Source organism: Gavia stellata, chromosome 11 (genome assembly GCF_030936135.1).
Source record: "Gavia stellata isolate bGavSte3 chromosome 11, bGavSte3.hap2, whole genome shotgun sequence".
Lineage (NCBI taxonomy): Eukaryota > Metazoa > Chordata > Aves > Gaviiformes > Gaviidae > Gavia > Gavia stellata.
In genome coordinates this window covers 12,289,036-12,425,242 of record NC_082604.1, presented here as the reverse complement: position 1 = coordinate 12,425,242, position 136,207 = coordinate 12,289,036, and the positions used below count along the sequence as shown (strand labels likewise).

Below are 136,207 nucleotides of genomic sequence, written 5' to 3'. Positions count from 1 at the left end.
CAGGGCTTTGTTGAGAAATGCCTCAGCAGATATGACATTTCTGAAGATGTATAGTTTCTCTTTTGATAGCAATAGATACCTGATGAGGAATAAATTCAACACCTCTGAGTATTCTCTGTTGTGGATGGCTCAGAGGAATTAAACAGCCCCCCTCACTTGTGTTGCCAGAGTTATGCCTACAGGGAACACCTTTGCCCCTTCGTGTGGCTAAATCCTTCTGAATCCAAAATTTCTCTGACATTCCCTTCTCATTTTGCCCACAACCTCTCAGCTTTTGCAGAGCAGACCAGCACAATGCATCAGACAGAGCTGTACCCCATCCTTACAGCTGAGCAAATCCAGCCCATCCTCCCTTCAGGTGCCTCCAGCCCCGTTTCTGCGTGAGTTGTTTGCTGCATGGCTAGCTTTGGGAACCTCTTTTTCTTTCCCTGCTGCTACGTTTCCAAGCTTCATGTGCTACTCAGTACTGGCTGGGCTGAAGTCTGCTATCTGTGCGTTTCTTTGCTCTCATATTCCAGACCTCAGAGGGGGTGCAGAAGTAGGGGCCTCCCATGGACCTCTTCTTCCTGCTTGAACATGGGAGGCAGATGAAAACCAGTTTAATTCAGGGAAAGGTTTAGCCTGTCAGGTCCTCCAGGTCTCTCAGTTTATTTTGCACTCCATCCTGGTCTTCCAGCTCAGGGAGCTGAATACCCTGAGGATACCTGGTGTGGCTATTAAAGACTGAGGCAAAGAAAGCATTAAGTATGTCAGCCTTTTCCTCATCCTTGGTGACAATGTTCCCCCCCGCATCCAGTAAAGGATGGAGATTCTCCTTGGCTCTCTTTTCATTGTTAATGTATTTATAGAAACATTTTTTGTTATCCCTTACGACCGTGGCCAGATTGAGCTCTAGCTGGGCTTTTGCCTTTCTAATTCCCTCTCTGCATGACCTAACAAGATCCTTGTACTCTTCTTCAGTTGCCTGCCCCTCCTTCCAAAGGTGATAAACTCTCATGTTTTTTCCTGAGTCCCAGCAAAAGCTCCCCGTTCAGCCAGGCCAGTCGTCTTTCCTGCCGGCCCTTCTTACAGCACATGGAGACTGCCTGTTCCTGTGCCTTTAAGATTTCCTTCTTGAAGAACATCCAGCCTTCCTGGACCCCTTTGCCCTTCAGGACCGTCTCCCAAGGGACCCTCTCAACCAGTGTCCTGAACAGGCCGAAGTCTGCCCTCTGGAAGTCCATCGCAGTGGTTTTGCTGACCCCCCTCCTTACTTCACCAAGAATTGAGAACTCTATCATTTCATGGTCACTAAGCCCAAGACGGCCTCCGACCATCACTTCTCCCACCAGTCCTTCTCTGTTTGTAAACAGCAGGTCAAGCAGGGCACCTCCCCAGGTAGGCTCGCTTACCGGCTGTGTCAGGAAGTTATCTTCCACACACTCCAGGAACCTCCAGGACTGTTTCCTCTCTGCTGTGTTATATTTCCACCACACATCCGGTAAGTTGAAGTCCCCCACAAGAACAAGGGCTTGCAATTGTGAGACTTCTGCCAGTCGCTTGTAGAACGCTTTGTCGGCTTCTTCGTCCTGGTTGTGTGGTCTATAACAGACACCCAGCAGGATGTCTGCCTTGTTTGCCTTCCCCCTCATCCTTACCCATAAGCACTCAACCTTGTCGCCACAATCATTGAGCTCTATACAATCAAAACACTCCCTAACATACAGAGCCACCCCACCTCCTCTCCTTCCTTGCCTGTCCCTCCTGAAGAGCTTATAGCCATCCATTGCAGCACTCCAGTCGTGCGAGTCATCCCACCATGTTTCTGTAATGGCGACTACGTTATAGCTGTCCTGCTGCACAACGGCTTCCAGCTCCTCCTCGTGGAGCCTCCATCGTTTTGTCTCTCAGCATCCATACGTTTTATCTCTCAGAGTCTATCAAACCTGTGAAATGCTCTGCACAAGCAGATGAACAATGGGAGAAGGGCAAAGCACTTAGCTGGTGCCAAATGCGAGATATGAAGCCAGTCTGCTTTATCTCCTCTTTGCAAGTTTGTCCTCCATTCCCTGAGAATTTGGCTGAGCATCCTCCAAAACACTGTAGTTTTGTGGTGTCAGGAGGGATGACATAAGGCAAATTTGACTCTGAGCCACCTTTATGTCCATCTTAAATGTCTCATCAGGGAGATGGGACTGGCCCGAGTCTGGAATCAGAGCAATTGGAATACTACTACCTGCAATAGCTAAAGATTGTTACAAAGATGGGCAGAGTGCAGTGTGCTCTCAGCTCCCACCAGCTCCTTCATAGTCTGACATGCTGGTCACTGGAGAGGACTTGCTCAGAAGTCGTCTTTGTACTTCTTGACTCTCCTCTCTGCTTGCACTAGAGGTGATCCCACTTGTGCAACTTCTGTGCTGCAGAGCACCCTCTGTGGGACCCAGCATCTGAATCCTTTATATCCTTTTTCCCCCCTCATATTTTGGAAGAGCTCCAATTAGGTGAAGGTGATTCCTTCTGATGGGAATTGGGTCAATCAGTGAAAGCAAACAAAACTTCAAAGTGGTTATGCCACATCCAGCCCCATCTGGGCTCAGTTGCCTTCATTCCTTCTACAGTGCAAAATGGATAACAAAAATGACCTCTCTGGAAAAGTCAGATTTCTCTGTTATTATGAATTCCAGTTCCAAATCCTCCTTTTAAGAAGTTTATGATGATTATTGTAAATAAGCTTCCCCTTTAGCAAAGAATAAATCATCAAATAGGCTTTGTTTGGTGAGATCTTTGGCAAAGGAATGTAAATAAATAAGCTAACTGAATAAACTTCTTTATCTGATGTGCTGAGCAGAAAAAGCAGAAAAGTTAATCATTTAGGAAAATAAGCTGGTCTGTTGTGCTTGCTTCAATAACAGACCAGGAAGAGTCTAAGGGAAACAATCTGCCCTAGCTCGCTGACCCTGGACTTTTTGCTGGAGTCCCACAGACCAGGAGAGATCATGTTTATCAGTCTGGAAGCAATGCTATCTTCTCAAGGAGATTCCCTTCAGGCTAGATTTTTTATTTGTTTCTTTTCCTGTGAACTAGTCTACTTCCCTTCAGAGGTAGCTCCTTGCAGCAGAACAGATATCTCTTATGAAGCCAGCTGTGACTTCTCTTCTAGCTCCTGGGAGTAGTAAACACATGGACAATAATCTGAATTTGCAGTCTATTAAACTTTGGACTCCATTCACGTTTCCATATGAGCAAGTTCATGTACATATGCATGTGATCATACATGGATGTCAGTCACCACTGCTCAAAAAAATCGGAGTGTGACTGTTCTGATCTTCACCACAGTTTTCTATTGAGTTATGTGGAATCTGAAGTAAATCTGCCTGGAACCTGAGTCTATAAGCCAGATACAAGTTGCACAAGTTAACAAAAATGTGTGTAGCTGCTGTGGAAAGAGAAAATAGCCTAATGCAATTTAGATCATTTTGGCATGTAGCAGCTGCAATTATGATTAGTTTGTCAGCAGAAGACCTGGTTCTCACCCCCAGTCATAACAGTTTGAAGGCTGATCATTGCCAAGAGGTATCTCATTATCCTTTGCTTTCTCCCTTTGCTTGTGCTGCATCTTCTGCCTTGCCACTCCAGGGCATTAGCATCTTATGGAGAAATTTAACTGTTGGCACCGTAGATGAAGACAAGCAAGAAAAACAGCTGAAAATTGGTCAGTGAAGAGTTCTCGGCTGTGAATCCCTTTGCAAGCCAGACCAGGATGAACCTATGACACTCTCTTGACTCATCTGTCTCTGTAAGTCTTTGATCAGTTAAATCTCGTCTTCCGCCCTTCCCATAAATGCTTTGGTTGATGAAAGACTGTATCCAGTATTGCATCAGTACAGCAATATCTCAGCATGACATTGCTCAACCAGGACTGTAGTGTTTAGCACCTAAATGATGCATTAATAGAGGTGGTGGTCTGTAGCCTATGTGAATGCCTTTGTCCTTAAGCCATGGTATTGTTTCCTTGTTTCAAAGACTCAGCATTTTGGCATTGTTGCATTTTTGCCCCTTTTGGGGTGTCTGACATACAAATACAAAGTCAAGATTGCCTGTAACTCTTCCTGGGAGGAAAGTATCTACAACTCTTGATACTAACAAAGACAGGACATGTTTATGTCAAAATATCAGCACAAGATGCTTCCGATGACAGTCAGACCACATGGATTTGACCTGTGAATGTATCCACAAGAAAAGAAGCGTAGCCTCACTCCTCAGGCTGGTGGCTTGGGAGACTTCCAAGGTTTGAGTAAAAGTCTTTGCAAAAGGAGCAGTGGCATTACGAGGGCTGTCCTACAGCCGTAGCGGGGAGAGACCACAAGAGATTCACAAGTTCTCACCATGAATCTCCTACTGACTATCAGCACAACCCTTAAATTCACAGGGTAGCAATTTATTCTGAATTCAAATAATTGCATGTAATTAAATTCACCTCCTTTGCCCTAGGAGACCTAATGAATGTCTCTGAAATGTTCTGAGATCTTTTCATGAAAGGCTTTTATAGGTCCACAATTCTAAAAAAAAAAAGTTTCCCCAAACTTCCCATTTAGTGAATGACTTACACTGTCTTTTAGTACATGTGAAATTTATGTATCTGTATAAAATCTAACAAATAAAATCTCAGTCAGGTTGAAAAATATGACAATGCCTTGTTGAATGTGGAAACAATATTTATGACAGACCTTCACTGCCAACTCTTGTATACTCTTTGCCTTTGGGCAACCGACAATTTGTGAAAATACCATCAGGAAGGTTGCTTAAAGATAGCTGTCCCATCTGATGGCTTAGCATACATTCTTGTATTAAAAGAATTGAAATATAATAGTGTATTTACTCGCAATATCTTGGAATTATGCCTTCAAGCCTATGAAACTAAGACACAGTTCTTACTCCCTTTCATCTGCACACCTGACCAGTAAAAGCTTCAAGAAAACTCTTTGGTAATGAGTATGAGGGCCATGAGGGCAATTTCATGCATGATAAAGCTTCATTTAGCCCAGCCACGTTCCAGAAGGTTGGCTTTAGCTTCTTTTTTTTGAAAAATAATGGCTCAAGTGTCAGTCTCCTAGAAGTCAGCTTATTTCCTATACTGTATTGAGACAGAGAGAGCACATACAAGAGGTTCCAGTTCTGATTCTTTCTCCAAGAGGACAGTGCAACACATGGTTAGGTTACAGAGAGCTGAAATCGATATTAACTTGCTGAAAACTTTCTGTCTGTAGATCCTGTTGTATGGCATTGATATTTATTCTTCAGAGCAGCCTGTTGTTGTTTGACTCACTATATTGCATCTGTCATGTGAAGAAGACAACCAGGCAATAACTGTCATGATGCAGATTAATTTCTTTCAGGGATTTCGTACCTAAGATGTACCGTCCATAATGTCTTATTTGTGGTCTGTAAGTGACAGCAGTACCTCCTATTAATTTAATTTGAACATATATTTCAGTTGTTTTCCCTTTATATGGCATTTGCTAGAATGGTCTGTCAAAACAAAACTGGCAAAATGTCATGTAAATAAGAAAGGATCTGCTTTCGCATGTGCCTATTATGCTGTTCCACTTTCATCTTGCCATGAATTTGAAATTGAGATTGTTCTACATATAAAAGATGATGACCAGTTATTTTTATCTCCAGTACTTGGCACACTGCTTCCCCTCTCTCCTTGTGCCCTGTGTTGTCCTGCGTGTGATAAGGACAAAGCCTGGAGGAGATTTTTAGAGCGCTGAATTAGGTAGAGAGTTTATCAGTTTTCCTCTGTCTTCACCCATTTCACTTCCACAGAGAGAATATTTTACAATTCCATGCAGGTGCCTGTATTCCTGATAGCTTTGAAGAGTTATTGTATATTAATACATGCGAGATTTAAAATAGGGTAGTAAGCTGGCAATATTGACAGACATGTTAGGTTTAAATCAAAATGTCTCACAGCTGTGGTTCACTTAGTGGTATATGTTGCTGAATTTTGAAAGATTTCATTTGGAATATATTATTGAATGGTAAATATGTTGATGTTTTGATGACATTTTAAAGTTTCATGCAATACACTACAACATTTCTGTACAAATTGGTTAATATTATCTAATTTTGCTCCACTTTAGGGGACTCCTGTCTGCAGAGAAGACCAAAATCTCCCAACAAAACCACTACCCTGCCCTGGCAGTAGGGCTGGCACTACCCACGTTTTTTCAACTGTTTTTCAAGAAGCCCTGATTTTGCATAAGCAATATAGTCATCTTCTCTTATTCCATCTGGCGGTACCTCTCAAGAAGGGCAGAAATTGCGGGCAGAGAAATAATATCAGAGTTCAAATTAACAGTTAAATGTGCTCTTCATTCAAAACCAACTCAGCCTTGAGATTGCTGAGAATTCATTGTCTCTCTCTCTTTTTCGTTTATGTGTCGTCTCTGATTTACATCCCTCTTCTTCAGACTTCAGTGTCAGGGGTGATTTATGAGTACTATTTTCTGTGTAATATTCTGCAGCAATAGTTGGCAAATCCCTTCCCTCGGCATGGGGGTGTATTCTTCTTTGTTACACACCAAAGAGGCACACAACCCTTAAATTTATCTAAAAAGACAATGCTTAATAAGCTTTTTGAAAGGAAAAATGCAAATCCCATCTCATAATAATGCATCTCATAATTACATATAGATATGTTACTTGTACAAAAACTGCTCTGGCTACGTGGCATTGGCATTTTATGTGATGGATCCATAGAGAGCCCCTCTGACTGCCATGCGTCATTCTATTTAACCGATCTCTTGCTTTTAGCTTGAAACAAGTTCCCAGATGGCACTGAGCAAAGCATGTGAGTCCGGCTGCATTGCTGTATTGGGGACTGCTCATCCTGAAATTTAAGCGTAAGCTTAATGAAGGATTTTTGAGGTTTGTTAATTTTCTGTTACGTATTTTTGCCTCTTCTAGGGCTGAAGACATTTTACATGTTTATAGAGTTCTTCTCTGAGTTGCAAAACTTAGTAAAATTTTGTGTAAAATGTTGATGGCATCAGCCTTATACCTTCAGTGAGGGCTCTGCATTCACTCTGGTTCCCAAAAACTTAGAAGGGACTTGAGTCCCACTAAATTATTGTACACAAGAGGGTGATTCTTGGGCTTCTCTGGTTGATTTGTAAATCAATATTTAAAACCTCTGCAGGTATTTGCCAGCAAATTAGTTCACATCCATACAGCAGCACATGTGTTAGAAATCTTCCCAATAATCAGTGCAGTGCCCAGGTCATGGACCAAGAAGGAGGCCTTCCACAGTCCACTTACTGATCTATCTTTTCTTAATTAGGACTTGGGCGAATTGGAGCATGGTTTCATCTTTGAACTCCGCCTTGTTTCCTGTCTCACACATTTTATAGTCTAGAACCACTGCAGAGCAGGGAATATGTGTGTCCCTTGTCCTACGGTCCTTCTGGTTTTCTGTCCCTTTATGTGCTTTGACATAGTCAGACGTTAGTGTTTTGTTGGTACCGGTTGTTGATCACGGCGGTCAGTGAGGTTGCATTAAACAAATGACACTGTTACTGTTACACATCCTCTTACACCCTCTGCCATGAACATCTCAGCAGCATAGTGTGAAAATTACCTGGTTTTAGCTGTGAAGGAACCTTTGTATGCACCGGTGTTTCCAGGAGAATTTGGATTGTTGTAACAACGGCTCTTTATGTCCCCGTGCTCAAGTTGGGGAAGGAGAAACATCTCCCAGATTGCCACATTGTTGACCAGTCTCATGCCTATGAATAACTAGTGGGTACATGTCACTGAAATAGGAAGCGTGGCTTCTATTAAACTTCCTATTTTCATGGATAAACTTGAGTAGTTGGAAATTGTGAAATCTAGATGACAGATTGCCAAACCTTTTTCTTGCTATAGTGATACTCTGCAAACAAAAATGTTGATTGTAGACTGTCAAAAGTCTCTTTTCTTGGTAAATTTTCTTATTCTGAGGGGATATCCAGTGCATATAAAGTTGCCTCAATATTTATTTATCACCAATGGTTCTTCTTTCGTTTTTATAATTCCATTGTCTTCAGTGCTCTCTCCAAAAACATCTTACCTATATAGACATGATTCTCCTCTCGCTTATGTTGTTGAAAACCAGAAGTAATTTAAATTAAGTGCACAGAGTCTCATCTGAGCAACTCAAAAAAGAGTCATGGACAGGAGCTGTGAAGATGCTATGGATTTAGCTTGGTGTAAAACTGAGGTGGGATGACTGTGATGTCTGTACAGATTTGTGGAGGTACATATTTCTCTTTATAACAGACAAATAAGTATTTAATAATCATCAGGGGTAATTCACAAATAAAACCAATACAGTCAAAGGTGCACAGAGCAGACAGGGGTCTTAACAGGTCCTGTTTCAAGCTTGTATGGACCTAGGAGAGAACAAAGATGTATCTGAAGATACAAGATTCAAAGATGTATCAAAGATTTTCTGCCAGTCATTTTCTGCTGCTTACATGATTAACTGGTGCATTAAAAGTTGGACTTGAGCTTCTTTGGGTATGTTGACGCAAGATTTGCTGCTGGAGGCTGCCTGGGAAATGTCATTGTCCCTGCAAGGAGGTGTCTGGCCACCAGCTGTGTCACTGGCACCACAGTGGGAGCACTCCCTGGGGAGGTGAGGACTTCTCCTCCGGTCCCATGTCCCTGGTCTTTCCTCTGCCCCCGGCATGTCATCACCACCCCCAAACTCTTCTGTCCTTCGGCTTCCTCAGGCTCTCAGCCTTGGGTTTTTCCCCTTTCTCATCCTTACTGCTTCCCTCCTCCCAGTCCTGCTTCCTCCGAGGGGATCCCTTGGGACACATCCTGCGCTTGGCACCCCTGTGCCCTGGGCTAGCTCAGCCTTTCCTAGCAGCGCAGCTGGAGACTGGTGACTGCCAAAAGTACTCCCTGCCCCTGCCCTGCCTTTCCCCTGTCCCCACGCCCGTGTGCCTCCCACAGAGGGGCTGGTGCCCGGCCCGCAGCCTTTGAGCCGCATCTGCCTCCTCCTGCTTTCTCCAGGCACTTTTCTCGTGCCTCCATGGCCCGGATTCGGATGGCCTGAATTCCCCACAGCCCACTGCTTCCTGACAGCTGGCGCGAGGCCGCCGGGGCACGGGGCCAGGAGGCCGCCTTCGCCCAGGGAGCTGGTGCAGCCGCAGCCCCTGAGCCCAAGCCCTCCCCCCGCAGCCCAGCCGCTGCCAAAATCCACAGATTCAGCCTTTCTTTCCTAATGCTGTTTAGGAGAAAAGGGGCATGGTTGGTACTGATTTGAGGGGGCTGGCAGCTCCAAAAGATCGACTTTGTGTTTGCTGGGAAGCTGATGCCCCTGCTTCGCTCGCTCACTGGGGGCTCCCGCCGGCTGCGATGGAGGTGCTGCCTGGCAGAGGTGACGGGAATACTAAGAATAAAACTTGCTTGCCCGTTTATTATCATGTATTTTGTCCTGCGCAGAACTGATGCGGCCTTTTAAATCCATGCAATACCTTTGCAGCAACCTCCCTTCTGCACTTGTTGACTTACCATGGCTTTGGTGGTTTATTTTCACTGCCACTGTGAGTAGGACCGGTGCAGTGCCAATGTGAAGAAGTGAGACCAAATACCTGCTGTTCTAAAGATGAGGCCAAAAGGTGAGAAGAAAAAAGGGATGTCACATAAATACGGCCCAATAGGTCACTACCGGTGCATTGCATGCATTTATTTAGTCCAGGCACCTTCAAAATCATCCTCCAAGTTATTTTTGGTAGAGGAAGAGAAGTAGCTATGCTGGCACTTGGGGAAGGTGGTGGGGTAGTTACAGCTGAAAAGGTAATCAGAAACGCAACCTCTTTTGGCACCAACACAGGTCATTAAACATACCTGGTTGCTATGGGAACCCCAGCAAGAGCTTCTCAAACAAATTGGAAATCAGGACTTCATTACAGCCGGCAAGCCCAGCCTGGATGGGGGGGAGAACATGGCGTATCTGAACCTGAATTATCTCCTTCCCTGGGATACTTACTGCTGTCTCAATTTCACAAATCATTAACACTGCATTGCTTTAGGTTTATAGCATCTCCTGGTGCCATTTTCAGATACTTGTGAAGGGGATAATGAGCCAGATGCACTGCGAGCAGAAGCGGGCTCACTTGAACCACCTTTGGTGGAGCTGCACTCCTGTGTCTGTGCAGTCATCCCAATGCACCTACATAATCAGAGTAAAAATGACTACCTAAATAATGGTACTGCACCGCTGGGATTATACGGTAAGCAAGTATGTAAATAAATTTCCCTTTCAATTTACCAAAACACAGTACTGAAAGGAAATCAAGGACCTTTGGAGACATGTGGTCTGCATTTTGCCAGTATTTGAATGAAACATCTTTGCTGTTGAATTGCTGCTACTTTAACAGCAACCATGCTTTAGGCAGCTTCTGGGTAAGGAATACAGAGCCAGATCTTTAGATGCTGCTGTACCTGTCAAAGGGCATGTATCTGCCATTTAGATGTCACCATAATTTAAGTTGCTTCTCAGTAGCCCCTGAACCCTGCAGATGATTGAGTCCCCTGAAAATCCAGGTTTCTGTTGTCAGCATTTGCAAATCGCCAATGTTCTGACGCTGCCCCCAGCTACCGCTTGCCGGCGTCCCACGGCCGGACGCGGTGCTGGAGGCCCAGCCTGGCTGTGTCCTCCCCGAGCAATGCCCACGCTGCAGCTCTCCCACGCCGAGTCTCCAAAGTACGCACCCTGCCACGGGAGCTGGAAATCTCCAACTTGGGTACTTACTCTGCCATATTTATATGACATAAAGTTGAGATCATGCCATCCTATCTAGCTTTGCCATCTGCAAGAGATGAAGTTCTACATAAAAACATATTTATTGGTAACTTGAATGTTAAGATATGATAGTTGTCAAAGAAAACAGTTTGAATTACTTGGAGACTGTATTTTGGGTTGCTTAAGCACAAAAATTTTTTTCAGAAAGCTGTCAGAAAATTCATATCATTTATCTGGTGTCCTTTACCTATGCAAGGATGCTGCATTTGCTTGGAGTGAGCTGACAACATGTTTAAGAGTAACAAGTGTATTTAGATTTTGGAGGTATGTTATTAATTACAGCACTTTACACAACATTAGATTTGCTAATTAGGCAAACTCTTACTCTGCAGAAGCAAAACCAAGGTAAACTGAATTCTTAAGGAAAAAAAAAGTTGTGTGTAACGACTCGTGTACACTTTGTAAACTTGCGTAATCAAAAAGAGGATCTTGGAAACAGGACTTGCGAAGTCTGCACAATATTTGGGGAAGCAGTATTTAAATAACTGAATGACTCTTCTAGTGGTGTTTCAGTGAGACTTAGTGCTCCTAAAGCTAAATGGAGCTTGTGAAGTCCAATAATTCATTGGGATCAGCAGTTAGACAGTTTTAGTTAATTAAAAAGGCAATGTCTACAGTAAAAAAAAAAAAATTGGTTTATTTTCGTTTTCAAATGCAGAGGACCCATGTTGCTATAAACACCTTACTTTAGGGTATGAGATGGTGCAAAAGGAAGACAAACTAAATAACTAGGAGCCGTTAAAAGAGAGAAAATATCCTGGAGTCACTGGAAACGCTTCAACTTTACTGTGTGAATAGAAGTGAAATTGGTCCTACTGCATCAAATATTCCCCTTTGAAATGAGAGAACTCCCCTGGCTCCAGTATTTCTGTCTGTGAGCAGAGAAGTGAAGGAGACTGAGAGAAGTGGGACCAACCTGTGTAATGTATTGCAGTCTTCGGAAAGAACTGTCTTAATATTAACTCATTACAAGAAGAGAAACTCCACAATTTGGCACAGTAAAAGGAAAATTAATAGAAAATATATCTGTACCTTCTTACAGGCACATTCTGGAACACGGTACATCCTGGAAATACGAACTCACACTGTTTATTTAAGCAAACGCAAAAGATTTCTGACTGGCTGGGGGCAGAACTTACCTAATGCAGAACAGCTTAGATACCCAATAAAAAATGATGCTTGGATTAAAATATTAGAAAGTCTAGGTAAAAATGACCTCACCTTAGTGAGACCGTGACATGAAGTCACCCGAGCTTAAATGATCGTTTCCTGAGCTGGGCTCTGGCTGGTGCCCTGGCCACCCCAGCAGCGCCCAGTTCAGCCGAAAAGCGAGTTTCCCGCAGAGGCGTCGCGGTGCAGGTCCGAAAGCACGGATGACTTTCCTGACATGACAGTAACCCATGTGATGCTTGAGTACTCCTAGAGACTAAACAAACCCAAGCAGGGTGGCTCCATAACTGTCTTGTCCCCACAGCGCTGCTCGCTGTCTCAGCTCGGAGATTGCTTTTTAATCAACCAGTCTGATTTCAGAAATTTGCAATTGAGCTGCTCCTCTCTACCCGCAAGCATATTCCTACCTTTCTCTCATACAACCTCAGCCTGAAGCCTACAGCATTCATTTTCTCTGTTTTCACACCCTTTTGGAAATTGAGTAAGCAACTGTTTCTGCTTTTTTGTTCTAATAGCCTGCCACCCATTTCACAATAAACGCAGATTGCCCCCCCAGTTGTTTTAGTTTGTATAAAAGTCGTGTAAACTAAGAGGGAAGCAGCCTCCAGCCGCAGGGTTGGTCTTCTGCTACCTGCAGGTCCTGAACTTCCTTCGTGCGGCGCTGCTGACGACAGCCCGGGTTGTGCCTGCGCTCAGCTGGTTCAGGCAGCGATGGCGGGTGGATTTACCCGTACGGGAGGGAGTGATGAAACGGCTCCAGAGTTCACTTGATGAAGAGCGAGTCTTTTAGAAAATGCCTCTCTTGTGCAGAGGTGTAAGCATCAGTCGGAAGAAACAAGAGGGTGACAGGGACACAGTGTTTGCTCAGTGAGTGGGAAGGGCAGAGCTCTGGTGGGTGTCTCGGTCGGGAGCTGGTGCAGGGTTAGTGCTTCCCTTCCTGGAGAGAGGACAGTGATGCATCAGTAAATGAAGCTGCAAGACTTGAATCGCTTTAATTAGGCTGTCGCTGCTAAGGGATGTGCCGGTGAAGTGTTTTCAGAAACAATTTAAAAGTTCCCATTCATTAAGGCCTCACTCTGACCAGATGCAGCCTCACCCACATCCTGCAATGTGTCTCGGGGTGTTGGTCCCCGAGATGCCACAGCGGCTGTGCGGCCCTGCAAGGGACAGCGTTTCTCCGCAGGTGAACCTGATGCCATCACAAACCCTGGCTTTTTGGGAAGATGCCCTTAAATATTGCTTTGCTTTGCTATTTAATGCGCCGACACTGAAATGATATCCCACTTGCCCCTCGGGCTCGTGCACCCACAGCGGGTTTGGGAGCCTAGCTTGCAGGCTGCAGGGTGCGGTGGTTAGTGCTCGGGACAAGCATGACAGACACTCCTTCGGTGTTTTACCAAATCCTCCCAGCACCCAAGTGTGAGGCGCTGCCCGGCTGGCCCCGGGTCACCAGGGAGGGCCAAGGGTGGCTTTTGTGCCTGGAAAAATGTTCTTTGGTGCAGTTCAGGAGCCTGCAGAGACTTTGCCTTTTCTGTGGCATTTCTGATCTCCGCTGGGAAGAGCAATGCCTGCATATCCCTGCACAAGCCAGGGGCAGAGCATGCACGTGCCCTTGCGAGTGCTGGGGCAGAGCCATGGCAGAGCCCCCACGCTGCCGCGCCCGCTGGATAGGGGCAGCCCGGGCCCAGTGGTCGCACCGCGCTCCTGGCACTGCTCCCTCCGTTGGGTGTGGCAGCCAGGATGCAGCTCTGCCATGTCTTAAAATGTGGCCCAAGCACCAAAGTCATTTAGGTACTTCTGGAGGTTTTGCCTTTAACCTCCTAGGTAGCAAAAGAGAGCTCAGGTCTGTTGTTTTGCCTTTTACTGTGTAACGGGACGTCCCGTGCCCGGTTAGGGCGCTGTCAGCCGACAACTTGTTTGGGGCCAGCAGCAGCATCGCCCCCCCCCGCCCGGCAGGCACTGTGGAGCGGATCCGACTAAGGAGATGGAAACATCAAGTCAGAGAATTATGAGGGTGACGTGAATGTTGCGATTCATACATTGTTTTCATAACATTGACAACTATTTTCCTTATATGCCTGTGCGGTGGCTGGAGCTGTGACTGTGCTGCCGCCGTGGTGTGGCTCGGGTAGGCTGTGGTGCGGGTATATCCCGGCAGGTCTGGGGGCGAGGTGGGTGGGCGCGTGCTGGGGGTACAGCAGGGACTGGGGACACGAGGAGATGAGGATTTGCACCATGGTGTTTGGAAACAAATCTGTCGACTGCAAGTGCTATGCCTTAATCTGCCGGTCCCTACACCCTGGTCGTGGTTCTGTCGCTCCCACGGCTCAGGCCTTGCGCAGGCGGGGGCCAGGAGGAGGCAGAAGCACAGCTGGGGCCTGGGTTGGGCTGGGCTCGGAGGCGAGGGCGAATGCAGCTTCGGCAGTGCTGGGACAGCTCCCCATGGTGCTGTGCCCCCACTCCTCTGTCCAGACCCCAAATGTAGCACAGAGGTTCAGGTTGTTTGTGGGGAAAGGCGGTCAAGACGCGCCATAGGGTATTTTACTGCCCGGTAGCAGGAGGAGGCAGATCCCAAAGCCTGTCCTTGTCCTGCCGGAGCCGTTAATGCCCGTGCTGTGAAACAGCTGAGCGTGAGCTCCACGCTGGCGTGGTGCAGGCCCCTCGGCCACCCCGGGATGGGAGGGGTCCTGACCCCGGCCGGCGACTCCCTGTGCTCCATGCCCCTTCCCTGCCAGTAGCAGCCTAGGCACGGGCATGGGCAGGGCCGTATGGAGCAGGGCAGCGTCCTGCTGACTGGGAAGTGCTGTCAACCTCTCGAAGAAGAGGAGGAAAAGTTTCCTCTGCCGTGAGGAAGGCTGCCTCTGGGGAGGGCTCCCCTGGAGGGCCCCCTCCATCCTCCCAGGCCGTGCACAGCGAATGCAAGTGGGGAGGTTGGCACCTCTCAATGCCGGGGGGACGACGGAGCGCGCTGGCAGCCGGCGATGACTGCGCTGCTCCCCTTCCCTTGCACGTCCCCAGGGAGCGGCTGCAGGTGGAGGCCACGCCGCGCGGGGAGCCCCCCCGCGGGGATGCTGTGCCACGGGGACAGCCGCGCTGCAGCCGGTCCCCGCGCTGGTGAGTGGGTCCGCGCGCGGCCCCCGCCCCCGTCGCCCCGCGGCGGACACGCGTGGGCGGGGCGTGGGCGGAGCGGCGAGGCGGGGCGGGGAGCGGCGCGGCGCGGAGAGGAGGGGAGGGGAGGGGAGCGCAGCGCGCCCGCAGAGAGCCGCGCTCGGCGCCCGCTCGGCAGCGCCTCCCGCCGCCGCGGCACCATGTGGCAGCCGGCCACGGAGCGGCTGCAGGTAGGCGCGGGCGGGGGTCCGGCCCGGGGCGGGGGGCAGAGTCCGCGGAGCTCCCCGGCCAGGGCGGCGGGAGCGGGGCTGGCGGAGCATCACGCCCCGGCACCGGGAGTTTGTTGCAACTTCTCCCGCTGCCTCCGCGGAGGGTGGGTGTGCGGGGGGAGGAATGGGACACACACACACACGGTGCGGGGAGGGAGGCGCTGCCCCGGCGGCATCCCGGGTGCGGGTGCCGCTGCCGGGCGGCTCCGGCGCTCCCGGCGGGGCTTTGGTGCGGGCGGCGCGGTTGCGGCCACCCCGGCCCCGGGAGGCGGCGCGGCTCGGTGGGGGTTCGGCTGGGGAAGCGCCGTTTGGGGGCTTCTCCCCGCGCACCCCTCAGGTGAGGGGGAGCCCCGCCGGCCCGGCCGCCGCCCGTATCCGCGGTGCGGTGCGGGACGGGTCCCCCCCCCGCGGCCGCGCGGGAGACACAAAACCCCGCGGGAGCCGTTTGCCACCCCCAAATCCACAGGTCCGGGTGGCTCACGGGAACTTGGGGTCCCCCCACGCCGCTTCTCCGCGCCCCGCCGGGCGGCCCGCAGCCTCTTGCAGCAGGTCGGGCTCTGCTAGCCCTGGGCTCTGTCTCTTTTAATGTGCGCTTTTATGCGTATTTCATATTTAGGGTGAAATCTGAGACAGGCAGAGGGGAAGATGAACTAAAACTCACTTTGTAGTTTCACTGTGTCGACTTCGTATAGTTTTCCAGAGCAAGTGTCTAGGGAGAGAGAACTGGCCATTTTAAGTAAGAATCAATGGTCTTAGCTGATGAGAAGAAAAGGTTATTATTGCTTTTGCAATTCAGATTGAGAATTTGCTTTGATATCATCAAGCAGAAGATTCAGTGGTTTGATTTCAGTTGATAGTAAAGCCAAGCCAAGCAGATCCATGAGCTTTAATCTGCACCAGCCAGTAACGGGAGTAATTCCTGTTCTTAAAAAGACATACTTTTCTCTACAACAAGAAACTTGATTTTTAGCGGATAGGAATGATGTGCTACATCCATAGTTTATGGATTCCAGGGTAAAAACTATGTGAGCGCGTTACTGCTTACTTACTTCCCCCGTGTTAGCCAGAAACCTCTCAGTACTGGACACAAGCAGCAAGATCACCTGTGCTAAGGAGTTAATGATCTTGGGCTGGTTGTGGAGGTGGGAGCACCTGTATCACCTGTGCTCTGGAGCATGGTGTCCCCTCAGCGGATGCTGCTGCAGGAGAAGGACCTGACGTGAGGCTGCACCCAACAGTTGGGGGCAAAGGAGAAGGTGAGGGAAAAGAAAGAGAAGGGGAAAGCTGAGGTTAATAGCGGTGTCCTGATCGGGATCACATGGACTGGCTACGTGCCCCCTTTATGGAATTAGGAGGTGTTAAACATAACAAGATACTAATATCACAAATACCTGATACTGCCTACAAGAGCATGTGAGGCTAAAAAGAACCAAGTCCTTATGTTTTGCAGAGTAAGGTTGTGAGTGTAACCTTATTCAGCTGCCTTGTGTATCCCATGCACCGGTAGGGATCTTGCCGTGGGGAATGGGTGGGAAAGCCCGTGTGCTGTGGGGAACCAGGGCTGCCTGGAGGGGGGATGCTCTCTGGCTTCTCGCTTATCTATTGCAGCACAACACAGGCCTGGAGCGAGGGGAGCCCGTGCTCCTCCCTGTTGCTGGAGGGGAGCCACGAGCACCAAAATTCTCGGCAGTGGCCACTCACTTAGTGCAACCTACTGTTGGTCATCTCTAGCTGGAGGCTCCAGGCATCCTGAGCCTCCTAAAATACTGAGCACCCGTAATTGTGCTTCTTGCCAACAGGAGTTGCTGGGGAAGTATATGAAGAGCTGTAGGTGCTCTAAAAATAAACAAGCCAGATGGATCCAAAATTGCAGAATTAAGTGATACTTTGGACTTGTATCAGCCCCTAAAGTGGGGAGAAGGGGAAAGCCTTGGAAAAGCCACAAGAAGCCCATAATAATTCTGTGCTCGCACAAGAGTTTAAATAACAACATAGCGAACAGTGGACAAAATGAATGCAGTGAGTGGAAGGATTCTGGGAGTAACTAGGATGTGATCCTGTAATTGGGAGCTGGATCCTAATCCATGTACATGTGAGCCAGAGTTGCATGGGCAATAGACCATCTAATATCCCCAACCCCTTTGAATTTTTTTTTTCTCCAAGAGAACTTTGAAACCTGGTCACTTCAAGTAGCCTGATCTCTCCTTCTGCCCCCAAGAACTACATGTTGTGCGTCACCAGCCTGGCCAGAGCTGCTGGCAGCGCTGCCTGGACCCCCCGGGGAGACCTCGTGCAAGGCAATAAATACATGTTTTTTTCCCTTTCTCCCCCTCAACTTCCTAATTCAGTTTCAGGTGTCCCATATTGCTCTCTTTGTCCCAAGCTCCCTCCCTCCTGGCACCCAGCTGCTGTGAAACAAATCTTGGTGTCAGCAGGGTGTTGAAGGGGGGGCCTCTGCTTGTCCCTGGCTGGCAAGCATGTGTTGGGAGGGTGCTGGGCATGTGATCTTGGTTGTAGCTGGGGGAGGTATTTGGTCACTGGGTAGAGTAGATGACGTCTTGTTGTCTCTATTCATGTGTTCTGTGGTTACGAGTTATGCCAAGTCACTGCTGCAGGATATTTGGGAGATGTATAATGGCGGGTCCAGCCCTGTCTTCTGTAGGGTCTCCTTTGAGCTGACACATGGGTGCAGAAAGCGTGGAGCTGGCACAGTTTTCTTAACGTTTTCATATGTGAGTTGTAGGTGGCGTAATTTTGACCAGATGCATCTTGCATTAATATCTAGCCATGGCAAAGTGCAGCTCCGTCCTAAGTAAAATGGCAGTGAAAATATTTTCATCTTTCAGAATATTTCTTTTGGCCTGGTTCAGAAAGGGAAAGTATGAACTGACTTTGGAAGTGACTGCCTGTTGGTGTGGGTCAGTCCTGCCCTCATTGCTAAGGGGAGCTGCATTTGTTTAAGTTAAACGTGAGTGAGCATCGTGGCATGAAGACTTCGGTCATGTTCTGACACGGTCATCTATGGCTTGTGGGTCTCCTTTCCCCGTCCCACGCAGTGTATAACAAGGCTGTGTGTTCCTGGTCTGTGGCCGTTCATGTAAAAGCTAATTTTGTTCCAAATGTGCTCGGTCCTGTCAAGTTTCACAGTGTGTGCTGAGATTTTTGGTGTTGACTAGATGGGTACAATGCCAGTAGTGAGGTCAGCAGCAGAGCTCACGCATACGCAGTAGGGATGAAGCGTCATCAGCAGCTGTTTTACAAAAATGTGGTGAGCTGGGGCATGAGCTGGACATCTCCCCACTGCTGTCGTGGCCACTTGCTGCTGAAAGCTTCATCTGCTGCTGAAATGCACCCCCCTTTCAGGGGCACTGGTTTCTGGCTTTGCTGGAATAAGCTGTGATCACTTGTTTTTTGGTTTGGGTTTTTCTTTTTTTTATTTTTGGTCAGTCTGTTCTCCACTCCACTTATCTCTGATGGAAGCTTTTCCTTTTATCCTGCTGCTTAATGAAGAAGCCTCGCTGATTCTGGAAGATATCTTGAATTTAATTAAATGGATTAGAAGAATAAGCTAGAAAAATGTAAATATCCAGGTTTCTGGAATTTCCTTGAAAATATAATACAGTTAAGCCTGATTTTTCTTCTGCTGTTCCTTTCCTTTCTCCTTTTGTGGTTCGTTCACCTATAGCAACATTACAGTTATGTTACTTTCTCCAAAGTTAGTGGGACAGTCCGCTACATGGGAAACGGCACAGCCAGAACATTGCGGGAATATGCCGTGGGGATCAGCAAGTCTCTGGTGCAGTACTCAAGAAGATTGTGATTTTGCAGGTAATACAGGCAGTAGTATTACTTATGCTTAATGTAAAAAAGATGATCTGGGACTGCGTCTTTTTTGAAGACTTTTTCACCTCTAATTTCTCTGATGGCGTTCCTGGTTTGTGTTCAGTAAAACGCGGGTGAACGTACCGAACATGTGAGTGCCTCCCCGTCTCCTCTGTTGGAGCAGCGACCAGGGGGTGCTTCAGGTATTTAAGGGTTGCTCACCCCGCTGGGAAGGCCAGGGCTCCAGCCTGGGCTTGCTGTACCTTCTGGGTATGGTTTTCAGTGCTGTGTTTGCAGCAGAGCTTATTGATGGTTATAAGCAGTGCGCTCCGATTTCTGGCTCAATGTTTGTGGCAGCAGCACTGGTTGAAACGATGCCGAAAATCTACTGAAACCTTTCTTTAAAATTATTTCCAAATGTAGCCTTTGTGCCTGGTTTGGTACACGAGGGTCGAGAGCCCTCGGCGGCATGGCTGGGATTTTGGAGCTGCTGGCCTCAGTGATGCTCCCGTGAGGACTCTGAAGTGGTTTTTGAAAACAAGGTCTTCGTGCAGTTTCGTGTGTCTGTCTGAGAGATGACTGCTATTTGCTTTGAAACCTAAATTTTCCTGGAAGCTTGATGCCAGGCATTGTTTCTAGATAATATATCCCAGTGGGTGCATAGTTTCCAAGGTCATGCTGTTTATAAGTCCTGTTTATAAGTTTTCCTGCTTCCCTTAACACATGTGGGTAATAGGGATCGCTGCGTCCAAATACATTTTTCCTTGGAGCGGGAGACGCAGTGGTGCTGGCGCTGCCCAGCCTCGTGCTGCAATGCCGGGTGTCCCTGAGCTGTGCCCACGAGCCCTCGGTCTGGAGAAGCTCTTGCTTCTCCTCTGCAGGTGGAGTGGCCGTGGGCTCGCACAAGCAGAGGTCAGGTAGCGGGGAGCAGACGGGGTGCCGTGTTGTGGAGCCTGCTCCCATCCCCTGTCTTGCCCCTGCCCGTGGGTCCGGGTGGGAAAACGCTGCTGTTTCAGATGCTTTTCCTGGGCACGTGCTTGCCTCTTGCCAAGTGGTCGCTTGGTTTCTGCCGTCATCTGGGCCTGCCCCAAACCACTGGAGGCTGGCAAGAGAGACCCCCTTGCCGTCCGCTGTCTCCCTGCTTCGGGGCTGGACATCATTTGGTGAAGTGCCTTCATAAGGATGTGCAAACGGCCCACTCTTCATGGTAGGACTTCACTGATTCTCTGTCTACTCATCTGGAAATTTGTTATTCTTGCCAATACCCGCAGTTTGGGGCCATTTCTGGGCAAGGATTTAATAGCGAATGGGTGGAGTGTATTCTCATATTGCTAGAATTTTTCTTTCATAAAATACAGTTCCACATCTTTTTCTAATGTGCTGTGAAATACTGTGGGGGAGAGCTGTAGGTGGGTGAGATGTGACAAAACGAAGTGGGTGATGGAGCACGGGAACTTTCAGAGCCTTCTTTACTGGGGCAAGTTTGGTTCTCTGGACCTGGAGGCTTAATTTTGCCATCATGTAAGTTGTGCAGCCACTGTGAAGTCCATGGGAAATATGTTTGTGTAAGGTCACTTTATCATAGACTTTGAGTTGTTGGTGTAATTTACCTCCACATCGTTAAGATACAGCAGTAAAAACACCATGCAGGTATCGACAGAAGTGAAAAAAGTGAAAGCAGCAGTACTGGGGGTGTTGCTGCTCACTTTCTGGCCTACCCGTGAGTGCTGCTCTCCGGGGCTTCATAAACCCATCGCTTGTTTTGCTGGGTTTTGTTACTGTACCCTGTAACACTGCATTTTGAATCTACTGATACTTTTAGATTTGGGGATGATAGACTCTGATGCTAAATACGTGCATATTACACGCATCCACTATCGCCTAGTATACACATCAAACACCTTTCCCACGTCAGGAACGTTGAAACTCTTCACTAAAGAGAAGTCAGCTCTTACTGTGCGTGATGGCTTCGAGGTAATCATGGGCGCAGTGGTTTTATGACAATGTTTGTTTGCATTTGTTTAGATGTAATGTGGTTATAGGTGCTGTTGGTGCTTTCAAACTGAACTTCTTGGCTTTCTATTGTATGCCTGGTGTTCAGATGCATATATGTATTAAAAAATGCAGTATAGAGTCAGTTGAAACAATAGTTTTCCAATTTTTAAAAGCATAAGTAAAAACTCTTCTTTAAACCAAACACAAACAGGTTGTAAGTGTAAAGCACACAAACAGCTGTCTGGGCAGAAACCGCTGCAAGACACGTGTAGCAGGACTGATACTACTACTGAGCTCTGGTTTTATTAAATATTATGTCAGAAGGAAAAAGTGAAAAGTATTTGAAATGTAAGCTTGAGTCATGTGGATGCAAACGTCCGGGAAGTCTTACAGCCCAGTGTTTTGGCACTGTATAGCTTCAGGATATCTTTCAAGGCATCAAAGTTTTTGCACTAGTTTGCTGCTGTGACTTTACAGCAGTCAGGGATCTTTAAAACAAAGCTCTGTGATTCCGGCAAGCTCATCTGGCACCACTTAGCTTGGGCAGTTCCTTTTTTCTACATTATTTATTCTTTGTAGAAAATGAATGGCTCTGGAAAAATGCTAATTTTGGGAAGCATTCTATGACTAAAAGAAAATCAAAATCAGTGACTGCCTTGTGGAAAGCCCCCTGGGAAATGATCTTAAGGGTTCGTTTATAGTGTACTGCTAGTTTCTGTTTATGAAGTTGACAGCCTGTTTGATGACCAAGAAAAATAAAAAAAAAAAAAAGCAGTGATTTCCTTGAAGGAAGACAAACTAAAGCATTCAGTCTAAGTGGTTCAGAATTTTGATTGCCTGTTTCTTATTTTCTCTTTGTCTCTGGTGGCAGCCAGCAGGACAGTCAGCAGTGTTCTGTCCAGAGCATTACCGTTTCCTTCCAAGCGTGGTTGTGCTCGCAGCAGACAGACCTTCAGCTGGGCGGTGGGAGGTGGGCTAGGCTGCCGAGGCTTTGTGCTAGCATCCTCTCGCGTCACTCAGTATGGTGGCGGCTTCATTTGTGATTTGGCTCTCTGTGCAAGCAAGATGAGAGTCTGGCCCAGAGACATGTAAATGTGTGGCTGAAAAGTCCCTTTAAGCAATGTTTAGTACTTGCTTGTTTTTTTCCCCACAGTGCTTTCATGTATAATAATTGAAATTATTTGCACTTCAAAAAATAGCTGGAAAAGTTACAGGTGACAGTAGTGTTAGTCTTCGGGGCTATTTCTGAATAAGTGCATCAGAATTCTTCAACCAAAGATTTTAAATGTGGGTGATTGTAAATGTGTCCTGAGAAGACCTAATACGGCTTTTCATGATTATTTTTCCTGCTGAAATACTGAGAATATGGAGTGGCAAATACAAATCTTTGATGCATAGAATCTTAAGAAAAAAAAAAAGCTGGGTATTTCTGGTGTTTGATATTCAATGATGCCGCGTCGACAAAATTATACACAGCCTTAGAATGATTAAGTTGATCTCGTTGCACTGACCCTTACCTTAGCAGTTCAGTGATGGCTTCTGAAGTGTTGGTCTTTCTGAAGAACCTCCATACGTGTTTTCATTGGGAGCATTTAAGTAGCAACCGCTTTTCTGACAAAATGATTATCAGTGGTAATAATTCCAATGTCGATTTGGAAATGTAAAAATTTTGCCATTCCAGCTGTTTGCCTCTGTTCCCTCACAAGCTTCCCCTGCTCCATCGTGCTGAGCATTTCAAGGGAGGGGGTGGGAGGTCTGGAGCAGCTCGGGGGCCTTTTTGGGGCTGTTTCACTTCCCTCTCACAGCTTAATGGCTGGTTGTGCTTCCAGGCAATGTTAACAACTACATTTCTGACCTGAGTTACTACTAATAAGTTTTACTGACTGAGCTATGCTGTTCCATAGTTCCATTTGGGATCTCCGTGCCATAGCACCAGTGCGGTCAGCACTCTTGTGCCATACCCCTTTGTGGTGTTGGGTCTGTGTCATGCCAGACAATTTTCAAACATCTCCTCATGTGAAAACATTTTCTCCAGTTATATTTGATGGGAACTGCCAAGAACACTGAGAGCAGATAGAAAGTTAATTAAATGTCCTGAAGTGCAGATTTGTGGCTACCTCTTTCTTCCCGTGCCAGGCTCCCTCTGGGTTTGAGAGATGGTTATTCCATACGTTTCGTGTGAAGCTTTCAGAATGACCCTGGAGTAAGTTTCCAAGTATTCAGAGACTCCATTTAGGGCCAGGCTTTTCCAGAGGGCATTTTACCTGGTCGACCGAGCTCTTCTGGAAACTTGCCCACTCATTCAGTGCCTGGAGAGGAGAAGTAATGTTCAGAGTCTGGTCCCACTGGTGGAGTAGCTGCCCTGAAGATCTTCCAGTGGGATCTGGTCAAAGCTCCGCTGGGATCAGTACCAACCTTGAGCCTGACTGGGCTGTGGAGCAGGGCAGCAATCCTGCCCATCAGGCTGTTAGAGGAGATCCAGAAAGTTTGTATAGTCTCATTTAAAACAAGTATTTCTCCATGCAATGGAGCTTCTTCCTGAAAGTGTCTGCTGGCTGGAAGCCAGGGCAGAGGAGTTTGGGGTCTGCAGGGGGCAAAGGGCATGGGACCTCTGTGGTGACGGTGGCAACATCGAATACATCATCTGAGCCTGCAAGTTTCTAGCTCTCCATTCCCTTGCTGAGCCTGGGTGTTGAGAGACAGAAGGGACAGGCGGACACAGCATTTCCTCTCTGAATGGCTGCAGGGGGAGGCTCTCCGGAGTGAATCTCAGCTGCTCTGCGGTGTTCCTGTAGCTGGGGATGAGCTTTCCTGCTGTCCGGATTAATCTGTGCTTTCTGAGCTGATGCCTATGATATTGACCTGAAAATGGTATAGTTTCTTGGAGTGGAGAATAACCCCTCCCTCCAGTCATTCTGGTTGAAAAAACAGGCAAACAAAAATTCTGTTATTATTTATTTAAAACTATCCAGTCCAAATTAATATGCTGAACTTGGTTTCTAGTGTTAAGAAATCTTGTCCTCAGTTTTCTCATATTTCCTTCTGCTGGGGAGAGGAACACCAGGAGAAGAGTTGTGTCATGGTGTTCTGGTTCTTCTGGCTCCAGCCTGGAGCTGGAGAGTGTGAAGACAAACGGCAAAGTTGTTAGGAAAAATACATCAGACTTTAAAACCAGGGTTTTAATCTTTTTTTTCTCTGTTTTGAGACTATTTATTTAACAGAACCTTTTGCCCATTTTTAGCTTTTCCGTCTGGAATTTTTTTTTTCCAGTTTTTGACCAGAAAAGTACTTTTTGGAACTTAGGCAAACACCAAGCTGCAGCTCCCTGAGCTGCCTGGGTGTCAGGGCATAGTGTGTAACTCTGCCCTGGCTCGCTGCACTGAGTGTCTGCAGAAGGCAGCACTGAATTTCTTTTTCCGGACAATTGTCAGCATAAGCATCAGATTAACAGGAGTAAATCAATACAAAGACTGGAGAGAGGATTTTGGCTGTATGTTGCTTTGCAGCTGGGGATTTCAAATTGTCTGATGGGCTGAGTGATGTTTTTCATGGGATCGTTTGTGAGGGATCTGAGGAAGTATTACTTCAGGTACAGAAACAGGCAATTTAACAGATTTCTCATATGTAGCTATTTTAAGGCAGAGGTGAACCCAAACCTAGAAGCGTTTGCGTTTACGTGCAGAGGATGAAGTGAGATATTTCTGTGGCTGGCTTGCTTATCCCATAGTGTCCATATTGCTTTCTGTGCTGCCAGTTCCAGACTTGTTGATTAATATTAAATCAGTTTTAATGTGGAGTGATTTTTTTGCTTTGTGGTTTTGTTTTTTTTTTTTTTCCCCCTGATCCTCAGGAATTTTCTGTGCCTGACCATAAATTTGAAACAGAAAATGTAGAAGCTTGAATCTTGTCCCAGTGCTTTTAAGAGGGAGCCTGTACAGCGTGGATCTGCGCAGGCTTCAGTTTTCACAGCTGTGCTCTGTTGTTTGGATTAGAATCAGAAGGAAGGATATTTTGAAAATTTTACGCTGGTCCTCTTGATAGTTTGGCTGAAAGGGCCTATTGAGCTTGGTACCACGTGTTTGAGAAAATCCTGATAGTAAAGACAGTTTTGGTGCCTCCTGCTAAAATGAACTGCTGAAGGGATGTGCAGTGCTGTTAGAGTGCTGGGTGGTTAATTTTTCTGGTAGGCAATGAAGAACGAACCCAGCAGTGGTTCCCGAGGCACCCGAAGCCCAGTGATCCTCCGGCTGAGGACAAGGCACGGGTGGGCTCTGGCTCTGAGCCTGCCCCCTTCGAGGGCTGGGCTGCCCCCGGGAACTGTGGATTTGTGACCCTGCTTTGCCCTGGGCTGTGCAGCACGGCCACCAACAAAGCTGCCTGTTGGGAAACGTGGTTGGGATGATGGAGGAAGCGGAGTCCTCTCCGTCGCATTCTTGTTGGTGGAGCATCAGTGCTGAGGTCCGCAGAAGGGATGTTACTTTCTACGAGATTGGACAGTTCACTGTGATAAATGTGTGTTAAATCACTCAGATTTAAGAATGCAGTCTTACCTCCATGCCTTTGAATCCATTAACTTTTGTCTTGCCATTTGAGATGGCAATATAACTTTTCAGTGGTTTATAAGGCACGTTAGGAAGCATTTGTCTGTGAGTGAGTGTTTTGTTTTGATCTGGTGTTTAGAGGCTCTTTTTTCATTAAAGAGCCTGAAGCTTGGTGCTAGGATGTGTAACATTTTCAAAGGGCAACGTTTTAATTTTGTACCTCTAAAATACAGAGTTGCTATAGAAGGAAGAGTTGCACAGTTTGAAAGGTTACAGGAGCCCAGGTCGGTTCTGCTGTTGCCTTTTCCCACAGATTAGCGTTGCAATATTCAGTTCGTTCTTGTAGCTTTGAGGCCAGGTGTGACTCTGTGCCTCCCCTTCACAATCCTGCAGTTTCTGGCTCGGTGACGGGACGCACGCTTCCAAGGAGTTACCCACTGCAAAGACTTGGGATTTTGGTTTCCTCAACAGCTGTCACAGATGAAGTTCAGGTCATTTTCTTGGGGGTGTCCAGTGGGGACTGAGGCTGCCTGGTGTAGGAAATAGCCCTAGCAGAAATACGGTCTTGCCGCAGGGTCTGCAGAGGTGAGGGGCAGCCTTTTTGTGCATCGTGGCAAGCCTGGGACCAGTCTCTAAATGAACGAGACAACTGCCTTTCATAATCAAGGGTGATGAAAAGCCCTGGCACTTCAGGAGAGTGAAAAATATTCACTGAAGTTCTAGTTAGTCACTGCTTAATTGTTCCTTTCCTGAAGCCACTCTCCCACATCCTTGTCACGTTTAAAATGCTGACAAGTTTAAGGTTGCAGAAGTGGTGGAGCTCATCTCCCCTAAGGAGAGTCGCCCTTGAAGAGATGGTGAGCTGCAAGGGCTAGCTGAAATGAGTTACGGCAAGATCCTCACCTGGAAAGAGACATTCCAGAGCTGCGGTTTAGGGGTTTCACACCTGTGGTCAGACAAGCTCCCACCAGTTTTCTGAGCCTGGGATTGGGCTCTGGCAGGTCCGCGCAGGGGTCCAGCTGTGCGCCGCAGCGAGGTCTGTATAGGTGAAGGTATCTGGGGACGTTTGTCAGAAAGGCAGAATCTAAGGAGGCTTTGGAGTAACATAAAATGCTTTGTAGAGATGTAGAGCTTCTGGGGTTAGGAGGAGCAGGTTGGCAGCTGGGGACCAGAGAGGTCTGTGAGCAGTCTGGATCAGGCACAGCCTGGGAGCCTCGACTGCAGAAAACTTGCAGTGAAACAGCTCACTTCTGGATCGTTTGAATTATTTTCAGAGGTCACTTATGTTGTTTTTTTCAGGTTTGGATTTTTATTTCTCAACATCAGAAGTTGTTCATTCTGCTTACATGATATTAGAAAAATAGCCACATGCAGTGGGCAGCATTGACCAGGGAAATGCCTGTACCTTGTTTGTTCTGAAGTTTACTGTGCCGGTTCTGAAAGTAACAGCCTGACCTTTCGTTCCTCTGTTATGGTCTGAGGGTGTTCTTACGTGGATGTGGAGCTTTCCAAGATAAACGAAGTGAATGTTGTTTGGCATTTAAATCACTAATGTTGTATCAAGCTAGAGAATTTCAGAAACCATTAATGTCTAAAGAGATGTCATTTTCTTCACTTGGGGATAAGCTTTGCCCAGTCTATATGTGGGTCTTTTTTTTGGTCTAAATTCAGATCTTGATAATGGCATAAATCTAAGTGCCATTGCTAATGCCAGTGGAGTTATTCTGTGTTTCTTTTAGTTCATGTGTTTTTGAGTCCAAATCTTACCTGATTTTTTTTTTCTTAACTTTTGGTTTTTTTGAAGAGTAGATGTATGTGACAAGATTTAATGTCCAAGATAGCTGAACTGAACGTTTCTGTATTACTCTTTCTGGAAAGTGTGTGTTATTGAAGTCATTCTGGACCGAGCCCTAATGCTGTTTGGGTACGGGGCTGCCACGTGTCCAACAGAGGATCATCTTTGTCACGTTGTGAGCTCGCCACCTGCTTGCTGTGGGGTGGGGTGGGGGGGAAACCACTTTACAAAATATTTATGGAAGTGTTAATAAGCCTCACAGTTGCACAGTTCCTCCCTTCTGTGAGGGGAGAAGGGAGCGTGGGTCCCTCGCAGGAAGGTCAGTGCGGGGCTGTGGCGGCTGCCCCGGCAGCAGGCTCAGAGCATCGCTGGCTGGCAGCCCCGGGGCCCCACGGTGCCCGCAGCCGCCTCCCGGCCCAGCATGCAGCCTGCCGCCCGGCTTTGGCTCTTCAGCAAATATTTTTGGTTTTCAGCTGAAAACCGTATTTCTCATTTGTGAATCCAATCTGTATCTAGGCCTTTTCTTATTTTCGTATTTTCTTGTGAAAACTTAATATATTTGTTTCTTCAAAGGGTTTAAAATGCTTCCCCCCCCAGCCTTTCTCAGAAACAAAAAAGTGTTTCTTACCCAGCAGCCATCATTATAGAGCTGAAATTAGAGAGCAATCTGCCTCATCCTGGGAAAAAACCATTGTTCCCAACATTTTCTTAATCTCAAATCCATATGTGGGACAATAGGAGAGTGCTGTCATATTCTTCCCTATTACCCCAAAATCTATCTGGTAATATTTTTTTTTTAATTAAACAGCTTTCTGGGAGTTTTTTTTAATCTGGTCTCCTTACTGAGCTTTACAACTATGTACACACCTGCATAAAATCAGACTGAAACATTTGTTTTACAAATAACCTAGTCCTTACAGTGCCGTACATGACTTCCCATATAGATAGTAAAGTGATGTGAGTTTGAGGAGTCGGATAACAAAGTTAGTCATTGTTAATCATTGCGACTGTTCTGCGGAGCTGTTGATGCAGAGCGGTTATGGCTGTGTAATATAGTTTCCAGAAAAATTACAGTCTTTGTAGCATCCCAGTTAGAAGGTGTCAACATGCAGCAGTGCAGTTTTATTTAAGATACAGTTTTATTAAAGCACTTCTATTAGGGCTCTCCAGCTAAAGGAGCAGGTAAAGGCTCCCTTCACAATGCCACCTGGTATCCCACCAGCGGGATCGGCTGGCCAGGGAGGGAGCAGGGATGTCAGGACCGCTCCCAGGGGGACTTGGCAATTATTTTGCAACGGGAACAAACTGACACAGCACAACTTGTCCATCTATTTTTCTTCCCTGGGTGTGGAGGAATGACTTTCAACCATATCATTGCCTCCTTAATGTAATTGGTTTTTCCTCCTGGAAGGAGGTGATTGCACTGCTAGTAATGCCAAGGTGACGTTGTGCACTAGGTCTTCTATGCTGTGCAGTGAGTGACATTTCCCTGATGAACTGAGGGTGTGATGCCATCTATACCAGAATAACGCCCCTTGCTTTGCCTGGGTGATTCGCAATACTTGGCAGTTGTTGTCACTGTCTTTGGCCCTTAGTTTGGGCATGAACAGGGTACAGAGATGATAAAGTCCAGATCTCCAGCGGAGCCCGGCGTTTGGCTGGCAGTGCACACCATCATGGAGAACTGGGCTGTAATCTTGTGCTTTGTAAAATTCTCACGTATGTGGTGGTTTGTACGGGTCCAGCCTTCAAACAAGGCTTTGGAAGAGAGTTTGGAGGCAGGTGCCTGCCTGAGACTTCTGTGTTACTCAGTGCCTCCAGTTGCTTGCCTGCCTTGATAGGTCTGACCAGGAGCAAACGGGCTCCATAGCGAGCGTTTGCGCTGTAAATGCTACGTGGTGATTTCCTGCCGGGGCTGGTTATCCCACGTGGTGGTTTACTGCACCCTGCATACAGATCCAAGGTTTGCTTTAGGAAATGTTTAATGCTGTTCTGCTTTGTACACCTGGAGACCAAAAGAGAATGTGGTTTTTCTAGCTAATCATCGTCTCTTGCAAACTAATTGTAAGTAAAACAAAGCAAAAAGAAAGTGTGTGGAGCCTGGCCAGCTCTTAGTAATGTCTGAACCAACTAGTCCAGTGCTGTGTTATTTCTCTGACTTGATTTTACTGAACTTTTATTAAAGCTGTGGGATTTTGCAGTTTTACGCTGTGTAGCTTATCTTAACTTTCATTGTGTAGTGGTTGTTTTTTGTAGGGGTTTTTCCCAAGCCAGTGGGTCAATATAAAGAATTATTTTAAACAGTGGATGTGAGATGGCTTTAAAAAAATATTTGGGAGTCACTACCAGCATTTACATTGTAGACCACTGAAAGTTAATAGTGAAGGGTGTAATGGGCAGGATGCTCACTTAGAGGGGTCATGTTTACAAAGATCTGGAATTTATCTCCATTCCTAGGCAGTACTTGGTGCTGGAGGGATGTGTCCTTCTCCTTCGCACCTGGCAGAGGATCCGCAGGACACTTTGGGTGGCGGGGAGGCTGCCCGCTTCCCTGCCGTGCGGGTGAGCGTTTCCTTGTTAGCCTCTCTTGGCTGTTTTTCCTCTCCTCCCAGAGCAGCCAGACCTCGGACGCTGTGTGTCCATCTGCTGAGATACTGGATGGACAAAGGCTGGGTCCTCACCTGAGGAGCTGAAGAGTTACAATAGGGAGCAAGACGCTTTCAGTTTCTAATGTGCATGTTTCGATTAATATCTTGTTAACCCGTAACACCATGTGGTTACTAGTATAAATATTTATTCTTGGTATGTAGCTACAGATATGTGGTAGGATTAATGCTAAATTTGTAGTACTTAGTTTAAGTAAAATCAGTATGTTAGATTGCTTCCTTTTGTGTTTGGGTTTTTTTCTAATTGGCAAAAGAGTATGCACAAACAGGGTTCAGATGGCCAGTGCCTCCAGAATCTCATTATCTTAATTGAAAAATGTCAGCCTTTGACATTAATAAATGATTTAGCTAGTACATGATTTAGTCACTGGGGAGAAATGGAATCAACTGTTAGAACCATCCTTCACTTCTAGATGATAATGATAAGCTACAGCCCACAGCTCTTAAGAATTAATAGCTCTGGGCTTAGGACATTATTTTTGTATATTAGAATAACTCAATTCCATTATATTTGGTAATGTTTTATTCTGGAATACCTTCCCTTAGAAAAAACTGGAAGGTGCACAAAGGACAGCCTCCTGTACCCTCTAATGTTGCTCTTCAGATTTTTACAGTCTGCAGATGTGTTGCCAGTGCCTCTGCTTTTTAAAAAATCCAACTGTTTTGTTTCTGTTGACCATTCTTCACCTACTGGAGGAAACAAGTTTTTTAGCCAATGTGTGGGGATGAGCTGTGTAATGAACTACCACAGTAAACAAGTAATTAATTCTCATCGAAATGTATACTGTGCTCTGTGTGTGGATTGTATGGAGTCTTCTGGAAAAGAAAATATTTTTCTGTCTAAAAAGCATTTCCTACCCAGTGACTAGCTGTAAAAGAAACAGCTTGAAAATATTTCCTGGCCGAAGGAAAGGAGCGGCACATACTTTCAGTTTGCCATTGTGGTTAACATCACTATGTGTTTTTTCTAGCACTTCCTCACTTTTTCTCAGTTTTATGTACCTAGCGGTAATAAATGTAGGTACAGAAAGAACAGTCTGTCTGAGCCAACCCGTTTGATCTTTTCTTTTCTTTTGGTAACACCAATGCTGGGATTTTGTGGAGGATAATATGAGGATTCAGGCTTGGCTTTGCTTCTGTTTGAAATCATTGTTAAAATACTGATGACTTTGTTGCTGGATCAGGGGCCTGAGGGTTGTGCCTTCGTTTTTTTCCTTTTTCTTTTCTTTTTTCTTGTTAAAGAGCTAGATCAGTGGGCAAAGTATAGCATTAGTGTATTGAAGGAGATAAGCGGGTGAGGTCAGTGTGCCTGCTGGAGCACCGTGCGTGGGGTGTGCACCGCACACAGTTGCGCGAGCGCAAGCTGGAGTTTGCCGTGAGACACGTTTCGGAGCACAACCAGTGACAGATGGGTTTTGATGACCAGCTTTTGCCTTTAGGAACACAAGTGTAGTGTTTATTTCAGCTTCTAAACCAGGTTAGTGAACAACTGGTAGCAGTACCGGGTGACGTGCAGCTGTTGGTCTGCAGAGCTTGGAAGATGTTTTTCGTGCTGTCACGAAAAGGAAAGTAGGGGTTGGCAATATTTGTGTTTCCAGAAAAGGAGAAATCAAAGGTGGCAAACGCATACGTCAACAGGATTTCTGCTCAGCCTCCCCGTTAATGCTGTTGTCTTCTGGCTTTGCCGGTCGCGTTTCTCCACAGGCCAGCGTAGGGGCTTTGGACACTTCGCAGGCACTGCTCCCTCTTAGCAAGCTGCCCTGCACGTGCCCCGAGCTACCCGTAACTCAGCAGGATGAAATTATTCCAAATTGTGAGCACCCTTTTCCCTTGGACTTCTCCAGTCTTGGTTGGTTTCCCTCCTGCTGTCTCCCGTCCATAGCTCAGCAAAGCTGTGTGGTGGGTGTTTCCTAACCAGGTGCCTCCTGGGCGGCTCTGCAGCATGGCCGTCTTCTCGGCTGTCCTGACACTAAGGTTTCAGTATCATTTTGCTGTTGTATTGTATGGCAAATGACGGCTTAATTTGTTGCCCGATTTCCTCGCTGATTCCCAGCAGAGCTGTTTGCCTTCTTTCAAATCATGTATCACTTTGGCCTCACCCTCCTAGTCTGGGATTTCTTGAATGCCTCATTTTCTATAGACGTGTGATTACGTGTCATTTGCCTTAAATTGTTGTTGTTGCTTTTTTTAAGTTGGCTTTTATCTGTTACTGTTGCAGACAGCATCTAAAACTGTGATACTGAGATGCTCAGACAGTTTGGAGGTAAACAAGATGATTCCTACATGTATTCATGCCATGCACTCTTTCAGCCCGGACTATTTCGGTACTCACCGATGTGTTACAACTTTGGCAGATCAGGAGTGAAAGCAAGAAAGAAAGATTATCGAAAACTGAAACTAAAGCAAGCTGTAAATGGAAAAGCCATGCCAACTGAAATAACAAAAAGAAGGGGCTTGCCCCTAATAAATGCTGTAGTGTAACTGTAAATGCATGCACACTTTTACAGCAATAACAAAGGTCTCATTTCTGTAAAACTCCAGCCGTGTCCTTATTTTTACGCACTGTGAGCAGCCACCGGTGCCCACAGGCCTGTGTGCTGCAGGGGAAGTAAGGCTCTGATTTCTCGCAGGACTGAGGCCTTGCTCAATATTCAGTGTTTCAATGCACACGTATCTTTTCCGGAACTGAAAACATCTTTTATTCCCTGGGCTGAGCTGGCAGCCGGCACAGAAGGCAGTCTGCTTTATGTTTATCAATCCAGGGAGAAGTCCAGCTCTCGTGAGCGTATTTCTCATCTGCCAAGAGCATCAATAGAAAGTTTAACTATCTTCCACTCTCTTTTTTTAATTACTTAAATATGGCCATTCAGGGAGGTGTTTAATTCTTTAAATATGGTGAGGAAGGCATTAGTGAATTAAGGGAGGTGGTAGAGGGTTTAACCCTGTGATTTCTGAAGCTTTGCTGGCGGCAGGCTGCTGCCGGTGGCTGGATGCCCAGTGAGGATGCGTGGTCTGTCCCGGGAGGTGCTGTGGAAGCATCCCCTTGGCTGTGGATCAGCCCCAGGCGGGGAATCCTGTTCCACCGGCTCCCCCATGCCCCTCGGTGCTGGGATGCTGCCTGCATGCCGGAGCTTTTTTGGGGCACCTGCAGAGGTTTTGTGTGTGGACTGTGTTTCTTGGGGAAACCCTGATTTAAACTATTGCTCTGTGCTGCCATCTATGCACAGTATATTCAGAGAGAGTAAGCAGCCTGGTCCTGATGCGTTCGTTAAGCTATTCTGGTCATTTTAATTGGTCTAACTTAAGCTGTGACATGCGTGTGTAAAAATGGGCCTTGATCATTTTTTTGGGGCTTGGCTGAAACCCTCTGATCCAGGGCTGTAAATAAACCCCTGGCAGTGGGTGAATGCTGAAGGGCTTTAGAAGGGTCTTTTCAGATGATTCTTGTGCCTGTGTGTGGAGAAACGGGGATGTGTAAAAAGTTTCCCTTGTAGCTGAGGAAATTTTAAAAATCTGTAACGGCATATTTAACCGCCAGAATTTCTTAATTATTAGAGTTCTAGCAAGAAAATTTCTTGCATAAACTGTGGTAGCTCATTTCGCTAACTGAATGCCAGGTTTATTACTATATGAACTTGATAATTAGTTTGTAATCTGTGCATAGACATTTCATCCTGGCAGTTTTCTCACAGAGAATAATTTGCCTTTTATTTGTTGAGGGTATTTTTTTTGGTGAAAACAGAACTCCCATTCATGATGGGCACAGCAAATGTAGTAAAACACTATCATAGCTGGGATTTGTTGTACGCTATGGATTTATGTCAAGAATGTTAATGATTTGTTTATGAATAAGTGAGCCTGTAGTATTGTGAAACAGTATCTGGCAGGGCTGCTGAATGGACATTTTGAGAGCAGAGGATTCTTGAATGGAATAAGCTGCAGATATTTGTATGTCTCAAACTAGTCATAAGTAGGCGTATGGATTTTAAACTGAAGTGTTTATTTAATGCATTATCATTGTCTACAGCACTCATCTGGTATGTGTATGGGCCACTTGATAACAAGCAAAGAGGTTGTTAAGTATTTTTTAAGGGCAGTTAATCTTCTTTTAGAGGGCTTTATTTTAAAAACAAGGTTTTCTTCCAGAAAGCAACATGAAGCCTTAAGGAGAGCAGTGTGATGTTTGCAGAGTCAGTGTGGATCAGGAAGGTACTCTGGATTTGCAGTGTCTCGCTTGAGTGTAGCACCTAGTTTAGCAGAGCCACCACTTGAGTTTCTTGATGGAATTATCACTTGGCTGGCAATATGTTGTATGGTCCCAAATACACACCTTCCTAGTGAGGACTTGGGAAGGGTTTACCACTTTCTTCTGATGCCTGTTTTCTTGGAAGTATACCTACCGATGGGTAGGAAAGGTGGTTCATTCCTGTCTTACGTGAGTTCGAAGACCAGTATCTCCTGTGTGTTGGGGAGTACTTGTGAGAAGTGAAACACAGTCCCACAAAAGAATAACTTGGGGACTAGACTGAACCTCATATAAGGTAATGATTCCTTGTTTTGCCTGTTATAACTTACATGATCCAGGTGTGGGATCTAATCACTGGGATATCAAATCAACTGACCAACAACTGATGTCCAGCAGCACAAAGTGAGAGCTCTCTCCCTGTTCTGGACTCAAATCCTTAATCAAACTAACGTGTGAATTTTCGTGCCATGTAAATATCATAAAGTTTCAAAAAAATGATTGCAATATTTACCTTCTCTCCAACCATCCTTCCTGTAATGAGTTTTATAACTGGTTAAATGGGTGCAAATACTTAGAACAAAGAAGGGGTTGTCACTCAAGTCGGATTCATGCATTTTTAAATGTAGCTAGGCCTCTTGAAAAACTGCAGGTAGACGATGATGTGTTGGTCACTGTAGTAGGAAGCTTTGCCGTGTGACTTCATGCGCCATGGGCAGCTGAGCCCAAAGCCGAAGGACTTCAGTGCTGGATTCAGGAAGTGTCAGAGGCAGTTGGTGTGGTGCATCCAGGCTGCTGTGTGGAGCGTGACTAAAGTCTGCCTGATAAATTATGGCATTTCTTGAAATAGTGCCTTGTACTTTTTAATGAGCTGGGCTATCAGCTCTGCATCAGTGGATGGTTAAAATGAAGCAAGAATTGCTTTAACATTAAAACTGTGCCTGGAGGACTTCTCAGAGAAATTGCTTATGATTATTAAGTGAATATAATACAGTAAGACAACCTGGCTTCTTTGCTGTGCTTTTTTTCATACTGAGTGTGGTATTGAAAGTTGAAACATGTACAGATGGAAAGTAGTGTTCAAATGGGAATGGCTTTGGAAGCCATGCAGTGCACTCTCCCTTTGAACACGGGTAGGGAAGAGAGGTAAGACAATTTATTGAGATGCATCTTTTATAGAAGAATTGGATTTCCTCTACATACAGTTTGATTGTGTGCCAAACGGAAAAGAGGCTGAAGCCAGAGTGCTTCATGCGCAGAACTGGAGAAGAATCTCTTCCAAACTGAATGGGCTGGGGAAGAATGAGCCTTATATTGATTGTTCTTTCTGCCGTGTATGCACACATACAGCTAAATAAATGGAAAGATAGCCGCCCTCTGTGACAATTGATGATGATGATGGAGCAGCTGTGGGGGACAGCCAGGCTAGCTACAATCTAACCTGCTAAGGGGCAGCCACACCCCGGGAGTCTTTTATGCAACCTAGGGCAGGTGGCGTGGATTGCCATAGGTAGCTCTGCCAAGTTACCACAGAGATTTACCCCCGCGTCCTGGGTGTGTTATTTCTTCAACAGTGCATTTGTTGCTTACGCTGTTTTCAGAATTGTCTCCTGTTTCTTCCCCAGAACTGGCTTGTCTGAGATGGTATTTCAGCAAATAAATAGCCCACAAGCTGCATGTTACTCCTATTCTCCAATACAGCAGCACACATTCAGGGAGGAAGGCAAGGAGGGAAACTGTACTGGAGCTGATGAAATAATTTGTTCTCTGTCTAGATGTTTGCACCCTTTTCACACTCAGATATATACCACATGATTAAATGCTATTAAATATTGGCAGCTTCACAGGAAACTGCATTTGTGATTTGTCCACTGTGTAAGTAGAAAAGGCAATCCCAAATGTGCTTCAGGAATGGCTTTACTCTGCCGGGTTGGGAATATTAGTGGTAGCCACCACAGTCTGTTAATTTCTAACACTAATGGTGATAAAACATGAAAGTGGAAGTGCTCATGTCATAGGGCAGGAGTTAGAACTAATCACTTTTCTACAGATGCTATGGGGAAAATAGATTATAACCACAGCCCCGTTTCATGTGCTGATTGAAGCTGGTTCCCTTGTAATCTTTATACTAGCGATGGAGCACTGCATGGAATATCATGGTTTTCAAATTATTTCTGACCTTTATTTCTACAAAATAATTCTTTTTAAAAATCTGTGTTTAAGCAGATGCACTTGTTATATAGCTTTTTCATTGTGCCACACTCAAAACCTGTGGTCATCCTTTATGGATAACTACTGCATACACTTGCCTGGCTTGAACAACAGAAAATGTTGGTAGTTTGTGTTCCTGTTTCTGCAGGGAGATGCTGTAGCTCTTCAACCTCTGATTTTCTCTGTTGTGCTTGTTGTGGTGTGGATGACACTGAGATGCACAGGATACCAAACTAGCGCTTAAAGATGGTAAAGAGCAAAACTTGGAGGACTTCAGTTATGGCGGTTGCTGGATCACACCCAGGAAGCATCAGGCTTTCTTGAATGGTCAAAGGTCTCCTATGCTCATCAGCTGCTCAGAATGGAGCAGACAGATGTTTATCTAGCTGATTGACTTGTAAAACTGTAGATTTGCCTTGTGCAAATAGCTGTGCATGCAAAACTTGACTGATGTTATTTCAGAGGCTTTTCTAATGTCATCTGAAAATTTGTTCCATGCAGAGAACCTGGGATCCAAAACAGAGTTAAAAAAATTAAACAAGGATACCTTCCATTCCTGAAGTTGCCTAATACTGAAAATAATGTAGTTGGATTAAAGGTCGGTATATCGAAGGTGAACTAGCAGTGATTAATTGACATAGAGTTAAAGTTCCCTCTCAAAATCCATGGCTTCAGTTAACAGCTTGCCCAGACTTTCCACTTTTGAGGTTATCTGTTTCAAGCTTTGCTTCTGGACTGAAATGACATACTTTTTTTTTTTTTTTGTTAAATGAAAATATTTTAGTTGTGGTGGTCTCCCAAGTAACTTACCAACAGTACAAACATTTTTACAGACTTTCTTTTAAATAATGCTAACACTGGGAAAGCAAGAAAACAACTCTCTGACATCTAACTCAGAATCAACCCTCAGGAAGAGAAATGTCCATTTTGAGCATTCAGCTCTGACCGCCCTCTGAGTTCCCAAGTGGAGACCTAGAGGCAAAGCCTTATTTTGTTCCCACGTGGAACATTTTGTGCTGAATGTTCTTGACTAGTGTGTAGGCAGAGAAGCTTTGCAGTGGGCAGCCTTGAGGATCTCAGCAGCTGTAACAAAAACTCTGGAAGTGAGTGGTGATGAGGCAGAAGTTTTGCGTAGCTGTTGCATTGTTCCCTGTATGCCGTGTAGCTTCACCAACAGAAGCTCTCCACTGCAGTTCCCTTCTGATGATGGTGCTCCATCAGAGTAGTTGGCCTTGATGATCCTAGCTCATGGGTTGGTGTTCACTTCAATTGCTTTCTAAATGATCCTTGCTTTCCAAAGGTAAGAAACTGCAATAAACACTATGAGCTAGACAGTTGCTTTTCCTAGAAGTATTTGCTGAAGAGGCCAGGAAACTGGACAGATTCCCCTGAAAAGTCTTCTGTGGATTCTTTTTCCATTGCAGAATTGGGGCTGACCCACACAGAAGCAGCACTGGAGATCATATTGAATCCCTGTGTTTATGCATCCATCTGCCTCATATGGCAGTAACCAGGTAGACTGCAAACATCAGCAAATGTTCAGAATCAGGCTTGCCCCCCGCCCCCCCCCCCCCCCCCTTCTTTCTTTTGGCCAGATTACTGTCATTGACATCACTTAGTTTGGCTTGGAGATGTTTTTGAAAGAACTGTATGGCCATTATATATGCAAATAGCTTAGATAAGGACAGTTGAGAAACCATCGGTAGGGCTGCAGCATGAAGAATTTCAAGTATAAAAAAATGAATTATAACATTGATAACCCTTGTGCTTAGTGGTCAGGATGCAAATAACAAAAGCTGTAAATCTGGGCAGAGACACATGCTATAAAAAACATTATTGCAAGATTAAGCTGTAGAAGACACATTTTTGCGTGGTAATCTACTGGATTTATTTTGACAATTATTTATTTGTGGTGGTGGTTGTGAAAGTGGAATTTTTAGCAGTCTTGGTATAATTATAGAGGACTGAATTTGTAAAGCTGTTCAAACATTTTGCATCACAGTTGTGTGGGTTTTTTTCAGCCAAATACATGCCTTTTATGATTAAAAGAAATATTTGTGTTGAAACTTTTTCCCCCAGAGGAATGGCTAATTGGTATTCACAAGATTTGATATTTTAATATTTTATCAGAGGCCCCTAAATTCATTCACTCCCTCCTCTTTCAGGGTAAATAATTTAGCTTTCAGATGCATCAAGTTTGATAAAAGCTGTCTTGTTAACACCTCCTGTAGCATTACAGCTCTATGTGCTTTGAGGGATGCTGGAATCACGACATCAGTAATGCTTCTAAGTTAAATTGAATGAGGCAAAGGAAGAAGATAGTGGAGAAATACTGGGCAGGCAGTTAATTTATTTTAATTTTGTTGGTTCTTTCACATCTGTTTAACTAGCTGCCTGACACAGGTACTCTGGAGACTGTAAATGTCATGGGTATTCAGAATACTTCCATCGCGTTGTATTACAGGAATATATATTAGATCTACATCTAGAGAAGCTCAGGGCTTTAACAGCCCAGGCCTTTTTCCCTGAATGTTGATGTTCTATATTATTTTATTTCCCCTAAGCCTGAAACATGTTAAAATATTGTTTGCAATGATTGACAGGGTTTGCACCAAGAAACATTTAATTTAAAAAAAAAAAAAAACAAACACCTTTCATTTACATTCCTGCTTCTTCTGCAACTTCATTTCTCAAAGTTGAGCCAAAACTTGCAGATTCAAAATTGATTGGCTTTTTTCAGTGCAAAATTATTTAAGTTTTAAAGTGGCTGAGAATGGGTGGTGTTTAACGTAGTCAACAATCAGTGGAGGGGGGAAGAAGGTTGAGGCTGTACTGAGAATAAGGATGTTCCTCTTTGTCTGTTGCTCTGAGGGATTGTTTATTCTGCAGCTGTTTTCTGGGCAGCTTTTTTCTGTGTGGAAAACTTGCAAGTCATTGCTGTGTCGAACAAAGTTTGGAGCAGATTGGGCAAAAGCGAGAGTATAATTACTGCAAAAAGAGGAAGTAGCCTTCACAATGTGAAGAGGTTGAATGATGATCCTTGCACAGGCCTTAAGTCTTCCAATTCTGCTGGTCTTGCTGGAAGGGAATGTTGGATAGCTTTGAGCTCTTCTGTTCTCTTTAAACAATTTAATGTTTCCATCGTTCAGTGATCTTCATTTCATGGGCAATGTTGAATTATAAGACTGAAATAGCAATTTAGTTGCTACTCTACAAAGTAGTAATAATTCTTCACGTAGGTGCATGTAGTAGCACATGTAAAGCAGCAGTAAAGATGGGGACTAGTTCTGTTCCTGCTGAACTTCCGATTTGTTTTGCCACAGATTTCTGTGGAAGTTGGGATGTTTTTTTCATGGCATATGGGATTCCTAAGACTGGGATTTGGTTATGAATGAGCATGTGTTTCCAGAATGGAATTACTTGAGTTTGTTTAATCAATTGTGGATTCCTCCAGAGTGACGCTGCAGCGCCTGTGTGAGGAGTTAGCTCTTTTTAATTGGTCCCATATGTACTGGCAGAGAGTATATTAACCATGCCTTGGGGGGATAAGGGTGTCTGGTTGAATCTCATGGTACATATTTTACTTCTTTTCTGGAGGGATTTGCTTTTTTTCCTCTCTAAAAACTGTAGGTATGTATATATGTGTATAATCACTAGCATTTTGAAACGTAATGCTCAGCTGAGGGATTAGTTAGGCTTCTACAAAATTATCTGAACTTTGCTGACAAGTAAAGAAGAAGAAACTGAGGTTTTACAGAAAAGCTGGAGTTTCTGAGTATCTCTGGGTTTGGGTGCTTAAATTCTGAGAACTCGGAAGCTTAATCTCCCTTCTCGTCAAGCGCTAAGAAATTGTCCTTTGAAAATCAGAAAAATGGAAACATCAAAAAAGATTAATTACTTTCGAAAAACCTTGAAAACTCCATGCAGAATCAACCTTTATATCTGGAGGACATGGATATGAGCAGGCCGTCCTGTCTGTGGGTGCCGTAGGTTAGCCCTATCAAAGGAGAGTGCTGTTCTCAGCCGCTTTACTTGCCTCATTCTGCACTGGAAAAAGCAGAGTAATTCTGCATCTGACTGTTTTGGCTCAGCTTAAGCAGTAAGGTGGTTGCAGAAGAAACAGGAATGTAAATGAGTTGGTTTGATTTTCTTTTGTAAAGGTTTCTTGGTGCAAATCCTGTCAATTATCCAACTCTAAAGCTTTGCTGAATTAATGAGACACTTTGTAGAAGGGTATTTTTGATCACTTTCTGTAGACTCCCTTATTCCTGATGTAGGCTCTCTGGTGCGCTGCTCTTATTCATGGCTTTAAGGAGTGGGACGACCTACTGTGTGAAGTCCCCCTGGGGATAGGGGTGATGCATTTGCACTGCAGTGGGACCCAAACTTTGTCTATATTCTGTACCATCTGCTCAAAGGTTTGTATAGCCATAAATCCTGGCAGAGTTCCCCCATGATGAATAATTTGCTGGTGGAGGCATGAAAGGAGTAATATTGCAGGAGATGAAATGGCTGTGAGTGTAGTTGGGGCCAGGGAAGTCTCCTTGGGAAGGTGCATGTGATGGGACAGCAGTGCTGGCCAGACATGGTTCGCTTGGGCATGCTCTGGAGTATGTACTGATGATGTTCGTGGGGATGTGTGGAGAGAGGGAAGGCTAAAGCCACCAGGCTTCTTTCTTTGCCCTCTGCAAGGCTTGGGTGGATGCACCCTGATGGAGGCTTTTCAAAAAGGCTGACTTGCTGAAGAAGCCGGTCTGTTCACCTGGAGATAGTTTCTGTCCATGGAAAGTAGGAGGACTCCCTCTCAGAGACCCTCAAGAATGCCAGGCTTAAATCCTGGGGGTGTTTCAGACCTGGAAAAGGCAGTGCTGTAAATTAGCATCCAAGGAGTCAGTGATAAAATGGACAGCTTTAGAGAAAGGAATAGATTCTCATTATCTTGTAGCTGTAAATACAAGAATTCATTAGACTTATTCCAAAAGTTAATTTGGTTTGTATTTAAGCAATACATAAGCATTTTTGGCAAGAATTTGTACCGTTTGTTTCTGCATAGTGTTAGGCAGAATGTTACCTCTTAGCAAATAAATGGGGCAAATACCCCGTTTGTAGCAGGCATCTATGTCATCCAGTTCGTATCCCTGTCTCGGCAAACAAGTCTTAGAAAGGCAAGAGAGAGGTCACTGAAGTACCTAACTGCTTAACAAGTTATTGATTTATGGCAAAAAATGAAGGAGAAGAGTGAGAGAGTGAAATGCTGGTTTTGAAAGGGCTGTGTTGGGGAACGCAGTGGCTGTCTGGCAGGTATTGTATGAGATGGGCTTCCTCTGCCAGGCACAGAGTGAGGAGAAAGAACTTTTTAAAGCATCCTCTGACACAGAAATTATTGGAAAGCCTCCAAGAGCAAATTGAAAAAGCAACAGCCGCCTTCATGCTGCAGGATTCCATTGTTTTAATATTGGGCCAACTATACCAAATAATACATCTACTGGAACCTCGTGTTAGGGGAAAAATATGTTGGAAAGCAGCTAACAGGTCAGCTCAAAATCAAAGTGAATGAACTTGACATATCTATGCTGCTGCGTGTCCTATTTTGTTCTTTCTTTTCTTGTCAGCTCCTATTTCCTCATTTATTTCCACTCTTCTTTTCCTTTTTTTTTTTTTAACCCATTTGTCTTGTCTTGGGCTTGTGTTCTGGCCATTTGTCCTGAAAAATGCTGGGGCTGATAAATACCTGTGCTTGCACAGAGAAATTCTGGCATACTGATACTTTTAAATTGTAATCTAGTTTAAAATTCCAGGCTTGCACACAGACAAGGTGCTTTTGGGGAGGTACTGCTGCTCTGGTGATGAGAAAATGAACGGTAGATAACGGCGATGACTTTATTTTCCTTCAGTGCCATGTAATGGAGCTGTGCTTCCCAGGCTGGTTTTATTTGCTGGACTTCTGAATGTAGTTTAAAAACCAATGTCACCAGGGATGGGATGAAAGAAAAAGGCAGAGTTGTTACTGCAAGTGTAAATGTTATTTACAATGATGGCATTTAATAAAACACACAACTCGGATATCTGTTAACTGGATTTGGGTGGCATGAGAGCTAGTTCAGTCCTGACAAAGTTGTTAACATTTGAGGGTTAACAGTGATTTCTGGGGCCAAAAGTTTGCGAAGCAGTTATTTATGAGAGCAGCTCAGTTGATGTATTGGTGAAAGTCATTATACTTTATTTCTATTAATGCTAAAAAAAATGTTGTTCTAGTATAAAATATATGCCATGAACACCAGGCATTGGAAACTACAACTCATTTCAAAATGTGTTTAGCAGTCATCAGTAAACAATAAACTGTAAAAGCCCAGATCCGAACAGTTAGAGGTTCGTCTTCCATCCACATGCCTAATTTCCAGTGAAATAATGGACTGGGAATTCAAGTACTGTAATGTGGAGACTGATGAAAGGACTTTTTGTTGTAGTACTGTGACTTCTTTTACCTCGTCCACTGACGTTTTAGGGAGCCCTTATTTTATTTTCGTGATTATGAGTGTCCTGAAATAGACTCCTTCCTACACTGATGTGGATCTCTATAGTGGGACTTCAGGTTTTGAGTGATTACAGCTAAACTGGGAACTTAGTCTCTGAATATCCTGTATGTATATTCAGATTTGCTTAGGTCGGGGGGTTTAGTTTGGCCAAATATAGAGAGATGTTAGAGGATCAGTCATGAAATTCTCATCTGGCTCTGAAGTTCCCTGCAGTTTGGAGGGTGGTTGTATCTGGGATTGTGTTTTGTTTGGGCAGCGATCCTGCTGATTGGAATCGCATAAGCTTGGCAACAGAACGGAGGCATTCAGCCAGAGCAAACTCAAAGTACACAGGGTCTGAGAACAAAACGTTTCACATGAATTAAATTGTGAGGAAACAGAAAAATCTTTAAACTTGTAAGAAAACAAGGCAATGTGAGCATCGTCACACAGGCAACTGTGTGATCAGGGCTGTCGATAGAGTGCAAGTTTTACTTATGAAATCTTGATAGTTGTGTGTTTTTAAGAGGTATGTTTTATCATCTCGGGAGAAAGAATAATCCTCAAGAAACTGGTATTAGAGAGAGATGGAATAACTCTCAGTGCTTGCCTGCAAAGATCCAGTAGCATCTTTGCTGAAAGGCTTTTTGACACTCGACTTGAGTTCAGTTTCTTCTGTACCATACACTGCAGCTGGGCTTGCCATCCTAAAAAGGTTCCCTGTGTCCTCGTCCTGCTTTTCTATCTGCAGTCGTGTGTTCCCCTTCCCTTCATCTACCCGTTTTTTCCGTATATTATAGGTTTTTTCCATCAGACCTTTACCCTTGACTCCCTTGTTATGTTCAGTAACGGCAGGAGGAGTCCAGGAGGGTCTCAGTGCCTGGCAGCAGGCAGCATTGCTTGCAGCACACCGGGTGCTGCCTCTCCTGGTGCGTCCCTTTCCCCACTCTCACGGCTTGCTTGCTGTCTTCTGCTTGGTGCCTGGTCATACAGATTTGAGCTTACCCTGATAAACGTAGATTACTCTTTTCTGTGCCGAAATGCTCACTGCCATCCCATCTTTCTTCTATGCTACCTGGCGGGGGGGTGGTGGGAATAGGGGGACATGAGGGGAAATGGTGGCAGGCACTGGTTCACTTCCTAATGTGCAACCTGCAGGGTGGCGTTGGGCATGTGGAGGGCTGGCAAAGGTCTTCCCCCCCCCCCCCCTTCTATTTTTTTTTTGGTGGCACGATGTTTCCCAGACGCTTTGCCCCCAGATCCTTGGGGGTGCCATGCCCTCAGTGGGGGTATGCTGAGTCGTGATGTGGGCCTGCCCAAGCTCCTCTCCTTCCAAAACGTGTCACAGGGTGCCTGCAGCAAGGCTGTCATCCCCCGTGCCTGTTGCCATTTCTTTGCCGTTGAGAGATGTACATTCAGACATAGTTATCTGCTTTTTCACCTAAGTAGCATCTGTTACCTGAAAAAGATTGAATGGTTTTGGTTTGATAGGCTGGCAAACTATAGCTCTCTATGCTAGATGAGATAGGCTTTTAATAACCAGATTCCTGGAGCTGAATCAGTTTCAAGATTACTCGGGCCAGATCTGCTCGAGTATAAAGAGTCGTGTCGTGATCTTGGATTTGTGCGTGCCAGTCAGGTTTGTGTTACAGAGCAGGCTGCCGATGGGGTGATTTCTGACTTTGGTAAGTGCTTCCATCCCCTCTGTAGAGGGTTTTATTGTAGTGTTCAGTACAATGTTTATATGAAGTGCTAGTAAAGGATAAATAAATACAGCACAGTAGAGTTTAATATGGGGGAGGGGAAAGTATTTAAACTGTATTAGCAGTATTTGTTTAACAAGAAATGGATCGGATGTGACATTTATCTGTACTGGATAGCATTTGCTTTAAACAAAACAAAGCCTTGAAATGCATCAGTTTTCATATGAACAGTATCAGAATTATTTTCTTGCTGAAAAGCTAGAGGCTTGGGGTGGGGTGGTTCTCGGGTCACAGCTGGGCTCATGTCACTGATGGTGTAACCATATTGCTGAAGGACTACTGTGTTGTCATCTCCTCTGACCGGGAATGAGAGAGTGGAGTCTTGTATCTGCAGACTGGATACATTGGTAGTCAAATTCCACTGGGAATAGGTGAAAAGGGACATTGGGACTTTCTAAAATTCCCTTGCAGTTCATTGCACTTGGTTGTGTCTTTCCCCTCCTAGGCTGCTGTGTCTTGCTGTGGGATGCTGTTGAAAAGTTTTGATTCCATTCCAGAACTAAATGGATTTCAAAGGTAGAGGAAGTACTTGCACTGAAGTAGTAAATTGTAGAGGTTATTTTTGAATTTCCCAGGGACTGATCTTTTGCTGATGCTGTAACGTGGATTTCATCTGGGCATTCCTTTGTAGGTGCTGTAGAAGGATGAGTTGCCCAGAGGATTGCTTCCCGTTCTGGCAAACCCATCTTTCGGAGGCTTTGAACTTTTAGAATAACTCTTTTCCACAAGTTAACATCCTGTCATTTTGGGGGTTGCACTCAATGTGTCTTTGGCAAAATTTGGCCAAATAGAGGTCATCTGGAAACATGATGCCAGTTTATGTAGTTGTGTGTTGGTTGTAATGCTGATGTTAAGAGATAATGGGGGCTGAGGGCTAAGGTGCTAAAGACTTTCTTATGTTCACCACGTTGCAACCCGATTAGCCTGTAAACTGTGTTCATTTTGCTCATCCCCTATTGCTGGATTACAGATTACAAAGGATACAGTCCCCTCTTTCTTGACATTTATTTTTGTATTCACATCCAATATAAACCCTTTCTTAGTTTTATTGAGTTTGAGTCTTTTTTTTTTATTTCCATTGTGAAAATGAAGAGATCCACTAGCCGAGGCTTGGCTGCTGGGTGCTCAATATTGTGAAGAACAGTGACTGTTTAGTTAAGACCTGAAGATGAAAAGCTTTACAGAAGTGTCAAGCATTATTATTACAAATTGTCAGTGCATACCTTTCTCCTTCAAGGCACGTTTAATTGTATAGAGTCACAGTTGTTTTCTCCAAGACATTTGGCCTGAGTTGTGGAAGTGACTGTATTTTTGCTGACAAACTAAACCAAAATCCAAATGCTGTTAATTTTTAGTTTTAACAGCAACAGAAATTGTGCTTAGACTAAATACATAGCATCTAAAATTTGCAAATTGAATGTTGTGAAATAGTTAATCTAGAGCCAATGTGTGACTGTTGAGCTGATAACAAAATATATATTGAAAACAATTTAGAAGTTCTTGATTCTTCTGTTCAGTTAACCTGTAGCTAAAAGGGTTAGTGATGACAGGGTTTTCACTGAAACAGGGAGCACTTTGAAAGTCACCAAGGAGGCAAGTGTATATTGCACCTCTGTAGTGCCAGTCTTGGCCTGCTACGGGCTTGGGCTACCAGTTACACACCCTTCAGTTATCTTCTATAGGGGGAAAGGATGCCATTAAGACTGGTAAACTATGCAAAAGAAAATGATGGAACTTGAATCCTTGAATAAGCAAACCCATGGTTTTGTATTAAGATAATTTTCCAATGTTATTAGGGCCTTTACTTAAATTTTACTCTGAATGATATCATGTTCAGCAAATAGGAAAATATAATGCTAATTACAGCTCTGATCCTTTCTTTGGCAATTAAAGTATTTTGTTTGCTATATTAAAACTTGCTGCCCATTTCTTACTGTTACGTTGCTCCTTGCTTTTCTTTCATGCGTAAAGTCTATATAAGTAGCACCATCTAAATGGATAAAGGATGAATGATGTGCAGTTTTGAGCTGTTGTTATATTCATGCCAGTTAAGAATATCTTCTTTTGATGATTTTCAGTACAAGAGCTACCAAATGAACCTAGTGGTTCTGGCACATGAAATGTGAATGGTATAATGTTCCCTGAACCTTTATTCACAGAATTGCCAAAGTCATGCTTTTCAAGAACTTTGTGAACTTAAAGCACTTTAAAGAAATAGTCTGGGTTCACAGCAGTGGAAAGCTAATGCCGCTTCTCAAAAAATACATTGGTTACTGTTATAGGTCAGCATTTGCCAACAGTTTCCGCAGGAGATGCCAGTTTGGAGTGGAAACTAAGAAATGGGTTCAGCGAAGCACTTCTTTCCTGTTCTTGGCTTAAAGCACATGAACAATCCCATTGATTTACCCACGTGTGCTTTACTGGGACTGCTCACATAGTGAAAGTTAGGCATGTGTTTAAATAACTTGCTTATTTGGGGGCTCACTGCGTGATGTCTCCTGGCAGAGACTTGATTTTCCTATGGCAGCCATCATACGACCTGTGTGCAGGGAGCGCAGCGTTGTCTGCACTAGCCGTGCAGTCCAAAGAAAAAGGCTATTTCTGTGTCCACCCCCAATCTGTCCTGCACTTCTCTGGCAACTAATTATCTGTTTGCTGCCAATTGTGCTCGTGTTTTTGGCACCCAACCACTCCAACTTGCTGTTCATACAAGTATTGAATTGCTATTGTAAGGCAGAGAGTAGTCTTTTCCTTGTTTAAGACTGTATATGTGGTTTTTAAAACATGAAAAAAAGCAGATCATTGTTATAGCTTTCCTCATTTTGGTTAAATTGTGCTCCCTCTGTCAGTAGTCCCACTGAAGTTGATAGAGATGCTAGCAGAGGAGAACCACCATTTTGGAGGACCAAGCTCAGGACTCAGAGGGGCTAAATGGAGTTTTTTCATCTATTGGGTATCTAATGGAAGCACCGTTCTTTATTTGAGAACCTCTCTAAACAGATCACCTACGGAAACAGAGCTCTTCCAGCACACAGGGAGGGAGAATTTAAATGCTAGGGTAGGATCTTCTTCAACCTGGTATTTTGCAACCATTACCTCTGGTTTGATCCAAAATTGGCCCACCAGCAAAACAGTACAACTTCAGGTTAAAAATACATTTAGGTAAGTTTTCCACCTCTGCCTTCCTCTCCCATCCCCTGCACGCACAGGGCAGCAGATGACCCTGGAGACAGAATTTCCCAGTGCTTGAAAAGGGGCTGGTCACAGCCGCAGCCTGTGCAGGGCTGGTCTCTAGCACCATCTCCCTTCTGCGTATTTTCTCCTCTGGAAATATGACCTCTACAGTAAGTTAGCAGACCTAGAGCCTGTATATAAAAGCAAGTGAAGCTAATAGAGAGAACTACAGTTGTAGTAGACAGCCACTAGTTAATGGGACCAGCAAGCCCAGGGCTGTGGTTGCTAATCAGCGGTGCCCCTTCAAACTCAGGATCTCAAACTTTGAGCTTGCTTTACACTTGTCATGGCTGGTTATCTGTTGTTTAGCCTTTGCTAACAACTTCACCAGAGAAACCTAGGAAACTCCAAACAGAAGGCTGTTAATTGCAGCTGAAAGGTAAAATGAAATAGGTTTTCTCAGTGAGTTTAGTAATCCTGGCTGGCGAAGAGCTCTGTTATCTTCAGAACCATGTGTCAAAGAATATTCTTTGATGTGTAATCATCTTAAATGGAGTAGTGTCCTGCTGGAGCTGTGTTCAGGAGAGTGAATGGGATAACGTGTAATATGAACCAGATGAAAAATAATAGGAGTAGATTTCTTCACTGGGATGGAAACCTCCGTGCTTGCACAAACAGCACAGAGGCCCTAAAGTATTGCTGTAACAGGCTGTACATGCGTGAGGTAGGAAAACCAAGTACTGTTTTCACAGGTTGTTAGTGTTTTTGAGAGTGTTTAAGGTGCTCTAGATCCAGTATCATAACAATTATTAGACCTAAACACTGATGAGCTAAGGATTAAACTATTTTAGAAGTGTATTAACAGGCTTTCAGTTAGCTAATGATGAAGTATTTATGAATTAAGTAGGAAGTTTATTTCCAAGAAATTCTCATGCATTTTCAATGAAATATTCGAATCCACAAAAATCCGTATGAAAACAGGATAGTATCTAAATAGCCGATTCATCCCCTGTGTATAAATAAAATGTTTAATAGGCACTCTCCTCACCTAAAGCACAGGATTGAAAAGCAAGGACCTGAGTTGATTTCCTAGCTCTGATAGAGACTTCTTGTATGGTGCTGGGAAATCACTTAGCATCTCTTTCTGCAAGCCGCACCCTGTAATATTTGCCTTGCAGAGGTGAAGGGGAGGCTGAGGAAAGGGGTGACTGCAAAACAAGTTAAGAGTCTCCCATCAAAAGTCAGAACAAATGGTTTGGTTTTGATAAAAGTAATCTGGAGTCATTGTATGTGCATCTCATAACTGGTGATTCATAAGAGTCAAGTTATGAAGCTTTAATAAATGCATATTTCTTTAGACAGTGCTGTGGTATGTTACTAGCTGGGAATACTACATTGATTTGCTTCATATCTGCATATTTTCCCCCTTAGATCTGTAGTAGCAAGTGAAAATGTTTAGTTTCTCAAATGAAGATCAGTTCGAAGAAACATCTAAATGTTGAAAAATTTCTGACTCCCCCAATTCCACAAAATTGATTTGGAAATCATTCAAGGATTGGCTTTCTTAGCTCTAAGCGATTTGCTGAGAAACTTTTCATTCAACGACATTACTGTCCACTTGGATAATTCTTCGCCCACGCCTGGGTACTTATTTGTTGTCTGTTATAGCAAGTGACAAGTTTTGAATGACATCTATTGGTTAGTACCAGTAGTGGCATTTACATTGGAGAGTAGAGGAACTATTGCTTAGAAAGGAAGAGTATTTAAAATTCCCATGCTAAAGGCAAATCGATGAGGCATTTAGCTCAGTGGGAAACAGTAACATCTACAAAGGTCAACGGGATGAGATTTAAGTACGGAGGAAAGAAAACAAGAATGGATGAATCCATAGTTCTCTGAATGGTCTTTGATCCCCTGTTCTTCCCTCTGCATGGTCATTAGTAGAGGAACTGGGTCTATGAACAGTTTTATAATATGCCTGGGAGTGATCAGAGGTTGAATTTACACCCTTTTTGGGACATACATGGATTCTAATGAATCCTTGCATTTTGTGTTTGTATATCTTTTTTAATTAAAAACAGTTTCCACATTACTAATAGTAATAATGGATATTCGCTGTCTTAAGTTATAGAACTTGTTAACTCTCCCCAGGGAAACTTCCAAGGCACTGAACAGCAAGTGAAACATGCAGACATGTCCAACTATTAACTCTCACTTTTCTGCACTAGCAGTGGAGATAATTGCTTTTCTTTCTCTGTTTAGCACTTTCAGACAATGTTAAAGACTAAGTTGAATGTCCTAACTCTTCGGAAAGAGCCTCTCCCGACAGTGATCTTCCACGAACCAGAAGCCATTGAGCTGTGCACCACAACTCCCCTCATGAAGACCCGGACTCACACTGGATGCAAGGTATTCGGGAGTATAAGCTTAAGGAACGAGATCATTGTGGAGGTGTCCCATGTATGTGTGAGGACTCTAAAGAGCCCAAAGTAACCACCATGGTCATTGTTGTTGTTCTGGAAACTCCATTAACTGCTACAGTTACTATAAGGTTTGTATATCAAAAAAGGCACTGAACGTTTCTGACAGAAATTCTGGGCTTCAGTCAAAAAAGGTTCTGGTGCGCGGCACAATGCAGATCATGGAGGATTTCTAACAGCCTGCAATGAACGTCACTCGTTGTCAACACCATCACTGTTTCTCTAAATGCTAGTGCTGAGATGGGAGATGAAGGGCCAGATGCTGTGTGTTTGCATTTAGCAATCTATACTAACAGAGGTATATACCTACTGAAATAGCATTGCAGCTTAAAACTTGAGGTTAGTTTTTTTTTTTTTTTAAAAAGGGCGGGGGGAGGCAGAGAGGAGACTTATATCTTGATTGCTTAAGCAACAAGATGAATTTGCCCAGTTACATCAAAGCACAGCTTCTGAAAAAGCTATTCTTTAAAGTTTAATGGCTCAAGAGCTTCGGCTATGTTGTTCTGTGGTAAGAAACCATATAAAAATAGCAAACAAATCTGCTCTGTTTGCATCTTCTGTTGGAGCCATTTTCCTTGGTCGCAGAGCTTGCCTAGCCTTGCAGAGCCATGGGCAGCTTTGCAGACTGAGCCAGGGAGCAGTTTGGCTTGTGCTGCCAGTCGGGGCTTGGTAGCCAAGCCGCCTTCACCTGGCTTGGCTGTCAGTTGTAGGGAGTATGCACCCACCCTCTAGGGTCTTGGTGAAAATGGAGAGAACTGGGCTTCAGCCTCCACCGCTCTGTAAAGCATCAGTTCTAGAAGAGCCGTTGCCTGATGCTACATGTACTAGATAAGGTCCAAAGTGCAATTAAATGTCCTAACCCCCTCTCCTGCTGGTGTGTATACACACACGTGTGTGCACACGCTCTTCCTTGTTGGAGGATCTGATGTGAATGAGATGGGGTTGGAAGAAATTGCTTTCTGATGTGTTCCGCTGCTTCTCTTGGCATACTGTGTGGATGGCGCGGGCTGTGGGCATGCTGTGAAGGGCTTTGCTTGGGCACCTCCAGGTCTGGCATTTCCTCAGCAAAGTTTCTTCTTGGGAAGTGTCATTTTTGTTTGACTTTTTTGCCTGTCACAATAGCCAAGAAACAAGACTGCTGCTGGGTGTTGAAGCAGTGCTGCCCTGTGCTGACGTGGAGAAATGCAGGGCAAGTGACCCTAATATGCTTTGTACGGTAGTTCGTAGCATCTGCTCTTCTGCAGTGGTGTCTTTTGTCCTTTATGTTGACATCTAATGAATTTTTAGAGAATATTAGCTATCATAAAAATGGCTTTCAACCCTAGTGAGAGAGAGTTCAGACATAATGCTTTCTGAAATCAGTTTATCTCTGTGAATGTGTGTGGAATTTAAATGAACCTTTTTACTTAACCTACAGTCCCTCAACTGGAAAAGATGGATTGCAGAGAGATGTTGAACCTCTCAGTAAAGGGAATCTCATTCTATATTTAGAGATCCCTTTTATTTATTCATTTATTTTTCCTGCAATGTAACACAGTAGTGGTGACTAGGGAACATCTGCTGCCACAACGTTCCCCTTTTCCTGCTTGCACTGTTTCTCCTTCTCCCGTTCTCCCTGTAGCTAGTTTACTTCCTGCCAGTGCTGGAGTCTTACAGTGGTGGTTTTGGGGTGGCGGCCAGCCCCTTTTCGGACGATTCAGTAATTGTGATTTCCAGTACCCCCTTTGGGAAGATGATTGAATATATATGTTGTTCCTATGTCTAAGAAATCCTCTCCAGTCATTTACTGAAGGGCTCTGATTTTACCCTGTCTCTCTAGTAACAATCTCTTTCTTTTCCCCCCTCTCTTTTTTTTCTGACTAAATGTATTCTCTTTACGGGGCTTGTATCTTCCAGCTGTTTATAGGTAATTTGCTGCCTTCTCCTCTTTCCCCTCTGATTATTAGTTTCTTGCTGAGTGATACGATAATAGCGTTGCCATAACAAAGCCAGTATTTTATAATACGAGTTTTTGCTCTGTGGGGTCTGATCTATCACTGTTATTCCAGGTGCAAGGGGGGAGATGCTATGGTGTCGCTGGTACCACCGAACCTCTCCGGTTCTGAGACGTGGGCTTTTCAGGCAAGAGCACAGCATCCAGTTTTTACTTTCTTTCATGAGTCACTCTCTTTTGATCCTTAATCGTTTTATTCCTCTTGACTGAAATCCCTCCAATTTTTCTATGTAATCCCATTAATGAGATAGCATCATTCTTCTGACAGAGGCTCCAGACATCTAATTTTATTGCGCAGTTTTAACATAAGCCTCGGCTGGCACCATTCGTGTTATGGGAACTTGACACATGCAATTGCTTTGCTGTTCAGAGGTCTGGGCATTGGTTTTCTTATGTGATTGCTCTTTTCCTTGTCCTTTCATTACAGGACAGGCTTCTCTTTTTCTCTTTCATTTGGTGTTAGCTGCTGAATCCTGAAGAAGCAAAACTCTTCTGCTGAGATCCAGTCTCATTCTGTAATTGAATGGGATGGTTTTAAGAATAGCAGAGAAATGTCTTGCTTGAAGTAATCTAGGGGGAACCCCCACAAAATATGGAAAGTTGAATAATTGAACAAATTCAGAGAGCTTCTCTTTCACACCCAATTCCAGATCTAATGCAACTTTGCTGCCCTCGTGTTTCCTAAAATGTATTTTTTACTTACAACAGAAGGCTTAAGACTCATTCCTCTTGTTACTGAACATCTATACCTGCCTCCTTGGGCTGGCTGTGCTGTCACTGTTTCCCACCCTACTCGACTCGTGGGGATGATTTCACCAAACAGGAGAAATAGATAGTATTTGCATTGATTTGCAGTGCAGGGCTTTAGGTGTACACATTTTGGAGTTTGTAGTGCTGGTTCGTCATTGAGACAGAGGTTGACTTAGAGGCTGTAGCTTCCGAGGGGCACCTTCTTGCCCCCCCTTCCCTCCTTTCCCCACCAGTCCTGTTTGCACATGGGGAGTGATAACCCTGCACCTTGGGGTCGGACTGTTGCAGCCCCACTCGGCAGACAGCCTAAAACAAAGCAGGATCTCTGGGTACAATAAAGCACTCAGACTCCTGTTTTTTCCGGAGGGTTCATTTGCTTTCATTTGAGCCATGGTGTATGTTAGGTGAGAGGCAGGTCTCTGGCCCCAGAGGAACCACAGCTGCTTGTCTTCCTCCAGCTGAGACCGCCAAGGCAGGGCAGTAGGATGCAATGCCCAGAGGGTTGTCATCTCTCTGGCAGCTACGGTTGAGCACCCACGTGTGTCCTGCCTCTTTCCTGCAAGGGAAAGCGTTTGTGAATGCTGGAGCACCAAGTGTTACGGTCAGTAGCTGCTCCGAAGAATGAAAAAACCTAACTGGCTTATTCTATACCTGTAAATGGCAAGTCTCAGCTTAAGCTAAACCACCCTGTGCTGGGGAAGGATGAAAAAGAGTGAGAATAAGTCTTTTGTTCTTCCTAGCTGGACCACGCTTTCAATCACAGGTTCCTAATTTGCTGTTATTTAAATAGAGCATGCTTCTGTATACAGGCATGAGTGTGATTTAGATGCATGTGTATAAAAATGTGTCCATCCTTGTTCAGATCCTAAGGATTTTGATTAGACTGTGGCTGTCCTGCTTGTAGGTCTTTCATGTCAAATGTTGTGCACTCTTGTGTTTCAGCTGGAAACCTCCTCTTCCCTTATCACAACACTATGTATCTCCAGATGGAAATGGAAAATCTGGAGTATCTCCAGGAAATAAGTTGCTCTTTACTCAGAAATGCGTGCCTTTTAACAGATTTTGTTAAGTTCTGAGATTTTGTTTAAGTTGCGTGTGTTTTATTCTTCCTTAACGCCCTAATCGGCTTACACTGATTGTAATGTTTCTTGATTTCTGTCCCTTTGAGCTATGGTGGTGGCATGAAGTGAACGGCCGAAATGACTCTCTCTCTCTTCTGCTGTAGCTTTTCCAGGCACTGCTGCAGTAATGCAAAAGGACAGAGGTTAAAAATTCTGCCTGCAACTTTTGAAGTAGTGTCATAGGTTTAACTTTTTTTTTTCTTTCTATTGAAAGGCTCTTCAAAGTGAAGGCAGTGCTGAATGATCAGTAGCTTGTTGTTATCCACCTGGGTCAGACAATCTTATTGCTCCAGTTCCCACCAGTGGACAAGCTTTTCTCAGCAGCCTGGGAGGCTGAGATGAGAGGACCATAAACTGCAAATAATTGTATTCTTCAGAGTATGCTTTTATTAAATGGGAAAATATATATTAATGATATGGCGTTTACAGGCATGATCCTTGTTGCTTGCCTATCTTATTGGATTGAGTTGGTGAGATTATTAATTCAGGCTTTGTGGAAGGTATGATGTTGAAATTTCTCGAATGGTGTATCTTAGTTGAAGATTGACACAAGTCTGGTTTAGCAATTTCTGTAAATGGCATTAGAGTGGTACTGGCGTTTTAAAATCGAGTCTTGCACGTATTGATAGAGATTTAAAAAATAGCCAACAAGTAATATAAATAAATGGAGCTTGGCCTTACAGAATAGCTTAATCACTTCACTCACAAGGCAAAAAGAAAATGGTTCCTGTATTAAGCTTTGCTACAGGGTGGTGATTACGGTGGGGTTTATTTGGTGCCTGTATGTCAGGAAGGGGCCATGGCCACAGTTGGGCCTCCCTGGCACAGTGTAGGGTCAGGAGGCATGCGCCGAGCTTGACTGCCGCAGCTCTGGGACATTCCTGATGGTGTTACACTTGCGTCAACCTACTAACTGGATCTGAGGTGTTTTCTGGGAGAGCGGGGCAGTGCCTGAGGTGCCTTAAGCTGTGCAGTGCCGGGGCCTGCCTCTGCATTCCTGCAGCCTGCCCTCCAGCTGCAGCTCTCTGCCCTTTCACCAAAGGCACTGGGGCAGCCTGCTGCCCTTGTTGCTGCTTTTCTCTTGGCCTTGCTGGCTGCTGCCAAGAGTTTTCATTTTCCTTTGTGTCTCTTTGTCTTTCTCCCATTTTTCTTCTTTTCCCAAAAGTAACTTTCACCATTGGAGACCATGCCATCAACTGTGGGGCCTGCTAATAAATCTCTGTGCACGTGAAACTGTCTCAAGATGCTTTGAGCAACAGGATTTACAGCAGTGTAGCAGAGACTGGTAGTTAGTCTGCAAGGGAAAAGCTCATAATAAGTTTACAGGATAAATAGTGAGTAATATTGATCATGATCCGATTATGATCCATAGAAATAAAATGTTTCTCATTGGGATACTTATTAAAAAAAATAAAACATCGTCTTAAAATTGCCCTGCTAGGCCTGATGGTAATTCCTTGTGTAAGAGAGTCGTTTAGGAATAATGTTTGCTCAGATATTACTGCCTATTTTTGGTTTTCTGCCTTGTTAATTTTGATTGCAAAGGCCTTGCAGCAGGACTGTCTCTTAACATGTTTACAAAATACCCCATTTCTACTCTGCTCTAGATGCCTCTACAGAAAATTTATTAATGTTGTGTTGCTGCTTTTATTGGTTATTGCACTTTTAAAACTTAGACTGTTGTTCTTTGGGGTTTTTTTCCTCTAAATCAGACTTTCCCAAGATGTTTTGCCCAGCATTTCTGTCCCGTGCAACCTCTGCCACTTGTATCCCATCATAATCAGCTCAGCCATGGCGGTGGCCAAATACGTTATTGCTTTAGCTTTCAGGAGCCAGCGTGCTCCTCATCTTCTGGGCCTGGTGGCCCCTCAACATTCAGAAAATGCCCAAATTGGTAAACCATACTCCCAGCTTCATGCAGTCCACACAGCGTGGTTTTGGTGGTGGCAACCCCAGCCTCATGCCTCTACCCTTCCTTGCTCCCCAAACCCAAAACTTTTGCTCCAGCCAGCCAAAGAGTAGGTGAATGGCTTCCCTCTGCTGCACTGTTACTGTGCACGGGTTGGTTTTGTGTGTCTTGATACTGAATCAGTCAAAATTAATGCAAAGAGAAAATTGTCTCTCATTTCAATACCCAGAGCCCAAGGTGCTCTTTCCTGTTTGTACTGTCCTGTTGCCTCAAAAGGGCTGAAAATGTGTCCAAAGACTTTCTGAGATGGGGAAATCCAGATGACATAAATGAGTGGTTAACAACCTGGTGTTTTACTTAAATTTCCATAGATAATTTAAAAACCCTACCCCTCTTGAACACTTATTGCTATTTTGGCTACTGAAACCATAGCTAGTTGGAAGCTGCACATATTCTTAAAACCATGTCACTTTATCTTTATAAAGCTTAATAAAAATGTTCTCTTTGCAGCTATAGCATGGCCAGAATGATTGGTCTGAGTGCAGTTTATCCAGCTGTAAATACAAGTCCCGCTAGCTGCCTGGTCTTCATTACCATTTTGTAAGCCTGTAATATTAAGATGGCCATTAACTTCAATAAAGAAACAAATTAAACAAGTGAGACAAGCTGAACTGTACCATCACTCCCTAGCCTACTGTTTTCCACCATGTTTAATGTGTGAAGCACAGAGCTTATTTTCTTCTTGCTTCATTAAAGGCCTTCTGTTGTTATCCTTAAGCATTACGTATTTTGTACTATGAATTGAGAGCTTGTTTTTCTGCTTCTTTCTCCCCTCATCAAATGAACGAAAAGGATATATGAGAACTCTTGCATGGGGCAAATCTTAATAGCTTCAGTATATAGTGCTCTTTGGTGAGAGATACAGATGCTTTAATGATATGTTTTCCAAAACTGAAGTGCATCAAATAAACTAATGCCCCAAGAAGTATGCTATGTGAAGATGAAGTATTTTGTTTACTTTTTCTTCACGTAGTGTTAGAGAAATGGAAAAAAAATATGCCTAATACTAAAGTTAGGGAAGAGTAAACTGCTTGCAGAAGCCTTACACATGACTGTATCCCAGAATGCTTTAGAAAATTTGGCCAAGTCTTTTTCTGATATTGAAGATGGAGAGTTGCATGTGCTCATTTCTTTTTCAAAACATGACTGTACAGTGAGGTCCTGCCCTGCACCTATGAAGTTAATGAGAGCATTGCTGTGGGCTCCATTGTGAGCATGGTGGGATGTAGCCGTGCAGGATGGCGGCTGCCTTCAGGCAGCACACACTGCGTGGTGGTTGGCACTTGCTGCTCTCAGCTTTCAGCTTCAGAGAGGATCTCTTGCATATGATTTTTTTTTTTATTACATGCATGGAAAGCCCATTTACGTCAGTGAGGATTTATGCTTTAAATGAGTGCAGAGGAGCTAACAGAAATACGAAGCGTAGATGCAAGTGGAGAATGTTGTTAAAGCATCGTAATGCTCCATTTCCTGAAGTCCAGAAGTCTTAGGTGGAGAATATAAATTGGCCAAAGCAATTGAATTAATCTTAAACTGAGCCTGCTTTAAATAGGACCTTGTGCAGTGTTCAGTTTTGCCGTGTTGGTTGTATTTGTGCATGATTTTATTTGCTTACTGGTAAAGTGGCATCGTAAGACTAATGTATTCTGAGAGCAGTGGAAGTTATGTCCTGTCAGGTATGTTGGTGGTATTTTTTGTTTTTCTTAGCATTTGCCCCGGTGACATTTTTCAAGCATGGTTCAAGTAAAGGGCATCTTGTTACTCAGGAAGTTCTTACATCCCATCTAAAAATGGTCATGTGTTTCAGTCAGCTTCATGTTTCTGCTTTAACTACCTTTATAGGAGAAAGTATACGGCTGTTTTCTACATACAGGGGAGTAACTTTGCTCTGAATATATGTATATTAGTTAAAGGAAAGCAGGCTTGCCTATTTCTGTTTACTTTTGGACATTAAGAATGTGTGTCTCAAACCATTTTAAAGAGTTGCATAAAAAGAATAAGACCACCACCTTGGGAGGAGAGCGCTGGTGACAGGGAGGACAGGAGGATTTCTGGGAGCTGCCCTGTATGTTGGTGGCCAGCACAGGGCTTGAACTACCCTGGGTGCAGGGCCTTCTCCCTGTGATTCCCTTGGATTTGCCTCGGGAGGGAGGGAGCTCAAGGCTGGGCATATTGTGAGGAAAATTAGGGAGTGAGCTGGGTTTCATACAGAGATTTGCAATGAAAATAGTTATGCGTGTGTGTACGCTCCCAGGAGGACTAGAGGATTGTGTCCCTACTCGTCGGGCTGGGTAGGAGGCTTCCAATTATAATGGACCATGCAGATGATGCCCAGACCGGTCCCCTGGGAAGAGAGGTCTCCCCTCCACCAAGTTCCAGCAGCTAGCGTGCAGGAGGTCTCCTCAGCTATTCCCGGGACTGAGGCCCTGGGTCCCTGGCTTTGTGTGTGGAGCGACCTGTTCCCAGCACTGCTTTGTCTTGCATGAAAAAATAGTAGAAATGTCACACCAGATAAGCCAGTTGATCAGATATATATGTGTTCAAGCCCATTTTCCGTAGCAGTAGACAGCAGAAAATATCCCCTAAACAACAAAAAACCCTTGAAAAATGCAAGGAAATAGAAAGTCAGAGCATCCATTAGCACCTTGGGCTTTACCCCTCCCCTTGGTGCATGTATTGCTTGCACAACCATTGTGCACTTTGCATTTCTTCTTATGACCGTAGTTCTGTCCCTGTACTGCATGCAGTGAGTCCCAGTGAAGAAAATGGGTGACGATGCACGATATGGAGCCTGGAAAAAAGTTTTTAACATAAACAGAAGTCTCTTTGGCTGGAATCGAGCACTTCCTTTGGCGTCAGGGCTCTGATGTTATTAGTTGCCTTTGATTCAACAGAAGCTTGAATTGGAAGTCACCAGCCCTTAATTTTGTTAGCAAATGGTATTTATCAGCAGAAGTGGTCTAAATCAAACCTCTTAATGTAAAACAAGGCACTAAATAGTTTATATTTCGATTAGTTATGGAAGAGATAGTGATTGACATTCAGAGAGCACTGTGTAACATGCAAATATATAGGAATTAAAAATGCTCCCTGTGACTTGGTTGAGAATGAGCACTGGCCATTCCTGAATTTCACACTTGCTTGTAAAAGCAGCTGGGAAACTTGTGAGGTAGCAAGGAGGCCAGGCACTGTGTGCTGGTGAATGCTCAGTAGCTCTTTACTATGTATTATTTGTACTTCTGTAGTATTTCTCACCCAGAAAGAGCCCAAAACACTTTCTAAAACAGCTCTGTTGTCCCCTGGTGTTCAGCTGCCATTCTCGGCCAGGGGCCCTGCTTGCAGAGGTCAGATCAGCTCACCAAAGCTCTGGGGAAGGCTGTGTGGGCACACTGTACTGTGGATAAAATATGCTAGGGGAAAACTAAAAAGATGCTGAGAATTAAAAAGTATACTTCTATTAAGTAGTAATGCATTGAAAAAAGGTACTAAAAAGCAGTGTGTATTAATGAAATTCCTTTGCATAAAACTCCACGGAATACTTTGTATCTTGAAACCTTTGGTGGTTTTTTTTGTCAGTTCTAGAAATCCCACTTTTCAGGGTACTTGGAGCTGTTGTCTAATTACGTCTGTCTTTGTAGGAAATAGCATACCAAAATAGTCTTCTCTCAAAGAATATTTAATATTTAAATACAATTTAATCTTTCTACAGCAGTAAATATTTAAATTTTGAAATTCTAAATTTCCAGAATTCCTTAGGAGATAATCTTCAATTACACAAATATATAATGCCATATAGTGCATGCCAATAAGTTCTATCTTTTTCAATCTGGCACAAAGCCAAGACACCAGTATGAAGCACAGTGGCAACTGTAAGGTCCTAGATAGCTACAGATGTGGTTTAGATATTTATTTTTTACACTGCAGAAAATATTGTGCTCATCACAATTGCTCAGGCAAAGCCTTCTGGTCATAGGAGCTAATTGCTTCCACAATAATTAAGGTTCAAATATCTAAGACCTAATAGCTTTTGACATATAAAAATTAAAATGAGACTGAAATTTATTATAGTGGTTATGCCGAGCAGATGCTGCAGTCGCTGTCGATTGTTTTGTTCTAGCCTGTCCTTGAGAAACATTTCCATTTCAGCACTGCTGTTTCAGCGTAAGGATGGAGCTGTGATTTTTGTTGCTGGAGAGCACAGGAAAGCTGGTGTTTCTCCATGGCCCTTGGGGTATACAGGCCCTGCTGTGAGCTGGCTCTCAGGAGGAGGAGGCACCCTTCCTTCATAGCACGTGAAGTTATTCTTTAAGAAAATCAAAGAACTTCTGGTTCTGCGGCTGTTGCTCCTTCATATTATTGCAGTGGGCACCTCCACACCCAGCAGCATGAAACGTGCTTTAGGCGTGCTTTTTCGCAACAAAGACATGCGTGCTTATTCTGTGAAGGTATTCTGTGTGGCTGTTCCCCTGCAGCCATGGATATTGTTTCTTTGATTTCCATTAGAATACTGCAAAATTTGCATTTGGCACTGGGTACCCACTGGTGACACTCCTTTGAGCCAACATGAGCCTTCTCAGGAATTCGTAATCTCTGCTTACAGCTGTACTGTGCCCAAAACCATCAGTTCTTATTTTGGGGCTGATCCTGTGTGCTGAAAGCTTCCGACTGAAGCAAATGACATTGGCAAAAAAGGAGGCTGAAATGGATTACAGATCCATTCTTCTGTAGATTAGGTACCGTTGGCCTCGTTCATAGATGCATAGGCTGCTGGAATGCAGATTAATGTTGCAATAAAAAAACCCTATGTCATCAGAGAAAAGAATGTCCTGTGTCTGCCACCTCTGTTTCTGTTGGTCCCAGGAGTAATCCTGTTTTCCTCGTACTATTGCAATAGACTGTTGCATCACACTGCAATGCAGTGCGATGTATAAATACATTAGCTTGGAAGAGGAAAGAAATTTTTCCATTCCTGGGGTTGGATGTCAGTGTCTGAAACTAATAAGATTTTTTTTATTTCATTAAAAGATTATATTTTTTTGTGTAGTTAATTAAATGTTCATAGCAATAACCATCCTTAGGCAATACTTCTGGGCAATTTTAAGGCTTGATGTATGTTATCTATTGCTGATCAACTACTTTTATTGTAATCTATTGTAAATATTTGACTTCAGGGTTGTGATAATTTGGTAAGCTTTCTTCTGAGATTCTAGGTTGTATAGGAATAACAAGTGCAACAAAGGTATGATTCTTACTGTTTTTTTTTTTTTTCCTTCTTTAGAATTGATCAGTCTCCTTTTGTAAAGTTTACAGTCTGGTTTGGAAAATTACTAAGTACTTCAGGTTAAGAACTTCCCTTGTACTACTAATCCAAGAATCTCTGGTATTCACCTTTAATCATTTCATGACAAGATCCTATTAAATGATACATATTGTCACTGAAATAAGACACTGAATTTCACAGCAATGTAAATTTGGAATTAAATTTATCAAGTTTTATCAGTGAATGAAAAACTGATGTTGAATTGGTAGTGTTCTGTTAACTTTGATAGAACAAAATACTGCTTTATACCCACTTGAGAGTATGGTCTATCCCTTTTTGGGAGCTGATATTCATTTGCCTGTTAGATATCAGGGTTGCTTTCTGGCTGTTAAAGCATAGCACACTGGGGAAAAAAATGAGTTAATCAGCTGGAAGATGGTCTTAATTCATTATGCTCTTCAGTCTTTTTTCACCCTTAAGGCCATGATGACATGATCTTCTGATTAAAGTGCTCTCAAGATTTAAATGGCATGGCAGTGACCTGCACTTAATAATAACAAACTTGGGATGTGGATAACATTATATTTAATAGGTGCCCTACACAAACATTTCAAGTAGAAGGAAACTAACTTAAATGAGCAAATTCTGGAAGAAGAGCAAGTTGGAAGTGTCTTTATAACTGTACTTTATAACATTTACTGAAGATTCATTGAACTGTTTGCTGAGAAAGATTTGTCAATGAGTAGCTATTTGGTGGGATTTTGTTTCATTCTCAGGGACTTGTTTTATTTCAGTGTGTATTGTGGTTTTTCTCCCTGTCCCCCAATTTATTTTTCAGTAGCAGAGAGAAAACAGGAGGGAAGAAAGCCAGATTCAAGTCAGAAACCGTTTTAAATTAATATCTCCAAGATCAGAGAAGGATCTTTGTAAAGATTGGTATAGTTGAGTACTAAATGGGGAGAGGTGATAAGAAAGGACAAAATAAAGTAAGGTAAGATAGTATGTGTGTCATGATTATTTTGAGAACGTCATTGAAGCTGATTCTGAGTATCCTCTGGGACAGGATGAGCAGAAAACAAACTGGTTCTAGTTCTTTATGGAAGCTGCTTTTTTTGACTGAATTATCTATAGGCTGGGAGTAATTCCCCTATGCTGATATATCTGACTCATTCTTACAAATAGCACAATAATACATTTCAGCTGTGTCAGCTATTTGTAACCACAGTGGCCAGAATCCCTGTGGGAATCATTGTTAATGGGATGCAGTTTTTGGGTTGGCTTTGCTATGGTATAAATTGGCGTACTTCCTTTGACTCGACTGCCATACTAAGTTATATCATCTAAGAATTTGGCCTTTTAGTTTGACGTGTGGCTTGGGATTCCTCATGACTGAAAGCAGTCTGTTAATGAAATCAAAGTAATTGAGTACAGCATATGTGAACCAGTGCTGTTTGTCATTTGTTATTAGGCTGAAGTGTTAAAAATGTTAAGTAATTCTTGAAATTATTTTTATGAAATGGCTTGATAGTGATTTAAAGAAAGGTGTGTTTTCAGTCCAGTGCTTTGCCTTGAATTGCATTTGAAGGTCTTCATACAAGGCCAAACAAATAGTGTGACTCTGCATTTCCAAGTGGGAAATATGATACCTATCTTTTTTATATATATATATAGATATATATATAGTATGTATAACTTAAGTTTGGAAGAGTTTACAGCACTTCCTTAGAAATACTGAGGATAAACTGAATGATTTTAATTACCAGTGAGTGACTTACTGATGAACTGCTCTGAGGATTTTGTTCTGCAAGACTTTCCTTATCTGTGTATGTAGTTTTTTGTTTAACATTATCACTTTTATGCAGACAGTGTGTGTCTCCAGGGTGAAACCTGTCCCAAAGCAAGGGAGTAGCATACAGCTATTGCTGTAGCTGCACTCTGAAGGGGGTTTAACACAGGGTGGGTGAGTGCTGGCTGGAGCGGGAGGCACATCTCTATCCACAGTTCCATGCCGCTCCTCCAAGGTCGGGTGTGGGCACTGGCTGCCTCTGAAATCCCGGCTGTCCCGTCCGGCAGCAGCTCCCTGTGCAGGGACATGCGGCATGGCTGCCGGCCGCACCACCGTTGGGGCCAGGGGCCTGACATGCGCTCCAGCAGCTGCTCTGCCTTACTCAGCGGGGTGGTGTTGCTCGGCCTCGCAGTGGAGTTTCTTTGAGGGATTACAGCCTGTGAGGAACTCGCTTGCACCACCTCCCGCCAAGCCCCAACTGCCCTGGGCACGGCTTCACGCGCTGCTCTCTGACACTCGTGTGTTGCACGACTGAATGCTCTCGGGTGTATTTACGTAAGGTGCAAATGTATTCTTTTTATGGGGTAGCGGGACAAGCTAAGTAAACGCTGACAAGGAAAACATATGGTGGGATTTCTGTGACCTGGTCCTGCTCAGCAGCTGTAGTTGTGTCAACTTTTCAGGTTCTCTGTGTGGTAATGTCACAGGTGAGTGAGCCTGGGTATAAATAGGTAAATAAATAAATAGTGATCGAACAGACCTCAGATTTGGGATTTCTGTGTGCGTCCCTGGGGTGCTCACCCCCCCCGTCAGGGACAGGGCTGCCCCAGGCCCGGCACGGCCTGTCGCCTCCACGCAGCCCGGGCCCTGCTTTGGGGCCTGCCTCAGGGCTGTGGTGGGGCTGCGTGTTTGCTGGTGGCTGTTGCCATACCAAGTGGAGTGGGGGTGGCTTTTGTGTATTCTCCACCTTCAGGTGGCCCCATCTTTTAGGGCCGGGTGGTCCCTCCTGCTGTCTGGGAATGGAGGAGGGTGGGGATGTGTCCAGCCTTGTCCCAGGCCTCGAAGACCCGCGCTGGCCTCCGTGCTCTCATCCCAGCTGTCCCAGGCCCCAGCAATGCCCCACAGCAAGGGGCTGGCGTAGGTATGAGACAAATCCTGAGGCTCCTGTGTGCGCTCTGAAATGTCTCAACGGCTTTGAAATGGACAGCTGCCTGTGCCCAGGGGCTGTGTGGTGTGAGCACCCGCGGCTTTTCTGCAACCTCTGTCATCTTGATGACGTAAGTCAACAGCAGTAAAGCCTTCCTACCCCCCCAAAAAGAAACAAGAGAGCCCTCTGGGGTGTCTTTGGGTGGAGGGAAGGCCAGCGCAGCCATCTCTTTCCTTAGATCCCCCTTGTTGGCCCTTTCAAGGAGGCTTGCGTGTTGCCATAGGCCTGAAATCAGACATTGGTAACTCGTGGCCATTTGAAATACTCTCATCAAGAGTTTATGCAGTGGGGATTAAATTCCTGTCATTTCAGACGGAAGAGTTTCAATTTGAGTCCTCCACTGTGACACTAGAGGACTGTCTGAAAGTCTGTTGTGAAACCAGAGGAGAGAAGTTTAGGTAATTTAGCCCCTCGAGTTTGTAGCGTGAGCCTTGTGAACAATTGTGGGGCACTCTTGCTGTCTCTTTAAATTTGTTAGCATGCCCTCATTTTGCAGTCCAGTCATCATCTGCTGTGTGACTCAGTATGGCATGGCTGATGGGTGCCTTGCTGGGGCAGGTGAAGAGCAGTGAGGCATGGGTGGGCTTGTGATGGTCAAGAGCCCCGTTTGACATTTGCACTGCAAGGCAAATGGCCGAAGGAGCTGCATCTTTCAATTAAATATTAAAATACTACTTTGCAACATGTTTCATAAGATTATTTTTATTCCAATTAGCTGCTCAGTAAAGTGGTGAATTTTATTTTGGAGTGAGACATAGATATTATGATTACAGAGATCCTTCTGTAATTTTTTTTCCCTCTCTTTGAGTTAGGTTGCATGTTTGCCCTCTGTTAGCACTTACCTTTGTGTCAGTATGAGTGCAAGAGGTTATAGAAGTGCATGATGTTTCTCACATTGTAGCAGCTTTCTGCATACCAACCCCTTTGCCCTTTTGACTACATGGAAAACTATAAATGTGTCATGCAGGAAGATTTAAATGAGTGCTGTTAAGGTCCCAGACGCTCATTCCAGAGCTGCAGTTTCTTAAGAGCTGTCTGAGCTTTACCTTACGTGCAGCCATCACAGTCATGCCGACTGAAATCCTGCTAATTATTTTGGAGACATTTTTGTATGACGCGTCTTGAGAAAAGAGTCTGAGCATCTGTGAAACAGATGAAGTGAAAATTCCTCTGGCGTCTATCAGCAAACATAAGCAGGTGGAGCACATCCAAGTTTCTGCAGCTGAGGGAGGGGCTCCAGAAAACATGGTTGTTCGCAGCACAGAGGGAAAAACAAAAGAAAAATAATTACTTAGATACCTTAAATTTGATGATGCTGTGTCACATAAGACCAGTCCAAGAACAGCAGCTTTCTGCTTCATTTCAAGGGCTATTGTAACTCAATTGGCAGGTTTGTATAGGAAAAGAACAGGACACTGCAGACCCTCTGAGCTGTAAATTGCTGAATCTGGAGCTGTACACTGCAAATAGGGCTCACTTCTCAGTTTGAAGCGTGTTTCAATGTTTACACTTTTTGCCTGTGCAGGGTTAATCAAGGTAATCACTGAAATACGTTGCTGCATCAATCTCCTAATTGTAATATTCCTGAAAATCAAATGGTTTCTGTGCTTTAAGGTAAACCCAGGAATTTAGAAATAGAAAATATGCTGCTGGTGCCCACTAAAGGAACTGTGTGTGGTAAGAAGCTGTTTTTGCTGCCTGGGATGAAAGGCCAGCTGGCATCAATTAGCACTTTATGGATATGCGCTTTTATAGAAATAATTTTTACTGAGCAGGTCTCAAAGCCTTTTAGTATCACTTAGTTAATACTCATAACAGTCCTGTGCAGAGCTGCACCATTATACACGTGGGCAGACTGGAAATCGGGGAGGTTTAAGTGACTAATCCGTAGCTGCACAGCGAATCAGTTCCGTCCTGTCCTATCTGTCTTTGCAAGGCAGCACTACCTTCACTCGGAAAGGAAACCAAAACACGACGTAAAAGTTACGGCAATGATTATGTGGTATGTTTTAGAACATCTTTCATGAAGCAATGCCTTTAAACAGTGTATGGGATAGAAATAAGATTTGTGTATTACATGAAGGACAACTATAAAGGATTTAAGTAATTTGTACATTAATTGATTTCTTCTACTTCAAGAGAATTGTTGATGTACTTGGATAATTACATAGACAAAGAATGACATTTCCCAGTACATGAAAGCAAGCCGCCTTCTTAAGAAAAAAAGACTGGAATTTTTTTTTTAAATAAATGCTTTCTTCTTCTAAAAGCATGACTATGCAAAAATGCAGGCATGCCAGATTCGACCCTGTGTGTAAAATGAGCAAATGTCCTTCACGACTTTCTCTGAAGTTTGCTCCCACTTAAAACGGTCTGCAGTCTGTTTTCCATAGTAGTCTTTAAAGGCCAAGAAAGTGCAATTAAAACATGCAAGTATGTGGCTAACTCAGTAGTCCCTCAGTGGCACGATCTGACCCTTGGATGAGAGCTTGGTACCTTGCTTTACGACTTTATGGTGCTTGGGTTGTCTGTCCCCCTCACATGTGGGGTGGGGACTAAATGTGAGAGACATCAGGCTGTAGTTGAGAGGGAGGTGTCAGAAATGTCATCCCTAAAGCACAAGGCCTTTTCCTGTAAGATTCCAGGGTCATAAAGAGGAGTTTTACCTTTTGTCCTTGATCCCTGCCCCTCCCACCCCCTAAATGTTGTTAAAAAGGGAGCAGGGAATTCATAGAAAAAACTGCCTAGTTCCCTAGCATCTCATGCTCCTGTTAAAATCAGATGGTATGTAGACAAATTATCCTGTAGTCATGCCTGACTGTGTCCTCAAGATATGAACAGTCCTCCTTTATTATCAGCTGACAGGAGGTATGACTGATGGTATAAATGAGACTCATCATTGTGAATGAGCTGGAGTTGCCCTGTGGTTTAACCCTCGGGTTTGGTTAAGCTGGTGCGTTGGTTCATGTCTCAGGGCTATCTTTCCAATTAATTCTCCCAAAGCTGATGCACTGTGAAATGTATCAGGGTGCATGTGTCAGGTGATGGTGAAGGTGCTGTCTGATTATACAGACATGAAAAGATGTTTTTAATAGAGCACTGTATATTCATAAGCAAATTTTCTATTCATTTTATAGCACTGCACTAAACTTGTGGAATTGCTCTGATATCCCACCACTGCAATATAAAGCACTGTTTTAAGTTCCTCCAAGATGAGGAGTGTTACATAAAAAAACCCAAAACCACCCTACATATTGTGTAATATAGGAGACATATTGTTCATATTCTACCATGTGAAATCTGTTTCGTATTTCTTTTGCTGAGTGTCCAGATCATATAAATGATTGTGGCCATTGCTGTATAGCACAAAGCAAGCCATGGTCTTTTCCTGTCTGAACAGTCTGACATAATAAACATGTATCTAAAATATCTAAGATGCTTATTCAGCATCTTAAAAAAGCTGTGGCTCAGGCTGCTATTCCCAATTGTAAAATTCAAGGATCTTTAGTAGAAAATGAAACCCCCAAAAAAGCCATGCATTCCTCCTCACAAAGAATATATATGTTACCATTAACTTAATCCAGTGTTTCATTCTCCCCCTTCTAAACATAAAAGGAGGGTAAGATAGTATTGGCCACTGTTGTCCTGATCCCCTTATAAAGTGTGAATAATGCTCAGATCGCTGACTTGTCCCTGTGTCCAGTTGCACACCCAATGAACGGATTCAGGCAGGAGGTGCCTACGAGTGTGGTTTCAGGTTTCACATCATTAAAAAAGTGTATCCCTACACATCTTCTGTTCTGACCACTTCTTGGTAAGGGCAGGCAGCTTCAGTTTAGATTTCAGATTTTGCGATGAGAAAACAGACCCTGGCCATATAGCACTGTCCGTCTCTGAATTATTTTGTAGAGGCCATACAGAAAAACTAGGAGCGTGGTTATGCTGGATATATAGCAGTGCACTCTGGTATTGGTACCATGACTAAATCCTCATGGTTTCCTTGTGGTAAGAAATGAAGTTATTTCATTTTACCAAAGTTTCGGTGAATCAAAATTGATTTACCTGGTTCATATCAAGATGAAGTGATGACAGGAGCGGACATTGGCCCCAGCCCTGGCCTTTTTTTTTTTTGTAAGACAGACGCTGGTATATTTACATTTGCCTACATTTAAGCACAAAATGGAATGAGGTTTCATGTATTTCCTGGGGGTAAGATATACACGCGAAAGATTGTGTGCACACAAGAACAATGCCAGTTTGCTATGTGATATTTTTAGCATCCTTCAAGACAACTAAGATGGGCACCTGCCTCAAAGCAGATCAAGGCTGTTTTGCAGGACTGTGAGAAATACGGATTTGTCTTAGACAAGTAGACAAGTAGCATTGGCTGGAGATGTTACTTTCACATTTATGAACAGTCCTTTAACAAATTCTCCAAAAGATTGGTTCAAACAAGCAATTTTCCAATTTATTTTGCTTTTTAAAAACAAAGACAATAAATTATGAACATACAATGATAATTTTCCTTTTTTCTTTTGAAGCCCACAGAAATAATACTATCTTGGGGCCCTTTTGTTCCTCTTTGCAGAGTGCCATGAAGAAAATTTGTTATTGCCTTTTTTTCTCCATCATTTTCTTTAGATTGAATAGAGATTGATTGCTTTTCTGGAATGAGAAAAAACAGGCTGTGTTGTTCTGTGATACTCTGTGCTAGCAGCAGTGGAAGAGTACAAAGCAAGCAGTTTAGTGGTGATCTTGATTATCAATGAAAGTAGATTCAATTAAGTCAATTTACTTACATTATTTTCTGTTTATACAGTCAGTTTTCCTGCTCTCTCATTGTCTGGAAGCTGCTTTTTATCATAGTTTTAGATACAATTTTTAGTCCTGTTTGAAGTTCATGATGAATCTTCCTTTGATATTGGTAGTAGTTAGATTTGGCTGAAGGGTACTATTGCATTTTGACTCCTGTTTGTTTTTTCCTTTTCTAGCCATTAAATAGTATACCTTTGACAAGCAGATGCTGATCTTGGCATTCTGTAGATACACAGATACTAGAAGAAACAAAATTAAATTGCTCATTAAAGCTATTAACAGAAGAAGCTGCAAAGCAGAGGAAGACAATTTGAAAAGTCACAGTGATCAGATACTTCTTGTGGTACTTTTTTTTTTTTTAATATTTGCATATGCAAAGAGGCCCAGCAAGCACAGTAGTGATTGTTTACTGGCAGAAATATTCCCTTGCAACCACAGTTGGGGTAGCTGCATATGCAGGCAGAACCCATTGATGTTCTGTGTACTGCATGTCTTGAGTAGTCTGTAGAACAGAAGTTATAAAAATTACTTCTTAGCAGTTTGTTTCCAACGGCTTTTCTCGCTATAAGGAAATGTTTTTGTTCTTTTGTTATGTATTTTTATACTTATTTGCTTCTTGGCATTCAGTTCCCCATAAAATCAACATCTATGTTTAAAAATATTTTTTAAAGGCAGGCTGTCATAAAACTCATATGGATGTGATGGTATTAATTTAAAATTATGTGTTCCAAAAAAACCCACAGAGGTGAACTCATTGAGAAACAGTCTATCTCCATACAATGCAATATACATTTACCTAAAGAATGTTACTAACCATCTCTAGGGATATTAGGCATGACAGAGGCAGCAAAAGTGAAGGATCATTCACATGTTTGGAGGAATGGTTTTAGTTTCATGTAATCCTGAGGTATGTGTTTGAGATATATGGAGAAGTACAAGCATTTTGGCTAGTCCAGGCTTGCCTCCCTACTGTCTGTATGTGCTGAGATATTTGTGTCTCATCTGCACCTTGTTTAATGGGGTAGAATGAACGAACCTGAATCATCATCTTGTTCTGTATTTGACCTCCAGCAGTGGATGCCTTGAAGAAGGAGAAACTGAAAAGTAAACAAGATGACAGCATCTGCACCTGGCCTATTGTTCAGTGTTTAAAAGGGTGTGGGATGAAGTAGCTTGTGCCTGATCTCAGCTGGTGGTCGTCTTACGGATCCTCTTATCCTTCAAGCATGGGATTTGATTACCTCAGGTCTTTCTGTTTGTGCTCACATAGCTGTAAATATAACACCTGCTGTGTTACCTAACTTTGTAAAATTACCCAGTTTTATAACCCTTTAACCAAGGATGCACACTTGGTTAAAAGAGGGAGCCTCTTTGTCTCAGCCAGTAACATCAGGCCAGACAAAGTAAAAGTGATTTTTCCAGCTGTGACCTCTGCAAAAGCTCATGGACTACATCTGCTATGCACTGCTCCTCAGGTGGAGGTGTCCTGCTCTGCCCGTGCTGTTGCCAGTATAATATATGATGCATACATGGCAATACATAGATACTCAAAGTTAAACAGACCAAAATGACTGTACCTGCTGGTGGTCTTATAAATGATTCAGTCGTGTAATTTGGAGGGTGAGTCTGAATGAGAGGTGCATTCAGATCAGGACTGAGATAGCTGAAATACCTCTGAATCCTCCATGTTAAGCAGAACATTTGGAAGGATACTGTCGACCATAGGAAATACCTCCAGGTTCTTACTGAGTGCTTAGATCATGGGCTGGAAAACAAACGTCGAATCCTGTGCATTTTAAGCCTGATTCTCTGTATTGCTCCTTGGATGTAGTATCTACAGAAAATGTCATTTGAAGCGCAAGGGCAATTAACAAGTTTTGCTCGCGGAAGGGAATATTGTAAATTATTGATAAGTGACTGGGCCACAGGCATAGCAATCCTTACTTCCAGTGCCAGTCCTGAAATGCAGCAGCACAGTTCAATTGTATTCTGCAGTAAATTTATGCAAATGAATTGTCTTTCATACTGATGAAAGCTGTTTTCACTCTGGGCAGGATGAAATGACTCTGATGTCTCATCCTGTTTTTTCCTCCCCTTTTCCCTCCACCCTGATCTCTGGGCGCGTGCTCTCATTGTTTTTTCTTTTTTTCTGCTGCAGTTCCTCTCTGTATTCCAGACGGGGAACCTGTTTTTAATTTTCATGTGTCATGTCTGTCTCATAAAACACACACACTGGATCATATGACTGTTGTGCAATATTAGAGCACTGTTGAAATGAGTACCTCATAGAAGGACTTGTAAAGTCATCTTGAAATAAAATGTACTAAGTTTCAAATTTGAAAAGGGCAATAATTCCATACAGATGACAGAAGTAAAGATACGCTGACCATGAATAACAAGTACATTTAAAAACAGTCCTTGTGGCTTGGGCACCAGTCACTGTCACAAAAACTGCCCCACATGGCCCTGCTGAGCATGGGGGGGGGCGGGGGGGGGGGGGGCTGTCTCAGCTCCTTGAGCGGGGTATGGTGAGACTGGTTTCACGTGCTGCCACAGGGCTGTATTCAGCATGGCGGTGGCCCCTGTGTTGTGCATGGAAGAAACCAGCCATCCAGTGTTGACCCAAAGAATCATCTTTGGATCACAGTCAGTGTCCAATTATGAAACAGCTACAAATAACTTAGCTATGGTGTTCTGCCCTGTCCTAAGGCTCTGTGTGAGTAACAGTTTAATAAGGTTTTACTTTTCAAATGCAGGCACAGCACTTTGTCCAGTGTTCAGTAACACAGTTTCAAGAAGTCTGTGGGAATTAGGCAAGGGAAGATCATCTTTCATAGATGTGGGCTGTAGGCTTCAGTGACTGGTTTCTCTGTAAGGCTTGTGAACCAGGGATATCACTGTGTTATTCGTTCTCTTTTGCAGTCAATGCTGCATGTTTTTTGAGTATATTGCAGCAGGAATAATTACAGGAGTTTTAAAGTAGGTAATCCAGATGAAAACAACTTTTTGCTCCCAGTCACTTAGACACTTCCTAACATGAGACCCCAGATGGGGGTCATACAGGTAGATGTATCTCTACTGATTAAGTGGAAAGATGTGGGGTTTTTAACGAAGCATGGTGCTGCTGAGCTGCCAAGCTGATCTGGAAAGAGTTTGTTTTCCTAGGACTCCTGCAGCGTCAACTCCACAGCACGTATTGCAGCAGGACTCAAATTGTTTTCAGGCTCTTTGCTCTGGGAGGGGTGAATTGGAGCCAAAACCAGACCTTCCTCTTCCCCTCCCTTAGCTGAAGCAGCACAGTAATGAGCCAAGCTGATGATGATCTGAAAGGTGAAAAAACAAGGGAAACTGTAAAACATGTAGGATGTTATAGAAGCAAGTTAAGAGACTTTGCCAAAAAAAGCAATTTTTTTCCATATAAGTATGAACCTGTTGTGCATGTGCTTTATACACAATGAAAACCGGAGGAGAGAAGCTTTTGAGTGCCCACATGGAGGGGAAGGGCTGTGCATCTACCTGATGACTGACAGGACATCATCATTTTGGGATGACGGTTTCCTTCAGGATAATTTTGTATTCCTGTCTTGCAGAAATATGAATATGGGCAGCAAGGAGTTCACAGAGAAGTCTGTTAACCTGGAGTGCTTATACACAGTCTCTTCTTGTTTCTGCTGTTATTACACACATCTGTCTTATTTGAGAAAATGCCCTTTGCTTTTCTCTTGTGCTGTGTTTCTTGATTTGCTGTCATCTGGGTGTGTTGAATTATTGATAGCTTTTGTGAACAGAATAACAAGGGATGGTCAGCAAAATGTTGCTTCATTTTTTTCCTGAGTTGGCTTTCATGGACATGGGTTGGGATAAGACATGAAGGGGCTGGAGCTGACCATAATATGCCCTTTATGTCTGACATGCCTGCTGAGTGTTGGTTGGCCCCTGTACTCTTACAAACTGCTTGTTTGATTAAAATGGCTGCTAGGCCATCCAAAGTTTTCCTTGCCCCTCCTCTTTGGAGCTTGTCCCTCCTCCATCGTGTTGCTTTCAGATTGAGAGCAGAGGTGTGAAAGTGCCCTTTACTGCTTCTGGACATGCAAACTAGCAAGCAAGAGAAACATCACGGCCTTCCAAATTTGTATGAGACATCACTCATTTACTGCAGAATTGCAGCCCTGTGATACCAGGTGGTGAGAGCTTCCTGCAGAGATGCAGCTCGGAGAGGCTGGGGCTGCCTGTCCTCAGTCCATGGCTGAGGGCTGCTGGTGCCGTGGACTTTGCCGGGAACTTTGAGGTATTTCTTCCTGGCACACGCCAGCTAGGAGGGCTGAGCTGTTTGTCTGCATGGTCTGTCCCTGCCCTCTGCTGAACCCTGCTGTTCCTGAGGCTGGCACCCGAACAGACTGTGGAGCCAGAGGCAGGAGGTTTTTAAGATCATAACTCATAGTCCTGAAAACTTCTAGTTTTAAACCACCTAGTTTTTGGTAGCTCTTGCAGGACAGTCTCCTACGGGAAAACAGTGCTCAGTGAAAAATACTGTCTGGGCAGAAATTGCTGATTAAAATATAGCTTGCTTTATGGAGCTGCTTTAATAAGTAGGAGGCTGTCTTCCATGCCACAGACTGGAAGCGTTAGTTTGTCCAAGAATAAGAGTTTTCAGTTCTTGACATGAGCTTTGTTTTTTAGAAAGATTGTATTTGGTGTACTGTGCTGTGAAAAGCCAGAAGCAAACAGAAAGGTCATGGCTCTGTCTTCTCCCTCCTCTCCAGGTGTAGGAGAGGAAGAGGGAGTGCTGCACGCAGGTTTCCAACTGACCAGAACAGGGTATGGCAGCAGCTGCAAACACTTCGCTTTCAGGTGGAGGGGTAATTTCAGCACTTCTGTATGCTGATGTTTTGCAAACTGCAGTTGTTTCAGAGGCCCTTTTTCCACATGCGCATACTTGGACAAAGCAAAATATTTTTGCTTAGGATTCTTGGACTCCCCTTTGCACCCCTCTCATTGTACAGAGATTCTTGGAGTTCTTCAGGCTTTCTGTAGAGTTTCTTTGTACTGACTCAGAGGAAGATTTCACATATATGGTGGCAAATTGTAATCTGACAGACTGGTGTAAACCTGGAGTTGTTCTAGGGCAGTAACCGAATCAAAAGCTGGCATGGAGTTACACTGCTATTTCTAGATCCTGAACTTTCCAGGATTTTGTTCTAATTTGCTTTATCTTGCACTGCGTTATGTTTTAACAATGCTCAGAATAAAACAGATTTGTTTTTATAGTGAGTATTTTTAGAAAAATTATGACTTTAACTATTTTTACATCTGGGTCTCTGTTGCATATGTGCTTACTTTCTCCATGTTACTTCTTTCGGTGTATATGCCCATGTCACTGTGGACATGGTGAGAGCTGCCCACGGACAGAGCATCCATGCCTGTTCTTGGGCCTTTTCTTCCATTTTCTCTTGCTGAGGATTTTTGCTTTGCAGGATAAATGGCCATCATACACCCAGAAGAGGTGGTGTTTGCAGGCTGTATGAATATATGGTAATGCAAACCTGCAGAATATCTTCTTTTAGGGTGCCCTGTGTTATTCATGTTTCAACATAATTCTGGCTGCTGGGAAATGCAGGTTGCAAATGTGAGCTGTTAGGTCTCTTTGTTCTTTGGCATGCAGTTTTGGATCATGGTAACCAACTGCAACCACATTTAGAAGTGTGATTTTTTTTCTTTTTTTTTCCTTTCTTCCTTGTTTTATTTCCCCAAGTTGTGGCTCAAGTGTGGCTATGGATCACAATGGTGGAATTGCTTCATCCCAGAGCACTGGGATGATGCTATTGGGCTGTCCAAATGAATAAACCCTGGTTGGTTTGACTGTAATTTTGTCTTATTTAAGGACCAGTTCCTGAACAAAATACTGAGAGTAATTAATATTTAATATTAACATTCTCTTAGTTTCAGAAGGTATCAAAACCCATCCACAGATTCAAAACTACCATAACTAGAATGCCACAAATATCTTCACTCTCAGTGTGGGCTGAGATGAACACTTCTTCCTGGGATCTTTGCAGTGGTGGGGCACACACGTCCCTTCTTTGGGTCACTCTTTTGCTGAGGTGACAAGTAGAGACAACTGCGCTCAGCCCCACTGGCTGTTGCTGCCAGCACTGCTGGAGGAGGGCCTGTTGGTCTGAGGAGGTGTCCTGCAGTGCACAGTAATGGTATGGCAATTTATTTTTTTAATGTTGCATTTCAAAACGAAGAGGAGTATGGTTTCTGATCTCAGAGTAAGTGTTGCCACATATGGCCAGATGGCTTTCTTGCTCACCGGGTTAGAAAGGAGCTAGGCTATCTTTTTTTCTAACAGATTCAGGAAAAAGAGATGTAGTAGAAATGGGAGAATTCAGCAGATGAGCTGAATTCTGGAAGAAGTTTTGAAGTAATTTAAAAAAATATATATTTACTTATGTTTTTGTATTTCTAGAAAATGAGTTTCTCTTTTGCTAACAATTTTAGGTACCCTTTCCAATTCTCATGGTTGAGAAAACTTGTTGTAATGCTTGGTTTTGAAGAGTTTTTGAATATATATATATGTGTATTTGTGTATATGTATGTATTTATATATAAACTTTTTAACCTGTTTCAATGGCACGAAAACACTTTTATGGATCCCTTTCCATTTTCTATTACCAAGTTTACTCTGGGTTTGTTTGGTCTCCCTCTTCCTTCCCCCCCCAAATTAATTTGGTGTCAAATTTGTTATGAAAATGTCCTTGTACTTCATAACCAGTACATAAAATAATGAATTGGTTTTGATTAAAGGATTGCCCTAATTAGGGTCGTCCTTCAGTTAGTGATTCTTCCATACAAAAGTCTCCTGCTGAAGACAATAGAAATTCTGTGTACAGACCCATGAGGGGCCTGGGCTGCAGTGGCCTCAAGGAAAAATCCTAAATTCTTTCATGATTACGTTTTTTTGACTATAACGTTTCACTGTTGTCTTTGTAATTTAGCCATTCTTACAGCAAGTTAACAATGTTGTTTTTTCTTGGATTGCTATAATGATTTCTGCAAAGCTCATTGAATTTGCTTTACTATGTGGTTGTGTCCCACATGGGGTTTTTAATTTTGCCCCAAGCTCAGCCTAAACTTCTTCATTTAAATGCATTTCACATCAAAGTCATGGCAAACACAAATGTTTTCCTTGGTTTTTAATGACATTACAAAATTGGCAAAACATTATTTAACCCTGGGTCTGGGTTCCCCACCTAAGGAGAGTTGCTACCAAAGTTACCTGAATTTAGAAAACTTGGTGGATAAAATAATGTTGTTTATGCAGATAGAAGTAAGCAAATGATGGAGATTTGGGAGAAGAAATTCATCAGGGAAAAGCTTCAAAGCGTTCTTGAGTCAATTTCTGGTTTTCTAATCCCTTCTGCCAATAAAGGTCCTTTTGATGCACTCTAAATGACGCTTATCAATTGAAATGGAAATCTGTTATTTACATTAGGGACTGATGGTTATCAAATAGGCACCTGTGATGAAAGACCTACACTTCAAGGAGCTCATCTCCAGCAGCTTAGCAACGAAGCATTGATGGTTTTGTCCCTGGAGCCACAGAGGACCAAGGGTGTTCCTGAGGGCACGCCATCTCTGCTGTATTAACTGCAGTCTAACATGTCCCTGAATTTTTCACCTTTGCCAGACTGGAATCAATTACTCTTTCTGTCAGTGCAAATCCAGTGCTGTTTGAAGGGCGCTTGGAAGATTTGTGAGGCATTCTGATAATTACAAGGATAAATTGCTTTCCTGCTTAGCTGGGGAATCCTTTAATTATGCTGTTGGAGGCTTTGCATGGCAAGAGCAGAGCATCAAAGGCGGGTAGAGCTTCAGCTGGCTGCTTGGGATGGGCAGCATTGGCTGAAGCTTGGAGGAGGAAGGGATGCACTTTCTTCTCTGTCCATATCTACCTCTGTGCAGTCAATGCTCTGGATAGGAGGTCACAGCAGGCGGTGGGGAAGTAGGTAACTACAGGCAAACCAAGCCAGATTTTAAAATGTCGAGTAGTAGAGTGTAGGAAAAATCTTAATCCCAGCAGATTTCTGTGTCAAACCCGCCTTCAATATTGTATAGGGAGTAGGTGTGAATGGAGCCTCAGAAATGCAGTGCATGTAGTCTGGCTGTGGTCTTTGCATGCTGACTTGTCCCAGCACCCCACCACTTCATGCCACCCTGGAGAAGAGGGGGGAAACCCAGGGCTCACCTCTGCAATGCATTTCCTAGAGCAGTTCATCAAGCCTGCAAATGAACAGGCTGGCAGTCCGCTGCTTCAGACACAGTCCATGGCACAATACATTCCTATTTCTGTGCAATTCTTTCTAAAGCCATTATCTATTGAGCACAGTTCGTTTCTCTCGGTGGGAGCCAGAGGTTTTTGGTGCGACTTCTTCAGTCTCATGAGGAAGATAGAAAACGTTGACTATATTTTCTACCACTTTCTGCAGGGTTTCTTTCCACATGAAATTGCTGGTATGCGGCTCTCCTTCCAGTTTTTCCTGCAGATTGCCACTTGGGAAATCCCCCTCTGCCCTGTTGCACATGGCAGGGGTAGCATAGAGGATGGGACCGTACTGTGATCCACCAGTGAGCACCTTGCAGCTATATTTGTGGATGTCCAGCCAGCGCAGGTGGGATGCCGTGCTGCAGAGTGCGCGTCAAAGGGCAGTGCAGTGAGGTACCCAGGCGCAGGGCTGCAAGGTGGGTGCTGGTGGGCAGGAGGGGAGGATGCGACCTGCTTATAGCAGTTTTCTTGGCTGGGTGTCAAAAGCTGTGCAGAGCTGGTCAAAGAGCATTAGCCAGGCTTATTTCAAAAAGAGTTTCTATTGTTATTTAGCTATAATGAATGTTTTACTGAGTCATAGTAATGTTATGATCTAAATTAAGGTCATCTGCCCACTTGGAAAATGCCCTGGTACTGGTTTTACAATATCCTCAGTTTTTAAATACTTAGCCGTATGTCTCCAGGGAAATCCCTGAGGAATCTCTGCAAGCTTACTTGTGAAATCATGTGGGTTTTATTGATTTTCACAGGATAGATCTCTGATTTCCCATTTTATGTACTGTATAAAACATCTTCACTTACCTGTGCTGTTAGGGATGTTGGCCAGCAGTGAGAGAATACACAGTTGTGGAAACAGAGATTTATTACTTAAAGTTTTGAGAGCAGGAGGCAACTATATTATCTTGCTCTTATATAAAACAGCTCATACCAAAATGTTTAGGACTGCTGTGCGTTCTTTAGGGAGTATATGGAGGTGAAGAGCTGGGCTTTTTGGCTGCTTTGTTCAGTAATTACAGTATGGCTTATATTTAGCCAAGGTGAATCAAATAACCTGTAATGATGCAATAGGGATAGGACCATTTGTGACAGTTACAGCTTTAGTTTAACAGGTTATCGTGCATGAAATCAGTTAATAACTAATGCTACGATAACATCTGGTTTTGTTTTGTCTGCCTACAGTTCTTGGCTTTATCCCAAAAGAAGATGCACCTTCTCTCTGACAATCAGTTGGATTTTCCAGCTGCCAAGTCACAGAGAAAGCTCATTTGAGGCCTTAGATTTCTGGCTGTGAATCCAAAGTAATTCAGCTGATTTCGAAGAAGTTATTTCATATATGTCTGCATATATATCTGATGGAAAGATTCATTCTATCATCCCATGTAAAGAGATCTGTTCATCTCCCCATCTATTATACTGTATGAGCTAATCTCGGCAATGGAAGTTTGATCTGTTTCAATGCAGCCTTAGAAAATGATGACTCCTGTGATTTTTTTTGTAGTTATCCTTTTCTCTGACTTTCCCTCAGGCATCCAAGTGCTATCTCTTTAGAGGAGACTTCAGCAGCAGACATTAGGAATGGGGAAAGAGTCGCATGATATAAGACATTAAACAGTAATAAAGAAAAAAGATGATAAACTAGAGCTGTGTCAGAACAGGAACCACCTATTGTGAATTTTCAGGATTTTTGTTTGCTTTTGGTAAATGTCTGCTTCCCTCTCTAAATGGAAAGCTGAAAAACAGGCTGGTGAATGAGCATTGTGCACTTTCACAATTAGTAAAAGCTTCAGTCATGTCACAGAAGTGACTCGAATGTCCCTATTTCATTCCTTCCCCATTTTCACTCATCTTAGGTTTCTCGCTTACCAAGATGCTAATTGCATTTGGAAGGGGAGGAGGAGCTGTATTAGCAGCTGCTTTTGACAGCCTGCTTCAGTTCCTAGAGAAAAGAAAAAAAACCATAAACCCCTTTAGATAGATCTGTTGCAGTGAATTATTTCTGCTGGTTCGGGAAGGCTGCCATGTGGGGGGCAGAGCTGCATCCAGTTCCCGGTCGGGGCTCCTCAGAGGCATTTGAGATGGTGGGTGAGCTGTGTCCTGGGAGGAAAAAATAGAGGTGGCTTATTTGCAAATGAACTTGAGGAGCAGTTTAGGCAGAAGCTGGACCGTGTCAGCCTGTTTTCCAAAGTTGAGCCCCTGCTGTGACAGATGCAGTTCAGCCGTGTGCTGTGTGCAAGCTCTCGGTCTAGCATGGTCAGAGGAGCCTCAGCAGTAAACACTCCTTGCTGCACATCAGCCCGCAGAATGTAAATATTTAAGGGGTCCTGTTGGAGAGTAAGCTCTTTCAAGAGCCTTCTGTTTATAATCATTCACAGAAGTAAATGTTTCCTATTATACAAAAAGCATGTGGTAGGTTCCTGTGCTTAAGCACTTCACTGAAGTTGTGTGTAAGGAGCTGGTGAGCTCAGCTTGCTGCTACTCGTTGGGCGCTTGACCAGTTCGGCGCAGCTTTCTGTCCCCATGGCAGTGGGCTCTGTGGGCTTGTCCCAGCCCACCGCTGCCCCCCATAAGCATGAAACTGGTTGGACTTCAGCCTCCCTGAAATGTGGTTGTGGCACGTGTCACATCTCAGGTGTGTAGCTCACCTGCTCGGAGCACGTCATGTCCCTTTTTTTTTTTCATTTTCAAGTGCTGAATAACACAGGATGCAGCTGCCTGCAGATATTCACTGGTTGTACCACATTTTTTATTAGGATACAGGGATTTAAAGATAGTTGGAATATACTCCTTTTGATAACTTTGAGGGTAAAACCAGATGATGGTTTTATAGCTGAAATGTTGGCATCTTTCAGGGCTCTGCTAGCACCTCCTCTGAGGAAGGATGATGTGGTTTCAGCACACCGTCACTGTTTGCTTCTAACCTTCTGGTTTAAGAAAATGGTGCTACAAAGTGCCTTCTGCGTTCCAGAGCTGTTTCTTGTGGCCCCTCATGCGATGAAATCCTAGGGAACAGTGAGCTCCCAGATTTCTTACAAAAATCACATGGGTTTTGTCTGATGACTTTACCTTGTTCCCTTTTTTTTTTCTTTTTAAAAAGAAAGACATTTGTGCTGCCACCGTGCAGGCACAGTTGTAGTGACCTTACTCTGCATCACTGTAAATATTTCCAGCATCTCAGGCTGAGCTGAAGTGAGCAGTGTAAACATGCCTTCCAGTAAGTCCTGAGCCTCTGAGGTTTTCCCACATGGGTACAAGTCTCCCATGCAGCAACGTCTGCCCTTACAGGCAGTTTCTTGTTCCTTTAGACTGATGCCCATGTGTTAGTCATGTCAGGGCAGGATCCTTGCCCAGTGGCGTGGATTGATGCAGGATGAGTTAATGTCTTGTTGAATTAAGAACTCATTGTCTTTTCCTGACTTGTGTTGTGTTTGACAGTTGTTTGTGGTCTGATGTCAGGTTATAAGAAGATAGTATTTTTTAATTTCTTTAAACTGATGTGGATGGGTTATTGAAGAAGGCTGAATATTCAGCTAATTTGATCCAATTGGGATTTATTCAGATAGTAATATTTATCATAAAAGTGCACTCTGATTAGATTGGTTAAATGTTACCATGAGCCATTTACCCTTGAGAGAAAACAAGAGGTAAAAACATTCTGGGAGGCTGGCCAGCAATTTGGAAAGCTCATAGTAAAAATATGAATAATAATGGATGTTTCAGATTGTTTGATGTAATAAAATCTCATTTCTATATTTAAGATTCTTCATCCAAGATATTAACTTCTGCTCTCCATTCCCATATATTGTACTATGCAAGAGGAAAAGGAACAGTGCAACTAACTCGGGTGATTGTAAGGAAGTTCTCAAATTTTTGTAGTGTTACTTGAAATTTTTCTTATTCTCTGAAGGATCAAAGATGTGGGTCGTGCATAAACTAGTTTTCTCTGTCTTTTCGTTTACCACCCACCTGCTGCGTGGTGCCTGTGCTGAACATGAGTACTGCTGCTGATGGCTGCTGTTTCTGTAAAGAAGCAAGTAAGAACACCAAAATCCCTGTTGCATCTCAGTGTCTGGGAGGCAGATGAGTAAGAGGAAGCAGAGGTTTTCTGATGGCACAGGGAGTGCTTGGCCTTCAAGGCTGGCCAGATCAGAGTGATGCAAGTTCAGCTCTGGCTTGGAGTGATGAGGTACTGCAAGTAAATAAATAGTAATTTATTCTCCTGTGATGGCAGTGTACAAGTGGTACCATAATGAGATGCTCCCAGCTTTACAAGCTGCTGTTTGCCTGTCCCGTCTTAGTTTCTGATTCCTTCTCTGTTTAAAATAGGTGTATCGGCTTATGTGAAGAAACTGATTGTTTAGGTTAAAATAAACAAATAAATACAAGCTTCCCAGTGCTACAAGATCCAAAGTTACCCACTGGTGAGGATGGGTTATAGGTGCCTCAGTGTGCTCGGTGCACAGAGGACACGTTTGTTACAGCCTGGCTCTGGAGCTGCTTTTTTTGCACGAGAGGTGAGAGATTAGGCTTTTAGAGTTGGAGGTTCTCCAATTCACTGAGGGCGTGTTGACCGTCAGTGGACTCCCATGACCAGAGTTTATATGAGGAATAAAAATGTTTCTTATTGTGTTAGGCTGTCATATAAGCAACTGCAGAATGATTGTTTCCAAATCCAGTATATCCCAAACTGTAGACTCTACGAGATAGCTTGACTGGTGTTAGATAGGTGTCTACTATAACAAGAGTGTCTGTATTTGGCCACCGAGTGGCACTCCAGACCCAGCAATCCAAGAGGGGAAGGGTCTATTTCTGCCATCAGGTTGCAAGGATCTAAAATACAATAATTTACAAGTGTGTAGACACCATTGAATCAAATTGAATTGCTGAAGATTAAATTACTATTTTCAGAAATGTTTTTATAATATCCATCTTGACATTTCGTTATCCCAGTACAATATAAATATCAAATTTAATTAGCTGTCAAGCCGCAACAAAAATAAACCAATATCTTCCCATCTTTTTTACTCCAGAGAAATAGTAGGAGGAATCATAAAAAATATCTGGTTGCCAAAGGTGGATTAAAGTTTAAAAATATCTATTGAAAATGGTATTTGTTTGGGATGCTAGAATATTTGTTTCCCAGAAGGTGCCATTATGAAGAGTGTTGGTGTTGAGGCAGATGTTCAAGCTGCTGCATCCATTGCTGGATATAATCTATTGCGGTTTGGGTAGTGCTAGTTTTTTCATCCAGCTTTAGTGTTGCTTCCAAGATTCATTTTGATACTTTGAGATTGTGTTGTGCTTACAGGACCAAAACCTCCCGGTAGCTTGCCCAAGATTTGTTTTTTAATCAAGCAAAATTCAAATAAAACATCATATTTAATTGACCTTGTTGGCAAAACCATTTGTGGGGAGCTGGCTGTATCCATATTTTAAAATTAAGATATTATGGGTCAAGCAAACCTCTGGTGTGAATCGAATTCGAGTTACCCTAAATTTCAGTGTGGTCCTCGGCTGGAATTTAGGCAATGCCATATTTAAAACATTATTCAGTGTTGTAATAAATCATCCATCATACTCTGTGGATCTAGAAATGTTTATAACCATTTTTATTACCATGAACAGTTTCTAGCTCATATTACAATTACTAGTCAAAGTATGTGACATCAGTCTAATTCTCTTTTGTGAGATTAATGAGTAACTCCAGCCTACTATTTTACATATGTAACTGTGAAGGCAGCTGTTGGAAGAGGAACTTTAGCAATATTTCTGAATAAATGCACTTGATAGAGCTCTAGTTCCTGATGAAGATGAGATATCTCTGCAGCTAAGAAAGAATTATGATTCCCTCTGGAGCATGTCTGTTGCAGGCCATTGTTAAGTCTAATGACTGTTTTTGGAAAAGAGGGAAAAGTTGGTTCCTTGTTTCACATCGTGTCTGGTGGTGATCACACAGCCCCGGGTGGGATAAATGATTGCAGCTTCACTGACATCTTTGTGGCTACAGATTTGCACTGGGCACAGACATCATCCAGCTTTCTCTAAACAGTCTTTTAAGTGTCAGCTTCCCGTGATGGGAGGCCGTATCAGACCAGGACTGAAATCTCAGAGTTTCAGAATGCTTTCTTACAGGTTTTTTTGATTGCAAATGCTAATTGTATTTTCTGTTGACTTGATATTTTCAGGAATCTTTGATTCTTTTCAGGTTATACAAGTTCATCTCACAAGTGACTGCGTACTGTATATGGGTACCCATGGGGGCTGTCGTCTTGTGACGTTAAATACTCTAGGGATTAGTATGCAAACACTTCAAGAACAAAATCTTTATATGCTTCCTGGTTTGTATTCAAGTTGCAAAGAAGGCTATTACTTTCTAGGCTATTGCTTAATTGAGATAAAATTAAACATTACCAGCTGAAGTTATAATATTTTATAAGGGATTTGTACTGCATTATGAGCTGCATCCTTAATGACAGGTAATTGCAATAATTTTGGAAGTGTGATGTTCCTTTTTCATGGTAGTAGAACTATAAAACAGGTTTAAGAGCAGTGCAGCAGAAATAGTTTATCCTTTAAAAGCTTAAGATGGGAAACCATTCTTCATTCTGATCTGGTAGAGGTGCTCAGACCCCAGAAGTGCCTCTGAAGGAGCAGGTGCTGCTCCAGCCCATGTCCTGGTGACTGAGGAGCTCTGCCGGCTGGTGCTGGGAGATGGGACAACAATGCATGAACCCCATCTTTTGCTATCTGGGGGAGCACCCTGCTCACCACCCAGGAGACAGGGTGGGTACGGGGCTAGTCTTACTCCAGTCTAGTTTAGGTGAAGATGGCAGCAGCATGGGGTGCTAGGGAGGGTGGGGGTGGTCGGGGTTGGGCTCCCCGCTGCCATCTCTGCTGGGGTAGTGCTACCCACCCGCACCATCTTCCCCAACAGGCCAGCCCACGGTAGTTCGAAATGTTTTGTGGGGTGTGACTGTGAGCTGGGAAAGAGGTCGCACTCATGCTGTAGCTACCAGTGCTACAGTGATGGTAAGCACTTCATCTGACCTCTTAGGATTTCCACATGTTGTTGGTTGCTCTGTTTTAGTATACAGTGTCCTTTTCCCTTCCTTCTCCTCCTCTGTCAGCCTAGAGAGATCACGCATGCCTTCCACAATAACTTCTCTGCACTTAACTCACTAATCTAACTCATTCAAGCAAGTGTGTCATCTCTGTATGTTCATCAGCTTTCCTTCCTAATAGACTTGATCATGACAGAAGATTTTATAAGTCAGCAGAATGGATTTTGATCCCTTTCTGTTTTGGTGCAACACAGCTGTTACAATGGTGCCTCAGCTACATTAGGGACAAACGCTGTGTTTATCTTGGCTCCTGGTTCCCATTCACCATATGGCACCACGGTTTCGCTCTCATCTGTTATGGGAGACACTGTAGTAGTCCCACATTTCCCTACGTGACATTGATGTGCTACTGCACTATGCATAAATGTGGTGTATCAGGTGTCTAGTTGTATCTACTGAACACAGATTTCCACACTGAAAACACAGTTCATTAAGACATTTTTTAGTTTTTTTGTCAGGTCTCTGTGAGCTTTCCAGATTTGCATTTTGGTCCAAGTCCTTTAATGCAAGTGGCCATGGACTGTGCAGCTGAAGAAGGAGGTGGAGTAGACATCAAAAAGGCTTCACCATTAAAAAACAGGGGTTGCTTCAAATGACAGACATCAGTGTGCAAGAGACTGTGCTGGCTGCCACATTTCTGCTTTCTGTGCACTGTGTCAGAGGTTAAAATCGTATTTGTTTCTTCCACTTCAAACTCTGGTGACCAAGTGCAGAGCGGGTCAAAGCCCAAACAACCTTCGTCTTAGGCAATGGGTAGAAATAACTTTGGGGCAGTATAAAATACTTCAGATAGACGTCCATATGACAACTTGGTATTCAAGCCATGAACCAGAGCCAGGGCTTTGCATTTGCTTCAACGTGTTTTACTGGCTAGCTTATCTTGGTTATGATAGATCAAACAAGACCATATCATAGGACTCCTAAAGTTTTTGGAAAAGTATTACTACTGCTGTTGCTGAGGAGAGGACTCTTTGTTTTCCCTCTGTGGCATTCCCTAGCAGGAGCTACCTCACGTGTGTTACCAGGGCCCCCAGCTCTGCCCTTGGTTTTCTCCCTGGCCTATCTTGATCAGCTTTTACGCCTTTTCTTGTTCAAGGGTGTCAAAATCACATTTTCCTTCCAGCTGTTGCTCTTTTGCATGAAGTCACTCTGAGGGGACCAGGGAAGAGCACTGCTGTGCTCTGCTGCCAGAACAAATGATACATTCACGTGGGCTGACAGGGAGCACTGGAAAGCCCAAGGTCATTTTTGCTTTGTGACCTTGGTGAGTTCCTGCTGCCTGTTGCTTTGCAATCAAAGAGTTGGACACCAGTCTATCTTTTTAATTAAAAAAAAAATAAAATACAGTTGTTTCTTAGTAACTTCAAGCTGATCATCTGTTGGAAAAGAGAAGAGTGATAGCTCCTTTTAAGCAGGAATTCAGTGGGTCTTCAGAATAAGAGGTGTTTGGTTTTCTGGCAGTGCTAAGCATGTGATAATGTCCTTCAGGTGTGATTAGGGCTTCGTTCATCTGAGTGCTGAGAAGTGGATATGAAGTAGAAGAAACTGGGATCACAAGTTTGCATTCCCTAACAGGTTACGTAGTGATCAAGGAGAGTGACTGTACATGTACCTAAGTCAAGATCTTTAAGTGTTATGAAAGCTGCCGTGTGTGGCTTTATCCATCTACGTGAAAGGTTTTGTGTTAGTCTTTTGTTGATTCTTGCAGAATTTTTCCAGGCCTAAGATAATGATTGTGCCATCTGGCAAAGCCCAGATAAAGATAAACTACTTTTCCACACTTGCAGGACACCCTTGGGTGCAAATTTCTGTTCTGTTTTTTTACAGTGTATGTGTTTACTTAATTTTTATTTCAAAAATGGTAGGTGCCTGAAGGTGGCAGCTGAGTTGCTGGAACTGGAGAAGAACACAAGCAAGATGAAACCTGTTCTTGCCATTGCATCCTTGATTTAACTAGTTCAAGTGCAAGATCTTGGTTATACCTGACACTGTGTTGTGTAAGAGTTTTAAGTGTTAGCTGGAAAGTGTGAAGGACATTATGTCTCCTTTGCCTAAAGCATAAAAGGAAGAGGCCATTTTCCTTTTAAAAAGAAACTCCAGAGTAGTTTGTGCTCTATATTGAAGAGAAATATTTTGGTTTCCTGATCTCTCCTAGACAGTTTGTAATACAAGTCCAAACCCAATCTATAAGTAGTAGCCAAAGTGATTTTTGCCTTCTCTCAAGTTCTCACTTGCTAAACCTAATCGTGCTGGTTATGTATTTTCCCAAAGCACAGCAACCTTATATAATGGAGAGTGGATTTTGCTTTGGCATGTGGTACCATGCTGTCATCCTCTTGGACCACCTCCAGGAGAGCACAGGTGGCAGTTCTGCTGGGATCTCACAGCTTCTCTGTTTTTATTAGTCTTTCTGGTTTGTATCCTCTATGGTATGACCCACCCCTGCGATGCGCTTTCTTTGGACCACTCCATGGAATTTCTTCTATTCACCTTCTAAAATTTCTTCCCGGTATCTTAAATTAAAAATGTCTGGCTAAACCTTTCAGTGTTCATTCTAATCATTGGTTTATGATCAGATTAACTCCACTTGAGTGGCTGTAAGGAGCCTAGGAGTATCCTTATTGATCATCCAGGGACGTCCACACACTTCCCTGTGAAGGGTGTATTCTGGTTTGCGATCTGCCCTGGAAACAGATTCATATCCAGCAAGAGCTTTCTTGGGGTCATGTCGTGGCTCTTTCCCTGTTCCACACATTTCCAGTCTTCTCTATATAAAGTTCCCACTTGCTGTGGTTTTCATAGCTTCCACACTCCGTCCAGGCTCTGTCCCGAGCAGATGCAGCTCACATCTATTTCCATTGCCTGGCCGGTGTGGGCAACGGTGGTGGGGCACTTGTCCATTGCCAGGATTGCGCTTTCCTGGGGGGGAACAAAGGAAGCAGAGCAAACGGCAGGCAGGAAAGAAGGCAGATAGGAGAAAGTAGTGAAGTTACCTTGCTTCGTGAATACCTCTCCTTTGTATTTGGTGATTTTTGGGTGTTTATGTAGCCAGGACCTGCTCTGCAAAGTGAGTAGGAGTGTAGCAGACATGGTGGTATAAAGGCACTGCTCTCCCACGCTGTTGGGAGACACCTCTCCTAATGACACTGTGCGGTGAAAGAGACAGACAGTGTCCCGAGCGCTGCAATCGCTGCAAAATTGTATCTCTTTTGCAAGGGTAGCACTCTGAGCATGGCTGCTAGAGCCCAGTTTCCATTTCCATGAATTACATTGCTCCCTCATAAATTGTCCTTGCAGTTTCCCTCAGTAATACTGTTCATCACGTGGATTTGGGGTATACAGGGACATGTAGGCAGCTGCTCTTTATATTTTAGTGATACAGCTTGCTAAATGCTTCTTTGAGAAGAAAGATGTTATAAATAATTCAATGGAATTGTTTTGTAGTACATATATATGTATATCATATCCGGTTAGAATAGCATAGTGTCACTTTATGCATGCAGATAGGAAGCTGTCTGTGTGCACTGCTGAACAATTTGGGATCTTAGGAACCTAAAGGCTGTGACAGGCATGATGATATGCATTAATGCCATTTCTGGGTGCTAGTGAGTTCATCCCCAGAAGGGCTGTGCTTCAATTCACTAGTGCATATTGTGTGATCTTGCTGTCGTGGGAGGGACTGCCTTATTCTTGCTGTGGCTGTTTTAAATGGAGATTTTTAGAATCCCTCTTTGGTGCTTTTGTGAGAAGGGAGATGCAGTTGTTTTGTATCTACATTTTTTTAAATGAAAATAAAAATCTTACCCTGCTAATGACAAAACATGAAGACAAGTTATAATCTATATTGTCTGCCATAGTACTTGGTTTTTCAGGTGGGGACTAACCTCTGTTTTGGCTTTTTCTCCTTGGGAAAGAAAAAGTAAACAAGATACTTCAAAGAAACATGACGTGCTGCCTGCCCTTGCCTGGAATAAGAAACACTGGAGGGGGGTGTGTTTGGTTTTTTCTGTTTTTTTTTTTTTGTGATTTTCTTGTAGAAGCAGGATGTTTTCTTGTAAATAAGATTCCATCACAGGAATAGCTAGGTTGGCCTGTTCGGATTTGATTTTTGCATATATGGCTTGAACTTTAGTGCTGTTTGTGGGTTTGCACTGTAATTAAAGAAGCTTCTACTTGGTTTCGGCTCAACAAGAGATACCAACTTGTTTTGATGAGGAGGCAGCAGAGGAAAAGAGTGGAAGGCTAGAGACAGATGATAGGGGACAAATAATATAGTGTGTGCTTTTACTGTAAATATCTACATTTTTAGCATAAAGTAAATCTAAAGTAAATTCTATGTTACCCAAAATGCTGTTTTCTCTCTATTGTGCTGTCATATTTAAGCTCATGCATAATTAAAACTAAAATATATGGGTTTTTCTATTTAAAAGTATTTAACCAAAATAATAACAGCTTTGGTTAGGAAACCAGACTGTTAGGAGAGACTTAGCAAGGGCTCCAATCCTGTGAGTGAAAGTACCACTCTGTCTCATACCAGCGTGGTATCAGGCTCCCTAGGAACAGGAGTGCTTTGACTTTGCTTGCTTCAGCCTAGATGGGGAAAGCTACAGAATTTTAAAAGATGAGGAATTCCTCATTTGTTAGTGCACACACCAATATCTCTGGCCAAATTTGTTTGTATTTCTAGGTACTGAAAGAGCGGTCAGCTTCTCTTAAAATGCTCGACATGTGCTGCTGTCTGTGCTCTTTTGAAAATCTCTCTGTCAGTATCTCAAAGCAAAGGGAGAGAGCACTCTGAACCCATGGGCTTTCTTGAAATGCCTGGAAATATCTGGTTCCTGCTGTTTGGGGAAGAGAAACCTTCCCCTGTGGGAAGTTTATTCCAGTCTTGGCCATTGCTTTGTCAGTTCGGACCCTGCTTCTTTATTCTTCCCTTTCTGCCTGATACTGGAAAGTGCTGGAGAAAGTATTATGCACTGGTTGGACTCTTAGTTTGATATGATCAAGAGCTATTAAGCTCTTAAAAAGATCTGCTGATGCTATGGAAAATTGTAAGTGTAGGATGATGGTAAATGGCTAAGACTAAGTATTTACTTGTTACAGAGCTGTGAAACACCTTGTTAATGGAAAATCGTTCGAGTAATCGTTTATATAGAAAACAATCATCAGACTCCTGAGACTTTTACCAGATATATGTTGCAGTCATAGTCAGCAATATGTTAACTTTTGGGTGTTGAGACCTCATTGAGCTTATTATGCTACGGAATGGCTTGCGCTTCATAGGATGGATGTATTTTGCTTAGAGACAATATCACAGGCAGCCTGTAACATTCTTTGCTTTAGGAAGCTGTAATCTGTTGTCATGGTGAAGAGCTATTTCAGAGAGTTAGTGTTGCTTTATCCAGAACTGACCCACCGTCCCCAGGTAGGCCAAGCAGCAACTGGAGTAAAGGTGTCTGAGCTTCAGTGGCAAAGCACCCGGTAGGTTCTCTGCTCCCTATGGCTTGCCCATGTAGTCCCAGCAACTGCCAGACTGCGAAGAGAAAAACAGAAGATAGGAATGAGCGGAGCTGCTGTTGTATTTCTTTTACCCTAACTTCTCCTAAAGCAACTTAGGCTGTGGAGAGTAGATGAATGTGGTGCTCAGCAGGTTCAGTGGTTGCTCTGAATCAGTATTGATCCCACCGTTGTGTTTTGCTACTCTTTATATCCTTTCTTTCTTACTATTCATACAAATACAGAAATCCTCTGCAAATATAAATTGGAGCAATTTTTAAAATCCATATGGTAGTTTTGGTTGGCTGAGAACTGCAAGACTGGGGCCTTTTTATAATGTTACTGATTATTATATTTTTAACTGCAGGTATTTATAGTTGCACAAAGACAATAAGTGTCAAGGAAAACAGTGAAGGGTTTATTTATTAGTAGTTTCTTTTTTTCCTTCAATCTCTAAAATTTGTACCTGTTTGTCCTTCGTCAAACAGATCAACAGCAGGGCTATTCACTATAGATTTTGTCTTTGCAAAGTCAATTTCAGGGCCAGTGGAAACTATGAAAATGAGTTTTCTGCCCTTTGTAAAAGCCATGACCTCTGTAATACCAGAGAGATAAACTGTGGATATGAAGGGAGCTCCTAGGAGTTTGCTGTACAACTGGTGTGAATAGTGATTGGGTCTGACCTGCAGCCATCTGAATTGTACTGGGGGCAAGCTGCTGTAATAGATGATCTAAATTGCAGCAGTGGTTAAGTAGAGCTGTCCCCAGAGAAGAGGACCTTTGCCTCCCTCCCCTTCTTTCCTCCAGACAGTCCTGCACTTTGGAGTGCCGCCTTCCAGGCTCTCCAAACCAAGGCTTGGTCTTTCCTTTCATCTTGGCAGCAGTTAGCACCATAGAATTCTCCGCGTCTTGGTTTTTGCTCCAGGTGGTTAAGGACTGTGCTTTCTGGCTGCTGTGTAGGTTCATCACCTTAGAGCTGAAATACATGCCAAGAAAATGGGTTGGAGGCAATGTAGCTTTTTTTGGAGAGGTGCACAGGTGATGCTGTGATCAAATTAGCCAGAAAAGGAGGGAGGCTCCCTCTGTGTTGCTGTAAAAGACCTCTTGCTGCCTGGAGAAATTCCCAGGAGACAAACCTCTCTGGAGCCCAGGTAGCCTGAATGAATAACCAATTCACTGGATGCTCATGGGGACTAAGGATTGCTTTCAGATCTTTCTGTACTGGTAGGAAAGACATTATCCAAATGGAAAGTGACTGTATTGAAGGCACAGGCAAGCACTAAATCCATTGTGAAAACAGGACCTTGGAGGCACTGTGAACCATGGCTTTGGAAATGAATTAAAAACTGTATGGAACCATTGCCTTCCATCATTATACTCTATGGGACATATTTGTTCTTTTAAAATCTTTTGTTTAGTCTGCTAACATACTGTTGCATTGCTGAGTGGGAAATTTTCTGGTTAAATTGTAATATAGTGTCATAAACCTTAGAGACAGCGAGGTTGTATTCTTTCTGTCTGTGCAGAGCCTATGTTGTTATGCCCCTCATCTAGAATTTGGTAACACAAACAAACATAAATGATAAATCAGGCATATTTATCTAAGGGCTCATTTAGCAATAAAAAAGTTGTTTAACTATTTTTTCTTTTTAATAATGTATTTAGTCCTTTTTATTAAGTTGAAATACACAAGGTCTGTTTTTCATTGCTGCAGTGTAAGAGCTCCATCCCAGTGTAGGCACTGTATTTCTTCTTCTCCAGCCTTCGAATAAGACTTTTCCTGGAGATGCAAAAACTTGTGAGAGCTGGAAAAATCTCTAAGGGTTTTGCTAAGTCATGGAACTCATTTCACATAGTGATGCATGAAGGAGATGTAAAACTAATGGCTGAGTACCTTAATAGGGGACTTTGCAGATGCGCAGGTATAGTTACATTTATACGGGGGGGTGATATTTCTGTGTTCCCCCATTCTCTTCAGGGAATGCGTTTCACTTGCACTGTGTGGAGGATAGCAGAAGGAGTAAGTGCTGCCATTTCTGGGAGTCTCTTGTGTCTGCCGTTTGTTTCGTAATTTTTTTCTTTTTTTTTGACTGTTACTGGTCTTACGGCACTCGGGGGAGGAAGAACTGAAATGGTTTAGTTGTCATTATTTTTCTTCTGTTCTTCCTGCGATGTAGGCCTGACGCTTATCTTGAAATACAGACCCAATTTGTAGTCATCTTCCGTGGTCCCTGAAGCTGGCTCCCTTCCCTTTTGCTCTTAATTTCAGGTGTTGTCAAGTTGTGCTAGGAAGCAAGTGCAGCTGAGATGTTTGGTCTCCAGAACTGAATGTCTTAGTAACATGGGCTTTGTTCAGATTTATTACTTGGCATCTTCATTTAAAAGGAAGAACTAAAGGGGAAATACAAGGATCTCGTGGGGAATGCTCAAAGAAGGGAACCTTGAGGACAGATCCCTTAGCCATAAAAGATTCTGAAAGACACGCACTCTGCATGGCTTTTTGGGAGTACTTCAGCATCCAAAGTCTTGGAGAATATGTAAAATGCACATGCCTCGGTGACAACGGTGGCCCAAGTTATATAGCCATTCCTGTACTCACTCTTTGCATGCTCCATTAAGTATAATTGGAAAAGTTTTTGTAGGACTGATGCCAAAGTGAGCTTTCTGTGGCTGGAAAGGAAGGGGAACAAAGTAAAAGCAAACAGGCCGCTCCCCCACTCCACCCGTGGGCTCCTTCCCCCTGCTACAACACAACAGCTGTGCCAGGACTGAAAAGCTTTCTGAGACAGGATGAGTTGCTTAATCAGATTTCAGTGCTTGGTTTCAACCTCACGTAAATAAAGAATGTGTAGGGAAAAAAGCTTGTGTGTAATTTGAACATAAACATGAAGGTACGTGTCTGGGGGGAAATCACGATCATACAAACATACGCCACTGTCTCCTGGCAGAAGGGACATTCTCAAAGTGAAGATTTTGAGGTGGCAGAGGAGATGTTTTGGAAGGACTTTGTGTGAAGCAAATGCCAAGTAATTGCAACTAGTGACTGCAGTGTGGGTTAGTTTTCTTCTCGCTTCCCTGGCTGCCTCCACATCTCTCCTCGCCCTGGGAAGACTCCTGAAGGACAAAGGGAAGTGGACTGGCTTATCTAAGAATTAATTTCAAGTCCAGTAAGTGGGCACAGAGGAAGGAAGTTCTGTGAGGCAATGAAAGGAGACAAAAAAGGAAAGTGATCTAAATAGCAACATAAAGAAAATATTTGGGAACAAAAGTAATGATCAACTTGTACAGTAGGGTGTCCAGCAGCCCTGCTGAGGTTGTGTATGAGCGATGTATTTGTTCATCCGGTTATGTCTTGCACTACAACATTTTTAAATTGCTGCTAGAATTAAATTGATTTCTTGAGTTTTAAATAGTGCAGCGTAAATCTTCCACTCACACCAGGACCCAAGTGTCTCTGCCTGCAAGCTAGCTGCAGTTTGCCAGTTCCACTTGATTTCATTTCAGACTCATCCCCACAAGCCAAACCACAAAAAGAGCTTCCTGTCCAGTAGAAAATGAAATGCAAGAGGCGATCCTTATGTTGCTAATGGGAGGTTGCAGAGAGCAGAGCTGGCTTTTGCTGAGGTTGTGTTTGGGCTTGGTTAACCATTTTGCCAATTAGGCAGAGACTCCTGGTCGCTGGATATAAGTCAGATGCTCTTAGGTCTAACTGAGGACAGTAGTTTAATACCAGGGTAGTTTATAAAGAGGCTTGTTGAGCAGCAGCCTGATGTAATGAAAGGTGAAAAGCTCGGACTCTGGCGTTTCTCAGGGTTGTGTTTCTGAAGGAGAGCTCTGGTTGCTGCCTTATTTATCCCACACTGGCTATTTGACCTGTGGAGCCAGTAAGCTTTTTCTTGTTTGCTTTTGTTCCTCTCAGAGCTTACAAATTAAGCTGTCAAGGGTAAATTTTTTCTCTTCCAGTACATTTATTTACTAAATATTAAACTTGCCAGATATCACTGGTTTTTTTCCCCCTCTCACCCAGGCAGTGTGAGTTGGTGATGGGGCTGGTCGTGCAGGGTAAGGAGGGCTCCGCTCCTGCGGGCACTCTGCAGAGGTTTTTGTCTTCTGCTCCCCTCCCCAAGTGCCATCAGCAGCGGGAGGCCTGGCAGAGCTCTGCTCTGGGAGGACCGGGATTTTATTTGGCCGGGAAGAGGGACTCTGGGATGTCTGTGTGCTCTTGGGTGTCTCGCTTAGAGCTGGGACAGGATCTCAGAGTTGTGCCCTGCGCTTGACATCCGTTGTCCACAGTCCCTGAGCGTTTGTCCTGCTCGGTGTCTGAGGAATGAGAGGTCCTTCGTGGATGAGCTCTGCCCTCCATCAGAAAAGCCCCATGCCCGAGGTGCTGCCCTGGCAGATGTGGGACTGGATGTTGGGATGCCCACCCTGGACCATGGTAACTCACCTGCTCTGCCTGCTGCCGTGTTAAAGGGCTTTCCTAGGCTAGCTCACAAGCAGCAGTGAAATCGGTGGTATGTTTTTCTTTCTACTGGGGATGAGCATTTTTCAAGAAAAGGCATTTTCACAGTGCCCCAGCTCTTCTTTCTCCTTCACCTGCTACAGCTACCTGGAAGCACAGAGGCTGTAAAATCTGGAAGAATAATGGTGTGTTAAAAATAACCGGATCTCTTGTGTCCTTTAAAGGGATTTAGTTGGAGGATTGAGTTACGTCCAAAGTGACTGCCCTGCGCTATCACTTACGCTTACCTGTGTGGTGAACCCTTCCTGGGACTGAGCTGAGGCAGGATCTGCTGCGTGGTCACAGCTGAGAAACACATGGGAAAATAAAGGCACCTGTGAAGGGCTGCTGCAAGCATGGCTGTGGGGACAGACGGATGGACAGAGGGAGGGAGGGAAGGAGCAGCTGTTGCCCAGCAGTTGTTTTTCCAAAGGAGTTCTGAACATGTAAAGAGTTGAATGCATTTCTTGCTGGGCTTGTTTATTTTTTTGTTTTTGAGGGGGAATTTTAGCATTGTTTTAAGACTTAGGTTCAGCTTTGTTCCCACTAAGGAAGTCAGATGGTGGCTGTTGACTTAACTGCTGAAGAGGTGCTGACACTTCCAGCTTTTTCTGGAGCTACTCTTTGATTCCTCGGAATAAATCAGACATTAACTACTGATCTTTTTTCCCCTCCTTCCTAAACTGGAGGGCAGCCGTCAAGAGTCGATGGTTATTTTCCATTAAATGGTTGCCCAGCTCAGTCTGTTCTCCCTCTGAATTTCATCTCCAAAATAAAACAGTTCTTCACATATTTCTGTAAGCCACATTACTGCATTTACTGAGTATTTCTGTGTGCTGAGGAGCCCTGCGGTTCCCACAAAGACCCTCGTGTTTGCGCTGCGAAGGCTTTGGCTGGATGGTGGGCAGTGTGGGTGAGGAAGCAGTGACAGGCAGAGGGAAACTGTGCAGCCTTTTTCCTTAACTGAGTTAGTTTGTTGGGTCTTACTTAAGCAAACGTTGCTTGAATGCAGTTCACGGTATTTGCTCAGTGATCCAGTGGAATGTCTGGGATATTTTTGTTTTTCCTCCAGAGCCAAAAAGCAGTTTTTGGCTCTAAATCCCAAAGCCGCCAGCCTGAGGCAGAGTCACTGCGCCTGAGGGTGAGGAGAGTTGAGCCGCTGCGGTGGTGTGGCGAGACGGGCACCCTGGCTGGCACAGAGCACTCCCTCTGCCAGGAGCTGGGCGTGTTAATTAAAGATGTTGCAAATGGCTGTACAGCTAAATTTGCTTTTACTGAGATGAAAGATGTGCCATGACTGACTGAGCTGCCGGGCAGCCCGCTGCAGGCCTGTCCTCGTATCCCAGCTCCGCTGTGGATAAAAAAAATCCAGTTTCGGGGCTCAAAGCTGTGCGACCCTCCAGTGAGCCCCGACTCTCGCTGGCCGCCCAGCCTGGGAGGCACTGCGGGCTTTGTGCACGCTGCCATTGCAATGGAGCTCCCTGCCTGCCACATTGTCTCCTGGCCAGCTTTCCAAACGCTGCACTGTGTCCCCCGGCCCCGAGGGACCCGCAGACATCCTGGTGGGTCCTGCCAGGCTGCCCAGGGCTCCTCTTGGAGTGTCTCTCCAAAGCTTTGTGACCAGGGACTGGAGTGTAACATGCATAAAGGGGAGATACTGCAGGTGGCAGTGGCCAGGGGGAAATACGCCCTTTTAAACTTATTTTTTCTTATATATATATTTTTATTTATTTTTGTCTCTGAACTAAAAAAGGTGATGTCTGGAATCCACCAGCGCCATACCTAATGCAATCTTCTGATGCCTTTTGGAGGCCCTGGAGGATATGGGGCTCTATTCAGACAGCTTTGGACTTCGCCAGGCTCGGTGCCTGGTGGTGTGGCCAGCTGCTGGGGCACAGGGAGGCCCAAGCGGAGGTTTTCCGAGTAGCAGCTTCTTGCAGTGTTTTCCAGACCTAGTAATGATGTGGAGATTGAGCTTGCTTTGTTCTGGCCTCGACAATACGTGCTTGGAGGCTGGGGTGAAGCTTGGGCTTTCTCGTCATGCATGTGCTTTTGTATTGCTAACCCAGAAAGCGTCTGCATGTTTGTCTGTGTTCCAGCAGCAATTCATAACAGGACATGCACGCGTCCTCCCAAACCTACTTTTGGCTGCTCCTTTCTTAGTCTCCTCTGTATTCCTCTTAAATATTTTTGTGAATTTACCCGACCTTTAGGCTGGTGCTTCTTGCTTGGCTGGGACAAGCTGATGGTTTACTTGCTGACTGGGGGGTCTATACCTGTGCATCCTGACACAGACTCTTCCAATCATTTTTTTCATTACCACATGCCCTGAAGCTGCCACAGGAGAAATTCTTCCGATTTCAGGAAGAAAATGTCTCCTTACCTCTGCTTGCCTCACCTTTAAGTGAGGAGTATCTTACTGTCTCAGATCAAACATAATCAGCTGCAACTAGACCAGATTTGAGGCTAAAAGAATGTTTATTTTAAATCACAGATTGACAAAAGAGACAGTCACCTATTACTAAAGTTTGCATAAGATTCAAGATCCTCTAGGGCATCCTCTGGTGACTGCAAATATGCAGAGTAAATACTTGCTGGCTCAAGTTCTGTGCTCTATTTGTTTTAATTTTTTCATTTTCTTTGTTAATTTTGTTGACAAAGATCCTTAGTATCTGGTGTGGAAGAAATATTTACATTAAAGAAATAACTAAGTAGTTAATTTTCCATATGGTCCTTTGATCATGGTCTTGAATAGTGAGAGAGCCCAGAGTCCTGTGTGCATACATGTTCCTGTGCCAGACTCCTGTGCCAAGAGAGCATCTGCCTTTGTGTAATGTAATAATTATGGATCTTTACAACTTGGATCTGCTTTCTTGGAGCAATGATAGTCTACAGACTGGGGATAGGGAACAAAGGGAGAAAAAGAAATTGGGCCGCCCAACTTTAGGTGCCCAACTGAGGCTTGTGAGTTAGGAGCAGTATGGACTTGTGAGTTAGGAGCAGTCTGTAGGGAAGTCAGATCTGAAGTCAGATCAATACATGCAGGAGCTAAGCTGTTCTTTATCTCATATGAGCTGCAAGTAAACAATGTGAGGTCAGTGATAAAGAATTGAGTATGGAAACTAAAACTCCCTTATTACTTCTGACAAATCGTGCTGTGCTAGAAGTGAAAAAGTCTATGGCAGCTGCTATATTGGTCTTTTCAAAGTTGGTAAGCTCTTGAGCCTAGTTATTGAAAGATATTTTCACTATACGTTACTGGACTGAAGGGGTTGAAAACAACAATGTCAAAATACTCAGATGTTTTTGTGTGTCCAGGACACTGCATGAAAGATGCCATCGATTAATCCTCATGTCCTTTGACATGAGGCATCTCTACGTGTCAGATGGCTGTAGCTGTGTTATGAAAGGGCAGAGGCACAGCATTTTTCTGTTGAGGACAGTTTTGTCAGATACTGACACTGGTGTTGGCAAGTCTCTAGGGTGAAATAAGGAGCACTTCAGAGCATCTTGGCTTTTGCTAAAGGCTTGAATGTTTGTAAGTACAGAACTGCTGAAACCACAAGTGTATTTTATGTCATGTTGGGTGACAGTGGCTTGTTAGGGAGCGAAGGATCAGATGGAAAATGCCAGTTTGCCATAGAAAGGCTGGAAAGAATGTGGATAATTTTTAACATGCACAAGAAGTTGTTGTGAGTTGTTTCTTCCAGAAATCCATGGCAAAGATGGAACATGCAAACCAAAGGACTGAAAGTGCCATAAAGAAATACATTCCTACCCCTGAAAGAAGATACGATATTAAATGCCTTTGTTGCTTAAGGTTAACACAGTGACATTGAGCTGGCTTTTCCATTCCTTTTCTCACTTAAAATACAGTGCCCAAAACAAGTAAAGGCTGCAACAGCTTGATCATAATTTACACGTTACAACCAACCTGTGACTACTCTGCCTTGCACTGAGGCTAGAGGGGAGGGAACGCAGCTACTGGCCTTGGTGTGTATAGGTTGACACTTGCTATAGGACATGCCATGCTGTCACAAATAAGTCATCTTCCTGGACTGATGCTTGCTGCCAAGTGACCTCTGTCCAGTGTTTCGGAGGAAGGAAAAGCATTATTCAGTCCTGGTGAACTTTGGCTGGTGGTCAGAGCTGTATTATTACAGAAGCGGCTTTCAGCCTGATCTGTGGCTCTTGACAGTCCTTGTCAATGATTACTCTCTAGTTAGTAAGGCTATACAGTTGATTCTGTTCAGGTACTTCTTCAGTGTGTGTTTGCACATGCACTAATAATAATGATAATGATGTCTTTCTGTGCCCTTCACATCTGGTTCTTATGAGTATTAAAGATGAAATTCTTTTTTTTATACTTCCTGCTGTCTTCACACTGATGAGACACCATTGATTTTAATGGAAAAGACCATCAGTGGGAATTTTTACTTCAAAATAATTTTATTCTCCATCTGATAATGGAAGGAATAATCTGTTCTTTGATCTTTGGTTGGCAAGCTTGGAAATCAGAAAGGAAGATGGTTGTGCTGTAATAGCTTTATTCTAATGATGTGTGTGGTCAATGGTTTCTGGGCATTTAAATAAAGGTGGGTGTTCTTTGAGACGTGATGAGGTACGAGCCGAAATGTAGAGAACATAGCTTGTGGAATAACCTTGTAACTGAGAGCTGAGGGAGAAGTGCCCTATAAATCCATCTTTTGCCAGTTTTAGTTCATACTGGTACCGTTCCTGAAATTTTGCAAATGTTAATATCCAAGTTACTAAATTGGCCAGCTCCAGATGTATTAATGTGTAATGGATAACATGTAGATGATACTTAATCACGAAGAAAACTTTGTTCTGAAGAGGATGCTGCCTTTTTTGTGCCAAATATTCGAGGTGTCTCACCAGCCCCTGTATCCCTGTTCCGTATTTAGCAGGGGACCATGAAGCGATGAAATGTTAGACATCTTTCTTCACTAAGAGCTTTGATAGTGCGACTCCTGTGAAATGCTTGTATCTCAACTAGGAAAAAAAATGATCATTTGTTTAAAAAGAAACAAAAAATAACATTAGTAGGTGTTGATGTGTCTATGTAAGACACAGTACAGGAGAGACTCTAAACCAGAGGTTTTGTTTATTCTCTCCCCTGTGAACTCTTTGTTGTAATATCTAAGCACCTTATAAATATTTATGAATGTGTCCTCAAAGGAAAATGAAATTTATATAATGGAGATGCAAAGTGGTGTTAAAGGAAGCAACTTTCTAAAGGTTTCTACACAGTTACACTGTGACAGAACTGGGACAGTAAATCAGACCATTACAGCCAATTTTGGTAAACAAGCCATCATCCCATCCTTCTTATTAGTTACTTTTGCCTTGGCTGCTTTTAGAGTAATTCACTGCTTTTATTCGTAAAATACAAATACTTTATTTGTAAGGAAATATATTATTTTTTTGTAACTTCACACTTAGGCAGGCCACGCACTGATTGATGGCCAAGAGGGGGTTGCAGTTAGTGGCAGGGAAGGAAGAGAGAGAACATTAAACTCAATTTGCACTCCTGTGTGACAACCCGCTCTAGTCTTGCTCCTCGGCTGCTGAAGGTGTCCCAAGCATCGTGTAGGTGTCATCTGTGCCGAGAAGCCGATGCTCTGTGTGCTAGGGGTGAATTTGCAGCACCAAGCTCAGCAGCACTAACTGCCTGGGAAGACCTGTAATAATGCGTCCTAAGTGGGATGTAGCTGCCTTTGCTTTCCTCTCCCATTCCTCACGCCGTTGCGGCAGGGCAGCTCACATGCTGTCAACAGTTTCCTCTTGCAGACAAGCCTGTAATGAAACAATTCCCTGCGTTTACTATCGTGCACTAACGAGAGGTGCTTAGTTCTGTGTGCTCCAGGTGATACTGGTCTTCTCCAAACAGCGGCTGGGGGGACAAAATGTTGCAGTGGTGGCAGCATCTCTCCTGCGGCCGGGGATTCAGAACTGTATTTGGGCAGTGACAAAGTGCATGAGCAGGAGGCTAATTCTCTGTCCCTCAGGGTTTAAGGCTTTGTGCAAATCTCTTTGAAGTCAGTGAAGGGCTTCATTACTGCAATGGGCTTTGAATCTAACCCCAAATGCTCAGTTAATTTACAGTGTGTGTTAGTCTTTTGTTAGCTGGCTTGTCAATATGAAATGGTGCTGACCAAACCTTCGGAGATAATATTGAATGTGCAAATTTGCACACTGATCTTGATCTTTTCAAAGCAATATGACTGTGGATGTATGTTGAAATACCTCCCAGTATGTTGCAGAAACATTCCTCTTTGGTCTTGTGTGTGCTGTTTGTATGTGTTTAGCTGGGAATATGAGCTCTGAGGTTTTCTTTTAAGTTATTCTACAGTACTTTAGGGAACTCAGCTCTCATCGCTAGTAAAATAAAATAAAGCAAAACAATGGTAGGTCTTGCCTTGTTAACTGTTCTAGCTGTTGTGTTTCCCACTGTTCCAAAAAATATAAAGCTTTATAAGATTTAACATATTCCCAGTGCGAAGCATGAATATTTATAGGCAAAGAATAAGACTTCCCATATTGAAATGTCAGTGCTATGAAATTGCTTTTTTGGCAGGTGTGATTAAGCCACATGGACTTCCAATAATGTTTTGTAAGCTTTTTCCTTAATTATGGCTTTTTTAAGGTCTCTGAGTTTAACAAAACCTATGAAGCTTGCAGCAAAATATTTTTCTTGGGGAAAATTGTGTTTGCATGGAATACAAATCCTGTATTCCTTGTGGGTATGATTTTTTTAATGTGTTTAAATGTGGAAATCCCAGATTTTTTCTTTGCATTTCTTAAAGCATATACAAAATAAAAATAGCTGATACTGCGTGTTTAATACAGAATTTTGAAGAAATTAGTTTGGAAAGTGCATCTGATTACTTTTTTTTTTTTCTCCAAATGCCTTGAGTAAAATGCACATGAGGTTATAAGAGGCACAAGATTCTGTCTCAAGCATTTACTTCTGCAAGAGACAAATTAGAAACAATTTGGCTTTCCTGTAGTTGTTCTTATATGCACCATTCTGACAATGGCAATAAATAGAATAATCTGCATAATTGTATTTATGTGGCATTAATCTGTCTTTTCTAGAGGAAATCCCTTTTCCCAGATAAAATAATCTTCCATTCAGCTGTAAGTGGAAGAAAGCCTCTTTGGCAGCTGCACAGATTTAGGGGAATGTTTCTGCACAGGCTTAATACAGAATTTTGATATGGACCTCTCGGTGAATTTGATTTTTGGTGTACAAAACACAGTAAGGCCACTAAAAGCACCTTCGTTTCCTGTGCAGACTGGACAACAGGATATTTACTCAAAGGAGCTAGACAGAAAAGCACAGAAATGATGTGATTAAACTAAGGTAGATTTATTACCAGACTTTTTTAACAGCATATTTTCTTTGATTGATGTAATAAATGTCTCAGCCCTGTTCAAAGATAGAGTTTTGAACAGCTTTGAGCTATTCCTGCCTTAATACTTAAGTAGAAACAGAAATAGTGGTGGAAAACCAGGATCATTTTGGAAAAAAACATTCAAACAGTTTAAAATCCTCTGCTGTGATCATGCTCTTCTGACCCCCTGCAGCCTTGTGTTATCAAACTGAGACTGTCTCAGTCTCCCTAATATTCATGTCTGAAATATGATACAAATAAATCATCTGAATAAAGTAGAAAGGAAAAAAAGGTGGTTAGCATCACAGCTACCTGGCTCCACTGGCACTTAGACTTGCTAACATGAGCTTAGAGGTACAGTCATGGGCTCTAAAGCTGGGTTTTCTGGGGGAGCTGAAGAGAGTGAAATCCCTTGAAACTCAGAGACTGAACGTTTTTAACATCTGGGTTTGAATGGTTAAGTCAGCATCTGAAAAACCAAATATCTGGAAAGCAATTTGAAAACTGTTTTACTGAAGATCATGGGGAGATTGGGGAGTTTACAGGGGGGTGGTGGTGGTGTGTGTGCTTTTATTTTCCAGATAAAGGAAAGTTCTCTGGGATGGCAGAAAGCAATGGGATGGCAGAAAGCAATGCCAGAACCTGCTGTTTCACCGATCTTTGCTCTTCTTTGCAGGTTACATACTTGGGTAAGGTTTCCACAACAGGGATGCAATTTTTGTCAGGCTGCACAGAGAAACCAGTCATCGAATTATGGAAGAAGCACACGCTCGCCAGGGAGGATATTTACCCAGCTAACGCCCTTCTGGAAATTCGCCCTTTCCAAGTCTGGCTGCATCATCTGGACCTCAAAGGCGAGGCGACAGTCCACATGGATACCTTTCAGGTAGCACGTATAGCCTACTGCACTGCTGACCACAACGTCAGCCCAAACATCTTTGCTTGGGTCTATCGGGAGATCAACGATGACTTGTCCTACCAGATGGACTGCCATGCTGTAGAGTGTGAGAGCAAGCTGGAGGCCAAGAAGCTGGCCCATGCCATGATGGAGGCCTTTAAGAAGACTTTTCACAGCATGAAAAGCGATGGCCGGATCCACAGGAACAGCTCGTCAGAGGAAGTGTCTCATGAATTTGAATCTGATGATGGCTGACTGAACTCATTCACGGTTCAGCAAAGGCAGAAATGGCCTAAGGAATGAAAGCTGATAGATGAATAAGCAACAACTGAAACTGGGGAATGAAAGGACTGTCAAACACTTGTCTGACCAGCTTTTTAAATCAAAAGAGCAATTCAGTACCTACAGATATGCATCATTAAAGTAATTACTTTACATTGAAATCTGCTGCTCTTTGAAAAATGAGAAAAAAAGCTCCCTCCCCCATCTCTTTCACCCACCCATCACTGTCCCTTTCTCATCTCTGTAGTTCAGGTGCATACCGTGAAGTAGAGTAATTTCTGTTTGTCTTATAAGGCTGGTCAGACAATTTTATTAGTTGCTCCTCTGGCATTCCTAGCTGGGGGCTGATGCACAAGAGCAAGTAGACCTGGAAAGCCCTAATGATTCCCGAAGAATCTTTCTCCATGATGCATCACAAAAATCCTTTGACCGTACGTAGGCTAAGACAGCCATACCTAGCCTTTTAGACTAATGGCCTGGCATTCTGCAGCTAATTCACATTTCACAGATAAAAAACAAAAGAAGATGCTTGTATGTACACAATATATCATATGCTATTCTTTATTTTATTCATTGTACCTATTTTCTTAATATACCTGCTGCCACATCTTTCACCCAACACCAGTAGCTGCAGTTTCAGACTATATACTGCAGGATACCAAAAAGTGGTGGACAAAAATACTCTGCGATGGCTAGGGGTGCAGCAAGCCAGCACCACTATCTGTGCATTTTCCAAACCTGATGTGCTCCGCAGGAGGGGGGCCCACTGGTAAGAGTTGAGGGACACTTGGGTCTGTCAGTGTTTGAACTGTGACTTCTCCTCAACCTCAGGTCTGAAATGATATGAGCACAGTACCCTCAACTCTGTGTTACTGGTCTCTGCATTGCTGGTCGAGTGGCCCTGGTGGGATGGAGCTGGTAGTGCCTCAATACACAGCCAGGGCTGCAATACTGTAAGGATCAAAGGAAACGGTCCCTTAGGAGTCAGGTTTGAACATCTGTTCTGGTTGAGAAGCTCACGTTAAGATTCCCCTATCTTTCCTTGTTCACAGATATACAGAGTCATGCCTTTCTTAAATGCAGATGTTTAATAAAACTCAAATAAAAGAAAAAACTTGTTTCACTCGATATTTTTTAAGGCCAAGAGCAGATCAATAGTTTGCAAGTAATGCTGCTCCTTTATACAGTTTTGTTTGTAATTATGGTAATGTTAGGGGCACTAGGGCACCTTACAGAAGCCTTAAAAGAAAGCTAATTGAAGCAGCTAGCTCTTTGTCTGTTTTGTGGGTCTATATGTTTGTATGTGAGAGTGTATGTGTGAGTCCAGTGTTAAAGCATGTAGACTGAGCATGGGGACATATTGAGGAGGGCCCACACCTCTTGAAAAAATGCTTGTTGCTTTACAATGTATGTAAACTATTCTCCAGCATAAATGCATTCATACTTTAATAAAAAAAAAAATGTATTGAGTTAAAGCTTGGGAGTTTTAAGCTGTCTTTCCAATCCAAACTCTGTGGTTTTGTTTTATGTGTGTGGGTTCTGTGTTAATTTCGTTTAGTGGAATGAAAATGTTAATTTATTTCCATTTAGTATTACAGCAGTCTCCATGAGATTTACCTTTAATATTTCTAAATTATTTTCTTTTAAATATTAGATAAATTATTGCTATGAGATTTTTTTTTGTTAACTTTGCTGTGTGCAGACATGATTTATAATTTCTCCTTTGCAGGAGGTGGCAGAGGTACCCACACACACACATCTGGCCAGCTGAAATGAGCTCTGCTGAGTGGGAGCAGTATCTGGCCCTGATTACAGAAATCACAGACTGACTCAAGTGTAGCATTAGATGGTGGGATGGGGCATAAAACACCAGGCCGGCAGCTTCCAGAACTGTTTCTCTCTGAATCTTTGGACAATCCAGTGTTTCCAAGTATGGCTCTAAAAATGATTTATTTTTTTCTTCCCGCAACACTCGTTTGGAAGTGGAGGGTCATGTATGGGCTATATGCTGGTCAAAAAAAAAAAAAAAAAGTCCGAGTCCTGCCATGTATGTAGCTGTCTTTTTGACCAAAGGCAAAATTAGGCAAAACTTCCTTCAACTTTTGACAAATTATTTTCTTTTGCTCAGACCTGTAATCATGTGTTAGTTTTTTTACTTGTTTGGATGCTCTGCCACCAGAGCTGCTATGAATCAGTGTGTGAAATCCCCTGTTTCATCCTCTCAGCCAGATGTCCCTGCTGACAACAGAGAGGTTTGATCGCAAGTCCCAGCTCTTGACCAAGGGCTGCTCGAGTGTGGAAGGGGGAGATGGAAGATACCAGCCCTCCTCACAGACAGGAGCTGAGATGCCTCCTGCGTGCCCTACAGAGGACTACGGTGGATGATTTGGGTTTGGGATTTCCACTTCTGGAGCAAATACTTAAAGTGTGGGGTGTGTTCCTGCTGTGGGGGTGGGTGTGATCCTTCTGGCTGACACAGCCCGCCCTTCTCACCAAGCAGTCCAGGCCAGAGCACAACTGGAGGGAAATTTTGTCATCATTTTATTTTTAATCATGGTCTTTCCTCTAACATGCTGGTATCTGCTGAAAAGATCCTATCTCCCTAAGTCACCAGGTGTGGGTTACGCAAAGAGTACCTTTGTTGGGGTTTTTGTTGTTGTTGTCTTTTTATTTATTTATTTATTTTTAAGGACAGTCTAAATTTCTGCAAACAATGCTGGCTTTATCTGGGAGCAACACGCAGAAACCATAGACAGAAAATGCAAATGATTGCTCCAGTCTGCTTTTGCTCTACACCCTGAAGTGGTGTCTTGCTGCTCTCCTTGTCATGTCTGTGACTGGCAGCATCTGCCAGCAAGAGCCCTGGGCTATGGCATTACTCCCCCGTCGCCCACAGCCACATGGTGTTACCCAGGACAGGAGTAATCAGGGAGTGTGATTTTAAGCTGTTTTGTCTGCAGATTGTTGTCTGTGGTGATGCTCCATGTCAGGGCATGGCATCATGCGTTGATGTTAGCAGCACCACGGTGCACTTGCTCAGACATGGGGATGCAGGTTACTCGGTTGTGGTTTTGGACTGTTGTATTTCATAGCTTGGTGTCAGAGAAATGGATCCTTTTGGGAACACAGGGCTTGCCTGTTTGCTAGTTGCCTATGTGCATTTGGAAATCTGTTCCTAGGTGCTGATTTGGACCCTGAAGGGACTGTTACGTGAGGTGGCTGCCATGTGTGCAGCCCTTGCTGACCTTGCACTGATTTACAGTGGATTGGGGAGTTCTCGTAGAGGTATTTGATATTGTGGCGTCTGCGATAATTCCTCAGCATTTGGAGGCTGTGGATTACATGAGACTTTTGAATGATAAAAATAAAATACAAAGAAGAAAATTATAGTCCTTGTGATTAGAAAATCAGACCCTTTGAAACATGAACCAGCTGTTTTCTAAGGGTTCAGACATGCAAGGGAATATGAGGGAATGTGAACTCCAGTTTGTCTTAGAAAACATGAAGTTTGAAAAATAATCAGTATCATGAGTTTGGATCCTTAGATAATTTGGAATTCAGGCCAAATCCCTCTGCATTATCAATACCAAATGTGTGATGCCATTTGCATGAAGGAGAAAAGCTTTTACTCCTAAATTGCGAGCATATCAGTTATCACTGAATATCAGTTGCCAATAGATACCAGAATGAAACATCAAGTTAAACTTTTCCTTCAATTAATCTGTTGGAAAAGAAAAATCATAAAGTTTCCATCAGAAGTTGCTTCCAGTTGGCTAAAGACTTTCCTTTTCAACTACAAAGAGCCCGGTTTTGGATCTCGCTGCATCCCGCTGTGGGTTGACGAGTTCCTTCGGCGTCAGCCAGGAAAACACATAAGGGATTTCTTTCCCTTTTCTGTTTCTAGGGTAGAGTAGAAAAGGGTCGAATATCTAAGCATGGTATTAGAAATACAGAAAAAGTAGAGAGCATTTAGGTCATTACACCTCAACATCAATATGAACATCACCGGTGTTTTGTCAAGGTGATTTTCATAATTTTTCTAACTACCTTAAGAAAAAAGAAAGTAAGTGTTATTCTGTATAAAGTAAGTTCGTTCAGTTTTCAAGCTCTGAAGTCTAAATATCTTCTGTTCATACTAAGTCTTCTGTGGAGCTGTGAGTGAATGATTGTAGCTCATGATCAATTGTGCTATGGGGAGAGCAACACGCCACACTAGTGAGCACAGGTTGCTCGAGAATTGCTTAGATGTGTATGGGGTTTTTTGCCTGTGGGGAAGGAGAAAAGCAGAGAGTAATTTCTTTCATGTTTTAAGCTCAAAGGCCCCTAAGAGCAACTTAATGTTTTGTTTTGTTTTAACAAAATCACCCAAAACAACCAAACAAAAACCACCCTCTCTGCAGCTGGTTCCACTCCCTAACTTTCCAGTAGTGACTGGCTTCATTTTTACATGAAAAGGCAGTTGGATGTCGCCAATGAATTGCATTTAATTTTCCTAAAACCTGCAAATAAATGGCATGTGATTGAGAAGCCTTTGATACAGAGGCAACCCCATATCAGTCTCTTAGAAAACTTTACATATCTGTGTTATTCTTGGAAGCTTTGAGATGTCAATATTCAAGTATTCAAAGTGAATTTTGTTTGAATTGTAAAGTTCTCTGTGTGTCTGCATACACATATGTATGCATATATATATACACACATGTACACGCACACATCTTGAAACATGATGCTTGTTAATATTTTCTGCACGATGGACATACGTAATGGTAGGTGTATGTATGAAGGCAATCTTGCATGTTAGTGTTGAGATAAATGGTTTACTTCTTAAAAAGTCCTTTTTCTTTAGTGGGAAGCAAATTAACTTGTCTATCTACATGCAAAATTTGATATACTATATGCATTATTTACCATTTACCACCAGAGCTGTCCCCGCTCCATGCCCAATTAGCTGCTGTAAGAATGATGTATGACTGGGCTTGTTTATCCCTGTGGCAGTGAATTATTAATTTGTGTATAATTGGGAAGTGATAGCTTAAATGTATGGTTGTTATCCCGTGGACTAGAGTGTTCAGTCTGCCAAGAATTTACAGTAAGAGAATATATCCTTTTGTGAAAATAGGGACATCCATGATACCTTTTTTCTAATGTAATTTTAAACAGATACAGGGTATTTTTTAGAAGTTCCTTTTTTTGTTAAAGTCAATTAAAATGCTTTCTTCCTTTCATTGTACAATTGATCATCACTGGCTGCTTTTACCCGTTGCTCCAAGGCTCTTTTATCTCTCCGACATGACTTCTACACTGCCCTGGGGCCAGGCTGGAGGAAAGCCAGGGACCGTCCCTCTGCCCCAGCAGGGCACATGGGCCAGATGCTCCTGTCGCTGCAGCCGCAGGGAGTCTATTGTGTGCCTGCAACAGGGGCACGGTGGTTGCAGGAGGCTGGGCTGGCACAGGGGAGTCGCTGGGTAGCTGTGGGAGGCTGTAAGAAAGTTGGGTCAGGCTGTTGGTTTGAATTTTTACAGCTAAGTTGCACAGACTAAGCTTGAACTTTGGGAAGACCTCGCTTGCAGAGCAGTAATTCACTGTAAGTGCCATGATAATTTCTTCAGTTAGGATTGTAATTACTTTTGATCAGGGCTGTTAAAGCAGATATAATGATTTATTGAAAATAGTTGTATGTTTGGAGAGATGTTATCCTGTCTTCTGCGGTGCCTTCCCTGAAAAGGGTTATGAAATATATTGGAAGCACAGACATGATGCACATGCTGACCACGTGCTGCAAATGGGATTAATGCTGCAGGCTGTTAAAACTGCGTGGGGGGTGGAAGGGCATGACAAGACCCCAGCAGGGAAGTATATGTCTATGGGATGATGGAGGCGGCCAGGCTGAGATCTTTGCTGTAGGAGCATGAACTGGATATGTGAAAACCTGAGTAGTTCGTTGTTCTTTGAAGGGCTTCCCCAAACCAAACAGTTCAGTGAAGATTGAGGAGTCCTTTGTTCAAGGAACATATGGACGTGGCATTGTGGGACACGGTTTAATGGGCATGGTGGTGTTAGTTGATGGTTGGACTTGATGATCTTACAGGTCTTTTCCAACCTTAGTGATTCTGTGAGTGAGGATAAGCTGCTGGAAAGCTTTCTGTGATCAGTTCAGCAGAGATCCCCAGTATCGTTGAGTGATAGGAAAGTCTTCACTGGAATGAATAAATGTGATGTACTCGGCTTCCACAGCGGGGACAGGGTTAGGGATGCTCTGGTACGCCCAGTGCCTGGAGATAGTTGGGTTTGTGCAGGTTGGACTCCTGCCCAGTGCCAGGACTTCATGGGTTGTGCACAGCAGCAGCAAGTTGCTGCATTCTGGTGGGAAATGCCTGCAGCAGGGTGCTCGGTGGGCTTCTCGGGTGGCACTGTCTCTGTCCATTCTACTTTTCCATCAGTTGGTTGATTTCAAATAGTTACAAACCTGATTTACCCTGCTGAAAGAGAGAGGAGATTCAAATCGTGTATCTCAGCAAGAGGTGTGGGTTGCTGCAAGCTCTTTTCAGAAAAACTGGAAGTGAGAAAGTAGGTTTCTAATGTACAACTGAGGAAGTGTTAAAAATACTTGGAGTAACAATCTCTATCTACTGAGCAGGCCCTGGTAGTGCGTTTGAAGATAATCCTAACGCTGTGCTAACAGCCTAAGGAGACGGAGCCTGAGCCTGGCACAGGAACATTTTTAGCAATAGCTCATGTAGGCAGCAGACATGATTTCCAGTTATTGCTAGAAAAATGGGAGGGGGTGTCTGGGGGGTGTTTGGTTTGGGTTTTTTTAATATCTACGGTGGAAGCTGTATGTAAAAAGGCTGTTAATGTTTTCTCATCAGGAGAAGACTGCTCATGTATTAACGCAGTGACTTGTTTGTGCACTTCAATTGGTGAGGTGAAAACACCTATTGAAAACGTGTCATTAGAAGTAGCCCAGCTCTGATGGCAAAGGAGTGCCTTTTAATTACTGTGCACATTGTGTGGTACATAATCCACGTGCCCCTTCATGAGGGGGCTGTTACTGTGCAGACTGGAGCATCTCTCTCCTTTTCCACCATCAGAGTGGGAAGATAGTACTAGATAACTCTTATCTATTAAGCTTTGGTTTGTGTTGTGCGTTACGTTCTCTGTTATTTTCCTGTAAATTGTATTGCTCTTGGAAAGAGAGGAAACATTCTAATCCTATGAATAATGCATAATCTGGCTGGTATGTTTTTCTGTGGGCATTATAGATTTTCTGAGAACGACAGACAGGAGTGGATTTCATTCTTGGAAAGCAAGTAACTTTTCAAAGTTCATATGGGTCATGTGCATGTGAAAAAGTAAGTTATTGCTATCTCCAATTAGTTACCTCTCATTTGGAGATAGTAGAAATAGTTTTAGACATAATTACTGAGGGTATAATGAATCAAGGTTTTCTTGCACAGTTGAGTTAAATTGTTGTGGCTGAGGGCTTAGTACCATGCCGGTGCTCCCTGGCTCGGTCTCATCTTTAATGAATTCCAGATTTGGCGGTTTCAAGTAAAAACAGCTTTTCCAGATCCCAAGACAATAATGAAATACGCAGAGGAACTTCAAAGGAAACTCCTCTAGAAAGGAAAAATGAGGTTAAATGATGATATAGTCAATTGTGGGATATTTTTATATCCATAGAAGTTGTCAGGCCTGTCCCAATGCAGAAAGAGGTGAAATCTGAAACTGTGCTTGACTAATAGACCATGCTTCACATCTACCCAGGCCTCTCCTAAATGGTTATGGACCTGATGCTCTCTGGTTTCCAGGTGTATTGCTTTGTGTTTTTTTGAGTCAGCTCTGGCCACACAAAGAAGAGGCATTTGTGTCTCCCTTCCCTGTTTCTAATAGTCTTCACTATTCAGTAGCGAAGGAGTGGCCCAGGACGAGCTGGTGCCAGGTCTACTGTGAGAGGAGCTGCATAATCCCTGCCCCCACTCCTCCACTGCAGCTCGGCCATCCTGCTTCGCCTGTCCTTGGCATCCCCAGGAGGAGGTCACTGTCACTTCCAATGAACCTGCTCTGCTCCCTGGGCCATCGCAGTGTCTTCTGCAAGTAGCGTGCTCTGATTGAATTTGTGTGACCTGTCAGAAAAATGCATCTTTTGCCTACCAGTGTTGTGGAAGTGTTTGTATGGTAATGCGTTAGTCTGTGCTGAGCAGAGGGGGAAAGGCCACAGTCTCCTTCCTGCAGATTGCAGAAGGATGACGAACAACAATTGCCCAGCATTTACTAATTGACTCATTACAGGTCTCTGCTGGTGTGCATGCAGTACGGGAACCATGTCTGTGCCGCCTCAGGTCATTAAAGTCTTGATGTCAGGATGGTGGCATCGACAGGACTGGTGGTCCCAGTTGGTGCACGCGTCTCTGGAACAGCAGCCGCCAGTGGGCACGCGGGAAGGCAGACGGGGCCAGGACAGCCCCAGTGTCGCTGGTGTGGGGTCCTCTCACAGCTCCGCCGAGCCCCGGGCCGCGGTGCCCGGCAGGCTGACGGTGCTTCGTCTGTTTGCAGGATGAAGTGATGCGGAATTGTGCTGAGCTTTCCTAAGGCAGCATGGTCTCATGCAGCAGGTCGACACATTCCCTGTGCCTCACTTACAGAAATCCTAATTTATGCCATTAGAAACGTTAAGAACAGAGTTTCAGCGTGGTTCACATTTTGCCTGCACACTGCAGTGGGTCTCAGCTAATTCATCAGCAGCGGTTTGTTCTGCTTGAAATCCTGGAGAACAGCTTCTCTCCCGAGGTATTTCTTCTGACTTAATTGCCAAGTTATAGTGAAATACAAGGTTCGTTGTTGTCTGCTGGAGCACTGGGGATTCTGTTTTGTTGGCACATTTTTCATGACCTCGTGTCAGCAGCATAACTAGGCTATGAGATAATTTGTATGCTTTAGATGAGCAGCTGCATGCATCTTAGCTGGAGAGAGAAGTAAGTGTGATCAGTCCAGCGAAGTTAATTAGGTAAAACAGAGAATTAACTCTAATCTTACAGATTAAGTGATGTCAGACCATGCAAGATGTACGTAACTTCCATGCAGGTGGAAATCAAAATGGTCTGAACTGGTATATACCAAGATTTAATAAAAATGAGAGAAGCAATAGCTGCAAATGTGGAAAAAAAAAAAAATCTACAGCCATTTAACAGCTGAAAGGGAACAAGTGCTGTACCCTTATTTCCCTGTGATGCTTTGGTTCTGCCATGGCTTTCCACTCATTTCCTAATTAAACAGCTTTGAGGTTGTAAGGAAGGAGGACCGCTCTGCAAGCCCCATTCCTCATCCTTGGGCTGTTGCAGGTGTCACGCGGTTATCACAGGCTTTTGGAAGCTATTGAATTTACTGACATTTTGTTGGCAACAGGGATGAGGGTTAAATAGTATAGGAAAAACAGAAGAAGCAGACTTGTAATGGTGTCTGGTAATCCTTAAACTGCCTCTCCTGTGGAAACTGTGTGAGTTGCTTTGAGGAACAATGGAGGACAGATTCTGCACCGGCTTTTGCCCTGCAGAAACCTCCCTGTGTGGGAGGTAACGAATGCTTCAACAGGAGACCTGGTCTCTGAGATGTCACCCTGAGGAGACAATGGTTAGACGTTAGCTCTGTAGTGATAGTTACAGCATTTTTCTTATGTGTTTCTGATAAAAATTGATGTATTGAGTGTGTTTTCAGTGTGTAATATTTGGGTGGAGGAGTCTCATCTTAGCTGTCTTTTGGAAATCTGGGAATTACCTTGAGAAAAAGATGTAGGGCTATTTAGTACTTGTAGTTTGGAAAAGCAGCAAAAACATGTTATCGAATCTGCTTTTATTGAGTTTTATTGAGCCACAATATCTGTCATCCTGGACATCCTTGACAGCTTACATGGTTTGGGTGCTTCTGTGGAGGAGGACGAAAAATACAAGAAAGCCCCTGTAGTTTATTACAGCAATGCAATTACTGTAACTTGTAGTGTGTGGTGAGGTGTCACCTCACCAGGTCTTTCTGCCACGTGCTCCCAGCGGGAAGTGACATGGTGGGGGAGGCCAGCTCCCCGTCCACCTGCCAGAGATGATGTGATCGGAGGTGGCTCCGCTGTCAAAACTAAGCCATGGTACAGATAAATGTGAGCATAAAAAATAGGTGGGAGACTTGTGGAAAAACCTTACCTTGGTGCCTACCGCATGGAGCCTGGTGGTCACAGCTGAGCTCCTCCCCTTATGTTAATGCCCCATGTCAGCGTGAGGTACCAGATGTTGTAAACCCCAGTCCCTTGTCTGACTGATGGTTTCTGGGATGCCACACTGTGGCACATATGCTAAAAGGAAAAGGAGCGTAATCATTGCATTAGCATGTTGTTACCTACTTGAAAATTTACACAGGATTGTCGCATCATGAACATTTTTAAACCAAGTAGGGATTGCAAGATTTTGTCCAACACAGTAATAAATGAACCTGCGGTAGCAGAGAGCATATCTCAGGAGAAAACCAGCAGAAGTTAAAGGCTCCGTTCTTCAAAATCTTGTTACCCCGTTCCCATTGGTTGGTACCTGTTTCTAAATTCAAGGAGTCCCACGGTGAAGTGCCAAGATAGAAAATCTCATGATGCAAGCAAAAGAAAATTAGTTTAATGAGTGCTGCATGTTCTACATCCCATAATTTTATCAGTAAGCTCTCAGACTTCTAGAAATTGCTCTGAAATTGGCAGCCCAGACTTAGTATCTTCTACCATTTTGCCATCACATGCAATTTTAGTTCTCAAGTGACTCCAATTTTAAACTCCCAGTGATTTAAACAGTTGCATTGTGCAAAAGCTGGAGTGAGGACATGCGTTTGTAATCAAGCAGCCCAACTCTAAGTTTTATGGCGTGATGGTTACTGTGCCATTCAAACTATGCCCTGTTACACAGAAGTGCATTCCTCTGATTTTACCAAAGAGACCATAAATATAACAAAAAGCATAGCTGGAAAACATGATTTCATGCCTGGATTTTTCAGCTCCTTGCTACTACAAAGCATAAATGAAGTGGTCTCTGAAAGGGGCGTATCTTTGCAGTGAGTTATGTTTGTACTATTTGTATGGCTAGCAGAGCTCATCATTAAGCCTACCAGAAAATACATGCCTGTTACAACGTTTAGAGAAACAGGGAACTCAAGTTTTCAAATCAAAAGAATAAGAATGAAACTTCCTATTTCAGTAGTTTAATATGGTGGAGGCTCAGGGTGTGTGGGGAGGAGGTTATTATGCTTGATATAAAAATGCAAAAGATGTTACATAAATGCATAAATAAAATTAATTGTCAGCAGTCATATGCTTGGCAAACTATAAGGCTTATTTGCCTTAAAATTTCTTATTGTATCCTTTCCCTTTCCCCCCAAGGTGATGTAATGTTTTCATCTCTGAAAACCTGGTTTCAAGAAAGATTTGGCTCCGAAATGGAAATCTGCTTTTGATTCAATGTTAGGTCCTAGCAGACAGTACTTTTCAGTCCCACTCGTTTGATCACTGCAGCCTTTCTTCAAAAAAAGTCCCAGTGTGTGTTGCCAGCCATGATTGGCAGTATATACCCTGCACGGTCTCTGTCAGTAATACTAAAGCTCAACCAGGTTCTATCATTAGTTCACCACCAACACAAAATAACTGAATAAATGCAATCAAAATTTCAAAATAAAAATGAATAGCTATACCATCTGGCATTAGTGAAGCAAAAAATAAAACAGCATGCACAGGTACAATAATTGAGAATTTAATTTGGGTAATTAAGTTTAATGCATAATAAAATTTTATAGTAAACATTTAAAATGCTCCTAAAAATACAAGGACTTATTTGCTCAACGTTTTATAGAAAGGTACTTATTACAAATAGATCTATTAGGTAATTTTGCACTGTGAGTTTTTATGTAAAGTATTAACTTACATGAAAGCCCAAGTGCAAGCCATTGGCAAGTGATTTCAGCTAGCGTTGGATTAGATCCAGTGGGGCAAAGGGCAAGCTTCATGGCAGCTTTGAAAATATAATTGCTTTCTTGCAAACCTCAAATTAAGTATTTTTCCTCGCCAACACTGGTGATTCTTTTTTTTTTTTTTTTTATGTCCAAAAATAGATATTACTTTCCCTCTCCCCTCTTCCCTTCCCACCCTCATCTTGCTTGGTGCTTCCCTGAGAGGTGAACCTGGTGTCTGGGCATGTTCCAGCAGTGTTTGCAACAGCCAAAGGCAAAAGAGTACTGAGCTGACTCCTGCCCTTGTCCCACCAGCACTGCTGTCCTTGGGACCGTCAGCAGTCAGAAATCCTCCTTGCCACTGATGTGCCATCTTGCCGAGGGCAGGTTGGATGCCGTCAGTGACAAAGATGACGTGATGGAGAGATGATCCCTGGCTGAGCTTGTGGTCAGATGGACTGGTGGGACTGCAGAGGGACAGGGTTAAAGGCTCCTTGCAGCTCTCCGTCCCCGCTTCCTTCTCAAAACATCTTCGGATGGGCTGGTGGCAGTGCCAGTACCCAAGGACATTTGCTAAGGAGGTCAGAAGAAAGTTTTATTATGTTAGTCCCACCTGTGATTTTTCAGTGCTTGGGTTGATAACCCATGGGCCCCACTGAAATTGTGTGAATAAATGGGCTTCAAGGCACTGGATTTTGGATGCTATCAGAGATAAGGTAATAACAGTAATGCTGGGCTGCAGATTAATGCATTTAGAAAAGTTGAGATAGTGGTAGCAATTTGCTAAATTGTTACCGGTTAACCACAGCTTCAAGGCTCAGTGTGCTGTGCCTCACCATCAGCTCACTTCAGGGAATCAGGAATTCTTGTCTGGAAGCCGCTCAGAGGCGCCGGGCATGGGCAGGATAATGCCAGTAGAAAACCCAAGGCAAATTGTGAAATTTTACATTTATGTGGGTAAGCAGCCAAAAATTCTTGTGTGCGCTTCAAGGATAGCAAATACTACTTTTTCTCAGATGTAAATGTAAGAAGACACGGTAAAATGTAATACGAGTTCCTTCAGTAACCGGGAATTAGCATACACGGCAGAGCAGTGGTCCATTTTGTGCGTTGTCAAGTCTTTGAAAGTGGCTTGTGCTCCAGGCTACAGATGATGGTCCTGTAATGCTATACCTGCCCACTGGAGGACTTTTTTCTCCAATTTCACGAGTCTGCCCTGAAATATGACTGTTTACATCTTTCTAAACTTATTTACCTCATTCAGGACCATGTGATGGTCTTGTTTTCTGTGGAAATGCCTAATTTGTATGTGAACCCTTTTAAGCTATTGAATGCAATAACATGTGGCAATGAGTTAATAGGTTATGCACATGCTGTGCAACTTTTTTTAAAATCAGTAGTAAATCTTTAAAGCTGTTTAAAATCTGTTTGCTCCCCCTTGCACAATTCTTCGCTCTGATACAGTGATAGTGGGTAAAACCACCCCATTCTTTCCTGTTCTCCCATTATTTACACAACTGAGTATGTGCCCTTGTGCTTGTGTCTGCCCCAAACTGCAAACTTGGCATATCATGGCTGATTTTTATTTCCTTCCTATAGGTCTCCAAGTTCTGCTCTGTACTGACTGTAATAGGGACCAACCACTCAATCAGAGTTGCAATAAAACTCTCAATATTTCTCTTAGAGTGGTGCTTCCATTCTGGGCAGATCCTCTGCCTTGGTACTGGAGAGACTGCTATAGACTTGCACCAGTGGAAACATTTAAAATCATCCAGAGCATTTGAAAACCTGGTGCTTTGTTAGCAGTTTCTCATGCTTGACGACCATCAGTAGAAGAAATACGGCCACAAGCACCTGGAGGCTGATGGGCAGCGTGTTTTGGGGCAATGCTGGCTCCTGAGGCTGGCCAGGGATTCTTACTAAAAACCTCCCCTTGGTGACAAATATTCTTGTCCTTCAAGTTTTTTGACATTAACTTTAGAAAGTCAAGTACTCCAAAGTTCAGCAATGTCAAACATAAGGCTATTTGGACAACTTTAACTCAGCTTTATTTTGCCAGTGAATGGCAGACACATGGATTACACACATCTGTTTGGTGAGTCTGTGGTATTACAGCACTCAAGGAATGCTAGAGGGCTTTGCATGGAGGCTCGTGCTGTCTCTGCAAGTCCTGCTCCCATTTGTAACAGCCAAAGGCAGGTAACAAATGAGGGAGTCAAGATGTGGCTGGGAAAGGATGACCAGATTGATGGTGGAGTTATCTGAATACCAGCCAAAAATATAATGTAAAAGTAGACCTGGCTTGAACAGGTTTATGTCAGGGTCAGGAAACCCTAAAATTGAGATAACGTAATAATGAGTTGAGCTGGGTCAGATGTCAGTGTCTTTGCAGAAAGCTGCTTTCTGTTGATACCAGTACTTGGCCTGGTGACTCGTCCATGGTTTTCTCACTCGAGTTTTCTGCATTCGGGATTGTGGAGCTTGTGCAGTTTCCTTGCTCAAACACAGGTGTCAGCAGCCTCTGCAACTGCTGAGTCCTCTCACATCCTCTGGTTTTTCTCCCCCTTAAGCTGACCTTTCCTATCAAATAAACCAACTCCCTCAAAACAGATTTTCTTTCATTGCGCTGCTCACTTTTCCCATACACTACACTTGCTGTCCCATGCAAGGTCTCGGCTCTCCGTTTTGATCATGGGAGTGTGGCCAAGAGGCCATTGGTGTTCGCTGTGGGACACATGGCAATGGGACTGTGCTTTTCACTCTGTCCTTGGGCACCACTGGATATTAGTAGCACCTGACGTAAGTGTTGTTTGAACATCACCTCTACACTTCAAGAGAAAACCCGTCCTTAAAATCTCTATGACAGTGGGAAATGGGGAGACTTTTATCCTCCGTGTTGGTGTGCTCTGGGGTGTCAACACACCGGCAACTACAGCCAAGATCATGGAGCCCTTGGTTGTACCCAGTTCTGAGGATGGTGTGACCTCCTCCCGAGAATATGTTGTGGAGAAGGTGCAGGTGAGCATTACCCTATGGGTTATGATGGAAAAGAATTTTTAAAGCAAAAGGTCTTACAGGAGAAGGTAACGACAACCAGACCCCTGGTTGGTCTGGTCTCGGTGCTTCGTTCGACAGCTGGATCCTTTCAGCCAGAAACGTCTCATCTTTGGCTTTCGTTCAGTTGCAGGAAACCTTATCAAAGCCATAAATATTACCTCAGCGCTTGAACTGGACCTGAAGGGGAGGTGAAAATCCTTCCATCCATAGGCCTCGGAAAGGTAGGATTTGTAAATAGGTCTTCTCTTTATGACTGTGAAACAAAACCCTTTTACCAACAACAAACGCGGATACACCTAAAACACAAATCCCAAATGCAATACTTGAGCCCTGGTCCTAGCTAATGGAAATAATGAATATGTGATGTACTGTTAAGTCTTGTCTATGGTGCGGTAAATCTGTCTAAAATTTTGTAGGAGTTCCCCTACATTGCACTATCTTGGCAATAAATCATCTCAAGTCATAGAAACAGGGTAAAGCAACGAAGATGCCGTAACTGAACTGTAGAGCAGAAGCTAAATAACTTCCAACAAGTATTCATTTTACATAAATATATATGCATAATACACATTAAAAATACATATAAAATATACATTTGTATAAAATCTCATTACAGGGCATGTCAGGCACACAGGCTTATATGCAGAGTACAGCTTGTTTACATAACTACAAAAATGTTCCAAAGTGCTTTGTTGCTTTTAACAAGTCTGCTCTTAAAACCACAGTTCATAACCTGAATATCCACGTTTTGAACTGGAATGTTTTATAGTATTTTTTTTTATGGTAGTTTTCTCATGCATAAAAATATCCGTATGTTTGACATAACTATGAAAAAAATATTTTCATCCATTGCAATTGATAATGGGTATTTTTACACTAATTGGCAAGAGCTGTTACTCTGGAATATATTAGTTTCAATTGATTTGACAATTGTTTGTGATTTTGCACTCTGATAGAACAGTTGTGTATATGTATTTTGCATAGCGCTATAGATACAAAACCTCTGCCAACTTGGCTGACAAAAATATTCTCCCTGTTTTACTCTTAAATTGCAGCATTAGTATTAAAATGGGCAAGCTTGATTAAAAATGAGCCACAAAAAGGTAAAATTGCCTTGAAAAAGAAATATGGCATTCACTTAAGACATTCTTTTGTCTAGAAAATATTCTATGTACATTCAGCCGACTGTGGTTGACAGCCGGCTGAATGCGAGCCAGCAGTGTGCCCAGGTGGCCAAGAAGGCCAACGGCATCCTGGCCTGTATCAGAAATAGTGTGGCCAGCAGGAGTAGGGAGGTGATCATGCCCCTGTACTCGGCCCTGGTGAGGCCACACCTCGAATACTGTGTTCGGTTTTGGGCCCCTCACTACCAGAAGGACATTGAGGTGCTGGAGCGTGTCCAGAGAAGGGCGATGAAGCTGGTGAGGGGTCTGGAGCACAAGTCTGATGAGGAGCGGCTGAGGGAACTGGGGTTGTTCAGTCTGGAGAAGAGGAGGCTGAGGGGAGACCTTATCGCTCTCTACAACTACCTGAAAGGGGGTTGCAGAGAGGTGGGTGCTGGTCTCTTCTGCCAAGTGACAAGTGACAAGTGACAGGACAAGAGGAAATGGCCTCAAGTTGCATCAGGAGAGGTTTAGACTGGATATTAGGAAAAATCTCTTCACTGAAAGGGTAGTCAGACAGTGGACCAGGCTGCCCAGGGAGGTGGTGGAGTCACCATCCCTGGAGGTATTTAAAAGAATGTGGATGAGGCGCTTAGGGGCATGGTTTAGTGGTGGACTTGGCAGTGCTAGATTTACGGTTGGACTTGATGATCTTAAAGGTCTTTCCAACCTAGATGATTCTATTATTCTTGTATCGCTTTGCTGGACTGGGTTGCTGGGTACGTACAGGACAGTTTGACAACTGCAGAGGAACCAGGAGGAAATGTCTTGATGCTCAGTATCACAGAAGCATTTTCCAGGCCTTGCCTGTTAAGCAAACACATAGACCTGTAGTGAAATGTAAATGAGGCTTATTTGGGAGATTTAGAAATCTGTTAAAATAACATCATATTGTCCATACAAGTCTTAACCCTTCTGTTAGCGTTTCCAATTGATGTCGAGTGTGGTGTTTGAGATACGAACTCCTCTCCAATGTGAGAGGGTGGAAACTTTCAACTCATTTCATAGCTTTGTAGGAGCTAGTAGATGATATTATTCATTGTTGCAAAAGCTGCAGCTACATTTTACTTGCTCAGTGTCCTATTTATGGCCTCTGGCCCATCTCTGTGGTCAGCTTCCATATGTCATGCTACTGACAGTAGAATGGCTGCCTCAGCCCACAACACGGGAGCGAGTGCTTGCAGTGTTAGGCTTTGCAAAGCATTGAGAAAAGGCAGGTTTGCCATTAGTGGCAACCCACTCTGTGAATAAAGAAAACCCTCACTTTGTCCGGTAATTAACAAGCGGCATAACATCTCACCTGTGAGTCTTCTGGGACTCGGTGGGCAGCTGTGCAGCTGAGCGGCCCCGTTTCGTTCAGTGGGCTGATAACCACGTTATTTAGCACTGTACAGCCAAGCGAATCCTTCGCTGCTGCTGCATACTCCAGCAAAAGCATTTGCTACGTAGCTCTATTAATTACAAGTCGAAGGCATCCACATATTCAGGATAACTGCAGCATTTTCCCCAGGAATGTGGGAGATATTTGGCATTACCAACTTCAAAGGGGGGGGGAGGGAGAGAAGGAATTTAATTCTGCTTGTGTATGAGGTAATGTCAATTCCTTGCAGTCAGGAGACTGGCTCTTAATTGATATCATGTGGCTAGCAAATGGACTCCAAAGCCAGCCTCATTTGATTGCTTTTTAATAACTAATAACTCTCAGTGGGAGTCCAAAATATGTATGTATAAAAAAGCATGCTGGAGCTGCCTCTCTTGCCTGCCAAGATCACTGTTACTGAAACAAATTTGTACCTTTCGCAGTCCTGGAATAGATACCAGCAGTGGCTGGACACGTACTCTCTCCGCCAGCCCCAGCCAGGAGCGTCTGGAGGAGCTGCAGCGAGGTTGCAGGGGACGTCCCCGCCGGCGGCAGCGGTTGTCCGCTCTCGCTGGGGTTTGCATCGAGCTGTGGCTGGAGGGGGCTTGAATCCCTGCTGGTATTCTCCCCTGCCTGCCGAGGCCAGCTCCATGTGAGCATGCCTGCCCACAGCTGCAGAGCTTGCGAGGGTAATAAAGAGCCACCGAGTAATATTTCTGTCATGAATCATTTTTCCTGTGGAGTTCATTGCCTTCCTGAGTCGCAGATCTCGGAGCAAGGATGCCCCCTCTGTGATGGGGCAGGAGACTCACAAAGGGTTCAGCTCCCCAACCCCCTCGGTAGCCCCCGTGCCCTCCCCAGGTGCCCAGAGCCTCCCTGCTCGCTCCCCAGCCCATGGGCTGCCGCCGGGGCTGCACGGGCTGTGCTGAGCAGAGGCAGTGGCAGTGTCCCTCGGCCCCAGCGCCAGCACAGCTGCCTACAGTTGGATTTCCCTGAACAATCAATTGTACAAAAGCTCTGCCTGCAGAGCAGGATCTGGGTGCAAGCACACTTTTGCAGAGCAGGGTATATGTAAAAATGTGACATTGATTACAGCGAACAAAACCAGAGGCCGAGTCACGCTCTCTTCCCTTCTCTCCCTGCCCCAGCAAGGTGGCTGAAGAGGAACAAGAGGATTTGACGGTGTCACTGCTGTGTCACACAGTGCCACATGCCTGCCTCCCTCCTGTCCTCCCAGCAGGTTTTCCCCTCGCTGATTTGGTGGGTGAGTGGCCAGGGCAGGGCCATGTAGGACCAGAAGTTACGACCAGTGGCTGGCTTCCCGGGGCATCTCAGTCACTGGAAATGGGTCATGAGGCGGCTGCTGTTCTAGCTCTTGGCAGTTAAATACAGGTGGGAGAGTTACCTGAACGCGATATGACTTGGAGCGGTGCCACGGACCCTGCTGTGAGAGCTTGTGGGAGCTGAGCAGCGGCGAAGGGCAGGGACTGCCAGGGCAGCGCCTGGGAGGAGCTCCCACGCTGGATGTCGGACCTTCTGCTTTGTGGCATTCGTGAAACTTCTCAGGGGAGGCTTTCAGCCTTCAGTTTGCATTTGGAGCTAGAAGTGACTGTTGGGACAGTGGCTGGTATTGCTTTCTTTTTCATGAGGTGCCCTATATGCTATTTAGAGCACTTACAGTACTTTCCTGCCTTAGATAGTTTTAATATCCATCTAGGCAGTGTTCAATGCACCCAAAGTTGAGAAATAACAGAGTGAAGTTTCCAACAACATAAATTTCTCTTTGTTTGATGCCTTTTTTTATGACCTACTAAGCTAAGCATTTAACCAGGAAAGAAGAAAAGCAAATGCCATGTTATATACATGCAGCACGGCTGAGAAGATTGTAGCAGTGTGTTTCATTTACCTAGTGAACTCAGAGATGTCAAGAATGGGGAAGGGACCATTTCCTCTCTGGTTTGGCAGATTACCAGTGTTAGCGCACTTCTAGGGGCACTTAGTGTATGGACTTAAATGAAATTTGTAAGACTATGTTATTTATTATTAGAAAACTGCAATTCAAGTAATACAGAGGGAGGTAATTTACAGTAGCATGACATGTCTCAGCAAATTTTAAGGTGATCTGTTTTGGCTGCTATCTTAGACCTCAGTCTAATTTTGGATAAGTTTTGTACTCCACGTGTTAAGATGGCAGTGCCTGACAACAGCAGTGTACCTACTGACACTGCCCTAATGCCAGGTTAATGGGGTGGAGCCAATATGATTGAAGAAACTCTTATACTAAACTTTCAGCCTAATATTTAGGTGTAGGCTACAATGATTTTCTTTTCAACACTACAGATGCAAAGTGAGCAAATAGCATTAGTTATGCTTCTGACATTGGGAAAAACGGGATAGCAGTAGATGGTTGATGCAACCTGACTTTTTAATGATAACTCCCATAAATGCAAAGAGCTAAGCAAGTAGGTGATGTGTAGGGAAATGCAAAGTGACTTGTATTTGAGTCATATACAGACATTAAGATGATGTAAGGTGTCTCATTCTTTTCTAGTATTAAAATATCTCTCCTGATGGAAGCTACTCCGGATTGATGCCCCTGTGAGAAGAAGAGTCAGGACCACGGTGGGAGCACATCACAGGTGCTTTGTAAGGTCCATCTCCTGAATGGTTGCAGGGACCATTTCCATGTGCTGCTGATGTGGGTCTGTTCAGCAGAGTTTTGTAGGCAGGGTTCAGTTGGGAGTTCTCTGGACAAGGGAATTGAACTCAACAGGCGTTGTGCCTATTAGCTCATTACAGCGTGCTGGAGAAACAGTGTGGTGGAAGGCTGGGAAGCCTGGCTTAAGGCCACTGAAAGTCGGGAGTAAGGCACTGTTACCTGTTCATCTTGCAGGGGTCTGGAGTCATCAGCAGAGTGCGGATAAGTGCAAAAGAGATTTTTTTGTTTCTTCGTCTGGACTTGGTTTTGTTTGGGGTTTTTTGTTTGTGGTTGTTTTGGGTTTTTTTGTCCAGTGGCCCCAACCTTGAAAAAACGCGGATCCTGTGTGTCTTTCATTCTGCCCATGTTCAATGACTCTCCTTGCTGTGGTTGCATCTGGGTTGGTGTCAAAAGGAATTCAGATGGCTTGTGTCTATAATCAGAGCTAAAAACTGGGCAAATTATGCTTGGGATAATTGATATGTATCTGACTTCTATCGCTTAATAAGAGAATGCAGAAGCAGGGTTAATTCAAACAAGTTTGCAGGAGGGTATCAAAATCTATACACTGAAAGCAATTAATGAGGGCCTTCTCCTGGGATTATTAGAAAGACTACCAGGAAGATTGCAAATTATGGAAGATTAAAGATACTTGATGCTGGGCAGAAAAAAGAAAACAAAAACCAGGCTGGATAATTAATGATGAAAACAAAATGGTATTCTATTTGGGAATAAAATAAACACATTGAAAGAGTCCAGAGATACTTCTGTGAATAGAGACTGATGACTGGGGCACTTCCACTGTTTCTGTGAAGCACAGGCAATGTTTTAAAATTAGGAGAAAAATGATGAGCTTTTAAAAATATTCCTCAGAAGTGAAGCAGAAGTGAAATGCTAAAAACGGCTATTTTGTGTTGCAAAAGAGAAGAACAATTAATGAAGTGTCTGTTCCCTTGCTATTCCCCCCTTTCCAAACCGGCAGAGGTAACAGGCACATCAGAGCACGTCGGCCTTTCTCCCCGCTTCCTACAGACAGAGAACAGGGCCAATTTATAAATATCATTCCTGGAAGCAATGTCAGGAGAGGGTGTGGACTGTTACCATTAAAACAACTGGTGACTTCGTTTTACGTATATGTGTGATGATTTTACTTCACCTCTATAAAGCTGCCTTTGATTAGATTAAGGAACACTTATTGCAATGGAATATTAGCATATTGTTCTGAAAATGGATACTTTAGTTTTCAACTTCATTAAATACAGTTCATCAAAGCTCACAAGAACTAGCTTACAGCTCTTAAAAACAAGAGTGATTTTATGCAAGTTAATGATGAAGCAACATGGTTGATAATTGTAGCAGATGATATTGGGCTGCTTCTGGGTAAGATTTGGTATACCTTTATACGGTATTGATAGACTAAAAAAACCCCAAAACCAAATAAGCCAACATTGGTCCCCCATTACAGGAATGGTGCTGCTGTAGGAAAGAATGATAAGAAATGGGGCTGATCTTCAGGACTTTTCCATAAGGTTTCAGCTTTACTGAAGACTGAAGATGCTCAGCGCTATGTGTGACTGGTTCCTTATGCTGTTTAAAACACAGATCACCCAGCCTCCTCTTCTTGATATGAGTGAGTTGTTTAACATTTTATTCTCTGTCACTTAGGCATGATATTGGTGATACGAATAGTTTACAGCCTCAGGGGGACCTAAAGTCTCAGTTATTAGGGTTTGTATAATTAAAGGTTGTGTCCTGCCCTGTCTGTTGTTACCTCCCATCCCAAAAGGTGCAACACATCCTGACAATGTGTTTTTTCCCTGCCCCATCTCTGCACTCTCTTAACAACACCACAACTGCTGCAGACCCAGACCCTACCCTTGGGAAACCGAGGCGGTTCCTCAGCTAGTGCCTCGCACCAGCTGACAGAGCTGCTCCATTAATGGTCACCATGGGCAGGTAAAGCCGCCTTTACCTCTGATGAAAGCCACCTTTACCTTTGGTGAAAGCTGTGCCCGGCTCCAAGTGCAGGGTCAGATCCATGGGGAGCTCCCCTGCCACAACCCTGTCCTCAGTGAGCCATAGTAAGTGTTCAGATGTGGCACCGCTTCACTTAATTGTTTCCATTTCTACAATAAGACGATATAAAAATTCTTGTGACTGAGCATGCAAAGGCGCTTGTAAAAAAGTCTATTAATTTTTATACCTCATAAATGTAAACCACAATTCACTTTAAGTTTGCTGTGAAAACATTCCTCTTAAAATCTGAGTATACAGGACACAGAAGAAATTTGATTTCAGAACAAAAGTCTGGTTTCTATTCTCTCAAGTATGCTATTATTGTTAATTAATAATTCTGTTTTGCCTTTCTTTGTTTTCAAGGAAAATATTTCTGAAGCTCTGCTGTTTTACGGCTTTTCTTTGATGAATATTTTATCAAATAGTAATCAACATCGTGTAATGCAATTGTACAGTTTACAACCATTATGCACTGAAACCTAAAGCAACTGAGAGAAGCAAAAGCAGAACACAAAATTATCAAACCTTTAAACTTTCAGAAAAGCTGGAATGCCATAATATTAATTTGTCCTAAAGCCAAGCAGCGTGTTGCCGTTTTGCTACTGCCTGCCGCTTCCCTGAGTGGTGGGATTTGGCTGGTAGCGTTTAGTCATAATCTTAATCGTGCTTTTGGAAATGTGGGCATGGGAAGCGGTGGTGCTAGTGAGGCCACCAGCTGCGGTCTGAGCTGTAAACAGAGCCCTGGCAGACACTGACCTGTGCTTGTCCCTCTCACAAGGTGGGCCAATGGTCTTGATGACATTGCAACCTTCTACCTGCCTGACAATTACGGCAGCTGAACAAGTAGTAGACTTTTTTTATGTATGTAATGAAGAGCTATTTGAAAACAATGCGGTGGTTTTATGGTCTGGGCATATGGCCATTTCCCCTCACTGGCTGTGCTGGGTGCTGTACCACCAGCTCAGCGCACAGACCCTGTTCTGCTTCTGATGCAGAACATCACTGCTGGGTGAGAGCGTTTCTAACATACGTGATTTATTTAGAGGCTGACAAAATATAGGCCTTAAGGCTGAATATTAATGCAATAACCCTAACTGCAATAAAACGGCTGTTTTTCAGAAGTGCTGATCTCCCACAGCTTTCAATGGCCCTAATTTTTTTCCCCCACATTCTTCAGTGGTCTAAAAATCAGAGCGCTTTCATTTCACCCTCTAAATACAGCCTTGTGTCAAGCAGGCTTCAGTGTTACCATTTTGTTTTGAGATTGATTCCTGTGTTCTGCTAAAGCCAGAGGCTCGCAAACTGTATGAGGGACCGTTTTGAAGTTTTTGTGGTGTTTTTTTTAATATTCAGAAGACTAGCACTGTATACAACACTCCCCTGAACAGTATGCAGGAACCGCAGATACGCTGTCAGCATTAAACGACACCCCCAGGGAAGCTTCAAACAGCTTAAACGCAGGAAATCTTTCTGGTGGAGGAGCGCTGGTGTGTTTCTGTGGTGCATGTTACTCATATTTTAAGCTACCAGGTGCAGAGAAAGTGCTAGGAAAACCTGTGCCCACCCTGACGGAAAAGGTGCCTTTTCTCCTGCCGTCACACTTCTTCATTCAGCCCTGATTTCCAGCTGTATGTGCAGCACCAGCTTTCACCATCCCTCCGCAGTTCGCAAGCTGATTTCTAATTGTTTTTCTTTTCTGAGTAATGGATGGAAAACCGAAGGCCAGTCTGTGCCGGGGGAGGCAGAGCCCCTGCTCGGCGGGAAGCACCGTCTGGAGGGGAGGCTGAGGCTGGCGGCCACAGTGCTCGGGGCAGGGTGTGAAACAACAGCACGGAGTGAGGCCTGGAGACGTGACCTCACTGCGCTACTATTCCTTGGACTTTATTGTTCAAAATGTATTTAAACCTGTGAGAGCTGTTTATCTTATATTGATGTCCCTCCAAACGATGATTCTTGTACAACAGAGCCCTGCCAAACTTCCCTGTTCTCATGCGGTCTTGGGCTGCTGCTATACTATTCAGTAGGAAGTAGAAGGCCTAAACCCAACACTTGTGGAAAGATGATCAAAAGAAGGTGAGCAGGACTGTTTCTTGCCCCTAAGGAAGTGACGGGGCAATGGCATGAGGAATCTTTGCTTTTCTCTGGCTATTTTCATGTCTGTTTCTACAAGTACGAAGTAGGGGGAGCTGCAATGAACATTTCACAGGAGCAAATCCGGTTCAAGATCAATAAATTAACTTCCATAAGCTTTGGCCCAAGCTTATGTACTTTGGAGTGGAATTTAAAAAAAATAAAAATGTCAGAACCAATATACAGCTCTGAGCAGACAGAGGGTTTATCATATTCCAATTCTATGATTCTTTTGCCTGAGGGAACATTTCATCATAACTGTGCTAGTATTGTTGCATTCATTAAAGGAAAAAAAAAGAGGGAAATTATATTGCTCACCCAGTGTTTCATTTCTGGTGAGTGGTCCCTCAAACCGCGGGAGCTCAGAGCCAGGGAGGTACGGGGAAGCCCTCTGAAGTCCCGTGGCCCTGGGCGGCCTCAGCGGCAGGAGGGCGATACTCCCCGTTTAGCTGTCGCAGTGTGACAGAACGGCAAAGCCGAGCGGTGGCTCTGCGCTGCTCTCTGAGGCGGCTTTGGGGGGTTCAGTAAGGAGGTGGCAGAGGGAGTGGAGCACGACCCACTGCCCGGAGCCCGAGTGGTGGTGGATGCTGAGCAGCCATAACCCGGCAGCTCCGCGCCAGGATAAGCCTGGGGGGAGGATGAGGAAGAAAATACGGTGTTTTTTCTCAGAGTAACAACCCCTTTTCCTCCTCAGACGGACTGTGTGCACAGAGGAGTTGCTCACCTGAGTACATCGGGCCAATACAAATTGCTCAGTGGTGGTTTTTACCCCAGCTGAAGAGGCAAAGTTTAGGATTCTTTCACCGTTTCTTTAGCCTGAGTGTCTCCCCACCTCTCTCTGCTGTGGGCTGCTTTAGGCACAGCTGGCCAAGCCAGCGGGGGCACAGCTTTCCGACTAGATCGTGCTAGTGTTTGTATGAAGAAACAGGAGGATTTAAGGCAAATTCACAATAGGATGAAACCATCCTGGCTGCGTGTAAATCTCCATCAGATGGCATGTAGTTTCCAGAGTAATACACAATGCATGGAGGAAATACATCCTTGCATCCCCCGAGGCAGTGAGTGAGAGCAGATTGTGGCTGTGCTCCTCTGAATCCCTTTGAATAGCTCTTGCACGAAGGGAACGGGGAGTTTGAGGGCACGGGAAGCCCGGGAGCACATGGGGCTGGCAGGTGACTCTGCAGACAGGAGGATGGGTACATCGGCACTTGGGCACCAAGACCTTCGTTGGGTGGGGAAGCTTTATAGGGAGAGGAAAGATATTTGTATTTTTTTGCTTTTTTTTTTGAAGTTGGAAGGATGACTGAAGAATTTTGTAACTGTTTCATCTAAATGCTGAGCTCTCAAGAAACTGCAGCCAGTCTCCTGCCCACTCTGTGTGTGCACTTACGCTCTACGGGTGTCAGACAGTTGGGAAGGAATGTGGGTGGAAAGAATCTTTTGGAGCATATTGGCTTTTAATGAAACAAACTGTTTCTGGGATAATCTTTAATCATCCTTGTGTCCTCAGGGTGATCAGAAACCAGGCTTTTTATGCATTGCTAAATATTCGGAGCAGAGTATTGCTACACCCTGCAGCTGAAGCCAGATTTTAAAAAATGTTTAGATACCTAATTCCTTCTAAAATCAATACTTGCTAATTAGCACATGTATTTAGCTTCACACACATACATATAAATTGCATGTTACTGATGCCCTGCACAAATATATGCCTTGGTCTCCAGACATTATTTAAAAAGGTATGTTAGAGGAGTTGAGAAGGTACCTGCTGATCAATTAGTATCCCAAATTACTAGTCTTGGATGCTGGTTGTTCTAAGTCCATGCACAGCTGGGCTTTTCCAGGTGGAGGTTTGCCTCTGCTGTAAGGTGGGTAGGTAATCTGTCTGTGTCCTTTTCCTCTTAAAATCTAATTTTTACAGGGTTGAAGACATGTTTATGGGATTGGGGAGCTTGAGAGTACTTTTTCCCTGGAATTTTTTGTGATGTGTAAGGGGAAATAGTAGCAGAAAAGGCAAAGATAGCAATTGTCCTTTCAAGCTTCCACCCACCTCTGGGTATTTCTAAGGGAAGAGGCAATCAGCCCCACATCAGGCGACTTTTCCCTTTTCTAATGCAGAAAGGAGTAGGGGCTGAAGCCCTCCCTCTCCCTAGCTGAAAGGAGGTGACTTGTGTGTAGTTAAACATCAATGTTATAAAGCCTTGAATTATGTGCTAAATTGAAAAACAAAACCTGAAAGCAGCTGGTGATTGCTCATAGTAATGCAGAATTGAAAAGAAAGAATGCAAAACGCCAAAAGATCTAATTCCCTTCTAAAGGTGAGCCTGAGAGACCCCCGGGAAGGGATCGGAGGCAGGAGCAGGCAGGTGCCTGTGCCTGTGATGGTGCGGCGGGAGGTCACAGCTTGCTTTGCTGCTTTGGATGTTCACATCACCAGGTGTCAGAGGGCTGAGACGCCTGTCCTCGCTGAGTGTAAAAACCCAATCCAGCATGAAACTGCTTGAATGCTTTTTCTTGGATTTAGATCAAAAGCCCTTTCTCTCTTCCGTGTTTGGCAGGTCTTGGTCCTGGTTCCCAGCTTCAGCTGGCACGTCCTTCTCAGAAGGCCTTGTGCTAACTCTGGGTGCTGCTTCTTGGGGCTTTGCTTTCCAACCGGAGCACTCCGTTTTGGAGTAAAATGAGGGCAGAAGAGATGTTCAGGAAGGTGTGGGATGATATATGATTCTCCCTGCTCTTTAGCTGGGCAGTAAATATTCATATTCTTAATGTTACCTATTTTAATGCAGCTTTGTTGACCAAGTACACGACATGCATATGTTTACTCTTTTCTTTTTTCTTTGTTTTTTTCTTCTTTTCTGATGGGAGAAATAAAGATCTATAAATACTCCTCGGAGGCACCAACTGCTTTGGGCTGACAGACTGATGCTGCTATACTGCAGTTGGTCTTCTTTCAAGAAATACTGAAGAGCCCTCAACCCCCAGTCAACTGAACTGAGCTGCAGGGAAAGGAAACCTGGGACAGGCACCCAAAATCAGGACTGTGTTGGTAAAGTTTGGTCTTTCCATTACCCCCTTTTCTCGTCCCAGCAGGCACTTTACACTATGAGTTCAGGGCGTTTATGAAAGGGATGAATTCGTTGTGTATTTGCAGTACGGGCAGGACTTGTCAGAGGGCATTTGGCCACTAACCAGGCACCTGCTCCTGTCCTCAGAACCTGTGCCTGTGAGTGATGCTGATCTCCTTTTCCCTACATATGTATAAAAATCCTGGTGCAGTGGATTTCTGAGCAATACATATCTGAATTCATTATGATAAAATGTTCTTGTTAAATTTTCTTGTAATTTGATGTGAGATAACAGATTAATGGTTTTAATTTTTACTCTGTCTACAGTAAAAATCTCAGAGTTCTTTACATGTTCTTTCAAAGTAAGTAGAGAGAATTACAATTGACAATTCAATTTTCTAGTGCTCTCTGCGCATTTTCTGTACCCTCATCAATAAAGAAAAATAGTGAGGAGGTTGTCTGTGAGCAGCAGTTCTTGAGGACTGTGTTTTTGTAAGGTTTTTACACCTCTTTCATGTCAAAAAAAGCAACAAAATTAGGATGAAACTAATGCAAACAGCGTCTTCAAAAATGCATATTTTAGTGGTGTATAGAGACTAAGAAGAAAGATCTGAGCTTTTGCCCTTCTTTTCTTCATTGCACATTTCAGATCAAATCCGGCACTGAACTCCTCTTTGGAAGCTCCTAGGTGTTTTAAACCCGGGATTTCAATGGATTTCCAGCAAGGTAACCAGCTTTTTATGTTCTAGGGAAAGGCATGGATGATGAAAATAGCCAGATTTTCTTCTTTCATTCAAGGTGATGTAGATTAAGCATGACTCCTCTGAAGCTGGTGCAGGACCCGCACTGGGGTATATGGGTGGATAGGGCTGATTCTCCTCCATTGGGTTACGTCTGAGCAACCAGTTTGGACTCAGAGAGAACAACTAGGGGGGTGCAGGATTTTGGAAAGGGGAAGAAAGGAGGCAATTCTGGCTTGGCTGGTAGGGAGCAGCGGGATGCTCAGAAGCTGTGTACCAGGCACTTCGGCTGATCCACTGTGAAGCTTTCCCTAAACCACTGAGGTTTTGTGTGTTGCTCATGTCCGCAGCACAGGAAGCCGTATTTGCCAGCTGACCTCACATGAAGTGGTGTGGCTTGACCATGGTTGATGTGAGCTCTTATGGTTGCTTTCTAGGCCAGAGCTTTTCTTTGCCACTTGGCAGCAAACACTGGCGCTGGTGATGGATAGCCTGGCCCAAAAGCACAGCAAGGACCAGACTGGATTGCCCAGGCGACTCAGACTTGCACCATGGGGATGGAGTTACTGTTCACTGTGATTTCTTTTCTGCTGACATTGTGCTCTGCAAATTATGAGATGCAAAAAATATGTGGGGAAGTTTTAATAGTAAGGCCAATTAAATGGGAGTATGACTGTGTTAAATCCATGGACCCATTTCCCAGGAACAGCAGGAATACAGGACAGCAGGGCTAGGTCGTTGCATGGATGCATCTGCGTATTTCCATCAAAGGCAATTATTTGTCATTTTATGCTTGTGCAGGTTTTTGCTCTAAAGACACTGTAAAAAAGTCTCTTTTTTGGGTGTGTTGGGTTTTTTTTATTGAAAGTTGGACTGTTCCTGAAGATGGCTATGCTTGCGACAGCTGGGAAGAATTTGGGGTAATTGTCTACCCTTACCAATTTTATGGACAAAGCATAAAACAGAGCAGTGAGTACGGGCACAGCTTGGGCCTCTCTGATCCAGAAAGGCTGTGTCTGCTGTTGGGGTACAGCCCCGGGAGGAGATGTGCAGGTATGCAGAAATACATTAAAGGCCATAAAAATGGTGTTCACCCACCAACCTCCCAGAGCACAGCCCTGCAAGGAGCCGGTGAGGCATCCTGAGAGATCACCATGCTTCAGCCATGTGCTGAAATACAACTGGTCTTGTCCTAAAGCCAACCAAATCAACAAAAGCTATGTCAGTAATATTTTGATGGGCTGTCATCTGGCTACGGCATGCTGCAGTCTGGCCATGCCAGGGCTGTAAGCCCGGGCTTGTCTGTGTGCTTCATGGGCTTCAGAGATGACTGCCTTCACCTTCGTGACTGGCACCCAGAGAGGAGGTTGTTTGTCGCAGTCAGGTCTTGCATCGTTATGGAGTATTAAAGAGCCATCACATGTCTCACTGGAGAAGACCAAGAGAGCTTTGGGTCTTCTAATCAAGATGAAAACAGGTTTTCTAACAGGATGCTCCCACTTTATGCTGGATCATCATCTTGTACAGGTGCCTCTTTCATCTTTAGTTTCAGAGCAGGAGATGGCCAGTGACAGGAAGGACCATTCTGTGCCCATAAAAAAACCCACCAAAAAAACCCCAAATTACAGGTCTGTGATTTCAGTGCTATGAACATCACTTGTTGTCAAGGTGGGAGTTTGGAGTCAGAGAGCAGTGCGGGGAACAACGGCTAGCCAGCCTGCTTGAACTTTGGTCATTCTGAGCCAAGAAATACTTCAATTATTTTATGCAACACGTGGCCTTTTGATTCTGGCAAGCAGAGGCAGAAGAGAAAGTTGCTATGCAACCAAGCAAGCAGCTGCTGAGCTGAGGAGTCCAGGAACTGGGAACTTTTACAAACAGGAATTGTCTTGAAAAATACAAACAGGCAGAGTTTTATGGTTGCTTCCAATTTTCGTGTTTGTCATCATCTTGCTTCTGCATTTATTTAGCCAACGTTGGCAAAGGGTCATAGAACTGTTGCCTCAGGTGCAGTCTGGCAGCCTGTTTGGGGGACTATAAAACTATGGGAATTTGGCTTTGGTGACAGTGACGTTCTGTACATGCAGCTGACAAGGGACCTTAATTATTTTAGTCTAGGCTTGCATTGAATCCAGAAAGCTCCCCCTGTAACCGTAGTGCTAGCTCGGGCCTGACTTCCCTCTGGCAGCAGTGCCGATGCAACGCGAGGCTGAGCCCAAAGCCAGGGGCTTGCAGCGGTGTGCTGTGAGGAGGGGCGCACCCACGTCGTTTGTTCCTAAACCAAAATGAGATATAGGGTCAGTGCAGGGATCTTCACTGTGGGCTGAACATTTGTTAGGATGAATGGCTGGATTTTGCTCGTGTTGCCTGCGAATATAAATGTGGCTATCTTCTTAAAGGCTGAGCAAACAAAACTGGTGCTACTCCTCTGCTCAGTTGTAGTTCTGATATATGTTGCTAGCAGGGACGCCGGTCTATCATCAGCCTTTTATTAAATAAATGAATAAATTGTAGTGAAGAACACGCTCCCTTTTCTTCCCTTAGATATGCACTATGGCCTAGCAAAGGTTGCTGACAACCTTTTTAGTGGAGTTACAACTGAATTACAATAGGACATAAAACACAAGCTCTGACTACCACTTGTGCCATTTAACTACTTAATAAATTCCAAGAGAAGTGGGCATTCAGGGCTGTAAACAAGTCCTTTACTACCATCCCTTCCCATAAGGGCTGTAGACACTGTTTAGACACTCTGACTTAGAAGTAATGTTTTGGAATAATCACTTCTCTCCCTGCGCCACAACGTAATTCATGGGGGGGTTTTAGGCGAAGCCCCTGCGTGGGCAGATGGATGATTAAAGAACTGACAAGGAGAGCCACAAATCCTTCATCAAATCACAGCCAGGGTGTTTAGGCTGCCGCCTCCTGCTCTTATTGATGAGATCTAGGCAGTAAATTATCATCTGAAAGTATAAATTCAAAGCAAAGAAGTGATAATCATCTCCAATTCCTGGTGGATAAACAACTAATGAGAGATTTAATGTACTACAAATGCGGGAGATAACAAAATAATTACAAAATGGCAAACTGTTGAAGACTTTTGGGAAGAAGGACAAGGAGGAGAAAAATGTTTTTCAAGTAGTGCTTGTTATAAGGAAAACACGTATCAACAGCCCATCTTTGAACAGGTGCATTAGGGAAATTATACCCAAGCAAGCCCACTTGGTGTGTTTCCTTGTTCTGCATGTTCCTTAAATTGTGGTCCAGCAAGAGCCCATCATTGTTTGTTTTGTTTTGTTTTGTTTTTTTATAGCAAAGCTCATTTCCCTGGTCGCAGGAAATAAGAGTCTAATTTGTCTATCAATGATTTGGGATGTTTAGAGTACATACAGTGAATGGGTAATGGTGCAGGCACCCAGGAAGCCTTTCAGCCCAAAAGACTGTTTAAAAATATCTGTTATAATCAACCCAAAGGAGCTGAATAGGAAAAATCACAGAGGTTTCAGTCTGTGAAGCTGCAATTTGTCTGCCTGGAGCTGGGAATTGGTGAGTGACGAGGCAGTGGGGGATGGCTGGGTTTGCCAGTGTGTGGTACATGCCGTGCAGCAACAGGTTTCTGACAGGGGATGAGCAAGAAGATTGAGTTTGTGAGGCAAGATTGTATCAGATGGGAGATGTATTGCTGGTGAAGTTTTTTTATGGCTGAATATATAAGAAAATTGCATCTTACAGATATTATGCAGCAGGAATCTGCAAAATGAAGCCATGCCCTGAACACGGAGCGGGAAGATGGAGACTGTGCTCAGGTCCTAGGTCTGTCTGCCAGAGGGGACTGTGCTGGTTGCAATGGAGACTAAGGCAGGTAAGGGAGGTTTGGAAAGGGGGTGGAAGGTGGACTTGGGCTCTCCTTGGCAGGGTTGTGCCTGTAGTGAGGAGAAGGCACCAGGAACAGCTGGAGCAGCTGCGAGTTTAATCTGGACAGAAATGCAACAGTCGAACAGCAGAAAGACAGTTAGGAGTTGAGTTGTGCTGTAGGAGTACATGAGGGGCCTTATGGTGGGTGACAGCTCAAGAACAACAAACCAGGGAGAAGAAAGCACCATTTCACATGTCTGTGAAGCCATCGCTTGTCTCCTGGTGAGTGCAGGCGTGTAGGCTGATCTGTGGAGACTCTGGCCTTTTTCCAAACACTGAAAAAACAATGATCCTTGTTCCAAAGAGCTTACAGGCAAAACCAAAAGAAGACAAAGACTAGTTCAAAAGAAACAAGGACAAGAGAAATGTAAGAGTGTACAATCTTCAAAATGTCATGAATTGTAAATAATGATTTGCCTGACCTTGGCACTGCTCCCAGGAAGTCACACCAGGCTCAAGAATGCAACACGATGACGCATGACTTGAAAATATTGTGTCAAGCACCACCTGGTTCCTGTTAGCTGAATGCCTCGTTGACATTACTCATTTGTTCTTCACTCGACTGAAAAC

The 136,207-nt window shown here is 43.7% G+C and overlaps 1 protein-coding gene across 2 annotated transcripts; it reads left to right on the top strand.

Annotated features, from left to right (window-relative positions):
• Window positions 1-15,312: 15,312 nt before the first annotated feature.
• PID1 (phosphotyrosine interaction domain containing 1) lies at window positions 15,313-103,672 on the top strand. 2 transcript variants are annotated; one of them, XM_059822756.1, is made up of 3 exons: window positions 15,313-15,345; window positions 50,372-50,518; window positions 103,026-103,672. In XM_059822756.1, the coding sequence occupies exons 1-3, from the start codon at window positions 15,316-15,318 to the stop codon at window positions 103,500-103,502; spliced, it is 654 nt and encodes a 217-aa protein (XP_059678739.1). In that variant the 5' UTR covers window positions 15,313-15,315; the 3' UTR covers window positions 103,503-103,672. The 2 variants fall into 2 exon arrangements, with proteins under 2 accessions (XP_059678739.1, XP_059678740.1); XM_059822757.1 differs by lacking the exon at window positions 15,313-15,345 and adding an exon at window positions 43,018-43,026.
• The last annotated feature ends 32,535 nt before the right edge of the window (window positions 103,673-136,207 follow it).

Coding starts and splice junctions, on each gene's coding strand:
- PID1 (XM_059822756.1), top strand. CDS start 15,316: ATGTGGCAGCCGGCCACGGAGCGGCTGCAG. Junction 15,346..50,371: donor CGGCCACGGAGCGGCTGCAG/GTAGGCGCGGGC, acceptor TTCTCTGTTTAG/CACTTTCAGACAATGTTAAA. Junction 50,519..103,025: donor GGACTCACACTGGATGCAAG/GTATTCGGGAGT, acceptor TCTTCTTTGCAG/GTTACATACTTGGGTAAGGT.